The sequence below is a fragment of the Chamaea fasciata genome, unplaced genomic scaffold (genome assembly GCF_029207755.1).
Source record: "Chamaea fasciata isolate MVZ Bird 193981 ecotype frontalis unplaced genomic scaffold, bChaFas1.0.hap1 SCAF_1, whole genome shotgun sequence".
In the NCBI taxonomy this organism is placed as follows: Eukaryota; Metazoa; Chordata; class Aves; order Passeriformes; family Sylviidae; genus Chamaea; species Chamaea fasciata.
The window spans coordinates 27,433,191-27,559,057 of record NW_027094086.1 but is presented as its reverse complement, the minus strand read 5'-3'; the positions used below and the strand labels follow the sequence as shown (position 1 = coordinate 27,559,057).

The 125,867-nt window shown below is 39.0% G+C and overlaps 6 protein-coding genes across 15 annotated transcripts in view; 3 read left to right on the top strand and 3 right to left on the bottom strand.

Annotated features, from left to right (window-relative positions):
- The window catches only part of LOC136301701 (ATPase family AAA domain-containing protein 2-like), a 16,386-nt gene extending 14,904 nt beyond the window's left edge, over nt 1–1,482 (bottom strand). For both annotated transcript variants that reach the window (XM_066204841.1, XM_066204851.1), the window contains exons 1-2: nt 1,277–1,482; nt 945–1,060 (exon numbers count right to left, since the gene is read on the bottom strand). In XM_066204841.1, coding sequence (XP_066060938.1) covers nt 945–1,060; nt 1,277–1,330 — 170 coding nt within the window. In that variant the 5' untranslated portion in view covers nt 1,331–1,482. The remainder of the gene's footprint in view (nt 1–944; nt 1,061–1,276) is intronic.
- A 12,587-nt stretch (nt 1,483–14,069) lies between these two features.
- SLC7A13 (solute carrier family 7 member 13) lies at nt 14,070–20,931 on the bottom strand. The gene is made up of 4 exons (XM_066179436.1): nt 20,123–20,931; nt 17,605–17,736; nt 15,579–15,943; nt 14,070–14,835 (listed from the first exon to the last, which is right to left on the bottom strand). Exons 1-4 carry the CDS (start codon nt 20,844–20,846, stop codon nt 14,590–14,592), a joined length of 1,467 nt encoding a protein of 488 aa, XP_066035533.1. The 5' UTR covers nt 20,847–20,931; the 3' UTR covers nt 14,070–14,589.
- A 2,414-nt stretch (nt 20,932–23,345) lies between these two features.
- LRRCC1 (leucine rich repeat and coiled-coil centrosomal protein 1) lies at nt 23,346–42,255 on the top strand. 5 transcript variants are annotated; one of them, XM_066179386.1, is made up of 19 exons: nt 23,358–23,462; nt 23,546–23,751; nt 24,112–24,177; nt 24,910–25,077; nt 26,933–27,102; nt 27,203–27,412; nt 28,231–28,433; nt 29,160–29,319; nt 29,659–29,807; nt 30,829–31,033; nt 33,340–33,479; nt 34,731–34,932; nt 36,025–36,210; nt 37,409–37,583; nt 38,366–38,529; nt 39,382–39,590; nt 39,783–39,920; nt 41,245–41,380; nt 41,995–42,255. In XM_066179386.1, the coding sequence occupies exons 1-19, from the start codon at nt 23,386–23,388 to the stop codon at nt 42,124–42,126; spliced, it is 3,096 nt and encodes a 1,031-aa protein (XP_066035483.1). In that variant the 5' UTR covers nt 23,358–23,385; the 3' UTR covers nt 42,127–42,255. The 5 variants fall into 5 exon arrangements, with proteins under 5 accessions (XP_066035520.1, XP_066035483.1, XP_066035494.1 ...); XM_066179397.1 differs by lacking the exon at nt 24,910–25,077 and having other exon boundaries at nt 23,359–23,462; XM_066179423.1 differs by lacking the exons at nt 39,382–39,590; nt 41,245–41,380; nt 41,995–42,255 and having other exon boundaries at nt 23,346–23,462; nt 39,783–39,894.
- Nucleotides 42,256–45,253: 2,998 nt separating this feature from the next.
- On the top strand, nt 45,254–60,342 carry E2F5 (E2F transcription factor 5). Its single transcript, XM_066179362.1, is given in 9 exon segments — nt 45,254–45,742; nt 51,765–51,874; nt 52,538–52,701; nt 53,904–53,945; nt 55,722–55,786; nt 56,705–56,972; nt 57,659–57,850; nt 58,281–58,325; nt 59,603–60,342. Coding segments are annotated over 9 exon segments (1,485 nt in total). The 3' UTR covers nt 59,713–60,342.
- Nucleotides 60,343–60,357: 15 nt separating this feature from the next.
- On the bottom strand, nt 60,358–65,527 carry RBIS (ribosomal biogenesis factor). Its single transcript, XM_066179375.1, has 3 exons — nt 65,383–65,527; nt 61,875–61,991; nt 60,358–60,463 (listed from the first exon to the last, which is right to left on the bottom strand). The coding sequence occupies exons 1-3, from the start codon at nt 65,500–65,502 to the stop codon at nt 60,395–60,397; spliced, it is 306 nt and encodes a 101-aa protein (XP_066035472.1). The 5' UTR covers nt 65,503–65,527; the 3' UTR covers nt 60,358–60,394.
- Nucleotides 65,528–66,392: 865 nt separating this feature from the next.
- On the top strand, nt 66,393–87,202 carry LOC136287013 (carbonic anhydrase 13-like). 5 transcript variants are annotated; one of them, XM_066179349.1, is made up of 8 exons: nt 66,393–66,475; nt 73,414–73,611; nt 75,329–75,364; nt 77,276–77,394; nt 80,694–80,789; nt 81,940–82,002; nt 82,873–83,028; nt 85,138–87,202. In XM_066179349.1, the coding sequence occupies exons 1-8, from the start codon at nt 66,445–66,447 to the stop codon at nt 85,249–85,251; spliced, it is 813 nt and encodes a 270-aa protein (XP_066035446.1). In that variant the 5' UTR covers nt 66,393–66,444; the 3' UTR covers nt 85,252–87,202. The 5 variants fall into 5 exon arrangements, with proteins under 5 accessions (XP_066035446.1, XP_066035413.1, XP_066035421.1 ...); XM_066179316.1 differs by lacking the exon at nt 75,329–75,364; XM_066179324.1 differs by lacking the exon at nt 75,329–75,364 and having other exon boundaries at nt 85,098–85,266.
- The last annotated feature ends 38,665 nt before the right edge of the window (nt 87,203–125,867 follow it).

Genomic DNA, 125,867 nt, shown 5'->3' with positions numbered 1-125,867 from the left:
ACTTACAAATGCAGAATCTGAGACTGGGCTAACTCAGGAATCATCAGTACGTCTTTCAATGATACACTGCATATTCATTCTTGTTTTCACAAAAGTCAATATTTGAAAGTAAAGCATTTCATTCTCCCTTAAAAAGATTTAAGTCACTGGATTTGAACTCCCTTTTGCTGGTGATTAAGGAAGAAGAAGTAGTCTAAAAACGGAAAGGTATTCTGCATTTCTGTATTTCCATCAACTAGGAGAGCCAATGCACTGCTGCTTCAAAAAGAATTTCAAAAAATGAAGCAAAACACTGATTTTCTTTTCAATGTTTGTAATACTTTTAAATTCATTGGAAGCAAAGAAATTAAAGTCCTATTTCAATATACCATGACCAAGGATATATATAAAGTTATTGAATCTCTAATAATCTCTAATAATCTAATGAATCTCTAATCTCTCATTTCATAACACAGAACTCAGCAGTATAAGAATGGAAAATTTTCCTATTCTAGCCCAAGTTAAAAAAACACTGCAAAGTTCTAGTTGCAAGTCCCATCAATTGTAAAACTAATACCTGAAAATACTTGGAAAAAAAAAGGGTTGGTGTAAAACAGAACTGGATTTCCACAAAACAAACTACAGTGAACTAGCAACAGATAATTCCTTCCTGCTCACAAGCTAATCAAGTGCACTTGCATGCATGACTCTACAGAAAAAAAAATCTCCAACTCCACCTTCTAAAGGCAAGACATTTTTTAAGGATAGTCTTGCCACACAGTAAATCTCTGAACCTACATATATGTTGTATTCTATCCCTTTTTTTTAACATTACTTTTTATTTGTGCTAAAATAAACCATAAACGCTGCTGAAAGTTTTGAAGCATGGAAACATGTTGATGCCTCAGCTGAATATTCTTCTGAAAATGAGTTAAGAACTTATAGTTTAAAATGGTATGTCTTACCTTGGAGGTTTAAATTTCAATATCTCAAAGACGTCAGGATAAAGCAAGGGCAAAATTACCATCTCTTTCAAAGCTGCAATGTGGTCAGATAGACCACCCACACCATGAAATTGTGCCTAAAGATGAAGTCAACAGAACAAATGTTAAAGAAAGCTGCAACCTCTACAAGGTTCCATCACAAATTAGATGTCAGCACAAAGAAAATGTTAGTGGCAATTTGCAAATTGCTCAAGAGAAAACTGTAAGTCAAGGGAGTTGTAGATGGTCCATTACTGGAAGGTTTCATAAATACTGCAAATGTCTCACTGGCACAATGAAATAAAAATACTTACTGAACCATCTATTTGCATTTGCTCCACAGCAGCCAGACTTGCTCCAATTCTCATGCGATCATTATAAACTTCATTTAAGTTACCATTCCGAGTTGCTTCAGTTTTCGTGTGATCATTTGGAACTCTGTTTGTGTCATCTTTCTGAGACTTGGCCGAAAGAGACCTAATTTGAATTAAGGAGAAAGAAAAAAGTGCTTTCTAATTTATTATGCAGTTAAAGGATTTTTGATTTTCTAATGATAGCAAGTGAATCCAAAAGACCTTATAAATGAGCATAAGCTTCCTAAATGGTTATTAATTCCAGCTGTTTTACATTTAATGGCCACGAGTAAATAAAGAACTTTAAACTGAGTTAATTATTTTAAAACTCTTAGCACTTGTAAGTATGATTATTGCTATAATTTAGAATTTCATTAGGCATTTTTCTTGTTTAAGGATAGTTTCATAAAGAAACATGAACTCTGAGTGATTGAATAAAAACATTCATTGAAACTTCCATATAGGCTCTCTCTGTGAATTTTCTTCAGTTTTAATAAACTGTACTCTTCAAGATTAAGTCTTAAATCTTAATTTGTACACCCTTCAAGTCTAAGATTTAGAGAGGGACATTAAGGCTTCCATTCCAGAAAAATTACAGTTACACAATCTCAGCCACAACCCTCATCATCACCTTATCAGTGACAAAAAATACAGCATTTTCAAATAAAATCTAGTGGCTAGTAAAAAGGATGGCTTCCCCTGAAGTATTTGTTTTCCTTATATGCTCAGACTACCACAATTACAATCTGCAATTATATTAACCTCTAATTACCACCAGTCCAAATAATATAGAAAACATTATTCAGTCATATGACCAACAACACTCCTATAAAGAACTATCACAAACCATATGCCAACCTTTTAGGTTTTTTATTTTTGCCTGAATGCCTCTCTTTGACAGGTGAAATGCGTTTGGAAGACCTTCGTTTACGTGTTCTTAGATCTGTTGAAAGCAAAGAACATAGCATTTGTTACAAACAAGTTTGAGAGAAACCAGGATAGTCAAAGGCAGAAAATGGGACAGGTATTATCCATCTCTAATTTCAGGGAAAGTTTCAAGGAGGGGATGTTGGGTGGTTTAATCAGTGCACAATTGAAGTAAAAAGACACACACCTGATATTTAAGAAAAATTGAAAACCACAAGAGTAAGATTATTCAATTTCTTAAATTGCTATTCTTTTAAGGGTAGATAGGTCATTTTTTTAAGTGAAAAGCAACAATAAGGATGTCAAAAGGCATGAAAAAAAATGCGCACAGAATACATGCATTCAATTAAATTTACTGGTAGAATGAAGTAAGAAATATAAAGAGAAGTTTTGTGAGTGTATTTTTATTTAAAAAAAAACCTAAACAAATCCCCCACTTCCATGCAAGAAATTATCTCTCAAGAGACACTATAATATAAAGTATTGTATAACATACTGTATTGGATCTGGCTGAGATGGAGTTAATTTTCCCCAAAGCAGCCCTCACAGTGCTGTGCTGTGCCTTGGTAGCTGGAAAGATGTTGATAACACACCAATGTTTTGGCTATTGCTGAGCAGTGCTGGCACAGAAACAGCACTGTCTCCCCAACATTCCACTCCCAAGCAATAGGCTGGGAAGATCCTGGGAGGGGACACAGCTGCGATAGCCAACCCAAATTACCCTAAGGAATTTTCCATACCATAAGACATCAGTTTAGCTATAAAAGCTAAGAAAAGTAGGAGGAAGGGAGGGTATTTGTTATTTTAAATGTTTGCATTCTGGAGCAATCGCTATGTGTGCTGAAGCCCTGCTTCCTGGGAAGTGGCCAGATGTCACTTGCAGATGGAAAGAAGAAAACAAAGTTTTGAGTTTTTTTCTTTGTTTGTACACAAGTTTTTTCTTTTGCTTTGGTGAACTGCCTTAACCTACAAGTAGTTTTCCATCTTATTTTCTGTACCCAGTTCAGCTGAGAGGCAGGAGTGACAGAGCAGCTTAGTGAGTACAGGTGTCCAGCCAAGGTCAGCCCAGCACACTTACTTTCCAAAGGAGATTCATAGTGATCAGCAGCTTTCCTCTGCCGGCAGGAGCGACGCAGGCCATCACCTTCTTTTCCTTCATTGCTTTCTGGGGAAACCACTGCACACCAACACAGTGTTAAGTTGTGTAAGTACTGTTGCCAATGTGATGTATTCAAGACACACTACATGACATATTCCCACCTGTCCTCAACCCTTTACCTTGTAAGCATTTTGGAAAAACATGGATTTTTTTTTTTTATCTGAATAGCTGTTATGAGCTCATTACAGTACAGTCCTACAGCTTACAGCTTATAATGGCAATAGCAACACAAATTCTTTAACAGATGAAAAACAACAAGTAGTTTAGCCCATTTCATTTAACAAAGACAAGGCTTTTGGACAGACCGTAGTCAAGAATACTTAAAGAAGAAATAGCCTACAATGCTACCTGGATCATCAGGCTTTTCATTGTTAGTTCTTCTCATATTTAGGCTTTCCTAATTAAGAGAAAAAAGAAAGATCACTCAGAAATATACAAAAAAACTGTGGGCATATTTGTTACTTATATAGTAATATTATCAAAGGACTCCATATATACAAAAGATTAAATTAGGCACAGGAGAGGAAAATGGGAGCATCTCTCTGGTATCCAGGATTAATAACAAGTATTTCTGCTCTAAAATAGGATTTAGAACATGTGATAGTTAAACACTTTCCCAGATGCCAAAAAGAGTGCATCAGTTAATCCCAGGTAAATAATCCAAGAGTGTAGAAGCAGAACCTAGGATAAAGCAATTCCCAGCAGACAAAAAAAAATCATCTTGGCATTTGCAGATGATAAACAAAGTACTATGGAAAATTCTGATTTCATTAGAAAACAAAAAAAAAGGAACCAAAATTCAAAAGGACAGTGGACTAACTTAATAAACGAAAACTAAGAGGGAATGTGGCTGTTGAATATCATTTGACATGAGTCCCTCTCACAACAGAAGACTACTTGAGCTCACAGGCGAGGCTGGAGAAAAACACGGATAAAGCATGCATCAGTTCTTAGTAAGATTTGAAGTGAAAACTCAAGCCCTGAAACAGCTGTTCATAAACAGAGTCCATTCAGAAGTCATAAGGCAATTCAGAAAGCATAGTTTATAGCATGTATTGCAGCATTTCACTGCTATTTTTCAGTTTCTTCTGAAGAAGATATTTCCTCCACCCTTACTTAGAGTGTAGATGTAAAATGACTGTAAGGTATTTAACTATAATTGGAGAGCAAAACCAAACAGTTTTCTAGACCAAACTGTGCTTTGGAAGTTTGTTGAGGTAAATTAAAAATACAACTAAATAATTCTTCCACGTGAAATACCCTACATATCTTCTCCCCATCATCCACTTTTTTGCAAGACTCCTTCTGAAGTACTAAGATACAAAGTTGATATGAAAGAGAAAAGATAGGCAGGTACAAAAAACCTTATTGAAACGAGCACACATAAGCAGTATGACATTTCAATATAGTGTGCACAAAGCAAATCACTGACCTCCACACAAGTTTTTCAACACTACTTAAAAATTAGGTCAAAAAGTTTACTATTTTATAGAGAGAAAGTGCTTAAGCAATTGCAAACATACACCATTTTCAGGTTCATTTTCCCCTTCTTGCTGAGTACAATAAAAAATCTAATTTAGCAATTAAAAAAATGAATTCTGAAGATCATATTAAGAGAAAGAAATTATGGAAGTCTGTCATTGCACTTAGGTTGCTCTGCATGATAGCATTAAGTCATTTTTAGTTCACAGCCTTCCTCAGGCAACAGATTCACAGAGTGTGTTGGAAGGAAGTGACAAGGACCATCGAGTTCAACTCTTAGTATGGCTTACTCCTCTTGTAACTGAAATTAAGGTTTTATGCTGATTTTCTGTGACTATACATGGTAGAAAAAAAATCTCATTGCTGTTACACTTCGGAAACCTTTTAGAAAACCATGTCAGTGTGGGCTTCACAAAGAGAATTAAGTTACAGACACACAAACAGAAACACTAGAACTGTTTCACTTTGTATCCAACTTTCCACTGCATCTTAACACGACCTGGCATTAGAAAATGGGTTTTAAGCAAGACAAGTTAATTAAACATGAAGGTGCTTCTGATGCCAAGAAAACTGATTTTGAGGAAAAGTTTAATCTACTGAAAGTCGCAACATAAAGTGATTTTTTGTAGCACAAGAACCAGGCCACACATAAAGAGAAGTTCAGGTTTGATGATCTCTCTGCAACAGGCAAACCTAAAATGAGGACACCAGTATCCAATTTAAAAATCAGCTTGCCCAAGTTCTTAACACATGGAACACCTGCCAAATACACCCTTCCGGACATACCTGAACTGAAGTCTTAAACAAGCACAAGAACCTGAAGCCAAAAAACCCTCAGGTTCAAGAGCTTGGCAGCAACGTACAAAGGCCACAGCACTTATGACAGGACATACCCACGCAGGCGTAGTCAAAGTGAGGGAGCCTATGTGTCAGTTACAGTGGAATCTTTACATAGCGGCCGTGAGGTTGCTCAGCAACAGCCCCTCTCCAAAGTTCCAGGCCTGGCCATGCCCAGTCCTGGTGGGATGTTGCTATACTTGCAGCCCAGAACTTCACAATTTCAGAATCATGGAACGGTTTGGGTTGGTGGGAACCTTTGAAGATCATTTGATTTCAATCCTTCTGCTGTGAGTAGGGACCCCTTTCAGTAGACCAAGTGGCCCATCCAGCCTGGCCTACAACAGGGCATCCAGAACTTCTCTGGGCAGCTTGTTCCAGTGCCTCACCACCCTCACACTAAAGAACCACTGCATATGGAGCAGCACATGGGGAAGTCTCAACCTAAACACATTGATGTCTTGCTGCCAGGAAAAAATATCTCTTTCTGTTGCCTAAAGAAGGAGAAAATCCCTAGCCAATATTATGCACCAAGGCTTGCTAATAGGGCTCATTTCAGCAGCTTTATAACATGATGAAAAACCCTAGTCACTTTTAAATTTGCCAAACAAAAGAGGTTGATTTGTAGTGGTGTAACTACTTTGTCAAGTCTGCAACTTTGGTGGACCTCAAAATCACCTTTTCTTCAGCTTTTATCCCAACCCACATTACAGAAAATATAATGTGAAACTGGTTTGATCGGATTATTTTCTGTAAATACAAATGAACTGGCATTCTGCTACTTGCTTTTAATTCATTATTAATTCAGTTTCATGTTATCTGTTCCATTACTTTTTCCTAAGGAATTATGTGACACTGACAAGTCTATAATTTCCTGGCTCATTACTTTTATTCTATTAAAATGTTGGCATGTTACATTTCCTTTGCAGTCCTGAAATTTCCCCTGTGTAGCAAGAGTTACTGAACATCAACATTAACGGTCCAACTCCTCAACAGTTTTTAAAACTGTAGGATACAACTTATCCAAACCTGCTAATTCCAAAATGTTTCACTTCCTGTTCCAAAGCAAAAACAGAAACAGCTTCAAAGTTTGTGAAGCAGATACAGCTCTTATTCCTCCAGATCAAGCCAGTAAAAACTGGAAATACCCAGAATCCCCCATCACTTAGAATATGTCATAGAGGACAATGAAATAATAACTTTTAACTGTAGTACAGAAGTCACAAGTGAATACTCTTTGACCTGTTAGTTTTTAAAATACAGCTGTTTCTGGTTTGGCATATGTGGAAACTGAGATGTAGGGAACCTTAGCAATACCCACAGTGCATGTATCAAACGTAAGAGCAGAAGTCCGGAGGTCTGAACCACTCACTCGTGGTCTAACAGCTACAGGTAGCTCCTCATACATCCTCCCCTATGTAACCCAGAAGCTGCAACAAAATATCACCACATCAGAGCACAAAACCCACGTACAGCTATTCATTATTAGCCGATTATCTTTTTATTGTAGTCACAGTTAAGACTAACTATGAAAAGGGAAATAAAACAAATAATTGCTGGGGTTTTTCTTTCTTCTGTACAATTTCTGGGGTTTGCCCAGAGCAATTTTTTTTTTTTTTTTTTTTTTTTTTTTTTTTGTAAAGCAGTCAGCACACATGGAATTACAATGATGTGTAATTACAACCAATTTTTAAAATAATACTGATAATAATTTCGTATTTTACATTGTGTTTTTAAGGAGATTAAGGACAAAAAAAAAAAAAAAAAAGAAAGAAAAAGAGATAATGGAGACATGCACATAAATATTCTGTTAGAAACCTAGAAAAACAGATAGAGAGATTACATGTCAAAATGGACCAGTCAGTACAATATTGATAAAAAATTATCCACATTCTATCTTTACTTGTTGTAAGGTTGAAGTTCTGAAATATGCAATTATGCATAAGCATAAAAAATTATGAAGTCAAAGATAAAAAAATTAAAAATTTAAATACATGTCTGACATAGTCTAGTAATAAAACAGTCACACTTCCATATAGCATTTTCTGAGATATATTCAATTAGAAAAGCAGCTGAGACCAACTGAAAAAAGCTGTAACGTCAAAATATTGAATTGTTCTTGGCCAGAGTATCTAATACAAGTTATAAATTTGAATTTTATTCCTTTATGCTTACTGCTTGGAGATGTGGAATGAGCCAACAACAATAAGAAATCCTTATAAATTTAATGGTGTATTTGCTTCTTTGTGATTTAGCATTCTAAAACACTCAGGCAAAAAAAAAAAGTCCGCATTAAGAGAACATCAGTGACTCATATTCAGAGGATGGGCCATACCATATCTGGGATTGCTTTTATAATGCTAATTCAGCTCAGCTGTGTGGGTCCCTTTCCAACAGGGGTCATTTAATGAGAGTATTCTTTTTCAGAAAATCCTATCTCTCTCAGATCTGGGAGTAAGTCAACATTTGTGTTGAAGTAGATGCGAAATATGAGGCAGCCAGTCCCTCATTTTCTGTAGAAGGGGAATTTGCTGTAGTGAATGATATAGCACTTGCAGAACAGTTGCTGGATTTAGGAATATTTGAGTATTGCCCACAAGAATACACATTGCTCTTTTTCTGTAAAATTCCATGGCCATACTGGAATAATTTAAATCATAATTTTTCAAAATTGCAATTAATGCTGTTTTCCTCATTTTCTATACCAGATTTTAAATCCTCCCATTTGATTGTGGAATTATAAAACCTTATAGTTGTAAGTTAACATTTAGTAGACTGTAGGTCTTAAAGGAATTGCAGCTACCCATAGTTAGTCAGAAGATGAGCTAAAGGATACCAGCTATTCATCTAAACCAAAGTGACTGTGATAATTTGTCCTATTTTCCTTTTTCTAGTATTCTTGGAACTTAATTCCAGAGGACTATAGGCAGTCTGAACTTATTAATTACTATGAAAAATCAGCTCCAAGGTGCCCCATCTTAGGCATCTAAAGTTAGTGAGCAATTTTGGCCATACTTCCTTTGTTTCCATCTAAAAGCTGGAATGAATGGAAATGGAAATCTTTATATAGTGTCTAAATAGCCAAACAAGATGTATGTTCACCAATTCCCTGGCTCTTTGCCCTGCTCCTAAGATAAAGAAATATCCATACTTGGACTTGAATCTCCATCAATATTTCTCCATCCAGGTATTTGATGTGAATTGAGAGATTTCCATGAACATAACAAAACAGATTTCTTGTGCAACCTACATATCAGCTTAATTGACTTTCAGCAAGCAGTGATACCACTGACACAGCTCAGGAGAGTCAAGAGAAATTAGAAGTTGTTTGTGAAGTGCTTAGGTGTTGTCATGAGGAATACCATAGAAAAGTCTGTAAGATATCAACAGTGTCTATCAAGAGCAGCATTTGAGCAGAGAGTGATAAACAAAATGCAAGATCACATGTTGGAATGGGGAGAAAATAATAGTGAGTTATTTGGCACCATCAATTCATTCTAATAAATGAGGTAAGGGTATGTAGCAAGAACAGTTAATGATCTGATAATGCAAGGCCATTGAAAGGTTCCTTTGCAGAAAGGCTTAAGCTTGCATGGACATTTTAATTCTCACCTATTCTAAATCTTCTCATCTAGTACGTTTATGTGCCATTTCCTAGATATTTGTTAAAATAAAATATTCCAGAAAGATCCATAAATGCAATTTATTTCATATTACATTTCATTGGGATCTTTGAGTCCCCTGATCGTTTGGAACTGCTAAACCTCTATATTTGACGTTTATATCATTAACAAATACATGCTCCAATTACCCAAACATACCCTGACATATGGTATTAGTAGGTACCCAACACATTATGGAATTAAATAGATAGTTAACACATTGACAAGAAATTACATGAAAACAACACAGTCAATTGAGCAGTTTTCCCCTGATGCTTGCTTTTCCTAATCTTCTGGTCTACAACACAGTATTATTGTTACTTTTTTTTTTTCCATTAAACTTTCACTTTTCTTTTGCACATTAAAATATAGATTTAAATAAATTACGTGAAAGTTCAGTTGAAAATCTGAACCACAGCTGCATTTACAAATCACCGATGGATGCTTTGGTCACAGTAAAATAATTTCTTTCTTTTACAATTCAGCTCTTAAAATATAACTCCTTTACAATGTTGATGACTCTAATGATTTTTTGAATTTAAATAGCGAGAGAAATGTTTTTCCAATAGCACTATTAAGTGAAATTAAACATTGATTCCTTCCTTGCGTTCAGCAGGATCGAGTCTCCAGCTCAGCTGTATACACTGCAGTCCTCACTTGTATGAATTTTCCTTCATACAGCATTTTAAAAGGTATAAATTTTTCTTCAAATTTTCATTCTGTGGGCATTATCACCTTAAGAAAAGCCACTTGCTGTAGGAGATGAGTTGTACTTGAATCATCCAGGCTGAGCAATATGCTAGGCCTCTAGGCCGTGGCACTGAGGCCTGTGGGGTTGTAGCACAGATAGAAATTAGTGCCAAGTGTGTGTCGCAGTAAAAATATTCACTTAAGGTGTTGCAAGGGTCAAAGGGTTTCATAGTAGTTAACAAGTATAGTAATTGGTGTGGACATAGTAGCTACCTTAAACAGTTTATTAAACAATAAATGTTTGCATTCTTCCCTGTGCCTTGTACCAGTGATAATGTATCTAAAAGTGTAAACAATATAGAGTGTATAAAACCTGCCATCTTACATAGAATAAAGGAGAAACGTAGTAGTAATCATACTGGTTGGACCTGCGTTTGCTCTGCCGACTCGTTTTATTATTTCGGGGTTTCCCCTACGACTTCGCGTGGCGCCCGAAAAGGCAGGGACGCTGCGCTTAAGTGCGGTTGTTGATAAGTTGTTTTAATTTTTGAATCCGGATTCCTGAAGACGTCGTTAGCCTCCTCCCGCGGGTATCGCGAGTGGCTCCGGCGCATGAAGCCTCCGACAAAGTGCGGAGCACCGTGAAGTCTCCATGTTCGGTCAGCCGTGGCTGGACGCAGCGAAGGAGTCGGTCCCGACGGGGGTGCCACCGTCGCGGGAGAAGGAGTGCCGCGGGCAGAAACATCAGACAAGAAAGGTAACATGGAAGCGGAATTAAAGGCGGCCACGGGGCTTTTGTTTCAGCTCCTCTCTAAGAGAGGTGAAAAACTGAAAGAAAGTGACTTAGAGCAGTTAGCTCTGTGGGCCAAAAGAAAGGGAAAATTACACAAGTCATCTCTGACTTTCAGCGTCTCTGAATGGCGCGAAATTGGTGATTTACTTTGGGACACAGCAATCGCAGGCGGCGAAGACGGGAAAGTCGCGAATGAACTGGGGGCGGTTTGGAAAAAAGTTGTAAATATCTTGCAGTCTGTTTCTGCTGAAAGAAAGGCTGTCGAAGCTGCCATTCAGGCGATTGAGGGGGTGGAGGCTGAAAAATTAGATCCACAGCCGCCGCCGCAGCCGCGTTCCAAATTCGCGAAGTGTTTGGGGTTTTACAATTTGCGCCCCGTGAAAGGCTCGTCTGCGCATGTCAGTTCCACCCCTCAGGATGCCCTGGATCATGTGATGCAGGCAGCGGAAGTTGCCCGAACTAACTGCGCGCGACCAGGAAGCGAGTCTCCCAATTCCGGTCAGTAGGCGTGGTGAATGACGTAAAGTCAGGAGGAGCCGAAGGCGGGACGGAGCAGAGCCGGGAGGCGGAACTCCAAGGCGGAGCTGAGGGCGGAGACAGCGGCGAGACGGAACAGCCCATTCACTCCCCGGCCCCCCTTCCTCCTGCGCGGGGGGAGCAAGCGCCGCGGGGGATGTCAGCACAGCCGCGGACTGAGACAGCACAGCGGAGAGAGCCGAACCTGCAGCCGCGTCATCACACGGCGGCAGTGAAGTGTCCTCTCCCACCTGGATCCGATTCAGACGAATCGGGAAATGAAAGTCCTGCCCCTGGGTCTCGTGAAAAACAACGACACGTCAAAACAGAGACACCAGATGAATTGCATCAACAAGTATCAGAACTTGCCAAACTGACATACAAACAATATATATCAGAAAGTGACGGCTCCTTTCATCCTCAAAAGCAGGAAGAGCACAACTCCCTTCTTCCTTCACCCGCTTCACAACGAGTGTCATTGCCTGCAATGTCGGAGAATCCTCTTCGAAAATGGTGGTCTTCAGTCATAAAAGATGCAGCCGAAGATGGAGACTGGGAAGCTGTGGGGTCTTTATCCTGCCCTGTTGTTATTGGAAATGGAGTTGCCACCTGGCATCCTCATGATTGGAAAGTACTCCAAAAAGCAAAGCAGACTGTGTCAATGTATGGACTTCGGTCCGAAGCAGCAAAAAATATTACACAATACATCTTCACAGCTGAGATCCTGTGTCCTTCAGATTCTGCAAGTATTGCAACACTGCTTCTGACACCATCACAATACCTCATTTTTGAGAGAGAATGGAAACGCATGGCAGTGGAAGAAGCTCACAGACATCGAGTACCAGGTGATCCTCTTTATGCAGTGCAGCCAGACATGCTGACAGGACACGGGGCTTATGCTATGGCTGATGTTCAACTTACATATCCCTTGCAAATGCATCAACTTTCTCAAACTTTAGCTCACAAAGCTCTGCTGCTGGTTCCAGACAAAAAGAAGCCAGCACCTTATTCTTCAATCAAGCAAGGAGCAAATGAACCATATGGACAATTTATTGACAGATTGGCAACTTCTTTAAAGGAAGCAACAGATGTGTCATCAGATGTCCAGGAACACCTGTTTCGTTCCTTGGCTTTTGACAATGCTAATTCACACACCAGGACCATCTTGGCCACGCTTCCTCGAGATTGCCCAGTGGATGAAATGTTGGTCAGAGCCACTCGAGCAGAGAAGACCACACCGACTGCAGCATTTACTGCAGCTGTGGAAGAAGCACTGCAAAAACACAGCCACGTCCTTGCAGCAGCTTTGACCAGAGGGAAGAGCAAATATGGTAACAGATTTTCATATCCCAACAAATTCAATCGACTCAGCTGTTTTTGCTGCGGCGAAACAGGTCACGTCAAGCAAGCCTGTCAAAAAACTGTATGGTGTCACAGATGTAATGTTGACACTCATGCCTTTGAGATTTGTCGCAAATCGGGAAACTCCAAGCACAGCGCGTTGGGGCATCGCGCGAAGACACAAATCAACGCCTTGAACCTTGAAGACCCAATGAATGGTTTCCTGAAAAAAAATAAGCCTGCCACATGGGGAAGTCTCGGCATTGACATCACAACAGCCGTTGAAGTTACCTTGAAAGACAAAGAAGTCACTCTGATTCCTGCAAACGCACATGGTCCAATGTACTCCACAACTTCTCTGATTGGAAGTTTGCTACTTGCTTCATGTATTTGTTTTCATTTGGAGGCTCATTCCAGTGTAAAGTCAAATCCTCTTAACCCTTCGGCTGATTCCTGGTTTTATTGACTTTGGGTAGCTATGAAGAATTCTTTATCATTCCGATCTCTAAAATTTTTATACATCAGTGAATCAAGTATTGTAGCAAGACTTTTTTCATTCTACTGTGTTATAATACAATGTCCTGTAAGACAGTTTCACCAATCCAACATCTGTCAAACCAGAGATCACCGAGTTGGAGTGATGTTTGGCTGGGGCCATCTACTGGTTGTGTTGGTGGTCTTTCATTTCCAGATTTGGAAAATCACTTTGCATTTGTAATTCTATTGTAATTATAAAAATAGCAGCCTATATTAATAATCACCTACATACATAATTTTTATGTACTTTTTGTATTTAAGATTAAGTATTCTGTGCACTTAATACGGCCAAATTATCAGAAGAAAAAAGAATTAATTTATCTTGCTTTCATAAACAAAATAAAAATGGAGGGGAGGAGGTGTAAAAAAAGCGTTACTTCTCAATAAAACCAAAAAGGAAAGCAAGGAATAAATATTAATATTATTTTAATTTTTATAATAATTAATATTAATGCTAAGATGTAAATGATTTAGTAAAGGAATCTACCAATCTTTAGCTTTTATTTCTGTAATGAAAATGATAAATAATTCCTATTGTCTTACTTCGTGCTTTGTAAGATTTCACCTTGAATTTGTATGTGTTGTTCTAAAATAGCTAAGATGCACCATATATAGTTTTCTTGGGATTTAAGAAGATCTCAGTCAACTTCTTCAAAGACTTTTATTAAAAATAAATTCATGAAAAAAAAAGGTAACAGATGGAAAGAAAGACAAAGTCTTTAAAACCAGAAGTTCTAATCAATGAGCTACTGCACACTAAGAATAATCCAGACAATTTTGTTTGAAGTGCGAAAGTGTATTTTTATAACCATCCTATTACGTATTTATTCACTTATTGTATCATAATATTGATAAATATTTGTGCTGTGATTGAGTCTTATTTCTATTATTGCAAGACTTTACACAACTTTCAACTGTGTTTTCAGAAGCAAGAGAGTATTTTACAGAATTTGCAAGTTTAAGAGAGATCCTTTGCACCTATAAAATCAGTATATGTACAAATTTACGTAATGATACAAACAGACACAAATATATATACATATTAACTTATTATGCTTATGCCATGGTTTAGTTGATGAGGAGGTCATGGGTTGGACTTGATGGTTTCAAAGGTCTTTTCTAACTTAGTTCATTCGGTGATTCTCTGAATCTGTGCCTATACATACATATATGTGCATGTTTGAAATATATGTGCATACATTTATATATGTATATGCATGCATGCACACCTATATAATATCAGGCCAGCATCTAAATTGTACTGTTTACAGTCTCAGTTAAACAAAATCCTCCGTTGGCTCTTATTTGTACTGAGATTAAATATCTGCCATTATTCACATTTGCCCTCAGCAGATCCATCAGCAGGACAGACTTCTAACAGCAGCTGTAAGTGGCAAGTAATTTTATCAAGAAATGCAAAACGCAATTTAAAATGTATAAAAGGCAGATAAACAATAAGACTTCCAAGCATAAACAGGAAACCATAAACATATTGCAGGTTTGGAGACCAGACTATGGGAACTAGAACTAGGAAGAAAGACATCGCCACCATCATAAAGGGAACTGGTAAAAATACCTGTAAGAGAAAGAAAAAAAAGTGGTTTAGGAAATAAATGAACCAACTGTGATTTTATGCCTCATTCACTAGAGTAACAATCTGTTCTTTGTCACAGTAGAGTACCACTTCTCATGCTGCTAGAAATTCACCATGGACAAGTCATCTGACTCTAATTCCCTATAAGAGAGGCATCTTAAAAATACTTGTTTAGGCTCCTTCTATTGTCGAGGGGGAGAGACAGGCAGTACTGGAAATCCATTTGTTCACATATGATATTGTGGGTTCCTATAAGTCTCTCAGGGCTGGGTGCCTAGAAGCCATCACAATAAGCATAGACTTCTAACCCAGCTTTCTGACTGCTGGAGTAAGGGAAAATTCAACATATCCTTAATGCCTGTGATTGTGTGAGGGAAGATGAGAGCAGATCAAGGTTTAATTAACTCTGAATGGCAATGGGTCCTATACGTTCTTGTTACTGCTCCAAACTGGTATGGTTTGACATTGTTTGCACATCTCACTCATTCTGCAAAGAACCATCTCATGTTTTCAAGTTCTCTGGGGCAGAGACCATCTGTTTGTTTCTCTTCTTTCTATAGTGAAGCAAAATTTTCAAATAAGGCTCTAAGCATTGAGATTATTATCTATATTTTTGTGACTATCCACTCTGGATTTGCACTTTTTCTATAACTTTTGCATGCTACCCAGGACTCAAAAAAAAAAAAAAAATCTATAAAAATATTTTGCAACTTAGATCCATTTACTTTGTATGGTCGGTGTAGATGAGGTTCTCGGTATCGAAGTACAATCAGGCTTGCACAGGTCAATCCAATCATAAGCCAGGCAGAAAATCCAAAGTAATTTGTTAACGTAATAAGGTCAGAGGGGATGATAAAAATTGATGCAATGATGGTTGAAAAAATCATGGCTGGTGCAGGAGTACAAGAGTGGACATTAAGCATGGATATTAAAAGAGGTAAATGTCCTGACTGACTTCCAGCATAGCTTAAGCGCCCGAGCGTGAACATGCTGCTGTTGAGGGCACCAAATATTGAGACAGCAACAGAGAGAGGAATGATCCAGGCAACAGAGGGGATCACTCGATCAGCCCAAGTGACTGCCACAGCAACTGCAAGAAATCAAAGAATAAGTGTAGTACAAATACCATGATCTGAATAACAGACTCAACAGGAACAAAACTTAAATTATAAGAAGCACTTATTATTTACCAGCAATGCCTGCTTTTTCCTTGCAGTAGTAAAACACTAATCCAATCCTAAGCGTATTTCTAAATTTCTATTTCTGGGCTAAACATTCCCTGGGACGATGACAGCAAGAAGGAGTGCTGTCTGCCAGAGCAAGCCTGGGAAACCTGCCCGGGCTAATGCCACAGTCATGGACTGCCCAGCAGGAGTGACCTGCATCTCACATCCTGCATCACAAACACACACACATGGGCAAGGAAAGACAATTAACTCCTTGGTCCCTGGCGTGACACGGTGGTGACACAATCTGCTGTTACAGGAAACTGCCAACAGGAGCAAATCTGTGTTCAGAGATGAGTTAACTAATGTGCTATTGATGAGATTTTGCTTTGGGTGGAACTGGGAAGTGTGAAAGATTGTTTCCAAACAAGAGGTATTCAATATTGCTTGGAAATTAGCTATAGCTGATACTGTAGTGAGGACAAGATTTAGTGGGTCTATAACCAAATGCCATGAGGAACATAGGTCTTGCAATGTCCTTTGCTGCATAGGAAGTTATTAGAGATGGAGAAAACAGTGCCCCCCTCCCTCAAAAAACAAACAAACAAACAAACCCCCCCCCCCAAAAAAAAAAAAACCCCACCAATGGTGAAGGAAAAAGAACAAGCAATGTTTGAAAAAGTGCTATAATTTTAAGGTTATCTTCTCAGCTGCCATAGATAATCACATTTCCCCTGATATGCATGGAGCTGGTCATGCCAGCTGGCAGCTGCTGTTCATGGATAGTCTGGTATTTGCTGCCTCCTTCATTGTAGCAGGCAAATGAACCATCTCTCCCAGCAGATGGCCTGACACTGGCTGAGCAATAATATCAGGTTACTGAGAGACAGGTACACTGTTCTCATTTTTATCAGTGAGCTTTTCTCATAGGAAAAAAAAAAAAAAAGGTTGATCCATCCAAATGAGGTATGGTTTTTGTCAGGCCTGTAGACAAGATCTCACAGCTCAGTCTCATTACAGTGGGATTTAAAATGTGCTGCTTGGGAAATCAAAGAGAAATACAGTTCCCTTTGGAGCTTTTCCTGGCCAGCTTATTGGTACAGGATCTGAGACAGGCTTTACATACACTAGAATTTTGTATAGGCTCTTCTAAGAAATCACAATATTTATCATGAATAATACACACCCAAAATGGCTACATTTTTGTGTCCATAGTATTTTCTATCCTTCTGAACATGTTAGACTTGTCCACCTCCTAAAGAGTAATGGCTTTATTCTGACACTCAAGGGAAGAAGGAGGAGATAAGATTAAAACTACAGGAAAACAAAGACTATCTCTATACTTGGGACCTGACTTTCACATTATTTTCCAGGTTTTCATACACTTCTGATGTCTTTTTAGACAGCGTAGGGAAAAGCCAACAATTTCAACAACCTGCCTGCATTCATCCAACTTGTGTCATACAGTAAAATTAAAGAATTCTGTGTTAAAAGAAAATGAACCCAAATTTCTGGACTGTGAAGTTGAATCAGATGGGTATGTCAATGGGCTAGTCCTTTTTAATCAAAAAAATATAATACATACCTGAGGAGACAATTTCCTTAGGTGTGAGAACAGTCAGATATGAGATGTTCACTAGTAAATAAAAAACAATTACTGCAGGAACAGCAGTCATCACAGTTAAGGGGATATTTCTGCTGGGGTTTTTCATCTCCTCTGAAAAATACAATGTAAAACAACAAATGAAGCAAGCAGTGTAGCTTCTAGAAGTGTTTTTCAGTGGTAAAGCTGTGCAGATTTTGACAAGACTGATACCAAAGTCCTGCCCCAGTCCCTTATCATGGCTGCTAAATTCTCTGCTTGTGAAGTCCTACAGTGGTTCTCAAATAAGTTAAACAATTTTATTTAGCTATTTCCAACTATTTTGGAAGTAGGGCTGGATGAATAGTTGATTGATTCAAAAAATGAGAAAAAGAGTGATAATTTCCCTTTGATTTGATTAATCATATTTGACTTACATTAGAAAAGTGATTTGGTAGGAAATATTCAAGTAGCCTTACTTGAAAGTCACTAGCTTAAACATGAAACTCTTAAGTCACATTATTTATTCTTACATCACCTTACTAATCCTGATCTGAAACTTATTGAGCATATTTGCCTATTCCTACTCAAAACCTTTCTCTTTGCTCTTATGTCAGGAATACATAAGTAACAGAAGAGACTGAAGGTATAGACGTAAGAGCAATAATGCAGTGGCTTTAAAAGGGGGCCATTCCCAGATGGATTCTGATGATTATTGTCTTTCCAAGGCAAAGATGGTGGAGGAAAACTGTTTAGTACTAAGCCTGATACCTTAGAACTACTCTTACCAAACAAGGGGAAAAAACCAAATTTTGCAGGTGAATAACTCGGGCACTGGCACACACTCCTGGGCATGTCATAGTCCCATAAAAAGACAGCTGGTTTTTAGAAGCCTAATCTCCATCAAAAAGGTTCTTTTTAATCTTTTTCACTCCTTCTTCTTGGTCCCCCTCCACTTCCCACTTCCCTCAGCATTTACAGACAATTTCCTGAGTATTACCAGCAAGTAACTGATAAAAGGGAAGAAGTGAAAAGTCAAATGTGCAGCTCATTTAAACTCTTTTTAGGAGGCAGAAATCTGTTTCTTCCTTCACATTTGATTTCTATCTTCTGCTCAGGCCATCCGCCTTGAGCCATGCTGGCTGTAGTGCACAAAGACAAGACTGAAGGACCACAATAGTGGAACTCAGATACTATCAGAGAATTTGGGATTTATTTCAGATGTAAGAAAGACAGTAATTTTGAGCTCAGAAGAGGATAATCACTAAAATTGCCAATCTAAATTTATCTTTCCATTTGTTTTGTTGCTTGTTGCATTCTTGCCAGCCAGCTGGCACCTGATCCATCAGCTGACGCTCACAGAAATGAAGTTATTGTTGAAGAATAGGAAACCCAGTTTGGTTCAGAACTATTGCATAGGTTACATCTGTCTAAACAGCTGTGCTGCCCAGTGTATGGCATTTATTAGTACTGCTGACTGATCAGAATAAATCAGTATTTTATCATAAATCTTGTATTTTCTCAGGTTTACAAATGCAAGTGCTTGTCTTCAAGGAATCCCTAAGGTTTCAAAACCATACTTTCCTGATTTATATAACTTTTTTTTTTTTAATTGCAGCCTATTTTTAAAGCTGGATTATAAAGACAGCAGTCAAGTTTTTAAATATTAACCAAATTTTCGCATTATCCTCACCACTGAACTTTGTGGTCTGCATTTAACACATTCAGTTTATTTAATGTTTTACATTATAGAGGTCAATGGATACAAATGGTTAAAGATATAACACCAATATCCACTTGCCTACAATGTAATTCCATGAATCTGATGATACTATAAAACTCCATTATTTAACTTGTGACATGAATAACATTGTGAACATCTCTAACTTTCACAAAAAAATGCTTGTTTATTACTGTCACATGTCAGCAAATACAGAAAAAGGGAAGCAAATTGATATTCAAAAACCTTTTGAATGTTAAATCTGAGTAAAAGTTCTCTGAAAAAAATTATACCACCTTGTATTAGACTTCAAAAGTCTATTTTCGAATGAAAATATATCCCATAAAATAACTCTATTTTAACAAAACTCAAAATTTATCTGTCCATGTTCAAATCAGCTGCATAACCTCAGATAAGGCACAGATATTTAAACAGAAACTATGTATGCACACATAGTTTGGCATAGATAAGTTAATACTTTCCTAAAAATACACTGACATGGACACTGAGAAAGACAAAATGCAAATTTTAAGGTATGAAAAATTCTGTTTACGCATGAGATTTGGAATTAACTATTATGATTTCTCTTGCACTTCCCTGGAAATGTCAGCTTGATTCTGCACAAAAAGCAGGAATTTTCCCTAGAGGGGAACAACGCCTCTTCTACCAGCCCCAACAAACACTCATGTAAAATGTGAAGAACCCTGTGGTCTTAAAGCAGAGACAAGTTCTCCCAAAACAAGCTGAGGAACACAAGAATGAGAACTGCAGAACTAAATCTAAAGAAGAGCATCAGAATACCTGCCATGTAATTGAGGGACCACCAGCCGCCATACGCATACAGCCCTTGGAAGAAGGCTTCGGCAACCTGTGAGGCGTTGGGGATCTCTGAGCCGAACATGTTCTCAAACCTGGCCAGACTGTCCTTCTGCCTGCCAATGAGGAGAACTATGCCTCCGACAGCAATCACAGACAAGGCCACCATCTTCAGCAGAGTGAAAACTGTCTGCACCCACGCAGCCATTTTGACGCTGAGGCCATTCAAAATCCCCAGGGACCAGAGCACAGCCAAGGCCAAGCACTTCTTCAGCACATCTGGTGCAGGACAAATGCCATAGAAAGGCTGGGTGGCATATTCAGCAAACAGCAAGGCTCGAGCAGCATTTGATGCTGGCTTGGTAAACGTCGATGTCCAGATAAATATGAAGGCGGGTACGGATCCAAGGCCTCTCTTAATATGGCTGTATTCTCCTCCGGAGAAGGGCAGAGTGGATCCCAGCTCCGCATAGCAGAGGGCACCCATCAGAGAAACCAGCCCAGATGCAGTCCAGATTGTTAGTGCAACGCCAACATTGAGTAAGGAATGTTTTAACACCCCTGTGGGAGACACGAATATCCCTGCTCCAACAATTGATCCTATAATAAAACTTACCCCATCAAAATAACCTATATTTTTTTTGAGTTGTATCTTCGCTTTTTCTTTTCTTTGCACATCTTTGGGGTCATTGTTTTCTCCTTCTCCCATTTTTCCTGTTTTTTTTTTCACAGCAGATTTCACTTTGTTGTTAGCAGACTGTCATAGCCCTACTTGCTAGTGAAACGTTAGAGGAAGTTTGGCTTAATCATTCAGAAAAGAAAGCATACTCTGGGTTTTGATGCCTCCTGTGTGAAGATAATTAACCAAATACTTCAAGAAACACTAGCAAATCATGTACATGTTGGTTTAATATGTACTCTAGAAATTATTAAGGTCTGAAGGTATTTTTAAAGAAAACAGCATAAAAAATAATGCAAGGCAAATGCTCACTTCTCAGATGATTTTCATCAACAGATTTCACTTTATGTACATTTTTAGAGACAACCACAGACATGAATAAATATGACTTTTACATCAACCCTAGGAAAAGAGGAAGAATACAGCAGCATGAGGACAGAAATCAACTTTCCTATATCATTGATAGTGACATGGACATTAGATGAGCAGTCTAGCACTATTTTTCCACCATCCCATATAGAAAATGGACAGTGATAATCAATGATCACTAGTATGTTTTGCCAAAATCTCATCAGTCACTGGGTATATTGGAGCTCGTTTATACTTCACTCATTAAACAGTGCCCTAGAAAGAAAATTACCAGTTTTGTTCCCAGTTTTTCCCTGACCACTCATTGCTAGACTAGTACTCAAGCATGTCCTAAGATGACATTAATCTTCACACACTCCTGTGAGGGAAAGAAGCTGTACCATAATTTTCATTTCTGCACAGGGGGTGTGGAACAGAAAGAGGAAGGATGGAAGCTCCCACCGGTGAGGCATGTGTCTTTTAAGGTGTGGCCGCTGATTTTTCTATATATTTATCAATCTGTGGTATATTTTGTGTTAGGAGCTTCTCTTCAATCAGATGTGGAGATATCATAAACTAATGAGTTTTGTACCAAAAAACGCAATTATTCTTTTTAAAAGATGTAGAGAAAAACGGGCAGAAAGCAGAAAACTAACTGAAAAGAAGCTCAGCAAGGACTCAAAGGGCTGTGTAAGTGCCTAAACTCCTAACTGCTAACTAAAAGTTCTTTCTTTTTGTCAGTCAAGTTGCAGAACCAGTTTTGTCCTGCAGGTCAAAGCTCAGCAGTGCAGTGAACAAAATTCATGCTTTTACAGGAGCTAACTTGACACAGTGGTTCACACCAGTCCTGAACAGCAGGATTTTCACTCACATACAAAATAAATTAATCTGAAAAGTTAGTTTACAGAATATGCCATTACGTAAGAAACCTTTGGCTAAAATAGGCACGTGCACAGACTATTCTTTTAATTGTTTCAATGACTTAAAGTGGGTTTCCTCACCACACAGAAGCTTTGCAGTATGGTCAGGGACAGAATCTACAGCTTCAGAGCAGCTTATAACCATAAGAAAATTCTTCCATTTTCTCCAAATCCCTGCAGTACTCAGTACTAAATACTTTCACCTTACAAAAATTATAGTTCTACAAGAGGCACACCTCTACTTACTAAAACTTGTATACATTTTAAATTGCATTTAATAATTTCACAAATTGTAGTATGTATCTAAGTATGCATTTACCATGAATTATTAATAATTCATAATAATTAAAATATTCATTCTTTTGTATTCATGATCAGGAAATCCAACATGGCATATGCTTTAAATGGTTAAAATATGTAATTTCTTATTTTATTTCAGTGTCTTTTCTGAATCTCCTTCTCTGTGAATACACACGTATATTTTGATATCCAGCAATCTTACAACCTTCTGTGTATTCTGCCATGTACAGCTGGATTTGGATTTGTAAATCAGTGTTACACTGAATGGCATCTCAAAGTAGAGATGCAACTGACTTCTTTCCACTGATCATCCTAGTGTACGATTTCTAGTACAACAAAGGCATTTACAGAATCCCCCAAAGAGCAGATTAATAAGGACTTTTTACTTCTGACAAAGCTCAGAAAGCCTCACTGAGGTTATATCACTTGGTGGCTGGGCACAGGAACAGGCTCCCCAGGGACGCGGCCACAGTTCCAAGCCTGACAGTGTCGCACAATGCCCTCAGACACATGGTGTGACTCTTGGGGATGGTCATCGATGAGTCCTGTGTATTCCTTCCATCTCGGGATATTCTGTGATTCTGTGAAACTCTTAACACCGGGTGAGCTCTAAAAATACACCGAAGGCCCCCCACCATGTCCCGAGAAGAATTCAAAGCAGTCCGGTCTGTAAACCCGGCCCCTTCCTGGGCCGATGGCAGGAAGCGGCAGGAGGCAGCGGGAAGCGGCAGGAGGCAGCGGGAAGCGGCAGGAAAGCGGCAGGAGGCGGCAGGAAAGCGGCAGGAGGCGGCAGGGTGCCCAGCGGAGGCACAGCTCCCCTTCCCCTCTGCCCCGTGCTCCGCGGGCTCCAGCAGCGCCGCTCCCCGCCGACGGCCGCGCCTGCCCGCGACGGGAGCGAGGAGCGGCCTGAGGCGGGGCCGAGAGGCGGGGCCCTGAGGCGTTTGTGTCCCGGCCGAAGGCGGGGAGCGCTGCCGTGGGAGACGAGGGAGGTTTGAAGCGAGATGCGGTCAGCGCGGGGGCCCGGCGGGATGGCGGGGATCCCCGGCGAGCTCAGCCTCTTGGATAAGGGCGTTAAGAGGTGAGTGCGGACGGGCCGGGGAGAGGGGAGGCCGCGGCGTGGGGCTGAGCTGCCCGGCTCACGGTGGGCGCCTCTCTCCGCAGCCTGCGGGACGTGTCCCTGAGCTCGGACCTGCACACGCTCAACGCCCACTGTAACCTCATCGCCAGGATCCAAGGGCTCGACCACCTCCGGAACCTGCAGCACTTGGATCTGTCATCAAACCAGATCCGCCGCATCGAGGGGCTCGGTTCCCTGGCTAAGCTGCGCACCCTGAGCTTGTCCTGTAACCTGCTGACTAAAGTGGAGGGTCTGCAATGTTTATTTCTGTCCGTTTAGCAAGTCACAAAGGTTTTCTAAGAGTCGTCTTAGAGTTTACTTCTGGAATGTTTGCATATAATTAAGGTTATACCAAGTTAGTATGGGTTAGTATGCTAACCATATTGTAAAGTAAATTTTTAGATGAGTATATGTGGTCTTCGTAAATGTTATCATAGCAAAATGCCTTAATTTAGAAGGAAGACCTGATTTTTATGTTATGATTATAGTTTAATATCATACTTTGTGGTTATGATCTTTAAAGGTTCACTTTGCAGGCTTTGAATTTGATGAAAGCAGAACATTCTTCTGAAAATCGTACTGTTTCTATTTTTTCCCTCATTTCATTTAGGACTGGAAAAACTCTTTAATTTAACTCTGTTGAACTTGTCGTATAATCACATTCATGATCTCTCTGGTAAGTGATGTTGCCATGTGCTGAGCAATACAAAGCATTTGTCTCACTTTAATTTTGAAAAACTTGGCCAAGTGTATTTTGAGAGGTTCCTGGTGCTTCAAGTGCCAATTCACTGAATAATTCTGATAAAGGTGGCAATTGCTGCTCTTTTAGCTTTAGAGTCTTTAGCACCAAAGATTGTTCTGAACTGGAATTGATTCTTCTGTGTTTGGTGAGGCTGAGTTTGTTCAGAAAGTAGTACAGTAAACATTTCAGACTTATTTCCAAAATATTCATCTTTCATTTTTATAGAACAAAAATGCAACTTTACTTATGACATGGAAGTTCTCTTGTATATCTCTGTTGAAATGGTCAGTTGTTCTTATGATTTCATGCTACAAAATCAAGAGAACTTGTAATGGGAAATTAAAGGAACAGTGGTAACAATTTTGTTAATGAGCTTGTGTTATAAAATGAAACTTCAAGGAAAAGGTTTATTTTTACATGCTTTGTAACAGTCAGAGATTAATCTGTTTCTTTAAAGTTAGCTCACGTAACTAGCTTAAGTGTTGTACTTTGTGGCGGAGTGGCATAGGATATGGAGCAAGTGTTGTCCTCTCATTTCCAGTTATGATATATTATTTACTGAATATTTTTCAACAAGATGCCATTTGTTCTAAATCCCATAGTCTAGGACTGTAGCAGAAAATATTACTTTGTGGTTGTTTGGTTTTTTTCCCCTGAAATTTCCAGGATTTCAATCCCTTCATGGAACCAGACATAAGATTAGCCACATTTACCTTCACAGCAACTGTGTAAGCAATATTAATCACTTACTTCAGTGCACGAAGGGGCTGCACTGTTTGACAAACCTCACACTGGAAAGAAACGGAAAAGACAATCCTGTTTGTCACACAGCAGGTATGGATCTGATCCTATGTAGATACTTTGTGCTTGGTAGGTCAGTGATTTTCTTTAAGCTGTGAGCTGTTTCCTGAAGCTTGCAAATTCATTCATAAACTGGCCAGCCTGCAGAAGTCTAAATGCTGTCAAAATTAATTAATTTTCCATTTTAAAAAATCCTTTTATTCCCTTCATGACATATTCTCAAAATTGTAACTTATATGCTTTGATAAGGCTCAACATTTTCATTTGTGAGTCCAGAGGGCCACCAACATGATTAGAGGGATGGAGCATTTCTCCTATGAGGAAAGGTTGAGAGAATTGGGATTGTTCAGCCTGGAGAAGAGAAGGCTTCAGGATGACCTAATTTTGTCTTTGTAGTACCTGAGAGGAGTCTACAAGAAGGAAGGAGAGAGACTCTTTCCAAGGGCATGTAGTGACAGGACAAGGAGGAATGGCTTCAAACTGGAGTAGGTTTAAATTAAATATTAGGAAGAAATTCTGTACTGTGAAGGGTGGTGAGGCACAGGAACAGGTTGCCCAAAGTGATTGTGGATACCCCATCCCTAAAAGTGTTCACAGCCAGGTTGGATGGAGCTCTGAGCCATGTGGTCTAATGGAAGGACAGGAGTATTAATATTGTAAGATAGAAAGGTGGAGAACTCAAAGAATGTACATAGAGATACTGAACTGTATAGACAGAGGGCAGGCACAGGAAGTAGGTAGTCTGCTACTGATAGAGACCTCCAGAGAAAGGTCAGAAACAGTTAGCTTTTCCATCTTTTCCCCTGCTTTGGTTAGCAGTGCCAGACTCTAGGATCCTCTGCAGTAATTAGCATTTTCATCCAAATAGGTGCCAGGTGTTTCACTAGGCAGCATGGAGACAAGTTGGAGAACACATGTGGTACATCACTTTCAGTTGCCTTTGTGCTTCTGGTTTGGGAGTTGGTTTTTCAGGCTGTTAAAATGTTACACACTAAGTTCAAACAAGTTAAATTGTAGCATCCTATACTGGTGTAGGTGTTTTTATTTTCTTTGTGTGTGAGAGGGGAAAATCTCTTACAGGAAGGTGGAAGGTAGAAGTACAGGATGCTTTTGTGAGAGTTCAAAGATAATTTCATTACAAGAGTAGGACAGTAGGAATTACAACAATACAAACAGCAACCAAATGAGCACACAGTTGATACAGGTGTATGTATGTATAATTCAAAAGAAACATCAGAGGTTATTGAGGAAAGCCAAATAAGGTTTTAAGTAATGTTTTTAAATGCACTCATCATGTTTTACAGATACATTCAGGCACTAAAGAAAAGTAACAGGACTATTAAAGTTTTCTGATTAATTTAGAAAATGCCACTAGTTTTCTTCTGCAAGTATTTGCATACCTCTTCATATCAATGTCTGTGTTGGCACCTTCAAAGCTGCAGTGTTCAGCAGCCGAGATTCTAATAAACCAAAAAGGCTAAATTCAGTGCTTTACAGTTTCATAATGCCTTATTTCATTCACTGACAAAGGATGAAGTTGTCTAAGGCTTTCAGAACTCGCTTTTCTGTTGTATTCAACTGCCCTTTCATTTGCTACAACTGTTTGGGTGCAGTAGGCTGATGTTGAAAGGTTGTCTGTGCAATTGCAGTGTGCTGATGGTGGCTGGGAAACCCCTGTGTAGATCAAGACTGGGCAGGCAGCCTCCCTGTTGATTTCATTTGTCTGTTGAAAGCCTTGAGTGGGGAAAGGTGATCTTTGTAGATCACTCACTACTTTTATTCTTACATTAAAAATGCAATGAATCATTTAAGTTGACAAAGTACCAAAAATACACCAGGCATCTTCTTGGAAGTTTAATTTCAATTTAAATGTTGTCTTTTTCTCAAGGTTATAGAGAAATTGTTCTTCAGTCATTGCCCCAGCTAACAGCTTTAGATGGAAGAAATATTTCTGGTGAACCAGTGGACCTGGCAGAAGAAAACTGTTCAGATTTGCAGTGCTTAGAAGACATCTTGGGCTCTTTGATATCATCTGGGTGCTCTTCTTCCCAAGATCAGGTGCCATAGTTTGTGTGTGCTGGTTTTAAAATTGACACATTCTGGTTTTCTATTGCGTGCAGCATATTAATGCTACGAGAGTTGTCTTTTCTTCTGACAGAACAATGTTCCCATACCACTGGTGACACCGCACATCGACCAGGCGCTGGCTCAGTTCCGGCAGCGTACCAGGATTCCAGTGCAAGGTGCCACCAGCTCCTCCACGGAGCTTGTCTCATCTTCTGAACCTGAGAAGACCCAGCTTGATAAAATACACAGTGAGATGAGGATTAAAAGAATAGAAGATCAGATTTTACAGATACTGCAAAAGGTGATTTATTTTTTTCTGTGATTGCACAGCAAGTTTTGTTTGTAAGATAAGGTGCACCTTGCTGATAATGAAAAATTTGATAAACCAGACTAGAGCTGCTATGTATGGGCTGACTGTGCTAATGTGTTCCTAATCATTCTGAGAAGGTGGAAATAAAATAAAAACAAGTCTTTAAAACTGAAGATTGCACTTTGTGTCATGAATCATTCCATACAGAATAAAGACCATAGTGTATGGGACTAGCAGAACTATCTGATCACGTTATATTAGGAAATTTTTTTTTTAAAACTTTTTTTTGTCCTGAAACCATCGATATACTAACTGAACCAGAATAAAACATGAAATGCACCAAAGTGCCTGGATTATTCACTTGGTGAAAATTATTTTCACCAATGGGTCAACTTGGTCTGATACATTCATCATGTGTTATAGTTTGTGTTGTTAACATAGGTAACATAAGTTTGTCAAATTTGTTTGGTAGTGGTGTTTGCAAGGCTTTTTTGGTTTTGAGTGCTATGTTTGTTTTACATTTTTCACCAACTGCCTAAGGATTTTACCAAACTTCAAGTATTTCAGATGGAAACAACGATATGTTCTCAAGCAACCAGGGTTTACTTAACTTTAAAACAACAAAATATTTCAGCAAGGAGGGAAAGGTATTGGGAAAGTAAAGAACTGGAAGCAATTGTTTAGTTTTTGTCAAAATTATTTTGTATGAACTTTTTAAAAAGTATTAAAAAAAAGCACCTGAATAAGTGTTAAAAATTAGCCAATCAGAAATTGTAAAATTTGTATCTAAAACTTTGATCTCTTCTTAGGTATCTGATAGTTCCAGACAGGAGGCTGCTCCAAGTGCTCTCAAAGCTAAGAGAGACACAGATCCAACCTCTGAGAGTGAAAATGAGAGTGGAAAAGAGAACAGCAGACAGGTCATGAAAAGAAGCAAGATCCCCACTTACCATAAAACTGCCTTATCTACAAAAGGTCATGCAAGTCATCTAAAGAAGAAAATAACTGACAGGTATCCCAGGGTTTACTATGTAAAACCAAAATGAATTAAACTGAATATTGTCAGCATGAACATACTTTTAACTTGAAACATTTCACTGAAAATGGTAGGTTGAGTAAATCAGGTCAGTTAATAGTGCCCCAGAAATGAGTAGCTACTGAGGCTTCATTCAGTTGTTTCTCCATATGAGCTGTTTCTTTCTTCAGGTGAGAAGGAAATTGAATTGAAGATTTCAAAACAAACACTTTCAAAATCCTAACAGCTTATATCTCCATCTTTATTTTAAATTGTGGTGACAAAAGAATTCTCCACAGATGGAAATGAGTAATTAAAAAATAAAAGATTCATGCTGTCAGAACAATGGTCAAGAATATATATCCTTGATGAAGCTGAGGATGCCATAGTGATTTGATTTATATAGTAAATATCTGAAGTGATGAGTAGAAGGCAATACAAATTGGAATATATTTGTTCAGTCAACTACTGTAGCTCTACAGCTACTCTACTCTTATGAAATTATTTCATGTGATCGTGAGATGGTTTTATGTAGCATCTACTACTAGTTGTAAGTATCTTTTTAGAGCTGAATATTTGAATTTAGCTATTTCTGTGGTCTGATTGCAAATTATTTTCTGAATGGTTTTGAACTCTCTAGTATGCAGCTGCTGCACAGAACTGTAAATTCTTTTCATTTAAAAGTGTCTGAATCTGCTGTTACTGTTTAAACTCTGCATATAGGGCAGAGAAGAAGAGTTCCTCGAAGTGTCTATGCTCCAGTCAGAAAGACTCTCATTTTGAAGTAGTGGGAAGAAAAGCTGAAATATTAACTGGAAGACAAAGCAATATGGAAAAAGTAGAAGAATGTCATTCAAATCCCATAAAGGAATCAACATACCGAGTAGGTTTTGCATCATTTCAAGTTAAATATGAGTATATCTTCATCTGAAGCCAAACATATGTCTGCTGGTCAAACTAAAACTGGAGCTGACAAAAATAATTGCATGTAGATATTAAAAGTATCGAAAGTAGTGGAGTTCTTGTACTGTCAATTGGGAGAGGTTGTATTTCATTTCACTTTTATGGGAGTTTTTGGCCTGGTTGCTTGAACTTTCTCCTGTCATCCATGAATTCCAGAAAGACAAAAACGTCTTGTTCTACAATTTTAAATATTGTTTGTAATTTTTGGCTATGCTAGAATGTTTCCTAGTAAGCTGATGCCTGTCACATTCTTGCTAAGGCACTGATTCAAGAACTGGATCAGGAGAAAGAAAGGAGATGGAAAGCAGAGCAAGCAGAGAAGAAATTATTAGAGCATGTCAGTGAGCTGCAGAAGCATGCAAAAGAAGAAAAGAATATTCAGAGTATGACTATATACACTACAGACAGGTAGGGAAACAATGCTGCAGTCTGAGAGTTGTTTTGGGCTTTTTTTTTTTTAGTTTCCAATAATTCATTTTGTAGGCTTAAGAAACAAGGACAGCTTTCAACAATATACTTGGAAAATAAGGCATCAAGATGTAGTGCAAGAATTTCTCTCAGTATTACCTAGTGAAATTCCCTTCTGCAACCTTCTTCCTGTTCTTGTCATAGAACACTATCAGAATGCCACTTTCCTCCATTTCTAGCCGTTACTTTCCAAACAATCTGTACCTTCAGCTCAAGCTCTAGTAGATGTCCCATATCAAACTTCTGCCTTCTGTGTCCCAGTCTCCCTTTCCACACATACCTAGAACATTCTTTGCTTTTTTCTGCACAGAACATTAGAACAAAAATGTTTCTGGCAGGACAGAGTTGGCAATGGATTGTGCAGGGCAGGCTTAGCACATCATTAGAGAGGTGGTTGTCACCATCCTTGTGTGTTCTGAGCAGCAGTCTTTTTTTTTGAAAGATCTCCTTATTTTTGGAGATGTCTGCTCCATTTGTCTTTTTCTTAACTGCATTGTATTTATCAAAGCCACATTTTCTTTTAGGAAAAACCAAGCCACGTGCTTCTTGAGTTACCATCCATGACTGACAGTGAATATTTCCCCTTTTTCCCTTTTTGTTTCATGTCCACTTCCTACCTTTATTTTATCCCCATCTATATTTATCCCATCTTCTATAAGAGGCTTAATATGTTCCTATAAAGCAAAGTAATGCTGGAATGTCATTTCCTAAAAGATTGATCTATGAGGTTGTCTTCATCTCAGGTTTTTTAAAATGAATCCATATAGTAATGCTACACATGACTTAAGTAATAGTCTATGTCTCTTTCAACAGTTCATTTTGACAGTGCTATAAATAGTAAAACTCAGTAAAAAGCAAGATCTGTTGCTATAACAGCTACTAATGCCTTTTTCTCAATGTATTTGGAATCAAACTTATAAGTAAAATGTTTGTAATACAACTTCATTGTGTGTATTCTCAGGTTAAAGGAATTGATATTGAAAGAGAGAGATGCCAAAGCAAGACTGCAAGCAGATGTCCAGCACTTGAAAGGTGAAACTGAAAGACTTACCAATGAGCTAAATCAGGCAAAAAATAAGGAAGCAGAATATCAGAAGGCAATGCAAGCCTTAGAAGAAACACTATCCAAGATGGAGACACAGAGACTGCAGCAGCAAGCAGTAGAGGTAAATATTTTTCAAAAGTAAATAATGCAATGGCAACAGGGTGGCTAGCATAGTCCTGAATACAAAGAAGTACTAGATTTTACCAGCATTGAGTCTGGTTTTTCCACAGTAAAACCTGGGCCTTTTTTTCTGCATAGTAGTAGTTAATAACAGGTATCCATTTTAATTGTCAGTTAATGTATTTTTAAACGGTGGCCTTAAGATAAAGGAGAACAGGTACTTACGTACTTAACACTGAGAGTTGATATTTTCTGAAAATACAGAGTGAGAAAGATAAGTTTTTAAAGTTGCTAAAATCAATAGGCATCTTGCTACTGGGATGGAAATCTGGTGGTTCTGTTTGTTTTGCTTATCTAAAGAATTAGATGCTTTTAATTGCAACCAGAACAAAACAGTAATTGCGGAGAAAGTTAAAGATTCTGGTTAGTTTGTGTGATGTTTTGTGTTTGGTTGGGTTTTTTTTTGCAGCTGGAGAAGATAATGATGCTTTTGTAGTCAGAGGCTCTTTGTTGAGTATACAAATATTTAAGATCAAGATGCTAGACCAGATACTGCCACTATTTCTTTCTGAAAAATTAATTGCTGAGTTATCAGTGTCCTCCAAATATCTATTCCTTTTGTTTGTTTATATTCCTATGTTAGTCCATTCCTGTGTCACTGAACTTAGAGAAAATGAATCTTAACACATCCATCCTGAAAGTTTTTGAACTGATAGTGTGGTGCTCTAGGAAGTGTTGTTGTTCAGGTTCCCTGAAAGGAATGGGAATCAGGGAGTGCGCTGACAGACAAACTGCAAAGTACCATCCAAGACACTCTCTCTACTTTTTGCCTCTCCTGTTTGGGCACTTGAGTGGCTCTTCCATTTCTTCTTTAGCTGTAGATACCCTGTAGCTATTATGGAATCTAGAAGTGACCTTCAGTTTAGATCAGATCTGATCTAAAAGCCTGTCAGTTTGAAAAGTACTAAATTTAGTGATTTGGAGAACAGGAGAGTGGGATTTGCACATGTGTGTGTGTTTTTTTCTATCCTATAAGAATGGAAACACCTTACTGATGTATGAGGCTTTTATTTTTTCCTTCAATGAGTTTATAGAAATAAGTAACCTCTTTTGGTGTTAGGAACATTGTTTTTATTAAGGGAAGGTCTTTGTTCTTGTCTTTAAGATCCTGTAGCAAATATTCCTTAACAATTATGTTTCAAAGAAAAATTATGATGCTCTCAAAATTATGTTTCACAAATAATCATGAAACTCTCAAAATTCCAAGATTAAGAAATTCCAGAGTATTCCATAGCACTTTCTCATTGTACATCCTGGCAATTACTTTCAGTGGTAAATTATGGTTACTCCACATAGCCACCACTGTTTAAGGCCTTCAGTCAGCATTACTAGATGACTTCTTGAAGGGATTCAAGATGAGTAAGTTTACTGTGCATCTAAATGTGTACCCTATTCCGTTGTTCTTCCTTGACATTTTTGTCAAAATGTGTTCTTGCATGACATTTTTTAAGTGCTTCAATTTAGGAGAGAATTGCTTCTCTTCTTTTGTAAAACAAAGGAATACAGTGTGGTGTGTCTAAAAGTTACTCATTAAACTATTCATGAAAAGGCTTAACATGTAGAATTTAGCCTTCTGAAGTGTCCTGATTTTGAATTATTATTTAATGAGTAATCAAAACCTTTTTTCATATCTTTTTTTCTTCATGTTGAATCAGAAAAGAGTTTTGCATTTAAAAGGCTTAAGTCTATAAAATGGAATTACTCATAAAAGCTTGCATCAAAGGGAAAAAGTGGAGTATGCCATCTGGTGTTTATACTGATTCTACATTTTTTTGTAAAATCATTAGAAAGCAGCTCTGTTCAGCAGCTGTACAAATCAGAAAGATGGAGATTTTTACAGAAGTGGAGTTAAAAAAATGAAGTTAATGTTGAATACATCTATAAATGTTTGTTTGAAACTAATTCAAGTATTACAATAAAAGAGTTTCTAATTGAGGAACTCATTCTGCCAATGCCCTTCTTCCGCTTCTGCAGGACACCTTGAAGTTCTTTACAAATCAAGTAAATGCCCTTGGTTCTTTATTAAGGTTTCTTTTTGAGTTGTAGGAAGCTAAGACTTTATTTTAAATATCTTGTCTTAAATTTCTTCAACTGTTACAACAAACTAGGAAAAAACCAAACCAAAACCAAACAAAAAACCCCAAACAAAAAACTCTTAGAAAGCACCTGTTCCTTTGTGTTCTAGTATAAAGCATGAAGACTAGATTCCAGTTTTAAGAAAATCTTGCTTTTGTCTTTACAACACAGATGAAACAGGTGCAAAAAGCAGAGCTTAAAGCATCAGCAAATGAAAGAGAAGTTCAGTTACTTCGAATATCCGTCCGACAACAGAAGGAGAAGGTAAAACAGCTACATGAGCTTCTTGTATTAAGAGAGCAAGAGCAAAGGTATGGGGTCATTATTTCCCTTTCACAATTTAATAGAGATGCTTGTGTTGCAAACATGTTTTGTTTAAGTGTGTTCTAAAGTACTGATGTGTTTTTGTTTGGGTTTGGTTTGTTTTGGGTTTTTTGATTGGTAAGAGTGATGGTCTTTGTAAAAATGTAGATGTCTTTTTCTTGCTCATTTAAGAATATCTTGTAGATTCCTGACTCAGAAGTTCATGTAGGCAACTTCCAGCCTTTCATGTGAAAGGTCCTTGTCTTATGGCTGAATTCTTTATTTTAAATCCAGGAATAATCAGACAAAAGTAAAATTATATTTGAATTACTGTGTGAAGAGCTGCATATGCTACAATAACACAACGTGTTCCAAAAAATCAGTCAGCCTCTGCAGTTAGGCAGAGGGTGAGTTACTTGCTTGGCTGTTCTCCTCTTTGAAAATTTCCCTTTGTTGGAGAATACTTGAGGCTAAGTCCTGTGGTGTTCAGCTAATACAATCAAATTTGTCTACAAACTATATCAAGAAGTATCATGAGGTAAAGTATTATATAAGGAGGGTTATTAATAAAATAAGCTGCTTAAATTTGCTAAATTTTACAAGGGAAAATGTATTCAGATACCGATAAAATTGCAGGTTTAGAAGGGAAGACTCTTACAGCTTTGTTTTGAGAACTTCCAATAATTGCCTCATAAAGCTCCAAAAGATATAAAGGACAGTGGATATTTTATTTTATATTTTTTTTTTGCTTTAAAGTGAATGAGCAGAGTAGTGTTGAAGTACAGAGTATATTTGCTTCAACACTGTCCTTTTAAGTCCCTGTTGCTGCTGCTTTTCAGGTTTTGGGTCTGAGTGAGTAGCAGCAGTTGTTGGGTGAGGGTGAAAGGAATGACTGACTGCAAAAGAGGATGTCTGCCTGCACAGGACTTTTCTCTGATTCCAATGTTACTTCCAGATGTTTGTTAACAGCAAAACAAACAAGTGCTAAATCACAGCAAAAGCACAACTGAACAGTTTCTACAAAGGTTTGAATTAAAAAGTAAGGATATTCCTTTGGGTGTTTTTAACAGTAGTCAACAGAATTTTCCTCATGCCAGGGCCATTGTCAGAAAAGACTGAAGGCTGTCTGTCATATGAAGGAATTTATCCCATTTATAATGTTATACATTATCCTTGTTCAGTAAGACCAAGGAAATGAATTAAAACAGCATTGTGAGGTTCTGCTGTTCATGTCTCAAGTGTATGCTTGGTAATTTCAGGAAAGAATTTGGAACCAGAGTTGCTTTAAATGGACCTGAATTTCAAGAGGCTTTGTCAAAAGAAGTGGCTAAAGAGCGGCAGAGGCATGAACAGCATGTTAGAGAATTGCAGGAGAAAATTAACATGTCAAACCAGAAGTATAGAGGGTTAGAAGATGAATTTCGTTTAGCTTTAACTATTGAAGCAAATAGGTTTAAAGAGGTAAGACTGAGACTCATCTCACACTAGGTGGGGTTTTAGTTCTCATAAATGTGTTGGGTTTGAGTGGATATTCTGGGTGTGGTTTTTTTTGGTGTTTTGTTGGGTTGTTTTTTTATCCCTATGATCTTTGCTCCAAGGATTCATGCAAAAATACTGGTAGAAAGGTTTGAAACATCAGTGGTTAGAACAATGACGGCAAATGCCAAGTCAGCACTCAAAAACCCCAGTATTTTTGTTCATATGTAGAACTTAATCAAAACAAATTTTAAAACCCCCTTCTGTCTGATGTTATTAATTGCTTTTAAAATATGTTGACCTTCAATTAGAATATATATTTAATTACAGTAAAACCTCTTGTTTGGTTTGTGTTTTGATAAGGTTAGCGTTAAAGATATATATATGAGTGCATTTAATAATATAGTTCCTGCTTGTGTAAGTTTTCAAAATTGAATTTTGGATATACATTTTGAAACTCAAATTCAAAACTTGCTTGCTAAATTTCTTAGAGAATTTATTTCTGTGGCTAATATTTACATTTTTATATGTATTAACATTTATATGTAAAATAAAATATTAGATACTTCTCCATAATCTTGGTTTTCTTTGTTTTAAATAAGTTTTAAGTAGATGGGAGAAGAGGAGAAAGAAAAGACAGGGGTTTTACCCTTCAAATCTTTCTGTTGCAAGAAAAAAAGGCTTGAATTAACTTTGTCCTTCTTTTGAGATTTTAAAGTCAATTTTAACAACGAGATTAAATCTAGTTCCCAAGTATGATTTTTCTGCTCTGCTTCCCATCCAGCCATGATTTTTTTTTTTTTTTCTGTGTGGGTTTTGTTTGTTTGGGGTTTTTTGCTATTCTTTGTTGGCCTTGGGTTTTTTTTTTACAAATATGTAGCTGGGTGGAACCAGTTTTTCAAGTTGAAGTTTCACAAACAAACCAGGAGAAAACTGGTTTCAGATATTCACTAATTTCATATACAGTTGATGAATTTCTGTGTCTTCACTTGAAATTCAAATGTCGCTTGTGTTTATATGTACACAGTTTTTTTCCAAATGTTAGCATTTTTCAACTCTTGTCTCATAAAATTTTAGGTAAAACAGGGTTTTGAAAAAGTTTCTGCTGATCTAGATGAACACAAACAAGCCCTCTTTGAGTTGGAGCAAAGGGAAAAATACACGGCAAGTCTGATCCAAGACCTGACAAATTTAGTGGAAGAACAGAAAGCAAAAATTTCAGAATTAACAAAATCAAACGAAGAAGCTACAACAAACTTAAAGGTATTTGTTTCAAAACATTTCAACTACATGGATTATTTTTGGGGATGTTTCATCTATAAAAGTTAATGGTTCCATACAAGCTTGATTAACTGAAAGACAGAGGTTTCCTGTTTCACTAAAACCCAGTAGTGCACATCAGCTTTTATTCTTGCATCTTGCACTTCTATTTCTCATAAACAGTGCTCCCCATATAGAAAAATGTCGACTCATTCATGTTTTGGAAAGTGCCCTCCTTCTCCTGTGAGCAGTAGCAGTTTGTATACATCAGTTGGTCAATCAGAACTGCTTAAATAGCCCTGACCCCTTTCAAATTCAAAGAAATGGAACATGCTTCTGTATTGGTCACTGTATACAAAGTAAAAATGTAATTGAACAAATAGTGCAGTGTAGTTATTAGCAGCTTAGTATCTCCTAATTGTATAATATTAGAAGTATTATTCATTATCTGCTAATTGTCAAATTTTAATCTTAAATACTGTGGGTACAGTTGTTTTGTGGTACCATATTCTAGTACTATTCTATTACCTGTAAATATTTTTTTTAAAATCTTAAGGACATAATTTTGAATAGTTGTGTGATCCAGTCCAGCTTTGTGCTAAAACTTGGTAGTACAGTACAGTACAACCCCTGCACAGCTGTTTCTAATCTCTCCTCTACATGTTGTTGTTGTTAGGGTGCCGAAACATTTTGCTGATGTACAGAATGGGATTCTGCTACTCAGTGATGCTTTTAAGAACAAAACTGAAAAATACCTATATTAAATAGCTGTAATCTGTAAAACAGAAAGTAGCTTGGATATTTGAAGATACACATTTATCATTGGAAGTGAAAGTACATCCCAGCTTCTGTCTTCTTCTGATTTAGTTTTTGATATCTTTACTTTTATCTTTTGCTTTTCTTGACTTCTGCATTTATAATTCTAAACAGGTTTTTATGATGACATTGATACTTTAGAGTGGGTATTTAGAAGTTAGCTTTACAGTTTGCTGGGATTGAAGTATGTCTATTTGAAGCAAACATTTGTGTTTCTCAACTGGAATGAGATGGAGCTAAAACCCGGAATGCAAGCAGAATATTTCTCAGTTAACTTAATTTGGTGTATATAAGGATTACTTTCCTAACCCCTTACTATTGATGTGAAAATCTGAATATTGTTTTAAATGATCTTACTGTCTTTTCCCAATGTTTGTTCATACAGTGTCGAACTAGAGAACTTGAAACTGTGATTGAGGAAGACAAACAAAAGGCTGCTCAAGTTGAACTTCTGAAAAAGGAAAATGGAAAACTTATTTCCCAGCTTACAGCCCAGGAATCTGTGATTGATGGATTAAAAATGGAAAGAAAAATATGGGGGCAGGAGTTGGCAGAACAGGGTAACATAGTGGGATATTTTTTTTTTTATTTTATTTTATATATATATATATATATATATATATATATATATTTTTTTTTTTTTTTTTTTTTTTTTTTTTTTTTTCCCAGAAAAAAATGGTGGTGTTCAGTATCTTATGTTTCAAATAAACACTCCAATATAGTTTTAATCATGACAGGGTTCTTGGATGCCTTCCTGATCTTATCCAGTTGTAAAGATGATGTGCAAAAATAGATGTTCTGTGGCACATGTGCATCAGGATCTGTAAACAACATCTGTGGGAGTCACCTGTGAATACAGTTTATCTTTTTCCTGAAAATGTGAAAACACCATAAAGTTTTACAAAGAACTTTCAAACGTGAAACTAGAAAAAGAAGGATTTGTAATGCTTCTTGTCTAGCAGGGAAATCTAATATGGAAATTTCAGTATATATCTTAAAAGAGTGTTAAATGCTGGTAGAAAAAAAGAACAAGTTTGGGCATTTTTCATTTTCCTCTATTCCTGTGACTCAGCACCACCTTGTGGTCGTTTGGGGTCTGTAAGTATGATTGTCAACTATTTTTCAGAGAAGTTTTCAAAAAGGATAAAACACAGACCTTCAGTTCTGCATTTCCTCTTAAGTGTTACCCACTTACAGATTAAATCCCTACAGTGTTTCCAGTGGGCTAAACAGTCAATAAAGTTCTTACCTTCGCCTCCCCCAGCCCAATCTCCCAACATTCCAAATCTTGAAATCATCTATAAAATGAGTTGCTGTAATGTGAATATCCTGTTTTGTCCAGGAGCTCATCTTGCGCAAGATCGGGGAAAACTGGAGGCAAAAATTGAAGTTTTAACAAATGAGATTGACACGTTAAAAAAGCAAAAGGAACAGGACAGTGATACCATAAAAATTAAAAACAAAATAGTGGAGGATCAGACAGAAACAATTAGGAGACTAAAAGAAGTAAGTGCCATATCTGACAATTTGTGTGCTTTCACTGCGAGTCTTAATTTTAGCTATCACAAAGCCTGTGATAACAGCTGGGTCTGCACTCCTAGTTTTCCAACTCACAAATCACAATCAGGCTGTTAGTGACAATTCATTTCACTGAGAGCAGAAGAGGGCTTTCTATTAAATAGATGCACAGTGATGCTACTTTGAATCTCACATTGAACCATATTTATGTACAGACTTTTTTCTCTTTGCCTTGCTTCAGTTTATTCTTGATAATGATTCTGAGAGAGGTGAAACTCAGATAGCATAATTCCTCCTGAGTGTTCAAAAGAAAGGAAAAATAATTTTTAAAAGTTTTCTTCACATTTATTTTACAACACAAATATTTTTCTTTATTTTGTTCTTGTAAAACAGTATTTTGGGAGGAGAGGCAATATGTTTTGTCCAAATAAATCTATTTGTCTCATTTAGAGACGTAAAATTTTAGCTCCTTTATTAAAATTTTATAGCATGTTATGTCAGAGCTAGATGCATTATTCGTTACAGATTGTGAACCCAGCAAATTACCTATAAGTTGTTTATTCAACTCTTATGTAGAATAAGAGTTCAAAATAACTTTTTTCTTATCTTGCTTTCAACTTCAGATTTATGTTTTGATGACTTTTTTTTTTTAATTCAGACTTCTTTCAGATGAAGATTAAGTAACTGACTGTCACTTCACTAAGTGTTCTTCATATGTTCAGAAGAGTAAACTTTCATGTTCTTCTCTGCTTTGTTCCATCATTGACTAAACACACACTCTTAAGGGGTAACAATAAAGTTAAGGGAGTTTATTTGTTCTAAAATATTTATCTTCTAAAGGGCTTACAAGAAAAAGATAAACAAATCAAAAAACACCATGAAGAAAATCGGGAAGCTCAGAAATTGCTTCAAGTACAGTTGGATGATAAAGCTGCTGAATGTGAAAAGCTAATGGAAAAATTAGAAAGGCAAAATGAAAGAAAAGAGGAATTAAAGCAACTGCTAGAAGAAAAAGAAGTAGAACTTGATGACATTAAGAATGCACACAGGTGATACATACAAATCATAATTCTTTGGGATCATTGTAGGCAACACTGCTCTGAAGTTATTCTATAGTCAGAGAGCACTCGCTTGCTATCAAAACCCACAGAAATGAGGAAAAATGGAAACATGAAAAACTTTTCTGCCTTCCTAAGAAGTGATATTTATATTCACTGTAAATATGTGCATTTTATTTTCAGTGCACTGAAAAAGAGGTGGCAAGGTAAAGGAGAGCTATTAAGCCAGCTGGAGGTGCAGGTTAAACAAATGAAGGAGAACTTTGATTTCAAAGAGAAGAAATTAATAGAAGAGAGAAATAAAAGTCTTCAAACTCAAAGGTGAACACTTTAATAGTTTATTTTGTGACCATGCAGTTACTGTAGAGTTGCATTATTAATAACTGTGCAGAAATGCTTAATTATGTGGTGAAATACCTTTTTAACTACTTGGTTACAAACTGGGCCTAGAAGGAATTCTTACTGTAGAGGTGACTTACTTCATGGAACTGGCATTGTTATAGCATTTGGCATCTGAACTTCTTAATTTCCATTTTCTTTGAAAATAAACTCATACAATTGGTATCGTCCCATCAATCCAACCTGTCCCAATCCCTTCTGTAGAGCCTTCCTGCTCTCCAGAATATCATCACTCCTGCCCAACATAGTGTCTCCTTATCATCACTGTCTCAGTCTGTGACTGTTTCTAAATTACCTGTCATTCTTTTCCCATAGAAATCGCAAGATTTTTAATTTATTTTCTTGTTCCTCTTGTACTGTCAATTTCTTTGATCAATTAATAGTTAAATATGAGATGATACAGAAACAAGTACTCGTAACCCAGAAAACTATTTCATATGCTTTGGAATGATGGAGAAGTTTGCTAGACTGATGCTTGTTATAAGTTTAGATTCTTCCTGTGATTTTTTACTTTATTCTTTGGCCCCCTTCTCATGTTTTATTTCCTTCCTCCCAACTATTCTTGAGAAAATACCAGCTAGTTAATAAGACTGCATAAAAAGAAAAAAACCAGAAACACAACAATAATAAAAAAGCCAAAAAAAAAAAAAAAACCCACTTCAAATAGTCAGTAGTATTGGGATTTGGAATTGTTAGAAGACCAATAGTGAAACTGAAATTTTTGTTCTAAATAATTCTGGTTTGTTTCAGAATTTTGTTGTAAATTAACTGTATAAATTTGCCTTGCTTTTTGTTCCTACGTATTTAAGAATTATCCCCTAAGAGCAGAATTTGCTTGGAGTTAAAGAAACGCTTCTTTATTGTGAAGAAGACAATTTTCTATTTCTGTGAGACACAGACTCTCAGGCTGTTCACAGAATCACACAGTTCATTCAATTCTTGGGAACCAAAGGTGTAAGGAGATGTTTGAAAACAGGTGGAGTTCTTATCCATGTTGACAGTAGCAAGCCTTAATCTTCATATCCTTTGCTAGTGATTAAATGCCTCTCCTTAGAGAATGCCAGAGGTCCTAAACTATAAAGCATAAAGCTAGAACTTATACTTGAGAAAAGAGGACACTTTTGATGCCAATATATAATTGCCTTCATGCTTAAGTTATTAAAACCTTATCAAAGGCAGAATTGGACAACGCAAAATACTTCAGTTGTTTGCAGGACTGTGATTTTTTTTTTAATTTTTTTTTTAGGATTGCTGTGCAAAAGCTTCACGAAATGGATAATGCTTTCAGAAAACAACTTGAGTCAGTGTTGGCAGCACATCAGGAAGAACTCTTGCACCTGAAAAATGAAAAGGAAAAACAAATTGAAGCAGCAAATGAAAAAGTAATTTTAATACTCAATTTATACATATATTGTATTTGCATTTTTATTCCACAGCTGTTACTAGAGTGATGGTTGGAAGTCTTCTGTTTGAATCTATCAGACTGACTCTGGATGGAAACAGTCCTAATTTAGTACTCAGTCTTTGCACAGCATGAAAATCTCTAGACTTGTGCCATCATAATGTTTTATTTTCAAACAAAGTAAAGCTCCATGCTATGCAGCTATTATGAATTAATAGCTAAACATTTCCCTAGCTATACAGGCAAAAGTAATGATGACTATGTCAGATAATCCATTTAACTCACCTGTGCCAACCTTAACTGTTTTTGTCATCTACTGCATTCTTCCTTAACATGACAACTGGTGCTTTTTTTTTTCCCATGATAAGTTTTCTGGATTGATACAGTACTTGCTACGTCCTAACAGATTAATACATTTTTTTAAAAGAAAAAATTCTGCTGCTGCATCCAGAATCAAGAGTAATGCATTGAATATTCAAACATAAGCATATAACTCCTGCATTGCTTATCAGTGTTAAAAATTGCCAAGATTACATGGGTTTATGTGAATTTAAAAAAGCAAGAATTCTACTTCATCTCTGTGTGCTCTTTCAGGTCTACTCTGTTGAAGAAGAAATGCGGGAGCTTCTGCAAGAAATGGCAAACAATAAAAAAGCCATGGAAAATAAAATACGACGACTTACACATGCATTGAATGATATTCAACAAGACTTTGAAGATTATTAATATTTATACTAAAAACATATATTACACAAGCAGTTTCATCCACTACAATGCGCTTTTCCTTGTTTTCTAGAGAATTAAGTCTTTGTTGTATATTTTGATGGTTCAGGGAGCAGACAAATGTTTTTACATTATTTTCATAATAAATAGTTATTTTTAACCTTTGGTTATTTTTAACTGCTATCAAAATGGGTCAAAACATGTATAGATGAAAAGCATCATATGCAATTAGGAATTAGCATGTTTAATAAGAGAAAAGGAAGCCAAGAGCTTGAAGCTTTGCTTCAGTGAGGTAAAGATTCATATAATGAGAGAATCAAGAATGTGGAATTGCAGAAGGGCTTGGTTTGAAAGGGACCTTAAAGATCATCCAGTTCCAACACCCCTGCTATGGGCAGGGACAGCTTCCACTAGACCAGGTTGCTCTGAGCTCCATCCATCTTGGCCTTGAATACTTCCAGAGATGAGGCATTCACAAACTTTTTGGACAACCTGTTCCAGTGCCTCACAGTAAAGGATTTTTTCTTATTAGCTAATCTAAACCTACTGTCTTTCAGTTTAAAATCATTCTCCCTTGTCCTGTCACAACATGACCTGGTAAATAGACTCTCCCCATCTTTCTTGTACCTGAAAACATGTTTAATCTGTCACTGTTGGAGAATGTGCAATTACTGCAACTTTTTTTGGCAGCAGAATTTGGTTTTCTCCACAGCAATAGGCTCTCTACCAGGCTTTTGAAAGAGAGGAGCTAATAACCTAAGAGCTTCTTACGGAAGCAAAACATAAGCCTTATGTTAATATATTGTTACACTTATTTCATGGTAGAGGCTTTACCATCTCCACTATACTCTGGCATTTATTTCACTTGCTGGTTCTCCGAAGATCCTAAACTGTTAGTGAACTACCCCGTCCTCTGAAGCGTTTTCACACTCCTCTGGTAAAGGGAGCCGTGAGCAGTGAAATCCCGGGGACGCGCTGGTACAGCAGGTGGAGCTGTTACCTCCCCCTTGCACCTCGCAGTAGCTGGAGCACAGTCCTGTTGCTCCAGTGACCACAGCAGCTCTTAAACCGACTTCACCATCAGTTGCTTAGAACCCAGGCTTTAGCACATTGACACAGTGTAACTGACAGTGCATTTTGGTGCCCAGCAGCCCTATAAAAGTACTTTATTTAGTGCTAGTAAAAAGTCCTGGCCTTTGGGTAACTGTGTGAGGCCTGCTGGGTTTGTTATCAATTTGACAATGAATGCTTGTGTGAGCCAGATCTTGATACCAGCTGCTTCTAGTTATGAGGTGCAGCTCAAAAGTGTGGGATGAAAAAGGCCTTGAAAACATGGGCACAATCTGAAAGCAGAGGCCATGGCAGCAAAAACAACACCCTCATGATCATTGACTAGTCTTTGGCAAAGCACAACCTTGCAATCTGAGAAGAGACTCTTTAAGAATGGAAGTAGCAGGGCAAAGCAAAATTTAAAAAAGGCAGCCCAACAACTGAATGAGGGGAAAACAGCCCCCACTCTGCTTTGCACAGGGGGAGGTGTGTAGGGCTGGGAGTTGTCTAGAGACTGCACAGTCTTATAAAAGGATAAAATTCCAAATTTGTGGAGGGACAGAAAGCAGACACCTGCTTCAGTTCTGATTCCCTGCATTGAGTTTCCACACCTGACCCTTGAAAACACCAGGAGTGAGCATCAGCACTACTGGGGAGCTGTCTGCACTGTGGTACTCTCAGCTCAGGTAGGAGAGAGCTGTTAAGGACTGTTTCATGGAATCTGTGCCATTGGTTCATAATACGTAAAAACTAAGAAATAGTGGTAATGGTTGGCAGGGTGTGAGAACAAACTATCAGTTCTCTAAAGGCAGAAGAATTATTTCTTACCCTTGTGCTCAATATAGTCTGTCCACAGTATGTGAGAGAAATGCTCACCTGGAAAGCTGTTCAATAGTATTTTCATGGATATCACTGGTGCAGAAAACTTGCACCACTTCAGAGTGCTTTCTGTCATGTTGATCAAGTGTTTCCTGGGGAACTTCATTTTTCTTTGCTTATTATTTGACCAACCTACACTTTGGGTGAAGTAATTAGATACCTGGAATGCACCAGGAAGTTACAAGAACTTATTCTTACCCTGATCAAATTTCTTAATATCTCCTATGAGTTTTAACTCCAAAACTGTTGTTCTGAAACTTAATTTCTGATTTCATCATAGGGAGTTGTTAACATTTTTAACATCATTTTTTTGTATTCCTTGCTCTTGGCTCAGGAATTTCATATCACAGTACTTGGGAACATGCATGTCTTAGTAGTGCTTGGAACATTTGTTTTTCTTGCAGATGACTCCGTCTTTGGCATTGTTTCCCACTTTATGCTTACATGGCTTTCTTAGAGCTTTTTAATAAGTGTTTAAATGATTTTTATCTTCAAATTGGTAAAATGATGAAGATGTGGCGCAGGTGAAAGCTGCACCAAATTTACCTATTCACAAGCATAAATTTCAACCCAGCATGACTGAAAGACATAGCTTAATAAAATAAATACAATTAATTTAATTAAATAAAAACATAAACAAAATGTGAACACTGACCTTGTCCTATGCAAGGCATTCTCTCATGCATTAATCAATTCCATTATTAGACTTTGCTTTCATTTCCCAACTAGAGAATTATCTGTTTCAAGCAATACTAAGTATGGAATCAAGAAATTCTTGAGTTACTTGAGACCAGGAGGGTTGTGATTCCAGGTTCAGAGTGTGTTCCATGTACATGTTGCCCAGAACACGCGATTGCATGAGCAGGTACAGCTCCTGTGCGCGGTGGCACACCCAGGCTACCGTGCTCCGCTGCCGTGTGTGATGGGGAGCTGAGGGTCTGCTCTTCCTTAAGCGCATCCCCGGAATTCTTACACAGTATGGACTTTAATAATGCTTTTATTAAATGGTAACTGAGGGAAAAGAGGTGTACCTGAATTAAGCCCAAGTGTATTTGGATGCCAGGGGAAGGGGCTGGGTAAGATCCAGAATTCCTTGTGCCCCTGGCCAGATTATCAGCGTATCCTGTACCTGGCCTGGGGAGGTGTGAGAACATTATTTGCAATTAATCTAAGTGTTTTTATATCAAATGCAAACCGCGAAATGAGCGACAAGGAGCTATCGAGGCGGGGACAGGCAGGTTCGCGGGACATATGTGGGCGACTCCAGGCCTGCGCTACCCGATCTGGGGGCCCTGAGCTAGAGCGGGGAGCAGCCCGCGCCAGCCAAGCGTAACCCCTCTCTCGCAGGCCGCGGGACCGCCCGCCCTGCCCCGCTGGGAGTGGGCCGGGCCAGTCCCCCGCCGCAGCCGCAGCCCCACGGGCCGCCCCTCGCCCCGCGGCCGGTGTCCGGGCAACGGCGGCGGCGTCACTTCCTGCGGGCCGCCCCTCCGCGCCGCGCTGGGCCGGGGGCCGCGCTCCCGCTCGGGCCGTTGCGGCGGTGGCGACACGTGGCCCCGCCGGCGGCATGGCCGCGGCGGCCGAGGCGGCGGGCGGCGGCAGTAGCCGCCACGAGAAGAGCCTGGGGCTGCTGACCACCAAGTTCGTGTCGCTGCTGCAGGAGGCCAAGGACGGCGTGCTGGACCTCAAAGCGGTGCGAGGGCGGGGGGCGGCCGGCGGCACCGCCGGGTTCGGCCGGGCACGGGGGCAGCGCGGGGGCCGGGCAGGGCCGCCCGCTCCTTCCTGCCTTGCGTCCCCACCGCCCGGCGTGGCGGGGCCTCCCCCGGCCGCTGGCGGGCTGCGGCTGCCCGGTGCTGGGTGACAGCCGCCGCCGTCGGCTGCAATACGCGTTTCGGCTCTTTTTAAAGGGGTGTAAGGGGTACCGTGCGTTAAGTTTAACTTACTGAGAGTGGTCTTATTTAGTATGCCCTGTTGCGGGCTCCTCAGTAGAAGAAAGACAAGGAGCTACAGGAGAGAGTCCAGCGGAGGGCTACCAAGTTGGTCCAGGGTCTGAGCATCTCTTCGGAGGAGAGACTGCGGGAGCTGGGCCCGTTCATTCTGGAAAAGAAAACACTGAGAGCAGGTCTCATCAGTGCATATATAATCTTGTAGGTGCCTGCCAAAAGGATGGTGCCAGACTCTTTGGTGGTGCTCAGTGACAGGACGAGGAGCAATGGCTATAAACTAAAGCACAAAAAGTTTCACCTCAACATGAGGAAGAACTTCTCTACGTTAAGGGTGGCAGAGCACTGGAACAGGCTGCTCAGGGAGGTCATGGAGTCTCCCTTTCTGGAGACATTCAAAATCCACCTGGATGAGTTCCTGTGCACCTGCTCCAGGAGACCGTGCCTTGGTGGGGCTTGGACTAAATGATCACCAGAGGTCCCTTCCTGCCCTAACAATTCTGTCATTTTTTTTACTGTCCTGTGTTGCTCTCTGCACTGACTCAGTGTATGGGCTGCTGTTTAAAACTGTTTCTTTCCCACCACCCTCCTTTTAGCAAGAGACAATGATGTTGAAAACCAGACCATTGCCGCCTTGTACTTTCTATTATGTGTGAATGAAAGAAGCTGAATTCGCATATGAGTGACAAATACGCTTCATAGGACAAATCATTGTCGCCCAGCTGTGCAGCCAGCCCGCTGCCTCCAAGGCATGAGGGCATTGGGCTGCAGCGGCTGGAGCGTTTCCAGTGATGCCCTGGGACCAGCCCACCTTGGCGAGGAGGCCCTGGTGCCAGGAGGTCACTGTGTTGCAGGAGGGATCCTTGGCACTGTGTCCTGCCAGTTCCCTGGAGCTCAGACCCTCTGGGCTGTCGGGTGTGCAGTGCATTGAGGCAAAGGTGTGTTAACCTAGCTGGGGAAGGCCATCAGTGAACAGCTGAGGTGTTCAGCAGAGTGCAGCAAGAGGTTGGCTTGGTGCTCTGCTTAAAGCAGAGGAAAGTTTTCCTTTCTGGAAAACTAACCTATTGTTTGATTACTCTTAATAGGCCCCAGGAGGTGAATGGTGTTCTCCGAGCTTTTGTGCATCCTTGTTCAGAGCAGATGCACTTTGGTGATGTTACTCTGACTAATGAAACTTCAGGGTAAATAGGGAAGGACACTGATAGGTTTTATATTCCTCATTTAGTTATGCAGTGGTCTGGATGAGCTCCTTAGTATGAGGTGCCTCTTTATCTAGCAAAACAGAATTAAGGTGTCTAGATCCTTGGGATTGTTGTGCAGCTTCCTTTATTGTCTGTTATGTCCTGTGGGATGCTCCAGGTCAATCTGAGAAGCAAAACATACTCAGTTTGTAAGACATCAGGCCCAAAAGCTTGGCTAAAAGTGCCAAAGAGCGCTTGAACAATTAAGTTGGGCTGTGTAGTGGGTTGGAACAATGCTTCTTGTTCTCTTTAGTGAGAAAGGTACCTACTCAGAGGGAATTAAAGGGTTGATAACCACAGAAAAGTTAAGTGGGCATTGCAACCAATCACAGACATTCCTGCTCATGACCTATTGGAGCCTGCTTTCTGAATTACAACTTGCAGTTTGTTGAAAGTAAATACTAACTGCAGTGCATAAATTTTTGGTATTTTCATAAGCAGTGAGTCAGAAAATACATTTTTGTAACTGGTTTTCTCCTAAATAGGCGACTTATCTAAAGAAAAATGCAGACCAGTTTGTGTTATGTCAATGCGCTCAGCAAATTGAAGAAGAGGACAGTCATGAAGTGGAAGAGAGCATTCCAAGGAATGATTCCTGCAGTGCACTGAACACCTTTTAAGTGTTTCCCTGCTGGCTAGCATTGACTGTCTCATGTTGTGCTGCTGATTGGTATTTCTCTAGAAAAACCAGCCCTAGAAAGAAAATAAAATTTGAAAACAGGTGGACTTCCAGCATTGTGTTTGAGCAATTGAGAAGGAAAATCTGTTCTATGGGACATTTTCTGGTGATCTTTAATACCTCCATAATTATGGTTTAGCAGGCTGTAAGAGGAAGCTGTGAAAAGTGCTGGACACTTCTCTGGTAACATCTGAGAAATTGTGGGAGTGGAAGTGAGATTTTTTTTTTTTTACTTGAAATTTGAATTTTGCATTTACTTTAAAATCAAACAGCTATTCTAAAGTAATGACATACTTGTCACAGAATAGCCCTGTATAAAGGAATCTAATTATGGAATTAAGTTTAAAACACTAAGGGATGATATAGAAGGGAAAGAAAATCAAATTTTTATCTGCAGCAACCCATGAATTGCAGAGAAGAGAAAAAAAGAGCAAGATGAGTGAATAAGGGATAAAATAAACCACCTGAATGGATGCTATTCATAGAGTGCATACAATAATTCTGCCCTAATTTCTTAAGTGGGCTTTGTTTCTAGCAGAATACCATCCCTGCTCTAATGATGGTGAAGTAGTGTTTCTGATCGTCAGTACAAAACATGAGATATTCTAAAATCTCCTTGTTTTAGAAGTGTCCTGGTCAGGGGCAAATAACTACCTTATACTTGCTGTACTCCACAGAAGAAGAAGGAGCCCGTCTGTTAGATTTTACATTCCCTTCGCGTTTATGTTGCAGTGACATTCCGGACTTTTATGTACAATTTGACAAGAGCGCCATTCAATTTAAAACTCTCACCAAACTGTTGACAGCTCTCTTGGGGAGAAAATGTTGCCATGTGGTACCGGCAGAGTTCAGAAGATGCAGGACCTCTTTCCTTTGACTCATGGAGAGAGCAAGCAGGCAGTGCTTTGTTAAGGTTCTCAGTAATGACTGCCACGGTGCTCTGTCGAGTTCCTCGACTCTCTAGGGCTAAGGAAGCACATTTACAGCTGATGATTTCTGCTGCCTTTTGCTCCCAGGGAGCAAACAAGTTGTGGGGTGGGGCTACATACTCTCAGTTGCCCTTTTCCTGGCCTTTCTTTCTTATTTCTAGGCATGTGTGCCTGCCTGCAGCTGAACCTGTGCTGAACAGTGTTTTCTGTATTTCAGGAGCTGCACAATCAGAATGTATACAGAACCATAGCTCTGTGCTTGGATACTTTATTCCAGCTCTTATCCTGTCTATGAGACACTCATGAGTGCTTGGCTTGATTACATACTTAAAGTATGAGGAGGTATTAGGAGGAATAACAAGAGTTCAGCAGCTTAACATTAGAAAGATTTTATGAAGGAACTCTGAATGTGGAAGCTGTGTCCACCGTGTTAGCAGGGCCATTGTTGCAGGTGTCCCTTTCTTGACACAGGCTGAGAAGCAATGAGTTTTGACAGTGTTTTTGACAACAGATTTGACTCAGGAAGCTCTTAATTATTTAAATTATTAGTGAATCGTTTATGTGGAGGACTGAACCGAATTTGTGATCCATGTACCTGGCAGAAGGTATTGCACTGATAACTGCTAGAATGTCAGGGAGGAACTTCTCAATTGCTTTTTAAAATATCTGTGAATTGTTAAAAAGATAATTGGATTACAAGGTCTGCACCACAGAGCTAGTGAATGTCTGGATTAAACTTCTCATCTTGGGAACACACCCCAGCTTGTGTTGGAACTCTTGTTGTAAGTAGTTGAACTTCATAGCAGTGATTGAACTGTGTACAGGGCTAGTCAAGCCAAATACAAATGTAATTGTGCTCATTTTCCTATGAAATGAGCCCCTGTCTTGGGGATCTGGAGCTGGTAGTGGTGAATCTACTGCTGGTGTTCATGGGAGCTGTGCTTTGAGCATACAAAATGCAATAGCATTTAGACTGGAACAATAACCTCAACTTTAAAACATTTGAAATTGGACACTCAGAAAAAGTGACTTATTTAAAAAAAAAAAAATCTTAAGCTTTGGTTTCATAGCTCCAAATGTATGTGTATTGGTATCTTTTGCTACCAGTACAGTTTGAAAATGCATTAAGATTAATAAAGCATTTATTTTTTTTTGTAGACAGGCCTTTGGGAAAATCTCAAGAGGTAATGAAATCTGTCTCCAGAGCAGTTTCTTCATCATTCAAGCCATGAGTGGTAGACTAAGTCCTAGGTCAATATGTGGAGCAGTGGGAAAAAAGAAAACAACAAGTTGAATAGCATCTAAGTGTGTGCTGTCCATTCCTTGCACTGAATAATGTAAACAGCTTGTAGAATTACTGAAGACTGAGAGATGTATGAGGTGTTGATTCAGCATTGTGCAAATGGCATGAACTCTCTCACTTGCTAGATTTTTAAGGGTCTCTTTCAGTCTTTGGAAGCCGTGTGTATGTGTGCAGCAAAAATAGCAGATTAAGATAGCAGGTGCATACCTACTGAAACAAGGGATCAAAATTCTCTCCAAGTTTCCTTGGAGAGAACTAAACTACACTTTATATATATTTGCATGCATCTTGTTTTGTTAGTTAAGAAAATATTTTAAAAGACTCATACAGAAGAACATACAAAAGATAAATGCTGCTAATGGTGCCAGTGGAAACAGTGTTTAGTGGGTACATCATTGTCAAGGAGAAAGAGCAGTGTTTATACTTCATGGCTATAAGAGTATTTTTTAAATCACTGTTCTTTATTTTTATCCTTTCAACTTTATTTCAGTAGCAAAAGGTAACTGTACTATTAAGCAAAGAAATTTGGGGTTTCTTCCAGGTTATGGTTATCTTGCTGTACTTTACAAAAAGCGTACATTTAATAGATTGTTGGAACAAACTCAAATAAATCATTATGCTCCTGTAGTAGAAATTATTTGCCTTTATGCATTAGTTCAAATTCAGAAGTCTTTGCCTACGCTTCTCTTTATTTTTCTTCTCTTTTATTTGTTTAATACATACAATCCAATGTAAACATTGTATTTAAGTGTCCCGAGTAACTACAGAGTCAGACTCTTCTCTGCTTTTTCTTCTTTTAGTGAATATTCTTTGAACTTGAGCTGCTTTTTAGGTGTGGAAGGCATGACTAGCCCATTTGCTTATTTTAACTCTTTGCACCAGTTACACAAAAGTCACCATGGAGAGAAAGAAGTAAGGCATGAAGTGGTTTCCTTTGCCTGACGCCGCCTTGCTTGGAGGGGTGAGGTGTGATAGCCCTCAGACACCCTGCACAGCTGGCTCTGTGTCAGCAGCAACATCCCTGGCAGTGTACCAGGGTGCTGGTGCTCAGTGTGGCAGATCGAGTGAGTCCTTGTGCCCTGTGAGGGGCATTTGTGCAAGGACAATGCTTGCCTGGAATACTGCAGCTCTCCTGCAGCCCCTTTGTGAAATTACAGCCCTGTTGTTTGGTATCCTGGCACCACTGAATCCAAACAAAGACTCTAATACCTCCAGTGTCAGTGGAAGGAATTATAAACTTAGTGTGGTCTTGGCTTCAGAGGCTTGCCCCACTGAAGGGTGTTGCTGCCTGCCTTCTATACCTTTTCCTGCCCTCCAGAAAGAGCATGGCAAGCTCCTCCATGTAATTGAATATCTCCAGATACCCACCACGGTCTTTGCAACCCCCTGGAGCTCCCCTCTCTATCGGGGGATGGCCTGCTGGCCTTCCGCCAGGGGACTGCACCCTGTGCTTTGTAGCAGGGCCTGCAGGTGCTGAACTTTAGAATTCATGATGGTATCTGGCTCCTGAAGAGTGGAACCTTCTCCCCTCAAAGTTACATTAGATGGCATTTTTCCAAGGGAGCTGCTTAACTATCTTTCCCTCAGCATGCAAGTTGCTGATACTTGTTCTCCTGACAGGCTGCTGATACCCTTGCTGTGAGGCAGAAGAGAAGGATCTATGATATCACCAATGTTCTGGAGGGGATTGATCTCATTGAGAAGAAGTCAAAAAACAGCATTCAGTGGAAGTAAGTTATGTCAGTTCTGCAATTTTTCACATGCCTAAGAGCAAGAAAAATTGCCTCTTTCTACTTCTTCTGACTATATATGCCACCATAAAATTAACATTGTGCTAAGCAATGAGCAACAGGATGTTGTAGATGTACAATTAAGTTGCAAATGAACGGTATTTGTTTTCCCTTTATCTTGTGTCTGTGCTACATAAAATCAAGTTTAAAGCCCACAGAAGAGATACTTCAGAAAACTTGTAGTGCTACTTTATAACTAGCACTTGTAGTTGAAAAATTCACCCTGAATGAATCTGGGGGGCTGTCAGGACACACTGTCTCCACTAACCTGCCCTACCACAGTCCCTGCCTATTTTCTCTTAGGTTTCTGAAGGTAAAAGCTCAAGATAAGAATTATTGGGGAAGGAGGTAGGCCCTGCCAAACAGAAAAAAACCTGCATTCTAAAAGAAGATAAATTTTTGTAGAGGGAAATTCTTAATCTGATCTGAAATTAGGAATTTTCATTTTCCTGTGAAAACACTGCTGAGAGGTTAAATGCTCGTTTCCTTCATATTGAATAGTAGTACATTTCTCGAACATTGAAAGTAGTCTTAAGAAATTATCATGGGATGTTTGCTTTACATTTTCACATGTGATTTCATGAACCCTTATACCTTTTTAAGAGGAGTAGGTGCTGGCTGCAATACAAAAGAAGTCATAGACAGGCTGAGGTATCTGGAAGCTGAAATTGAAGATTTAGAGCTAAAAGAAAAAGAATTGGATCAGCAGAAACTTTGGCTTCAGCAGAGTATCAAGAACGTCATGGATGATTCTACAAACCACCAATATCCTTTTAAATTAATTGTGTGCATTTTGAAACCAGAATTAAAACAACAGTTAAAGTGTAGGTAATGGATAAAGCACAATGTAACTCATTTTACCCTGAAGCAAGGTAAGGCAAGTATTTTTGCAGGTTTTGCTTCAACACAAGAAAATACAAATCTTATTTACATGATTTTTTAACTTCTAGGACTGTGATTAGTAACATGAAAATAATTTAGCAAAAATATCTATATATACAGCAGTAACTATTAAGCCAATAGTATAATCCTAGTGTCTTACTTGAAATTAGTTATATGGCTTTCCAGAACTTGAATTTATATTTTGTTACCAGTGCTTTACATGAATCTTTTTTGTTGGTTCATTCTTTTGAAAAGATTAAGCTATCACGCAAAGGTAAATGGAGTTGACAAAGTCCTGAAGCTTGTTGGATTTCAAAGTGGAAAAAAATCCTGTATATAAATACCAGAGAGTTCCGGCTGCATTGCTTATAAGCATGTGTTTAGATGTCTTGCAAAACACACCTGAGAATGAAAGCAGGAAAGTGACCTTCTTATCTGTAATACTATTGATAAGGAAAAAACTTAAAATTACTGGAGTTTCAGAAACTGTTTCTGTAAAATGGATTTCATAGCAAAGGAGATTGAAGTTAAATGTTAGGGCAGACTTTTGGGAGAGCTAGCACTGAAACTGATCCCCCAGGGAGGTGGTGGAATATCTATCACTGGGGGTTTTGCAGAAGAGGAAAGACAAACATCTGTCTGGAATGTCTGATCAGTGGATTGATCCTACCTTGAGGCAAAGGAATGAGATGGCAGATGAATTCTGAAGTTCCCTCTAGCAGTATTTTTGTGTGATTCTGGGAACTGCTGATACATACCTGAATTCTGTATTGTCAGATTAGCAAGGTAAATGGTATTCTTCAAAACAAGATTTTACATGTTCTCGTTTTTCAGAAGAATCTCTTCTCATTCTAGCTACACAACTATTTTTCTTTTTGTATTTTCTTTGCTGATACAGGTATTTTCTTTAAAACACAGAATTCTTGTTATTTGCAACAAGCCATTCTGAAAGTAAAAATAATGCCTTGATAACACCTCTAACAATGATAGCATTATAGTTTAGGTTCAGTTTGGACAAACTTCTGAAGAGCAGCAAATACCAGTTTTAAATTGTTTTAAGAAAAGTGTTCCTTGACATAGGCTACATTTTCATATGTCACCCATGAGGATATCTGCAACTGCTTCAATGGTAAGTTGCTGCTGGTATTTTTAAAGTGAGGGATTTCTTGAAAAATAACTTGCTAACTAACCTTCTTTTTATCCTGCAAGTGTTTTGAATTGAGAAGTACTCAATAGTGATCAGTACTGGGTAGAGGTCTCATAATGTTCATGGCTACCAAGTTCTGGCATTTTCTAGTTGTAGTCACAGATTGTAGAGAATGAAAGCTCAGCTGGAATCCTGGTTTTGGATTTCTTTTTTGGTATTCATACTTTTCAGCAGCTTGCCACGGGCCATTAATGGAACCAGAGACAGGACATGTTGGTCCAACCCTCCAAAAAAAACCAGGAAGATTCAAATTTTCTATCGTTTTCTGGTGGCAACTGTGGCCAGACAGAGCTTGTGATGCTGTATAAATGGAGCCAGTGGAAGGTTAGTGATGGGGCATTGCTACTAAATTTAAAGGATTCCTGGACAGGTGCTTTGAAAAAATTGCCAGGAAGTGCTGGCAGAGATTACTTCCTTTGACATCATCTCCTGATCTTGGGGCACCCCAGGGAAGATTGTTGTTCAGTCTCCAGCTAGGCTCAAAACCATCTTTTCTTTGCCACAAGGAAGATTTTTTTTTAATAAAAGCACAAGATCAGAAAACTACTGCAGAATTTAACAAAAATGAGCTGTCACTGAAAAGTTAGTCATTACAAAACACAGGCACCTGGCATGGTGCTCACATAATACTTCACCTAAGTGTTTCTTAGGAAGCAGAGAAAGTGTTATTCCAAATTAGTTATGTACAAAGAAGAAATGATGTGCAGGTAGGCAAGTGATCTGCAGTTATTGTTCCAGTGCTGTACATGTAACTGTGGTCCCCTGATTTTAACCAACACATTTTAATGTGCATAGTAAGCCACAGGTGAGTGTGACAGACAGCTGTTATATCCCAGTTGTATGTGCTGTGGAAGCTGTGAGCTTAGATACTTGGAAGTGGTGGCACTGAAGATGGACATTAATACCTCTTCTTTCTTCTGATAAATCCCTGTGGTACCACCATTCATCAAAGCCATGAAGTGAGCTAGACCAGAGAGCTGGTTTAGCTCAAGACATATGAGGAGTGGCTGAGGGAGCTGGGGTTGTATAGCCTGGAGAAAAGGAGGTTCAAGGGAAACCTTATCACTGTCTACAAGTACCTGAAAAGGAGGCTGTAGCCAGGTTGGGTCACTCTCTTCTCCCAGGCAACCAGTGACAGGACAAGAGGACGTGGCCTCAAGCTGCACTGGGGAGGTTCAGGTTGGACATCAGGAAAAATTTCTTCAAGAAAGGGTGGTTAAGCATTGGATCAGGCTGCCCAGGAAGGTGGTGGAGTCATTATCCATGGAGGTATTCAAGAAACAACTGGACATGACGCTTAGTGCTCTGGTCTAGTTGACAAGGTGGTGATCAGTCAAAGGTTGGACTCTATGATCTTGGAGAACTTTTCCAACCTAAATGTTTCTTTGATTCTGTGAGAAAAGGAACTAGTTAAAAATTTTCACCTTGTGTTATAAATACAACTAGAAGACAAATGGGTAAAAAATGTGACAAATCTTGTACTGTTGTGAGAAAAGGTTTTTGCAACGATCTAAGTATTGGAATCTAAGTATTGGAATTGTGTGATTTATACTACACAATATACTTGGATCTTAGAGGGACTACATGTGTCCTACCAAAAGTTTATATATGCTAAATTATGCAGTACTTTAAGTGAATACTATACAAGACTTAAGAAAAATACACTTAACACTTTCTTAAAAATTACTGTTTAACCAGGAGATACACTTCTAGCAATTCAAGCACCTTGTGGTACACAGTTAGAAGTACCTAGACCTGAAATGGTATGTACTGGTTTCTTGTTTAACTAAGTGTTCTAGAGCAATAGTGGCAAAGAAGAGCTGTTTGAGAGCAGAGAATTTATCTCTGTCCATGTGCAAGAGGGAGGGAGAAAGGATTAGGATTGTTTTAGTTGAGAAGAGAGAGGCCGGACAGTGGGTTTTGTACACTTAGATAGACTAATGTTAACCCTGCCTTCTATTAAAACCAAAATACACAAGTGGGTTTCTTCTCTCTTGCTTTAAACATTGCAGCTTTCAAAATAATGCACAGTTGTCATGAATTCTCTTGAGAACTCCCTGACTTTTATGTGTCAAGTTTCTCTGTTACATCATTAAAATGGATCTCTTAGGAAAAAGCCTTTTAGATTTAGTTTGGATGTAATTTAGATTTAGTGTCGTGGTACTAGACTGGATAGAGAAACAGACTGCCGTCTCACTTTAGCCAAAAGGATTGAATTGGCAAGATTAAAGTAGGAAGCCAAATTATTTACTTCTGTCCATCTTTAACTTCTTTTTTTGTTGTTGTTGCAGTGCTTGGTTTTAAATAGTGTTTACATAGTTGGGAGAGAGCATTGTATGAAGCGTGATAGCCACTGTGCTTACAGAAGGCTGAAATTCACCTGAGAAGTTTCACAAGCTATTTTTAGTGAGGCTAAGCACAGTCTAATGACAGTAAAAGCATCCAAGGCTAAGCCATGAAGCTGATCAATGGTACTATCTTTGTCCATCTCTGCTGAAATCAGTTCAGGCAATGGTAAGGTTCTCTGCAGGACCCAAATTAGCAGCTGTGAAGTTGGATTTTGTTGTTTTTTTTTTTTTTTCTTTTTGTTGAGGACTAAAACAGCTGATCTTAGTCTTCACCACCTTGTACAGTTCCAAGTTCTCAAAAACAGTAACTTTTATAATACACCATCTTTACAGGGACAGAATGGACAGAAGAAATACCAGATCAATCTTAAAAGTAGTTCAGGACCTATCCATGTGCTGCTTATAAATAAAGAATCGAGCTCCTCCAAGCCCACGGTGTTTCCAGTTCCTCCACCTGATGACCTTGCACAGCCCCCCTCTCAGCCTGCAGCTCCAGCGACTCCACATAAGCCAGCTGCAGCTCCTCCAAATCCCTCAGAACAGCACGACCCCAGCCAAGGACAGGAGTTACCGCAAACAGCAGCTGCTGACACACAATCAGGTAGATCCAGGGGTTTTCCTACCTCTGATGGGGAGGGACAGAAGAAACTGTTAAGGTGGTAGACAAAGGAAAGATCAAGAATTTGCATAGGGTAGCAGCTGTCCATTAAAAAACTACTCCAGGGGCTTAGTAACAGCTCTCAGGAGGTTACAGAGACACCTCTTCCTCTTCTGTTGGGTGAAACGGATACTTCCCTCACATCTTACCATCTTACACTGAACAGGTTTTGGATGTAATCCTGTTAATTATTCTGAGGTGCTTCTCCAGAATGCATTATGAAGGAAAATTGCAAAGCTCTTGACAGAGGATATGATTTGAGTGTGTACCTCTTAATGAGACTGATAATACAGGCACCAGTTCCAGCTATTGTACCACAAGGTCACTTACCTTCTTCCACACAGACACAGTAATGGGCTGCCTGATTATCAGGTTATTTTTTTCATAGTGATAGTAAATTAATAGGTAATAGGAAAAGATTTAAGAAAATGCTGTATTACAACTGCATGCCTGAGGGGTCCTGGTTACCTTTGTTTATTAGCCTTTAATTAATTGTCAGTTAATTAAATTGTGGCTGTGACTGTGGAAGGGGAAGACTCCTCTCACCTGATCCTGAAAGACCAAGCTGGGGGCAGGTGCTGTGTTCTGTTTCACTGCAACACTTGTAACACGCCTTCCTGTCTGCGCAGATGGCAGCGCCCAGCGGGACAGCGCAGCCCCTTACTCCAGCCTCCCAGAGCCAGAGCTGTACCCCAGCCTGTCTGGAGACAGTGCCCAAGCCTCAGCCAGCTCCAGTGACTACCAGAGCTTGCTGCCTCTGGATGTCAACTGTATTCTCAAGCCAAACTCATTTGACATTGCAAAGATTGAGGAGCCTGCAGGTAAGAAGTAGTAGTTCATGTTTAAATATTTCACTGATTCCCTGAGCCCTTCTTTGTGACCAAATTACCAGTGAGTTGCACAAAGGAAAAAACAGGTCTGTGCTTATCTTCTAATGAAGCCACTGAGCCAGTTCTGAGGAGCATACTACTTTTAAGCAAATGAATTTCTTTGCCACCAAATAACCTTCATGTTGTATATGGCTCTTGGGTTTTAAGAGATAAGTGGGAAAATGCATTGGGGGCAAAACTGAGGGATACAAAGATAAAAATATTCTACATGTACATGGCATACTGTCTCTGCAGCTCCTACACTGCACAAACGATAGTGTACTTGGCAATTCAGTGTTTTAATGCAAAGAATGTGTTGACTGCTATAAACACATATTAAAAAACCCCACATACATAAAGCATGTGCTTCTGTCTTTCACAGGAAATATCAGTGGAGATATTATCGATGAACTCATGTCTTCTGATGGTAAGTATTTAGCATCTTTTCTAATAATCACAAGTAGCAGCATGGTTTTTGTGCGAACAGCACTTAGAAGGCATCTGTTAAATCTGATGCCAAGAGTCAGTATGAAACTACTTCTTTCCCTCTGTCACTCTTATCTTTGCTCCCCTTTCTATTCCCTGCAAGAGTTTTATTTAACAGGCAAAATATGAAAACCTTAATCCAACAAGCACTTACATGCATGAATAACCTGCCAGTACTTAAATTAGGGGCAAAGAAAGAACAAGCTGATGACTAGTGTGCTGCCTTAAAAAAAATAAACTGGTTTAATTCTGTTCTGCCTAAAGCTTTGTGCAGGTGCTTTGAGTATTTCAGAACATAGTTCTGGATGCAGACTGATACATGTCCAGCTGTAGTACACTAACAGAACAAATGTCACCCGTTTCTGTTCTTGCACATCTTTGGCCATATGAGTGCAGCACTGAACCACAGCTACCACAGAATTCATGTGCTCCCTACCTCTCTGCCACTCTCACTGAGGCGCCAGGCAAAGGAGGTGAACTCGACTTGCCTTTTTCCTTTTGACCTGTGCCCTTTAAGGCCCGTAATAATGTCGGCCCCTCAAGCAGACAGCCTCAGGGCCCATCCAGAAAGAGACATGTGGTTCCAAGGGGCAAGATGGGATTCTGTGAACGTGCCAGTATGTAGTTAACATGGAAACAACCTCTACTTCTAAAGCAGGGATAGCATGCCCAGCTCATGTACACTGTGTTAAGAGTTCCTACAGTGCAGAGTGAGGGCTGAGTGAGGCTTCTCTTCTTGCATTCCCCCCACAAAGACAGCTTCAAGTCCATGCTTGAAATGCAGTGCACAGACAAATTGCTGGTCTCTATTTCCCTTCTGTAAAAAGAGATAATGCTAAGTTCCTTACTTATTTGAAGGCTGATACATGCAACAGGACAAAGGAACATAAATATAATTTATGGCTTTCTGGTTAAAGTTTTCAAAAGCTGCTCAGGAACTCCTTTGCTGCAGAAGAAATTAAACCCCCATACTCCACAGCTATCACTCCACTTCAGCAAACTGACTTAAAATACCATGCAAAAAATGGCAGATACATCACTTACTGCCTTAGTTTGAAGGCAGTCCAGGTTTTCACAGTATGTATCCCAGTAAGCTTGTCAGATTATCAAGACTATTTTAATTATTAAAACTAACTCTGATGACAAACATACTGAATTATAATAGGGCTGATTTTCCAAAAGTATTTTAATTTAAACTAAACTATTCGTGCTTTACAGTTTTTCCTCTCTTACGACTCTCTCCTACTCCCGGAGATGACTACAACTTTAACCTGGATGATAATGAAGGAGTCTGTGATCTCTTTGATGTGCAGATACTAAATTATTAGATATTGTGTCAACCAGACTACTTATCTACCTCTAACTGTAACATTCTAGACTTCTTCATAACCTAAGTATTTGAATAATGAATGTATAACTTCTTAGTTCACTGACTCTGGGAGTATATTTCCTTTTGCTTCCTTTAACTACTTCACAAAACAAATTCAAGAACAAGAAAAAAAAGGGCTCTTATCAAAAATTCTGGCACTTTTTCAACTGAGCGTTTTTCTGTCTAAGCCAATTGTTTGGAGCTTTCTTTAGAAAGAAAAGTGAAAATACTTTGTAGCCTTTTGATCATTTTTTAAAAAATGATTAGGCATCTTGTTCACAGTTAACAGCATTTTTTTGAAGCTTTACTGCCAAGAAGCTTTTTATATTCTTTTTAAACTTTTCAAACAATTTTGAAGCTTTCACTGCCAAGTTGAAAAATGAAGGGTATCAACTTGAGTTATGTAAATTGTTTCAGTGAACCAATTTTGTGAAGTGCCTTCTGTTTTAGCACTTTAAGTTTCTCACACTGACTTCTGACATTCCACTTTCCTAGATGATAGGAAAGGTCTGTTTGTAGTTTGTATTAAAGTGTGCCAATACTTGTATATTAACAAGATTTTTTTAATAAAATTGTGCAAACAAAGCCATCAGTATTTGTGGTCTTTCATGTCTTGCAACCCCTTCATTGTCCATTTTGCATTACAACTGAGATAACAGGCTTGTGGCAGCATCCACATTTGCTGGTTCCTCTTCCAGATTTGTGGAAACCTGGGGGAAAAAAAAAAGTTTCAGTTTAAAGCAGAAAACTATCTTTTTATTCTGCTTGAAAAAAAAAAAAACCCACCCAGACTGATAAATGCCCATTGTACAGAAGATTAGTTTGTCTTTTATATATTTAATTTAGGCTAATTTTGCAGTCATACTTCAATAATTTGGGCGGATTACAGGATACACTGATTTTGAGACATAAGCAGAAAATGCTTTGGGAGCATCATACCAGTAACATCACACACACAGCCCAACTGAGACAGGCTCAGCTTGTAGTTCACAACTACTCTCAACAACACTTTTGAAACTTTGGAGAAAATACGATTAAGCCTGATTAGATTCAGCAGTCATGTAGAGCCCTACTAGCACAGGAGCAGTAGTACAGTCTGAATTCTTGGAGGAATAAATAACAAGCCAGCAGGGATGGGACCACTGGCTCCAACTGCCTTGAAACCCTGGCTTGGCTTCATCCTGTGCTGGCAGCACTGTCACTTTATGTTTCATTTTTCCATCAGCCTCTCCTTAAGGTATTTGACACTTGTTTAGTTGCTCCCAGCTGTACAGAAACTTGATCACCTCAGGCACACTGACAACTCATGTCCACTTCTCCAAACTCCACCTTCCCCCAACAGCCAGGATGGGATGGATTCATCTGCATCTCATCCTGAAGCACTGCCTTCTCTCCCTGAAACTGCCTACAGCATCAGTCAGCAGAAAGAGTTTATATGGAGGAACTTTTCAGGAATTAAACTTTATGAATTAATTCCACTGCAAGTAGACCTGTATAAAAAAAAAAAGGCAAGAGAAACATGTCTTGAACCCTAAGTGCTTCAGGCAAAACCTTTACTACAGAAATTGCTGTTTCAGGTGTTTGTCCTTCTGATGAGACAATATGAAGGCTTAGGAATTGGGAACAAAGAGGGGCAGAACTGTTTCAAAGCACTGTCAGGTGCTTCAGGTGGGAACAGCCAGGTTCATCCTCTCTGTGTCTTGTATCTCGTGGAGATACAAGTTTCAAATCAAGGGGATGGAGCTGGGACTAACAAAAAAATTAGAAATCAGCTAGAACCTAATTTAAAAATATGCTTTTTGAAGCATGCTTCAGCATGGCTGCCCACCCTCTTCTCTCTCTACTTTAGTAGTTACATAGAATTTGAACATGCTAACCAGGTTTCAGCATTACTACACAAATGAAATTCATAAAACTGGGATTCTAGCTTTAAAACAACTGCATGAATTCACAGAATGCTGTGAGGTGGAAGGGACCCATAAGGACCATGAAGCAGAGTGTGGTGTTACCAGCACCACACTCTGACCAACTGAGCTAATTGCCTGCAGTCTTAGAGACATATTATAATGCTTTAAACACACACATTCTTTTCATTCTCAGATTTTTACAAAGGGAAATTACCTGCTGAGTCTTCTGAGGTTCTGCTGTGGTACCTTTTGATGGCTGTCGGATTTCTTTCTGAACTTCAGCAAATGCTTTATTTATTGTGCTAACTTTTTCAGCATTTTTAATGTTTATCTGGGAGAGAAAAAAACACACACATTGGTATTTTTAACAAAAATTGCACTGAGGTGAAATTGCCCCACCTTTGTGCTATTATGCAGCCAGTGTTACATGCTTTTCAGTATGTTTTATCTGTTAATTCATTAGATCATCTAGCTGTGTACTAATAAATTCAAAATTAAGAGTTAAACTTGCTCTATTGGAATGGGAGCCCATAGTGATCCAGAAAGAGAACACAGAGAAAACAAAAGTCAGGCTTCCTGACTACACCACCCTCAGCTCCTTTTAGCTGGAGTGAAGTCCCAGGAAGGGTTGCTCCCTTCATCTCTCTGGTGGACTGACCCTGCCTGGATGCCAGGTGCCTATCAAAGCTGCTCCATTGCTGCCTTCTTCAGCTGGGCAGGGGACAGAAGATATAATGAAAGGCTCATGGGTAGAGATAAGGGCAGGGAGAGATCACTCACCATTTGCCATCATGGGCAGAACAGACTCAACTTGGGGAAAATTAATTTCATTTGTTGTCAAACAAATGCTGCAGAGGACTCTTAGCTCCAACACCTGGAGCACCTCCTCCCCCTCCTTCACCAACCTTGGTGTCTGCAGGCCTGTTTCTTTTAGAAATTCTCACTCCTCTGTTCTGACTGCTGCTGGTGGTGTGCTTCTTAACTATATCATCCCAGAGGCACTGCCAGTACCTGATGGGCTCTGCCTTGGCCAGCAGAATATCCATCTGCCAGCTGGCATTGGCCCTTTCAGACATGAGGGATGATTCTGGCAGCTTTTTAGAGAAGCCACACCTGTAGCTCCTCAAACCAAATACAATTTGTAAATGATTTTACTCTTTTGAATTTCTTCCAGTAGCTTACCTTTCATCATCACACCTTGCATCCTACTCGTTCATACTATAGGTTTGGCCAACAATGTCTACCATGTATTGCCTCAGTGTTTAAAGAAACTCTGTGGCTGCAGCAGAGTGGAATGTCTATCTGTGGGTACTTCGGCCTCTCTTTTAGCCAAGTCTGCCTTTGTAAGTTATTTCATCAAAGATTTTGCTTTCAAAGAGAAAGCATTAGAATATGCACATGTGTTGCACGCTGGGGACAACTGTCTGTGGCAGAGGAGCGGGGTGGATGCAAGAGGGCATAAACTCTCACCCCTGCAGCAAAGTAAGATTCAGCTATCTCAGGCTAGCACCTGCTGCTTCCAAAGTCTGGAACAGGATCTTAGCCAGGCAATGACCTATTACATCTCAAACATCCCAGAAGCAAGTTCACAGATCTTCAGGCAACCCCAAAAATCAGGGTACCTACTGCTGTTTAAAAGGCCACCCCTGTAACTCACTTCTGAGCAATTTAAACAGGCAGAAGCAAACTGTGAATGGTTACACATATTCATTTTGCTTTCAAAGCCTCCATAATTTCAAAGCACATATACAGTAACAATAATTCCATTCTGAGTGACCTCAAAAACCAGTATTAAGAAAGCAGTGGCAATGAAGCTGATAAAACAGGCCAACTCAAATGAACACTTTCACTGGGACAGTGACTGGAGAAATACAGCCCCAGCTCTGATCAGAGTGGATGGACTGTTGGTAGCATGATGTACAAAGACCATGTGTTCAATCAGGGCTTATCACCATCTCCCTTCACAGGGGTTTTAAAAGGTTCCACTCAGTTTTAATATATGATATCCTCAGGTACTCAGGCTCTATAGCTAGCACAGGTATCTACATCAAAAGTTGTCTGAACAGTTACAATGGGCTCTTAGCTATTTATGAATAAACGTATTTTAGTGATTTTTTTCCTGAGCATCTTCCTCTACTGCTTAATGATAAGTAAATCACATTAAGCCCAAAGGCTTTATGCATTAAAGACTACAGCTTCCAACATAGAGAATAAAATTTTACTCCTAACAAGCTACTGACTTTTCATGAATATTATTTTAAACCTGTTTCTCCCTTTATTATACAGAACTGTCTAGACTAAGGGGAGATGCAACGCCAGCAACATGAAATTGTTTTTTCTAAAGTTCATTACATTCCTGTCTGTCCCCCAGATTAATTCATCAAGTGGCTTTGGTTTGCAGGAGAAAATCTGCAACGGCCTTTTTTTTTTTTTTTTTTAAGAGCCATTTACTTATGTTTGTCCAGCACACGGCAACTGCATCAAATGGAAAAAAATACGCCACTATCTGCTTTTACTGTGTTTATTAACAGATGCTTTCTTAGAGGGACAGCTGAACTCTTGCAGAACACACACCTCAGGTAGGAGGCAGGGTATGAGAAGATACCATATAATGACTCCCTGCTCACAATAGGAAAACTCTTGCTTAGATCACCCCCATCCCTCTTCCCCAGCACTGCTCCCTGCTCCATGACCCATTCTCTCCCTTCTCTGGGCTGTGCTCCTCAACAGACATGAAAATAACATTATTTTTGCTTCTTTGTTTTCCCATTGCTTTAGTATGTTAAGTTGCCTCACAGAAGCATCTACGGAGCATCACAGCCCATGTAAGGTGCAGAGAGGAATTAAGAGCAAAACATCCAGCAGTGCACACTCCTAGGTCTGTTCACTGCATCTCACTGACAGTTTTACTTGACAGCTGAGGCAATTAAACAGCTACTGGATCACAAGAGGTTCCATCCTTTCTGGTTCTTCCCCACCAGAATGCTTCTCTCTGCATTCATTCATAATTAAGTTTGTTCAATTCACCAACCCAGCACATAAAAATACAAAATGTATTTTAATGGCTTTTGCTGCTGATTTAGCAAGTTGAGTCACCTAGTGGGCGAAGAGTTCCTGAGCCGGCGTCAAGGAGAGCTGTGGGAATATAGCCCAGAGCCTGGCAAAGGATCCCTTCCTGGCACCAGGAACGTGATGGAAAGAAGCAGGACTTCCCCTTGTTAGCTGTACTATGCCGGTGGTTTGGATAAGGCATTTTGTTAAACTGCAGCCTGAATTACACTGTGAACGCAGTCCAGTGAACGCGAACTCGCTGCACTGCTGATGTGCCCTTTAGCATGGCATTCTCGAGGACAAGGCGAGATGCTATCAGACACTTCCCAAACGACACCCCTCAAGCACAGCCGGATGCCTTCTGTGGCATATGCCTGCAGATTAGTCAAATGAACTTGTCCTTCTTTTTTTGCAGATGATACATCCGCATACAAACCTAATTTTCAGGTGCAAAATCGTGTACTTTGCCGTTTTGTGCCCGGACGCACACTGTCCCTACACCAGCTCGATTTAATCAGTTCCGAGCGCTTGCTCCATCGCGCAGCGAGGTCGAACGGGAGGAAACCCCCGGGGCCAAGGCCTCCCGCGGGCGCCGCAGCAGGGCCGGGGCCCTCCTCGTGGTGGGGCGCGGCCGCAGCCCGGCCAGCGCCTCCTCCCGCCGCGGCACTCACCTGCTTCAGCCCAGAGGTGACGGGCCGCGCCTTGCCCTTGGCCTTAGCCCTGAGGACGCCGCTGCGGGCGATGCGGAACACGCTGCCGGCCTTGACGGCCCCGCCGCGGCTCTTGCCCATGGCGGCGGCTGCGGCGCGCGGGCGGGTGACGTCACACGGGGCCGTGACGTAGGGAGCCGCCAATGGCCCGCGGCGCTGTCACGGGGCGGACGCGGCGCCGCGCGGGGCCGCAAGGGGGCGCGCGCCGCCTCGGGCGAGCGCTGTGGAGCCGCACCGGGGAACGGCGCTGGCGAAGTGGCGCTGTCCCTGTCCCTGTCCCTGTCCCTGTCCCTGTCCCTGTCCCTTCCCGGTCCGGTCTCGGCCTCAGCCTCGGCCCTGCTTACTTCTCCTGCGCCTTCGCAGCCAGCTTTTGCCGGACGGGAAGGCTGAGAGCTCCTCGGCGCGCGCCCGCAGCCCGAGCGCCGAGTCCAAAGCTCCGCGTTGCCACAAGCACCTGGCCCCGGCACACGCGGCGCTTGGATAAATTCCCAGCGGGTTGTGGGATACCCTCCTGCATCACGGCCCCACTTGGGAAAACGTGAAATTTTCCTGCGGCCTATGCCAAAGGGAATTGTGTTTACACTCCTGGGAGAAAAACGGGAGGGGATGCATCGGTGCGCACTTGGCTTTACTTTCGGGAGTGGCGAGAGTGACCCCAGGAATGGACACTGCCGTCTTTCTCTGCCGCACAGCCCGTGCTCTGGCGGGACGGGAGCGGGCGGAACCACCTTCTCTCTGTTGGAGCGGGCCCTTGGGAGACGGCACTGTCTCCCTCGGGCCACCCCGCCGGTGCTGGGGGGAGGCTGGGAAGAGCCTGGGTGGCCAAGGGCTTGGGGCGACAACAGGCGCGGACGGGCCAGGAGGCCAGAGCGCTGGAGGTGTCCTTATCAGCGCCCGAGGATCGGGGCGTCGCCGTCCGTCGCCTTCAAATCGGGCGCAGCCGCCTCTCCCGCCCCAGCCCGTCCCATCCCGTCCTGTCCCGTCCCGTCCCGTCCCGTGCCGGCAGCAGAGCAGAGCCGAGCCATGCTGCACTGGGGATACGACGAGCACAACGGTAGGGAACGGCGGCCGGGGCCGTCAGGGCGGCCAGCGGGGTCCCGCGGGAAGCGCTTCCCGTCGCTGGGATCGGCAGCTCTCGCGCCCTCGAGAGAGCTGGATGAGCTGAAATGCTTTACAGCGTGAGAGCGAGCCGAATTTTTCTCGGCATTCTGCAAGGCGGGCGGCTGAGAGGTGTCCGTGAGTGCGGCATCGCCGGCAGAACCGGGTCGGGCTTGGCTTCGGGTCGGGTTTGCCGCGTTCCCGGGTGGGATTTCGTTCGCTCGTTTAGCTGAACAGTTGCGTGCACAGATCGAGTACGTGGTAGGCAGCTACGCTGATCGGAACTGCTGTACCAGCAGTGCTTTTTTGACTCCAGCTGTGTTCTGCTTCTGCTACACCGTGGGAAATCCTAGTTACTTGACTGGGTTATTTCAATGTATAACTATGCACCTAAGAGGAGAAGCTTTTGGATTTTAGTTATTCCGTGGTTTCCTTCATCCTGTCAGTCTTTGAAGTCCCAAGATGGGCTGATCAACAGGCTTAAAGACTTTGCTCTGTTTTGCATCTTCAGTCATGCAAACGCTGCTCCAGTGTGCAGACGGTCTCACAAGTCATGCAAGTAGAAATGAAAGTGTTTTGTAAATTGTAGGCTCAACTCTGATAAAATACATGGAGTATCTTATATTGTCTGTACACAGAGAAATGAAACGCCGTGACAGTAAAGGGAGACAGCTATTTATTTTCATAGAGTAATGCCTGTAAGAATATGCTTTGTGTATATGATTACTTCGACTTTGGAATACTGTTTGTGCAAGTACTACCTTTCCTTCCTGGCCCGCTTGTTCCATCCTTTCTGGATAGATGTACTTTTCTTGAAAAACTGGGTGGTGGTGGTGGATCACAGAGGTGTTGCAATGATTGGGTGTGTTATCTGCTGTTGTGCAGTCTACCCTACCCCTCCCCTGAAGACGTGAGTCTTGTTTTTCAAATTTTTTTCTCCATATGTTTCTATGCTTTGAGCTTCACCTGCATGGTCCAGATAAGAAGCTCACTTTCCCTCCCTTATCCTATCTCTTCTTGTTTGCTATTCTCAACTTCTAGAGAGGGGAGGCTACCAGAATTTCTACTGGGGTGGCCCTGAACCTTGCTTAAGACCCCATCTCTCCTATAAAGCTCTATTTACTGCCTGCCTGGTAACAGATTTGAGGTAGAGTTTGCCTTTCATTTCTTTCTTGGAGCCCCACAGCAGCTGTAGGGTGGATAGTTCCTCATCAGTCCATCCCTTTCACCACACCTTTCACAGGAGATTAGAGGGAGGCATGGATATTGAACACTTTAGTGCTCTTCCCTAGCATCAGTTTTATTTCTCAGCTTTTTCTCTTTTACTCCATTTATTTTACTGATTTTGCTTGGTTTTATTGTTTTGGTTTGTTGGGGTTTTTTGTTTATTTGTTTGTTTCTTTTTTTGGGGGGAGGGGGTTTGTTTGTTTGTTTGATTGATTGATTGAGTAGTAGGTGAAGGAAATTGCTCTGATTCTTGAAAAATTTTGTTGGCCTTCATGGCCCAGAAAATAGTTTCTCTGAAACTAAGATTACCTTTTACAATTGAGACAGAAATAAAGTGAAATTAATTAAATCTGGAATGGTTATATAGTATGGTTGACTGCCTGAAGAGTTGTAAAGATATTGTGTTCACTCCGAGTTCTGCGTTTGTCACTTGAAACAGTCACAACATAAATCATTATGTGCATAAACTGGCAAATATTAAAGCATACATGTTTGCATAAATGGAATATCTATGTTTAAGGACATGAGCTCACTGTTAGGTACAGAATTAAAAGTTTTGGGGATTGCCCCTGTCTGGACACTGGGTGCCCACCAAAGCCACTGTATCACTACTCTCCTTCACAGGACAGGGGAGAGAAAATAGACTGAAAGGATCAGGGGTTAAAATAAGGACAGGAAGAGATCATTCACCAGTTACTTTCGCAGGGAAAACAGACTGAACTCGGGGAAATTAGTTTCATTTATTGCCTATCAAATCAGAGTATGGTAATGAGAAAATAAAATAAAATCGATAAAACACCTTCCCTCCAACCCTCCCTTTATCCCAGGCCCAACTTCACTCCTGATTTTCTCTATGTCTTCTCCTTCAGCAGCTGTGGTCAGTTAATCACATGTTGTCTCTGCCTGTCCCCTCTCTTCAGGGAGGAGGACTCCTCACACTCTGCCCCTGCTCCAGTGTGGAGTCCCTCCCATGGAGACAGCCCTCCCTGAATTTCTCCAATGTGAGTGCTTCCCACAGGCTGCAGTTTTCACAGACTGCTCCACATTGGATTCCCCAGGGGCCCCCAAGTCCCATCAGCTGACATGCTCCAGCTTGGGCTTCCCATGGGGGTCCTGCCAGGAGCCTGTTCCAGTGTGGGCTGTCCATGAGGTCACGGCTTCCTTCAAGACACATCCACCTTCTCCTGTTGTGACCCTCCACGGGCTGCAGGTGGATCTCCATGCAGGGCACAGCTGCCTCACCATGGTCTTCACTATGGTGCAGAGATTCTCTGCTCTGGCTCTCGGAGTATATCCTCCCCTTCCTCTTGGTGTCTGCAGATCTCTTCCTCTCACATATTCTCACTCCTCTCTTTCAGCTGCTGTTGCACAGGAACTCTTTCCCCTACTTAAATCTGTTATGCCAGAGGTGCTAGCACTGCCCCTCACAGGCTCAGCCTTGTCCATCAGTGGGTCCATCCTGGAGGCAGCTGGCACTGTCCTTATTGGACATGGGGAAAGCTTCAGCAGCTTCTCACGGAAGCCACACCTGCAGCCTCCCTGCCACCAGTATCTTATCACACAAACCTAATGCAGAAGTTCTCAGTTACTTTGATGCACATTTTTCTGAAATGCATGAAGGCATTTTTTTTTATTTCTGTGAAAACCTTGACCTTTGCTTTCTTGCCATTTTTCTTACCTCACAATTTTGATGTTGCTTATCTGTAGAGGCATTATACTGAAATCTTGAAAACTGGCTTCAGTGTGGCATCATGAGTGATTTTCACTGCTGCTCAAAGTTCCTGTCAGGACAGGAATATTTCTGCCCCTTGAGTCCTTTTTATTTACAGAAGAATTGCTTTAGTTAAAAGGCAAATCACAGAATTAGTAAGGTTGGAAGGGACCACAGCTGAAAATCAATTGCTTTCACTTTACTATTTGTTTAATGAAATATTTGGTAATTATTTACGTGCATTGTCTTTTACTGCAAAAATTTCTCTTGAACTGGTCACTACTGTAATGCTGAGGCATTTTATACATAAAAGGGATATTAATTCATAGAATCATGGAATCATTTAGATTGCAAAAGACATTTAAGATATTTCAGTCAAGCCATACCTCCTTATACATTTTTTCTTTTTTTCAATATATGCTTAAAAAAAGGTCCTTAATTTTACCCATAATGAATTTTTAATTGCCTTTGTTTTAGTTCGTCTTACTGTAACCTAATATGCAATCAAATTACTTGCAACCCTAAGTTTGAATTTAAGTGCTCTGTGTTTGATAAACTGGGCAATGGATTCTCTTTAGAAATGAATGAGTATGTGATCCTGTCAAGGTCAGACCATACTAAAATAATGAATTTTCTATATATAATAACAAATTGTGAAAAAAAACCCAACCCAAACACTTTTTCACCTGTACATGCTCCATTTATGCACAAATAAAGGCTCACTGGAACTCAACAGTATCCTGTAGTGTCTTCACTGGGTTTATCTCAAATTATCCTGTTGATGAAATTTGTAATTTTTAGCTTCAGCTGGATCAAAATGCAACACTGTGAGGTCCTATAGTGCGTTCTATTTGCTGCCAAATTCCTAACTGCCTTAATTGTGAGATCTGTTTGATGAACTGGCTGTGTGCAATGCTGGTGAGTGGTATGTGCAGCGATTGTCTGACCTAAAAGTGTCAGACAATTCATTGCCTGTGGTAATTCTGTGTCCAAACTAAAGGCATGAAATCTGCAAGCAGATGGTTCATTTTTTTGTCATAAATCTCAGTCACAATAGTTTTGATTGTTTAAAGCTACTAGAAAATTGCCTCTGGCAAGAGAACATTTTCCCAACAGCAGGAGAGGACTTCATAAGTTTAAAAAGTGGTATATTAATCACTTTCATTCAGTACAGGAAAAGATGAAGGGAGAGGAATTAATGAGTTATACTCCCTGGATATGTCTTAAAGTGCATATTTAGAAAATTGAAGTGTACATTATTTTAGTATGGAGGCATCTAATTCAGATCTGAATTCAGATGTTTTCACCCTGGAGATTCCACTGGCTTAAATCTGATTGTATGATACGCACTTGAGCATCTCTTTCAACAGTAATGACATTTTTTTACAAGAGTCATATACAAAGTTTGCATTGGGCTAGAAAATGTAGAAATTAATCGAGTCACTGTTTTCCTAGAATGGCAAAAGCATGATAATTGCTGGTAGATTATCTAGTGAGGAATACTTCTTGATATAATCTGGTGGTACAAAGTGAGCGGAAGTTTCTTGATATTTTCCTGTATATTTTGAAAGGTCAGATGTCTGGTAGTTTGTTTACTGGTAGATGTTTAATCACCGTAGCAAAACAGTGTTTTGGTCATCTGAGCCAAGAACAAGTGCCAAACAAACACCAATGTCTTTTTAGAGCTGAATATTACTGGTAAATAATTAGGTAGTGACATAACCACAGCCTTGGGTCCTCCTTCTGTCAACTTTGTATTATTTCTTAATGCAAGACATCCATATTATTTAATTCAAATAACTGTAGTTATTTATGAGACAGAACAATAGGAGACCAAGTAGTCAAGCACATAAATATATTTTTGCCTTTTCCTAGTTAAGGAGTATTAGAAATATTAAAATTAAGTTGCAATAAGCTTTTTCTAGGCATCCCAAATCACGGTAGTAAGGTATAAATTATGGAATGGTGCTTCTTACAAATATAGTTTTGTGTTGCATCCTTAACTACAGGGTATTAGGATCTAAACACAATTAAAATTATATTCTAAACTGTATGTAATTAGAATATTGAATAGCTTTGATGACCATTTGTGAACTGAGAGGAATTAGCGTTAAACATTTTCAGGTTTCAAATGAGTAGAGTTTTTATCTTCTGCCTTAGAATCTATTTCTTTATTGAGTTTAGTTAATGGAGTAATCATTTTTTAACAAATCAAGACTGAAAGCCTTTGTCTTTGCTCTGAGGCTTAAGTCTTAGGCTATTCTTTACAAGTTTTTCCCACTTCTGTTTCTCAGTGCTGCTCAGAGGAGAATCATTCTCTGCCCAGGTGCTGTGCAAGCAGCAGCCCCCCGGCGCTGTGGGCGCCTCCTCCCTGATTTACTGCCGGGGTGCAGGGGTTCTTTTAGCACCTGGGAGTTTCTGAGCTGTGTTCACTTCTATTGAAGTTGAGGAAAGAAAAATATCTAACCGCTTTTGATGTTAGGCTATTAACTACTGCATCATATATTGTCATCATTTTTATTTAAGTGCTAAGCCATCCAAAAAGACCCAAACCAAATTTTTACAATGAGGTCACTTATCTTCAGTATAGGGAGATAGTTATGAGGATTTCCAATGATGCAGATTTTATTGGACCAGGTTCTGATGCTTATATTAAGTATTTCTTATCTCCAGTCTCTCAATTTATTATGCTTCTTAACCATTATAAATAAGCCTGGAGGAAAAACAAGTGCTGTGCTTTTGTTAATACTGAAAGATCTTTTGCCCTGCAGACTTTCTCCTTTCACCTTTCTCTTTTTCATTTCTTCTTTACTCTTGCTTTCCCCTCCTTTCCATCTTAAACCTTGTTTTCTGTCTTTATAGAATGTATTCCCCCTGCAACTCCTTGTTCATATTTTTCTTTACCCTCTTATCCAAATAGGGTTAAACAATGGCACATATATTCTTATTGTCAATTATCGGGAACTCTCTGATGTTTGGTAGGTAACAACAGATAACTGACACATCCCTATATTTTTGGATGTCATTTGCCATTTTCTCATATCCATATTATTGATGTATTAGCTTTTCAGGTGACATTTGGCTTAGCCTGCTTGGAGAGAGGAAGGTTGAGATGACTAGTGTTGATTAACAGCTTCTTCAGTCCTATAATTTCTACCTGAGTCTGGTGAATGGTGCTGCATCTGTGTCTGGAAGATCTACTCTCATCAGCCGAAGGCAGTAAAAATCCAAACCTCCCCAAGTGTTCCTGTTCTTCGATTTTGTCAGTGCTACACTGGTGTGTGTGTATGGGTGCCTGTGTATGGGCACTTCATGATTAGAGGGTGACAGCTGGTGTGCACAGTTGGGCTCGGAGGAGGTGCTCAGAGGTGCAGCAGTGTTTAGGTTCCAGGAACCGCCATCAGGCTCCGGGAACCACTCAGCATTTTCTGACATCCCCAATTGCCTTTTTTGACATTTCCCCATCTCATTCAGAGTGATCAGTGGAAGCTGTTTTCTCAGGTCTTTTGAAGCAAATGAGTAAGGCACAAAAAAATTCTGAATGCAGTGATTTGTATAGAAAAGAGGTAATCCTTAAAGACACAATGAAACATTAGGCAAAAATGGCGTGTCAAAAACTTATTGGGACATAGTGCCTATTGGATACAAGATGCCTGATTTGAATGAGCATTTGTTGTATGTGTCTTGTGCATAGCTGAGTCTTACCTCGGAATAATTAAGTATTTACATAATGCATATGGCCTTGTTTAAAGGTGCATGCAAGGTACATGAAGGGGTCCTGAGAACTGCTATTGCGATATGGTGCAGCAAAAGTAGCTCAATATTTTGATCTGTATTTTCCTTGTGCATCCTTTTTGAATTTAAAAGATGCAGATGAGGACAATTCAAGCAGAGTACTCTTTCATAAGAATGAGGGTACTGTCAGCAATTTAGACTTCTCCTCCAATGCATTGCAGGGCCTGCCCACTGGAAGGAGGTTTTTCCTGTCGCTAATGGAGACCGTCAGTCACCCATCGACATCAAAACTGAGGAAACCAAGTATGATCCCTCCCTCCGTCCTCTAAATCCCAGTTATGATCCAGCTTCTGCTAAAATCATCCTTAACAACGGGCACTCCACCAGTGTGGAGTTTGATGACACCGTCAACAAATCAGGTTTGTTCCTTTACTCTTGCACTATAACTTCCTCCACCAATTCCTAACTAGAATGCCTACAGCCTGGGCACATCTCATTGCTGGGTATAAACAGTATAAAAAAATAAGGCTTTGCTGCTCTGGATGAAAAATTCGTTTTTCCCTGTCTTTCAGCATGATACAGTGTGGGAACATATTTGGACACAAGTTCGAGGTTGTTTGTCAGAAAATTCTGGGATTCCATACTCAAAGGAGTGATTTGATCCACCCCCACCAGCTGGATATTGCTAGCCCCCTGTTTGAACAGTGTTGTGTACAATTTTTCAGATGCTTCTCTCTCTCTCACTGCAGATGAATCCTTTATGTCTCATTACAGGTTCATTCCAACTGAATTGCTCAAATCTCTTATCTGAATTTAGTTTCAGGTTTGGTTATATGTTTTTCCCCTTTTTACAACCTATACTCAGACTTCTTAAGTCAAGTAAGAGCCAATACAGAACAAGAGAAATCAATCCCAAGCAATCCGTTTTCTTCTCTGAGCAGTATTATTGCCCCAGTCTTTTCCAGGAGTATGTAGCTTACCTTTTTGCAAACAATAATTCTTATTTAGAATTTCTCTGGTTTATCATAATCTTTGTAATGTCAGTGCCTTCATCTTTGAAACCTTCTCTCGGATTTTGGGCAAGCCAGCATGCCTCCCCTTGAAGCTGTAGTAGTGCAGAATCTTCAAGCAATAAAATAATTTTTTGGCTGTGTGAGGCTTAGCTGAGGATCCACAACCATATGATGCTTTAACAAGCGTCAAAGCCAGAGAGAGACTAATTTTTGATGATCCATTAGTCCTGAGGACTTAGTAGCTCACAGTGGCAAGAGGGAGAGACATAGATGGAGACACTGTCATATTTTTGTTTCCTGAACAGTCCTAGTTTTAAACTTTTGTCAACATTGGATGTTGTCTGAAAGCCACCAGCTGACCATCAATGATCGATCTGACCTTGTGTCAGATGCCACGGAACTTCCCAGAATTAATCTCTGCTTCAAGCCTAGCAGATGCTGGTGAACTAAAGCACATCTCTTAGAAAAATATACAATCTTGATTTCAAATTTTCCAGCGATGGTGAACCTACCACAGCCTTTGGTAAGTTGTTCCAATTGTTAATTACCCTCACAGTTTAAAAGAAAGAAAGGTAATGAATATGAATACACCAAGAACCTCTTCCAGTCTCTTAACTCCATCCATGAAGTGACGGGGCCTGAATACAGTGTTTCTCTAGGCTTCCCCTGGTACCAAAGCAATGGTGATGTGATCCTCCTCTTACTGCTTTCCTCAGGCCATATCTCCAAGGATATAGTTCATATCATGGCAAAGCACTGACAGATGTTGATCAGATAATTAACAGAGGGAATCCCCAGTCTCTTTCAGTAGACTCCATGTCTTCAATGCATGGACCAGATTCTTCAGTCCACAACCATAAACTGAGTAATTCACTACTTTCCCTAATATTTCTCACTGACAAACTTTATCAGTATTGTTTTTGTTTTCTTTCAGGTCATTGCTCAAAAAATACTGAATTTTCTAGGGCCCAAATTTGGCTTCTGGGGCACCTCTGTGAAGTAAGAACTCCTGCCATGTGTTGGTTTCATGAAAAAAGTCAGATTAATTGGTATTAAATACATTAGCATTTTCTAATGCATTATTAACTGGCTCCCATATGAACTATTTCCTCACTTTGGTCAGCACTGGAACTGGGCTGTCAAGTCTCTAACTGTTTGTGTAAGTCTGTTTATGCTCTTTGGTACCACATTAGCTCCATTCGTTGAAATTGTTCTATTGATCTTCTTCCAGCATTTTTCAGAATTTGAGATAATGATATTTGCCTTAAAAACTTTTGACTATCCTCCTCCTTAATTACTCTTGGAATGAAAGGGTTTTACCATCACTGTGTGATGTGGCACAAATACATCAACAGGCCATTTTCCACATTTTTCAGCATAAGTATTTCATACTGGTGCATTTCTACATAATGGTTTTTCCTCAGCCAGTTAGAACACCGATCTTTACACTTTTCTATGATTATTTGCGTCCAAGTTTACAGTCCTTAAAAGAAGGAATTTAAAAGTGCCACTGCCCCATCTCCTCTGTTTGATAAGTTTATGTGCTGCAAAAATGCATGTTTTTGAAGCTTTAAGGAAGTTAAATATTTTTTCCCCAGAATAAACAGTCCCAGTTCCTTTTCATTATCCAAGCTACTTGTGTTAGTAAATAGGCAACTTAAAAATTTTATTTTCATCTTTATTTGATGTATTTTGTTCCTAAGAAAGTTTAGGTTTTGGACTAAACCTAGAAGAGAGAAAAAATTGCTATTGTCATCCCTACTGTTCTTAATTTAAAAAAAACCCATAATTTCAATCTCCCCTCATTTCCCCTTAAAATTTCTATAATGAATGAGCCAGTAAACTATTCCAGACTGATTCCCAAACACTCAGAGGACATATGGTGCTGGGAGAGTGGAGTGATTTGTTTTGCTGTGAATAAGGAATCTTTCTGAGTGTAATTCACATTCAAGACTCTGTGAAGAGATATTTTGATTCTAAGTCTGACAAGAAAATTATGAGCGCTTGCAAGAGCAAAATAATGAAAAGCCCACCCATATGCATGAATTAGAATTAGAACAGAGCAGAAAAAATAGAATAGAGTTGACTCTTTCAGTTGGAAGGGACCTGCAGCAATCATCTTGTCCAACTGCCTGAGCAGTTCAGGACTAACCAAAAGTTAAAGGATGTTGTTAAGGACATTGTCCAAATGCCTCTTAAACTCTTATAAGCCTGGGGCTTTGACAACCTCTCTAGGAAACTTGTTCGTGTTTGACTACGATTGTGGTAAAGAAATGCTTCCTAGCATCCAGTTTAAATCTTCCCTGACACAGCTTTGAGCCTTATCCATGAGTCCTATCGCTGGATACTGGAGAGACCACCAGCTCCCTCTCTGCTTCCCCTCCTCAGAAGTAGAGAGCAGTGAGGACACCCCTCATCCTCCTTTTCTCCAAACTAGACAGTCCCAAAGTATGTAGCTGCTTCTCATAGGACATGCTTTCCAGCCCTGGCTAATTGTCAGTAATATTGCAGCTGTACAATGCATATGTAGCATTGGCTTAATTTTATTTATATTAATATAAGCTCCTTTCTCTCAGACTTCAATCTGATATAAATGGATCTAGTTGCGAATGAATGAAAGAGCCCTAAAAATTTAAGCTCTGCCTATTTTCCACTAAATTTCAAAGAGGAAAATGACATAACATTTTTATGATCCTGCTCCTTATTCACAAAACCTATATTTTGAGCTTAATTTCTTAGTGATTCTTTTGACTATAATCAAGAGAGGAAACTCTTGATTATTGTAAAATAGAAGTATTTTCCCATTCTCAGAGAAATATCCAACATTTACAATAGCAGCATATCTTTTAGTGGCTCATAACCCAGTAATTTGCCCAAAAATGCAATTTTCATAATCATATCCTTGACAGGTGAGGGTTTCTGTAGTACTTCCAAGAAATGGGAAATCTGAGACCACTTCTGAAGAGGAGCAGAGGAGTGTCTGAAGACTGAAGTCTGGTGTGAGGTTAGAGGATGTGGGTAGAGACGCCTGTTCTCTCAGTGAAGCCTTTTTCTCTGCTTGGGTTTCCAGTGCTGACTGGGGGGCCGCTCAGTGGGACCTACAGGCTGCGCCAGATTCACTTCCACTGGGGATCCAATGATGAAGCCGGCTCTGAGCACACAGTGGATGGGATGAAGTATGCAGCAGAGGTAAGGCTGTACATGGAGTCATCTGTCCCTCTAAGTTCGTGACAAGTTTTCCATTGCAAGAATAATGTTGCCCTTCCTCTTCCTGCTTTTCATCTTCCCCGCATTTTATCAAAAGACAAGTGGTCTTCCTGAATGTTACATGTTTGGTCCTTTCTCAAAGGAGAACCTCTTTGAAAGCTTTGGAGAGGATTAAAAAAGGAGTACAGAAGACAAGAGCTTGATAAGAGCAAGACTTAATGTTCAAGAGTTATTTTGAATTTTGTCTTTCATTGTTTCTTCATTGGAGGACATTTTCAAAGTCATCTTCAATGACAAACCACAGAATTACTGGATTTGGGGCCTATATAGTGTAAAGTTTATACAAGACTTAGGAATGTTGCATTCTGTGATGCACTTAACAATGTGGTTGTTTATGACTTTGAGAACCACGCTTTGATATCTGTGGGATGGCTGCTGTCTGTGGGGTACTGTGCTTCAGTGGAGGTGATATCCCACAGGGAGAAGTGCACCATCTGCTCTGGCATGGAGCATTCACTCCTGCTCTGTCTTCTTTGGTGCATTTGAGTAATCTGCAGGAGAAAGTTCTCAGTATGAGATTTCTCTTTGCAAATGGAAGTAATATGGAATATTTTTAGGAGACTGAGATCTTTAATATATGATTCAGACAGTGACAGAGTTTTCTGGGGTTTAAAAGAGGTAAAAAGTATAAAAATAAATGGACAAATAAAAAGCATTATACTACAGAAGGAAAAGGTGTATGCACTGTGGTGTGATCAGCTTTTACTGGAAATGCTATAAGAGATACTGGTCAGGAAAAAAAAGATCGGTTTTCTAGCACTAATGGGGAAAAGTGACATTTGCAGTGTTTAAAGGCTTATGTTTTCCACAGGAACCAGGTGAGATGGACTATAAAGAATTAATAGAGGTGCTTTAAAACCATTAAGTACCAAACCCAAATTTCTAGCTGAGAAAATATATGTTTCCCATCTAAGAATCCAAATGGAAGGAGAAAATATCTGAATTTCTAGCCAGTCTAAAAGCCTTTCTGTTACCTGTTGGTTGGGTAACTCTCCACAAGAAGCTCTCTTGATGTCACTTTGGCTTTGGGATAAGAAACTCAGAATTAAAACCAAGGATTCTGGATATTGTTCACACAAAAGAAAATACCTCAGAAGGAGACATGAAGATGGTTTCAGTGCTCACCTTTGTAAGGAAGATGTGCAAGGTTTCAAGAAAAAGCATCGACTGAATTGAAAAAAGAATTAACGTACAGGTAAAGAAGACTGCAAGGTTTGGCCCTTAAGCCCACCGGGAAGCAGGAGGGATCCATGGCTCCATTCTCTGTGGCAACATACAGTCTGATCAAGGTCTCTTCACAAGCTGCAGTGACACAGCGGTGGTAAGATGGGATATATTCCTTAGAGAGAAGTCACAAGCCATTGAGAACGGGTCTGTACCCAAAAGTGTTCCACACTCTGTTTGGGGGTTTTGGTTTTGGGAGGCTTACCTTGTTGGAGTTTTTTTGGCAAAGCTATGACGGAGTGGGAGTGGGCTTTTAGTAGCTGTGGGAATTTTTCTTTTTGTTCTTTGTTGGGTTGTTTCTGGTGATTTTTTTTCCCAAATCCACAATAAAAGTAATTTCTGACTGAGAGTATCTGTTTTCTTTTTGCATATGTAAAAATGTAATTGTTTAAAAGTTGTTCAACATAGGTTCTGTGAACTTATAATAGGGAGCAGTGCAGACACTACGAGCCTCAGGATATTAATGGACTTGAGAAAGGTTTAGTGGACCATGTTCTCCTCCTGGTTTAGTGTATAATATTCTTAGCGACTTTCCTTCAAGGATTTATAAAGCTGTGAGCCAGCATGCTCATTGTGGCTGTACATGTATTATTATTGACGACAGTCAATGGAGATTCATTCATTCATTCAATGTTTCAGCACTTTAAAGCCCAAATGCTTAACAAACATTGATATCAAGTAAGAATTCCATTTTATAGATATGGAAAACTGAAACTCACAGAGGTTAAGCAAGCATTGATATTTGTAGTAAAAATCTTCATACTCCTGGATTCCTGTTTCAACCATGCAGCTGTGTTGCTTCACATGGAAATCCTTTAAAGCAGGTTGCAGCTTTCCTAAATTGTTCTTACTTTCCTTGTCTTGTAGGTGCTGTATTCCAAAAGGAAGCTTTTTTTTTTTTTTTCCCCATGGGTTCATCCCAGTTTAAGTCAGTCAATGATTTGCTTTCCAGCATTCTTGAAGTTCCAAATCTGAAAAGATGGTCACCAATTTTAGAAAAGCCAATCTCACACCCTGCTTCTGAGCATCTTTAACTAAAAACTTTGTGTAATAAGATTTACTAATCCATTGAGGATTTCTGAAAGTAATTAATGTTTGTGAAGTACTTAGAGTTAAGTGCTGTGTGAGTGTGCTCTCTCCAGTTTGGCAGTCAGACCATGGCTCAAGGCTGAAACAACCTGGCACTTCCTGGGAACTAGGATCTCCCATCATGAAACGTGGTCTGGAATTTGGAAATCTGATTTCATAAGGGGGACTTAAGTGGCATGGAAATAGATATCACAGGCTTTTCCTCTTCCTTCCTGGCTAGGTAGTGTCTTTAAGATTCTTAAGCAAATATGACAGGACACTTCCAGAATAATGCATGTTGGAAATGCAAATGCTCTAACCTGAGATAATCAAGCTGCTTGTAAGGGCATCACTATGGGTAGTCATAGAAAATAACATTTGAAAAGTGTCAAAAATGAAATGCTGGTGTTCCCTTAAGCTAAACAAGGGAAAAGGGGTCAATGCAAGTTTAATATGTATTTGCCTGTTTCCTAGCTATTTATGTGGATGATTAATGTTGCTGAAAGCTTGATTAAAGAAAACCAGGAGTAAAATACTAATGACATCCTCATGAATTTCAATCGCTTTTTAAAATCAGCTGTACTAAAAATGGATTTAAAACCTCTAGTTATATAACCATTGGCTTTTTTTTGTCTTAACTTCTCAATTCAAAATCTGGGGGGCCCAACAGCAATTTGACAGGCACTGTGGTGTGCTGATTGCTGCTAAATTTTTAATAATCTCAGCTGTGGGAAATGGCTTCTGGAAATGCTTTTGTCATTTGTGTGAACTACATATTTACTGATTTCATTAAATATCTGAATTAGAACACTGAATGATTCTGCATACAAAAGAGTGAAATAGTGTCAAACCCAGTAAATTGATAATATTCATTTGCCACTGCTTGAGTTCAGCGAGAGTTGATGCTGTCTGTGTCTCTTGCTTTTCAGCTTCACGTGGTCCACTGGAATGCAGAGAAGTATTCCAGTTTTGTTGAGGCAGCTTGTCAGTCAGATGGACTAGCAGTCATGGCTGTATTTCTGAAGGTAAGAAGAGAAAGCTTCAGCCCTCATAATAAATCTGCATTATAAGCCTAAAGAGATAATTGTGATGGTTGGTGTAATTATCGCTAAAGAGATACTTATTTTTTATACTTATTTCCTTCATAGTGTTTTATACTTATTTCCTTCCTGCCAATATAGAAGGCTGTGCTTCCTTTAGGAATAAAAATATCAGTTTAACAGATTTTTCAAGACTGTCAGACTCTTCAGTTTGCCTAGACTGCAAGCCCATGCAACATTAGATGTGGAACTCAAATCAGTTGCCTCTGTTTGGATCCCAGTATCCTGTTCTTGATTGGCATGTTCCTTTAGGGGCACAGCTTGATTTAAAGGTTTCTTTAATGGCATGTTTCTGAGCTGGTAGTTTCTTCTAGAAAATAATAATCATTTAAAAAGGCAAAACAAGAAGCTGGAGAATTCCCTAATAATAATTTTATACCTTTTTGCCTTCTATACCTGTTCTAATATTAAATTCATGCAACAGCTTCACTGACCTCTGTATGAAGAAGCAGATGGGGAATTCCCACAATCTATGGCAAAAGACAGAGCTTTGGTCAATTCTGTGGTTTCTGGTGGCTGACACAGCTTCCTGAGAACAGCTAGTACTGGTGCTGGCACAGTCAGAAAGCCATTCCATGCAGCAGTTGCAAAGGACTGCTTCAGCAATTCGGTAATTCTGTCTTTCAAGTTTGCATTTCAATGGCTCAAGGGAAGTGTTACTGGATTTCTTAGCACACTAATTCTGTTTGGAATGTTTGTATATAAAAACAGCGTTTTCAATGTCATAAGCAGTTTAAATTTCTGATGTTAGTCTGTTACTTTTAATATCCTGCATATTAAAACATGAAAGATAAATGGTTTCTATTCCCCTGTAGTGAAAAGTTTGTAATTATTTTGTACCGGAAATAATTACTATGAGTAGCCAGAATACTATCAGCAAGGGAGTGGATCTTCTTTATGACCAGTATTATATCTAAGGACCAGCTAGTCACAGGCTTGTACTCACAAAATGCATCTGATCTTACAGTCACTTCAGCTATATAAAGCAGTTTCACTATGCATTTGCTATTCATTAATTTTTGTTGCTTTTCTCTGGAGCTCCACTGTTTTTTTTTTTTTTCTTTGGTGTTAATAGATTGGTGAATGCAACCCTCAGCTGAACAAGATTACTGACCGCTTGGACACCATCAGAATCAAGGTGAACTAGTGCTTCTAAAAGAATACTAGCTAATATTGGTGGTTGCTTTTTTGGGGGTTTCTTTATTTTTTTGGTAGGATCTTTTATTTTTTGAAACCTGGCTGCTACTCCCTGTATCTTCATGTTTCCTTATACCTAGCGATTGATACCTGATTTGAGACAGTTTATGTGCATTCTGTTTGAGCTGAAAACTAAGTAGACAAAAAATAATTTTTGCGCCGTAAAAGATATGGGGAAAATGCTAATTCCTCAGAGAACCCAGTCTCAGATAAATCTGTTGCTATGAGGATAGTAACAGGGGAAAAACATACTTTATGGAAAGTTGTAAAAAAAGATGAGGGAAAGACTTCCTTCCCTGCTTTGCTGAGGTACAGGGTGAGAAATAACCAGTTGTTTGTGTGAGAGAAATCAGCCAGACTCTCAACATGATGTTTCAGACAGACATCTCTGGCCTGGTGTCTGGTACAGGGAGAAACAGAAGTAACTCCTGGGAGGAGTGAGTGTGGAGCGAAGTAAGTGGCAGTAACCTGTGGGGTAACTCTGCCAGCCCCATAGAGACCACACTGAAAGTCTAACATCTTCTACCTTCTCCCCACAACTTCCATCTCATGGTCACTTGTAACTTTGGGGAGCCTGTGCTAACATGACGCCTTTCATGGTGTCCTGCTGGCATCAAGGAAAGTCACAGTAAAGCTGTCACTGTGGTAAGACCTCAGAAGAGCATTGATGAGGACCTCCTGTCATCACCCAAGATGCTGCCAGCCCACCCGATAGTGGAACAAGCTCTACCTCTTTCGGCATGATTTACCTTGGCCTCTTGCTTTTAAATAATATTGCCCTGATATTTCTTTTTCTTTTATTTCTTTCCAGGGGAAAAAAGCACTATTCACAAATTTTGATCCCAGCTGTCTTCTTCCCAAGTCGCTGGACTACTGGACTTACTTTGGCTCTCTCACTGTTCCACCTCTTCTTGAGAGTGTCATCTGGATTGTTCTGAGAGAGCCCATAAGTGTTTGTTCTGAACAGGTACCTTTGGATTTTTCGCTGCTAAAGAAGTGTTGCTTTTGTAAGAATTGAAATTTTAAATGCCACCCAAAATTACAGTTTTTTGTAGACCTTGGCACTGCAGACCTTACAAGATTTTCAAAAGCCAAAATTTCTATATCAAATTTATTCTAACTATTGCCTTTCTTGATTTAACAGCTATTTATAATTAATTTTTAAAAAGAATCTGCATACTCTAAAAATTAATAAACAAAAATAATTCATCGGGAACTTAAAGAATAAAAGAGTTCTGGTGATGCTTTAAAATCTGGAATTCTAGTTGATTTAATTATTTGCATATCCTGCTCAAACCTCATCTTCGGCATTTTTATCTGGCAGACAAATAGTAAATTTCTTCTTGCATTCTAAATACATAAAACTTGATGAATTTACTAGAATTGTGAAAAGGGAATACTATTGTAATAAGTTGGGGTTATTCTAGGCTGTTTTAGAAAAGCTGTGAGTCTACATAAAAGAGCCTATTTGCATTTCTTGTTAAAGCTTCATGCTGTATCTTAACTTGGCAACAGTGACACCCAGAGGGGTAATCTTCATAGGTGTAAAGTATTTCTGAGTAGAGACCTCCTACTCAGCAGAAATGGTGACTTCAGTCTTTGCTAAAAAGTTTAAGGCAGTTCCCTGAATGGGTTGCTTGTTAGGAAACCTCAAATTTCTGTTTGTAATCGAGCTGAAGTCATTTATTTGCTCAATATGTGCATTTTTCTCATCTCTATCTGTTCCTCACTCCCCTCAATCTGGCTTTGTAAGGCTCGCTGCAATGTGTATGGATCTAGGACGGGAAACAGGTTAAGGTATCAGCTTTCCAAAGACAAGCCATTTTTCAGGTTAAAAGCTTCTTATTTGGGCAAAAATATAATTAATACATTCTAAAATGTGAAATGCTGTAAACAGCCCCAAATAAGAGGCTCAGAGAACATGGTGTGGGAAAGTGTCAAGTATAGTGATCCTTTATTAGTCATTTTTCATAAACTTTAGCTAGATCTTATGTATTAAAGTAGAAATTGCTATATTCTTATCAATATAAACATGCATGCAAGTAAAGTGTTTGTTTCCAGTAATGTCCACCATTGTGACTGATCAGTCAGCACCGTGACTGTTATTGTTCTACCATTTAATTTTACCCCTTGAGTTTGTATTTCTTTGGGGCTTTAGAGTTTACTACGGACTTTTTGTTGCACTTTTCAGGTTGAAAGAAATTAAAAATAGCTTTTAAGTGTTTAGAAACTTACAGGACCCTAAATTACAAACATTAGCTTCAGAATGGGCTGAAGCAAGGTAGCCTTTTCTGCTCTTAATGTCATTACCATGCAATGTGCCATTCAACTAAATGCTCTATTACAGTGGAACGGCTTTTGTGCTGTCGGACCTTTGGTAACCTAGGAGGGAAGTAAGGTCATATATAGAGACAGTAACTATTGGAAATACTAGAAATGAAACAAAATTCTATACTTATGTCAGAAATCAGGCTCAGATTTCCCAAGACTAGGCATGGAGCTCTGATGGGATTTCTGCTGAGATCAGTATTTGCTGAGTTATGAATTACTGTTAGTCCTGTGTCTTCACAAGGGAAGAATTTGGAATCTCTCCTGGTTTGAGTAAGTGCTAGTTGCAGAAGCTTTCTGTAGCACCACACCTGCAATTCCAGGTTAATTGTGAATGTACTCTTTGTACAAAGAAACATACAGAGAATGTTTGTATGATAAGAAACATAATCTCTTTTTTTTTGGCAAAAAACATTCCAGAATCTTCAAACTGTGAAATCCAACTTAAAAATATAACCCCCCCAGTTTAGATCAGGTTATGGAAGACAAAGTGTGAATAAAGGAAACAAGTAATCCTTATGCACATTTTCATGTTGATGTGTATTTTGGGATATTTTCTCAGTAGTCATCCTTTTTCATTTACAAGGATAGAAATACTGAAATCACCATTCCCCTTATGACTTAATAAAACACAGTTCTGTTCCTTCAGGTGGAAAAACGGTGACTAGTGTCTTTAATATTTACATGCTTCTTCATTGGTATTGACAGGAGGGTTTTCTGCTGAACCTGATGTCTCTTTTGGTTACAGCTGGCCAAATTCCGCAGCCTCCTGAGCACTGCTGAGGACGAGGTTGCCTGCTGCTTGCTGAGAAACTTCCGGCCTCCCCAGCCTCTAAGGGGACGAGAAGTCAGAAGGAATTAAAGGAGTAAATCCAGAGTAGCCTCCCTCTGAAACCAAAGGCTGAATTCATTTTAATAGTTAATATACTTTGTGACTTTTCATTTTTTTTTTGTGAGTTGTTTTAACAAATAGGTGTTGTTTGATTAGTGGTTTCCATGCAGTCATTTCTCACAGGCAAGTATGTCCAGAGTTGTCACAGGTTCATTGATGGTAACAGGTCTGACTGGGTTTGAGTGCATTGGCTTGGAAGCACTGAGCCATCAGCATTGCATACACAGAGGTCACTGCTAACCATAAGGGTCAAATGTGGTGAAGGAGTTGCCCAGATTTTGTCACCAAATTACTGAACAGGACCTCTGGTATTATTGACAGTATGGGATGTTCTGGGATTATTCTTTTGGTCTCTAACATAACATTTACCTTCTCTATAAACCTCACATTGCAGTTCTCAAGGAAAAAAAATTCAAGGATGATGTAATTTCATTGCTGACTTCTGCAATACCATGCTTACTTTCCTACACGAAGCAGTAATGACTAGCAACATTTAAGTAAAACTGATATTTATATGATCTTGTTATTCTGGCTGCTTCATAGCAATTATGTACTGATTTTTTTTTTTTTTAAAGCAAATAATAAGGATTTTTTATATTGCAAGATCATGGCAGGTGGATTAGGTATTCCTGAATTTCACAATGTCATAAGATGAAATTGTCCTGAAACCTGAAAACTGCAAGTTGGAAGGGCATAGAGGGAGCTGTTCGTGCCTAAATCCAGTCTGTTGCATTTGGTGAAAAATAAGGGATTATTACACTATATCCATATAGCATCAGACTTTTGCCACTTCAAATCAAGAGGCAGGGGTAGCTGTTGTTCCAGACTGTTGCATGCTGCAGTGTGAAGTGCATGCTGCTTACCTCTCATCTCGCTGTGGAGCACAGTACTGCCTAGGTATAGAATGTCTCAAGGTGCTGGCTGAGGTTCTGCTCTCATAGTTGAACTTCAGTGGTTGCACTTATATTTCAAGACCAAAGAGAATAGTCAGAAAGAGCCAAAGACATGGGAATCAAGTCAACATCTAATAAAAAGCTCAGTCCTCAATAGCAATATGTTGAAACATCTGTCTTTATGAGTTGACTTGAGCCTCCTTTCTCTCAGGAGCTTTTTTTATATGAATATAATTGGGGTTTTTTACACCAAATATTTTCATTAATGAACATGCCATAGGATGTAGCTTAGGATAGGATTAGATTTACTCTCGAACTGTGAAAACTATGTAGTGAAATCCAGTGATACCTGAAAGAGGCAGCTAGAGGTTTTACTGGCAGCAAACTAGCACCGATCTCTGTAGTACTTCTGACAAATTCATCTTCCATAACTGCTCTCCTTGAATTCATTTTTAAATAGGTTTTATATGCTCTGCTGTTTACCTCAGTGGGTCATTTGATCTTAGATGAACAAACATGAGGGAAATCACAGTCAGGATTGACTTTTTATGCTGTTTTAGAACAATAAATTAGACATAGAGATATAGATATTTTATCTTAGTTTAAGATATGCAGATTTTTTTTGTTTTCTCCTCCCCAGAATATAGCTATTATATCCTGCAAGGCCTCCCTTCAATATGCCTTTTGAATATTTTCTGAAGAAAATAACTCAAACAGACCATTGGAGAAATAAAAGGCGTTTAGCAGCACTAAAAAGAAAAACAAGAGTGTGTTGTATGTTTTCACTCCCTTTTTTAGACTTTCAATTGGATCTCATGTTTCCCTGTTATGTGAGTAGCTACAGGATGTAGAAAAAAATGTTTAAAAATTGCAGGATGGATACAAAGGATTTGTTTGTCTCAGAATAGAAAGGAATAAGGCTACTGCTTCATATTGTAAACAGAAGTTTTACAGAATATGTATTTCTTACGTATTTTAAACAGTGGAATTGATTAAATGCTTTTATATTTATAAGGATTTTATCAAAATAAAATATGGATTTTATGATTGTGTCTTGTATTTTCTATTGAAGAGCCTAAAGTTTTAAAGTAAAGTTTATAAAAGTCTATACTTTTATAATTAACACCTACAGCTTTAGGTTTGTAAAAAATTGTCACCCATCATTTGAAGTCTGTCTTTGGGCAGTGTAGTATTAGGTATGTCTTTATGTTCCAAATAAAATGTTTTTGGCAGTGGTAAGATATGCAGTCAATTCTGTGAGTTTATGATAGTGCATTTTTGAACAATTAACTATTTTTATAGTTATGCTAATAAGTTTTAGAAGAAGTCATCATTCAAGTAATTCCCCTTTTGTGGAGATGCCGTGTTCATGCTAGATTGGCCTAGCTGAAAGTTGGTGGTGACATCTGAAAAAGACTAGAAATGCTCAGTTTCCTGAAATCCTTTGGGAGCAGCTTCTCAGGTTATCCATCCCCTACAACTGTAAAGTGAGAATTTGGACACAGTCTCAGCTCTGAGCATGTGGTTGCACCCTTAGTCACTAATTTCCTCTATGCCCAAGCTACACTAAATCTTAAACAGACTACTCAGTGTGCTCCCTGAGAATCTTATCACAAGTGTGAACTCTACGTTGTCCTCTACAGCAATTGAGGCTGAAATACATCATCATGCCCCAGCCCCCTGCAGCCACGCGTCCCTTTGATCAACTCTTAACACTCTGACACACTTGGAGCCTTTATATTAAGAAGAACAGTATGCTCAGTGACCAAAAAACATAGAATGTATTTGCTGAAAATAATAGCTGTCAAGAATTGTGGACTGCTGGAAGGTTGATCACCCATAAACTTATTCTCAGAATTAAATAAACCACAGCAGAGCCCTGGGGTCAGCTCTTCTGGTTTTGGCATAAAAGGGAGGCAATCTGCTCTGCTATGCTTATAGCATTTGCCATCATTCTCACGATGTTTTTAATGTTGCACATGTTTAACATCAGCTGGGAATTTTCTTTATGTCAAACAAAAAACTTGAGAAGTAGCGGTCTCCCCTTCTGGAGTACAGTGGGCTGAAGATGCACCAGACATCCTTTTGATGTTATACACCCATTTGCTAGGTACCTATGTTTTCTCTGCTTGTTTAGAGATTTGTCTCTCAGTTGCTTCCAGATATGAACTGGGACCTAAAGGAATTCTAACAATGAATTCAAAGAAAAAAACCCCAAGTTGTCAATTAATAAATCTTAAAATAACTTCACAGAAAAAAAGAGTGGAATATACAATATGAATAAAATATGCTATATTAAAATATGCTTTATTCATGAATAAAATAACATAAATCAAATATATTTGTTATACAGTTTCTATAAACTTAATGGAAAGAAAATTCTGGATTTAGATTCTTGTAGCTTTAAATAGGCAAGGGGCAGATTACGAGAGCTAAATCTTCAGATGTTAAAAGCTGCAAATAACTGAGAAATTTGGAGCACCTTCAGGTTATAAGCTCAGCATGTAGGTATGAATACCAGAGGAATCTTGCTCAAGAGATGTGGCTTCTCTCTTTTACTATCTAATAATTAGTCTTAAAAAAGCATGGTGACAATCTCCCTTATTACTCTGCAACTACTGACCTGGCTGTTACATTTTTTTGTTCTTCCACCCAATCTGATCTTGCCTTCTAGTTATAGATGAGAAATACAAAGTTTTGGTCAGTGATTTAATCTCTTAGATACTGTTATTTTTGTATCTCTTATTTGTGAAGTGCTTGACTGAGTGACAGAGGACCTTCTCTGTGTGTCTTCCGTTTTTGTGAGACAGGAGATAATACTGAAATGCTGAAACAAAAATATTTCTAAATTCATGTTTTGTTTCCTACTTCTGTCAACTTCTCCATCCTTTATGTCAAGTATGTATTTTCACTGTGGTGAAACATTTGCCTGTGTGATCTGTGTCTCTTCTCCCATGCAGCAGAATTTGAGGACAGGGAATGTCTCTGACAGGATAATACTTGATTGTCATGTGAAAACAAAGATTCTCTGCTTCATTAACAGAACTGATGTGCTGCACTGTCAGTTCCGGTGTCTGCTTCTATTTTATCAAATTTCACCCACATACTTGGATAAATAAATTTGAATAATTTGTAGATACTACTGTAAGTTTCATTTTTCAGATGAAAATCATATATGTTACATGCAACAGGTAGAAGAAATATGTATTTTTGTGAAGATCTGATTTAATTATTTTTGTGTCTGGTTTGTAAATATTTTGAATGAAATATCAGCTGTTTAAATGTCAACACTGCTTCCAGTTCTTTTTCCTTTCTACATTTGTAAGAACAACAGACAGAAATGTGGCCTCAAAATTTCTTCTTTTTTAGCAGCACTTTGGTGATTTTGAGGAAGATAGTTAACTCAGTCATTCTTGGTGGTTTTCAGACAGATTTTTCTTGGTTTCTGTTTTTTTTTTGTTTTTTTTTTTTTTTTTTGTCCTGTTTAAGCTTCAACTTCTTTTATAGTTTATGTTTTCATTAATAAACTGGCAAATGGTGCTGATGATATAAAATCTTCCCCTGTCAGAAACAGATGAATGATTGATTGAGAACAGGGATAATTGGGTTAGAAAAGATGATAACGGACTAAGCTATATTAAGTAATCTAAAATTCTGAACTAATTGGAAAAACTGAGTGATGAGATGTGGAGAAGACAAAAATGATCAAGATAGAAGAGGCACTCTAAAAGCCTTCAAACAGAAACAGAGGCCCTTTGCATACTGCTTTTGCCGATAGATGTCACTGTGAATAAGGCAATGGTCACCTGTCCACTAACTCGACATCCTGAGTAAGACCCGTGGTGTCCTGAAAGCTCAGCCCGTGAAAGAAGAGTATGCAACATAACTCACGTATTAAGGATGTGCTGTTGATAGCGATTTACTCCCTTTCTTAAAAGTGAACAAGACTGGGGGGGGGGGGGGGGGGGGGGGGGGGGGAAGGAAATAATTATATTCTGATGCATAACAAAAGATACTCAGATTTAAAAAAAGACGTATTTAGCTGAATCTGTGCATTTAAATGCTCCCCTGTTTTCCATAAGCAATTGCTGTAATATGCTTTCACATATGCCTAAAGCCACATGCCAGAAACAACCACTATAGGAGCAAGGTAAGTTTTTCTGTGTTTTCTTCTATCTGGAAGTTTCCCTAAGCATTAAAAAAATAAAAAATAAAAGTAATTTGTGTGCTGGGTGCCTGGACGGCTACATCAGCACTACCAAGCAGGCTCTGTAGGTCTGGCCACATTCTGGCTTAGCTGGACATCCCTGAGTCCATGGAAAACCACTGGGCAAAGCATGGGCAGCAGGGCAGACTAAGTCAGTGCCTTAAATTCTGGCTGCAAGCTCTGGGCAAGGACAAATTCACACATACAGTAAATACAGCTGAGCACAGGTAATCATTATTTACCAGTTGTGGGATTTTTTAAACTGTGCAGTGAAGATTCATATGGAAAATTTGGTCAGTTATTTAAACCAGACTCTGCTTCAGTTTCCTGAGTCAGTTGAATGGTGGTGCTTATTTCAGCCATAGCACCACACTATGCATGAAGTTCCAGAAAGGGTTTCTCTACCTGTCTCTCTCAGTTATGAGATATTTAAATATCACTGTTAGAACTCAAGGCAAGCTCCTTGGTTGACACAAGCACACTGTAAATGTAAATGTATGTTAAAAGAACTTTGTGGTATTTCAATCGTCACATTAGTCAGGTGAAGTCCCTAGTGTCTGGAGAAAAGGAAAGATTGTAACCATTTTAAAAAGGGTAGAGAGGAGCATCCCAGGAACTACCGGCCTGTCAACCTAACCTCTCTTCTGGTAAGATCATGGAAGACATCCTCTTAGAAGCCATGCTAAGGTACAGGGAGGACTGGGAGGCAATTTGAGAGGCCTAGTATGGCTTCACCAAGGGCAAGTCCTGCCTCACTAAACTAGTGGCCCTCTAGGTTGAAGTGACTATATCAGTGAACTAGGGAGCAGTCATGGATGTCATGTATCTGGACTTCTGTAAGACCTTTGGCACAGCCCCCACAAAACCCTTCAGTCTAAATTGGAGAGGGATTGATGGGATGGGTGGACTGTTCAGTGGATGAAAAATAGGCCACATATCATACAGAAGGTATTGGTTAATGGCTCCTGATGGACATTGGTGACAAGTGGTGACCCTCAGGTGTCTATACTGGGACCAGTACGGTTTAGTGTCTTCATCAATGACACACAGTGGCATCAAGAGCACCCTCAGTAAGTTTGCAAATGACAGCAAGCTGAGTGGTTCAGTAGACACAGCTGTAGGATGGGATGCCACCCAGAGGGACCTGAAGAAGCTGGAGAAGTGGGCCCATAGCAATCTCACGAGGCTCAATAAGATCAAGTGCAGGGTGCTGCACCTGCGTCATGGCAACCTTTGGTATCAACATAGGCTGAGATGAACAGGTCAAGAGCAGCCTGGCAGAGAATGATTTAGGGGTCCTGCTGGATGAGAGGCTGGACGTGAACTGACAATGTGCACCCACAGCCCAGAAAGCAAAGTGTGTCCTGGGCTGCATCTCTTTGTTTAATTTATTTGCATATCTGTCATTTTTGCTGCTCTGGATTTCCTCCTTCATGTCAGCATACAGAGGGTATACACAGCCTACATGGCCCCCACCTCTGGGTTATGGCAATCAGGATGTAATCTGGTAATCTATTCCTGCAGTGCAGCCATGGCTGAGTGGGAACACCCAGGATATCAGAGCTGAACAGCACTTGAGTAAACATGCTGCTTAGGTATGATATTGCATAAATAATACAGAAGTCTCACGATTGTGCATTACTTTTCCCTAGTGAGTGCATTGTATCCTGACATTGTGTTCAGATGTGCTTGTAGAGGCATTCACACTAAGTAAATGGGATTGAGATTAAAAAAAAAAAAGATTCAACTAAGGACTTTCTCTTGCATCTTGCATCCAGTAATTCATGCAGGAAGAAAACATGACTGACTGAATTGCTTTCTAGTGAAATAGAGGAAGCTACATTTAGTTTTCTGCAAAGTGTGTGTTCCTGTTTAGTTGTGTTTTACATGCTGTTATTTATATGTCTGTACTGGACTTGTTTTCTATTATGGCTTAAGGTTCCTTAGAATCTTTAGCCATCGAAGCCTGGGCAGTAGGGCAACTCTTCAGCCTGCACATCTTTGAGTGCTAAGATGTGCTTCACTTCTAGTACCTAGCACTCTCACTGTGGTAGGCATTGAACACACATGAGCTAATGTTTCTTACTGGCACTAAACGCTACTTTTCTCATTTGACAGCAGAAAAGCTATCTAACCAAAGAATAAAAGCACTAAACAAAAGACAAGCTAGATGGCTAAAAAGAACTCTATTTAGTTGCATATTCCTGTTTGCTGATACCGTTTTCTGAGTTTACAGCGAGGCATGAAATCACACACACCATGTAAGTACTACCAAGTTATGTCAGTGAAGAATTGCTGTTATAAAACAGTGTAGCTGGTTCAAAGACTGTCCATCAAGGCACTTGCAGAGGCGGCAAGGATGCCTCAGGCTGAGCAGAGAAGAGCCACCTACTTCTTGAATGCATGTGCTAGCTACCAACACCCCTTGCTTTTCCAGAGGGGAATCAAGCATGTCTTCTGTGCCTTGCAGTGAACTTATTATCTGTGCCTCTCAGGGTAAATAAAACAAGCCAGGACTCAGTTTCTGGTCCAGGAATAAGGGCCATAACATGTCCTGAGTTTGTACTGCTGAACTTCCTGCATATTTTATTCCATACCATCTATTAGAAACTATAAGCTCCCTTGGTTTAGTGAATATGGGCTCTTTTGCAGAGAGTTCTCGCTGACATTTGCCAAAACCACACTGGGGAGCTTCCACTTGACCATGGCCAAAACCTTCCTTCTCTAGCTGTTAGTAACAGTTGTGTTAGGACACAACTAACACTTCTGGCATGTGCTTAGGGTGCCATGTACATCAGTGTGACCCAGGGCTTCACCAGCACCTCTCTCCTTTCTAAATCCCCCTGGAGTGGCTGTGTGACACCTTGTCCCCAGTCTGTCTGGACACTTAGCTCCACAAGCTGGCTGCTGTATGAGCACCACTGCACATGCCATTCTTGCACAACAGCAGTATTTAGATGTCTCATAAATGGGAGAGGCAGCCTGGTGTCTGCTTTATGGAGTTCTTTACTGAATTTAGCCACTGGCATTCATCCTAAGTTTCATTACAAATGCCAAAATGCATCTTCTGGAACCTGTTGTACGTTTTCCTGTGCCTTTCCTCATTTGCAAAATGGTGCATTAATGCTTGTTCCATTCACTGTTGTCTTGCATGTGGTCATTCATGTTGTCTTTCAGGAGAAATTCCAGGGTTTTGTGACTTTTGCATCACAGAAGCCAGCACTTATGTGAATGCTGTTTAACCACTGTCTTTGTTAGGTATGCAGTCAAACTGAACTAACAGTACCTGTTCTCTGAGCCAGGGGCATGAGGGTGAGATCAAGGATTAGAAATTGAGTCCCCTTGTCTTTCTCTTTGGGCAAAGGTTTGCAGCCTGGAAAACTGGATATGTAGAGGGAGGTGACATGTATATATACATATGGATATGTAGAGGGAATTGCCAGGACAGGTCACATACCTGTTTTAGAGAAAGAGCTGAAAGGTGTTTTAAGAATGCTGAAAGTTGTTTTTAGAAAGCTGTGTTTTAACAGTAGGTCTGTTCTAGGGGACTGAGCCACTTCTAGGATGGAAGCCTTGTGCAGAAATTCATTTCTGTTCCTAACTTTGCACCGCTTTTCTCTGTGGCTTTGCAGAAGTCACATTATTTCATATAACATACTTAACTCCTTGTTTAGCCATTTAAAAAGAAGCTTTTCATTTCCTTGAAATACCGACTACCTAAAATATCTCCTAGTTAACAGATGCTTCAGCCCTGCAGATCACTTCTGTTGTGGTGTTTAGAGATTTTAAAGCATAACCTTTAGGAACAAGAGCTCAGGAGAAGCTGCTGAGTCTTATTATTAGTCTAATCATCTCACTGGAATAACTGTATCCTTGTATGTTTGCACATATCCAGAAGATATTGAGTAAGAGCACAAAATATGTCACAGGCCTTTAATACAACTAAGTTTCAATATATAGTCCTTTATAAATATAATACTGTTCTGTTGAATAATTTATTTGAATTCCAGCTATGTTCCTTTCACAACTGACACAACCTGCTGTAGTACCACAGAAATGAAATTTCAGACGTATATCTAGTGCTTGATCTCCTGTACATAAGTGTCTGATCGTGCAACTGCTTGAGCCAAATATCTGTTCTCCACCTCCCTCTCATCAATCAGATATTCTTGAATGAGTTAAAATGTCAGTTGAGGAAAGAAATATGTCTAGAGCAAATGCTTAGAAGCAGAGCTGAAGGATCACAGGATAGGACAGCAATGTTCCTGCCAGGGGAACCTAGGAGGTAAAGCAGGGTACAGTGAGTGAAATAGGAAACAATTCTGTAAGTCTTGGCAGAGCTTTCCCTTGCAATAGTTATCGAAAGCTGTCTGGAGGCTTTCCCTGGAGCCTTTCTCTCTCTTGACCCAATAACAAAAGAACTCATGGTATAAATTTTGTTGTGGGATATGTAGAAGAAATGCAAACCACCAGATTGTTGGCTGACAGCCTTGAGAAATACTGCCTTAATGTTAATCCTGCAGGACTTGCTTAAGGGCTAAAAGTACTCAGAATAGCTGGACTGTGGCTATTTCAGGCATTTCTCTTAAATACATGCATTTTTACAGACAGAAGACACAATGGATCCATGGGACCATAACTCCAAAATATGTAGGAGAAGCAACCTATATGATTCCATGAAGATAATTAAGAATAAAGGGTTTGAAAGGCTATTAGACCACACTTCACAATGGTACAGGTCAAAGCAGGAGCACACAGTTTGGTGAGGGACAGAGGGGATGTGCAGATCTGGCCTCCCCTGAGGAGTGCAGGGAAGCCCAGCCACACACACAGGAGGGGCTGCGGATGTCTCCCTCCTTGCTCTTCCTTGTTGCGAACCTCCTGATAAGACAGGGGAGGTTCTATTGCGTAAGTTGCTGACAGCGTTTTGCGCCACTGCTACCAAATCTGTCCTAACACATTTTTAAAGGGTAAATCTAAACATTTCCTGATGTCACGTTGTAGGAGTGCCAAGGGTTAGTTTCAGCTTATCATGAGGAAGCAGTTTGGTTTCTAGGAACAGCCCACATAACCAGATTGCCACAGGCCTCAGCTGTCTCCTGGTTAACACCCTCCAGCTGAAGGATCAAATTCACAGCAGGGCAGGAGAGGGTGTGCTCTGAGGTGCCATTTCTAAAAGTATTGGACGTGCATGTCTTGGTATTTTATATTAGAATCACAGAATCATTTAGGTTGGAAAAGTCCTCTAAGACCATCAAGTCCAACCATTAGTGATTCACATTATTGCATTGCTCTGGATGCTGAATGTCCCCAAATTCACCTAAGATTTAATTGCATTAATCATGCCAGACACTAACTTTTGCAGTCTTTTGGCCCCATTCACTTGTTTATCCTGTTCAGCTACGGTTAACAAGCATTTTGCTAAAGACTCCAGTGGCAATAAGAGCAGGCCAAATCACCACCACACATCAAATCTGTGGCCTCAGAAATGCACGTCCTTGTGCCACCACGTTTTCAGTGAAGAGCTGATGCTTTTGTGACCAAAGGGTCAAAAACGGTGCTTAGGAAACTGTCTCAGCTGGTGTTGACAAAGTCAGCACTGGTCCCCACAGAAGGGCCCAGCAGGCCAGCTGCGGCTGAATTCAGTGGTGTGGGCCTGGCCCGGGTCTCTTGGTTACCTCAGAGCATTTCAAAAGACTTAATGACTTAAACAGTCAAAAAAATAAATGTGTTTTATGTGAACACTCTCTTAATGCAGAAAAATTCATTAAGGCCTGCAAGGCAGCTAGAATGCATTACCATAACATAGGCAGCAGTATCCTGGGAAGCCTGGTGATGCCTTGGGAAGGCTGACCCGAAACAGGGACTGGACAGAGCTAGAAAATAAAGTAGGTATTTATTGAAAGGCCTCTAGGATCTACCCTGGGCAGGACAAGAGCCTGACCAGGGCTACATCTAAGGTGCACTAAGAATGGTCACAAAATGGCTGACCAGTCACGAGATCTTACATTTTTATAAGTTTTGGATATTTTGGTCCATTTGTATATTGGGGTTTAATTGTCCAATTATATATTCAGGTTGTCAGGTTGTGAGGTCCCTTCCTTCTTGTTCCTCCCTCCAGTCCATTGTTTGTTTGTGTTTTGGGGCCTGAAAGCTGTCCTCTGTCTTCAGCAGGAAAGAATTTGTTTTGTCCACCTACCCTGTGAAGAGAGCTCACTGGCACTTAATATGAGTCTCCGAACTACACCCCTAGGCAGCACAGAATCTGAAAAACGTGAAAGATAAAACTTAAGATAAAAGATAAAACTTAACTGTGGATAAAAATACCACATCATTAGTGGTATTTTTCCTGATCTTTTTTCTTCCCTTCCCTTCCCTTCCCTTCCCTTCCCTTCCCTTCCCTTCCCTTCCCTTCCCTTCCCTTCCCTTCCCTTCCCTTCCCTTCCCTTCCCTTCCCTTCCCTTCCCTTCCCTTCCCTTCCCTTCCCTTCCCTTCCCTTCCCTTCCCTTCCCTTCCCTTCCCTCCCCTCCCCTCCCCTCCCCTCCCCTCCCCTCCCCTCCCCTCCCCTCCCCTCCCCTCCCCTCCCCTCCCCTCCCCTCCCCTCCCCTCCCCTCTTTTCTCATCCATTCAAATTACTGCACTGGGTAATTTTCCTTTCCATCCCTTTTAATATTGCCAGTAAGTCCTATCAGATGTCAGTATATTGAAAGCTTCATGTCCTAAACTGCAATCCTGTTTGTATTTTGTTGTCTTTCTTTGCTATAAAAATAAGAGAACTCTCCTACCCTGCTAGTCAAAGTCTGGACATTTTTTGAAATGAGATTGTCTTTTCTCGATCAAGTTAAGGATATTTCCTTTTCCTTACTTTTTCCTAGACTCGCAATCACTTATTCAATTTCTTTGTTGTCATAACTGGGTCTATTTGTTTTTCGAAATTGTTTCTACTTAATGTTTTCACTTATATTTTATTAAAAGTCATTTCTGAAGGAATTACACTAAAGGATGAAGGGTGAAGTCTTTATGTTGGAAATGAACTTGAGACAAAGCAGTAGGTGCAGCTGCCCACTTCCTGTCACCCTTGCGCACACATGCAAAGGTTTTCAATTGATTGAACCCACAGCTCTGCTGCTCAGGCCCACTCTAAATCTGAGAAATTACAGGACATAGCCAGTTAGAGACTTTTTAAAGGGGTTCGAAATGAAGCAGTTCTGTATTAAAAGTTGTTGTTCTGCTTAACATATTTATTCCCATTTCTCAATGGTGTTCTCCTTGTGATCTCTTTGTGAAGTTTAATTATTTTGCCATAATAAGGAAGGTAATTGCTTTGAAACCAGACAAAGTGATGTACCTGTGTCTCTGTTCTCACTTTTCCCACCAGCACCTTCAGCTTTTTCTGAAGAATTGAGAGCTGTGAAAATGATTATTCTTCTGTTCATGGCAGTTAAAGGGATGATGCTGCACTAAGGCAGAATAAAGTGCTGTGGTTTCAGGATTGCTCATAAAGAAAATATCAACTACCAGAGATAATTATTTTCCTCCTCAAGTCGTTTTTGTTATGTTTTCTTACAAACAGAATAAGGTATTTTACTAGCTTTGCTTAATAAGGTAATAGGATGAGGATTGCTGGAATATCTAACTGAATGTTACTAGTCTGCCTTTTAATTAGCAAAGAAGTGGAGAATGCTTATGAATACTGAGTTCCTCATTCCCATGTTCATGGATGATCTCCCATTTTGTTCATGATTCTGCATTAGAGATTGATATTATTAAGAAAATACACTTTTTTTTTACAAAAGGGAAATTTTCTTTCATCAAGGTGGAGGTCTAAGGCTAAGCTGAATTATTGCAGTTTAGCTGCCGTGTGCTTATCTGCAGTTTGTCCTCTCTCCTCTGCACTTTCAATTAACATTTTTTTTCCCTTTGATTCCAAGCCAGGAGAATAAGACTAAATTATCTCCTTTTTTTCTTCTTCTTCTTTTTTTTTTTTTCTTTTTTTTTCTTTTTCCTTTTTTTTTTTCTTTTTTTTTTTCCTTTTTTTTTTTTCTTTTTCTTCTTTTTTTTTTTTTTTCAGGTGTAAATTGCTTGTGATATCTCAAGATTTGTTTCATATGAAAAAATTATCCATACATGTATCGCCTGTTTTGGAATGGAATAAAGACAGGGCTTGGTATGATTTCATTTGGCTTCTCACAAATGCATTACATTGAATTAAGTTAGAGTATTGACTTCTGTCATCATGCTTAACAAGCTAATGGCACAGGACAGCAATGCTACACAAGCCAACCAGGTATAATGTAATTTCACTCCTTTCACAGGTTCTGATATGCTTGTTGCTCCTACATTTTGGTAGCAAGTCACTGACCAAAGCCTTGGTGATCCAGTTGCTGGCTACAAACATCGGTTAGCTGAAAAGGTGGTCCTAGGAGTATGGCTCACTGAATGAATCTTATTGCAGCAGAGGTGGTATTTTCTATTTAAAACAATTCAGCTTTTGAGTATGGAACAGGAATTTGAAATTTCTCTGTAGTTTATAGTGGAAGTGTGAAGACCTGTAAATGTTTACAGCGCTGCCATATAGCCAGAGGTATGCAAAGGTAAAAGAACCACCTTTATCTGTAGCAACATATGCAGCAAAACCTTAACAGATAATGTTTGCTGACATAATTTAATGCAGGTACTTCATTTCAAACAAAAAACATATGAATTACATAGTGGGGTTGACTAGAAATCTAATTTCTTTTCTAATGCTTTATGTTGTTCCTTGTGGAGTCTGACTATCTTCTTCAGACCTTTCCCACTGCTAGCCATTAAGTAATTCAGTTGTCCTGGCTGGAGAAATTTCTAAAGCTGAGAATTGCTGTGCTTGAGAAACAGTGAAATGGGTGCTGCAAGTGAGTGGCTTAAATGTACAGCCAGACCAAGGTCTTTTATTTTTCCATGGACATATGGCAAGTAATTATTTATTAGATGTGCAGCAACTATCACACAATTCCTTTTGAAACACTGATTAAGTAGGACCCTTACAATACTGTTTCATTTCAGATTCTATCTCTGGTTATCTTCTGCCTTCATGAGCAAATTGGTGTGAACAGTTACTTCTTTACAAGACAACATAAGAAAAGTCCATTTCTGGTGTTACTTCTCCCTGTTTTCTCCTTCCTTTAACTGAATGAAATTTCAGTATAGTTATTGTGAGGCTGTGCTGGTGATAAACTCCAGGGTTAATTTTAAATAGGCAGATGGATGGAAGTGCGGGAGTAGGTAGGAACCAGTAACGGTGAACTCTTACTTCTACAAAAACAGCCCATATCTATCTACAGGATAGAGCCCTAACAATACAAAATTTCTCATGGGATGCCATAAACTCATGCCCAGGATCATGCTTTCAGGTCTCAAATCTCAACAGCCTCATTCAGATGAACTCCTGCAATACTTTAAAGTCTTCAAAAAGGCGGGTGAGAGATGGCATAGATTTTAACTACTCTCTATATTATTATAATCAGGCTGTGATTATGTTTGTCCTAGTCTTTACTGAATTCAAGATTGTCAAGATACCATTTTTTCATTGCATAAGCCAACCTCCAAATAAAAACATACTTTAAAATCCAAAATACATCATGATAGATTTATTCTTACAGAATAAAGAATAAGAATATGAGTTGTAAGTATTGATTAGTTGAACTTTGTAAACCCATTATGAACAAGACAAAATTTAGATCTTTTGAGAAAATAACAGGAATTTTTCCTTCTGCTTTGCAGAGTAATACAAACTGTGGTGCAAAAATATTCTGTGTTCAGAAGTATGTGATTGCATTGATCATATGTGCTTATCCTTGAAATTCGCTTTGAAAACATTTTGCTGGTATCTTTTTTTTAATGTTAACGATGAGTAATTATATATTAGGAGCATATAATATTGTATAATACTGTGTTATAATGGTTCCATAATATAAAAAAAATCTGTAATAATAAGGCATTATTTTTCCACTCCCAGTTGGTTTTGAAAGTCTGAGTATGTCATGCTTGGATTCAAGATTTTTTGGAGTTCTGATCTAGAATTTTCTTTTCTGACTGATAAGACAGGAATACTACATATGCCTAAGACAGTCTGTCTGAGAAAATCCACGTTGTTGTAAATGAAGTGGAAAGCAAACACAAAAGGTGTGAACACTTGCTGTGACAAAAGTAAATAAAACAACACAAGTTCACTAGCACCCATGTTTTAAAACACAGCTCTTCTTGAGGGGTCTGTGGTTTAAATGGTCATTTGGGTAAAACATCCATCTAGAAGCATGCGCAAAAGTGGAAATATTTGTTGTATAAGGATAAGAGGCAATCATCTCCACCTACTCAAGGCATCTTTTTTCTAGTCCTTACCACTGCAGCTTTGATAAGGAAAGGGAAGAGAATGATATGTGTTTTCAGTGTGTCAGTAACTAACCTCCAGGAAAACAGTGACAATTGCCAAGCTATCTGGCTTGTAGAGAGCCTCAGCTGCATTCAAATTCTTGTCTGCCTTCCAATGAACAACATAAAGCTAAAAACCAATTAACAGGATCAATTTTGCTGGTTCTGTTACAAAGGAATGCCACAATTAGTAAGAAATAGAAAAGCCACTCTGCTCTCTTAGGGTCTGAGGAAAGTGAGAATGTGCTTGCAGATTTATGGTGGTCAGCTGAATGGCCCTGGAATTGTGAGGAGTCACTCAGGCTTTACCTTGGGTAGGCAGAACTGCAGGGATTCCTGAAAGCAATTTAGGAGTAAGTACACAGAGATGTGGACAAGTGCAGTTGACAAAAGATACACATTTTTCTAACTCTGCTGCTAACGGTTTACTGTGCATGCCTTTAAAAATGTAGAACATTAAATGGCATTTTGAGGAATGTAACCACTTTGCTACACATGGTGCAATATTTACCCACAATAGTCCCATTTACTGCAAAACATTGATAGTATGGCCATGAATGTCACAGAGTTTTAAGGAAATTTTGTTTAGTCTAATGTTGCATATTGTATCTTGAACATCTTTCTTCTTCTTCTTCTTCTTCTTTCTCTTTTCTTTTCCTTTCTTCCTGAATATAAACTTCCAGTTTGGAAAGCATAGGAATTTCTTTAAATGTCACCTCACCTATGAAAATGCTTAGGAATTCTGTAGGAATTAAGTAATCTATGGCAATAGACTAGTCCTGGATTACTTGTATAATATTTCAGCAACATCGCAAGAGAAAATACAAAATCTTCTTCAAATACAAGGAGGAAATTCTAAAATACAGAAACAGAATATATAAATTATCATGTAATAGACATAATCTTAAAATTCTGATTTCAATTCCTTTTTGTTTCCAATTAATTTTTAAGTCTGAATTTCTGTATTTCCAACTTAATATTTTACTGTTCCAATATATTTTAAACTATTGATTCAAAACAAACTATTAAACACTTAATCATGTGCTGCTTAAACGCAGCTGAAATGCACTATCTTTTTACAACTGAAAGCAATTCTAAGGGGACACCCCTTTCTTCTCTTGGCTGTATCAAGTGATAACTTCATCACTCTAACAAAAGAAAAAGTAGATAATTCTGGCTGTTTGTTCCTAATGCCTGGATGAAAAACGTATAATCCATCTCCTTAGTTTTTCATGTTGGAATGTTCATAAAATCCAAAAAGCTGTCAAAGATAACATTACATGGAATGAATATGAATGGTTTGTAGTACACTGATGACTATTAGATGGACTTTAAGGCACTGGAAAACAAATTAGATATGTTATTTTAGAGATGATTTTAAATTTTTGTAAAAGAGACCTTGCTTCATTATCTAAAGAAATTTAATGTACTGGACAGCTGCTGAGGCCCTTCCTAGATAACTTTTTTCCCTCTTTGCTTCATTAATTTCTTCTGCATTTCCTTCTTATTTTCTGTCTTTGAAAAGCCAGGAGGAACCACACCAACAAACGCTACCACCTTGCAGTGATCAGCATACCTGTAGCTTTGACGAGCTCCAGCTACAATAATAGTGGGGCATCGGGTGATCAGGCTCTCTGAAAAGCAGATGATGTAGTACCAAACTCAATGCACTTGTACAGCTGACCTTTTAAACATTCACCAGAGGTTGTTTACTTTTATACCTGTACCTTACAGCCCCATTTCATTATTTAAATATGGATTTAGATTATCTAAATTTAGCTTAATAAGCATGGTCAACATAACCCAGATTGCTCTTGCAAGGTCAACTTTGCACATGCAGAGATGGTATTGCTTTTGTAAAATAACATACTACCAAATCTATCTACATATGCTTTTTTTTTTTTTCCCCCCCTGGGATGATATATGTGAACAGACCTTAAAAACTTGACTTTGGCTTTTCTTTCTTTGACTCTGCCTCTGAGGCATATTTCCTTCCATCCACTGTATGCTCTGAGCCTTGCTCATTAGTTTGGAGTAAAAATGAAACAGCTGCAACATTTATGTTCCAGAGAGGGGTCCTCCAGTCAACCTTGCAAATGCATGAAGTATGGTAAAAACTTTATCAATCAATAAAGTCTTCCTGGCAGCTAAGTTATAGATTTCAAAGACATTTATACTGTGCAAGTAGTTTTCTCCCTATTCACACCTTATTAAATGAGATTATTTTTAATTATCTAGAGAAAAAAACCTGACAGTTTATGCAGTTAAGCCAAAGTCATGGAAGGTTTTAATTCTAGATATGGACATGAGTGCATCAGTCATAGTAAATCTGCATGTCTCCTTGACACAGTTTAAAAATTCAGGTGAAATGTATCAGAATGCATCTTCTACTCCAGAGAGTATGACAGTGATTTAAAGGTCTAGTTCTTCACAGAAGTTTACAGTTATTTGATGTTTTCTGAATTTGGAGTATGAGGTGCCCCAGGTGCACTCAGATATTACTGACATTGCTTATTGCTCATTACCATTAATTCCTTGCTTACAAGCGCATAAAAGTGCGCTGATTTCCACTGTAGTAATAGCCACCTGTAATTGTGCATGATGCCTAGGAATATGTACCTGGAGTTGCATTTGCAACATCACACATCCTCCGAAAGAAATCTCTTTTGCTATCAAAGTAATAAGACTCTCCACGGGGAAAAAATAACCCCTAGTCCAGAGGGTTTTCATATGGGGTAATAGTGCAATTTTTGCATATGTATAAACCTCCCACTGTCAATTAAAAAAGAAAAAAAAAAAGAAAAAAAAAGGCACAATTGAGTGACTGTGTTTAGAAAGTCTCCTCTTACATTCCTCTCCCCAAATCAGTGAGTATCCTGGGGGCTTCCTACTGGGAAATTGCCTTTTACCATTGACACAAGAACACTTGCCAACAAGTCCTAACTTTAAATAACATAATTTGACTCTTCTCTGCCATTTAAAAGGTGTTGCCAGCTATAACAGAATTATCAAGCATATCCTAATCTATATAAGTACTCCTGAAAAGCAAATAGTCTTTCTATAAAATTTTTTTAAAAAGAGAATTAAAACAAAAAATCTCATATCCCCCTCCTCAGGCCCGCTTTTTACTAACCTGAGGGGTTGTCTTAATCTTTATGCTTAAATTTCCTGTGGAATGAAAGTCCAGCACTGATGATCTCTTCGCATCTGGAAGGTTTCCAAGTGACTCACAGAAGACTCACAAATTGATCTTTTTTTACATACTTAGTTTTTTAGACTGAAGGTCTCCTCTGGCAATAGAGTATAACTTGTGCCAGTGGGCAGGTCGCAGGCAAAATAAACAATTGAAGTTTTCTGCTTTTAATTCTGTACCAGTACTAAATTGATGTCACTTTCCCATGGAATTGTATACATAATAAAGATACTTGATATATAATCCATGTAACTTATTATTGTTATAATTCAAAGAAATTAATATATTACAGAAATTCTGGTTTTCTGTTAAAGATTGCTTTTACCATTGCTGCCTTGATAACTGCAGCTCAAAGTTGCCTTTTTTTTCTCCTTCAAGGTGCTGTCTTCTTTTAAAAAACACTACTGGTGCCAATGAAAACCATTAAGAAAATATCTCTGATTTGAATTTCTTCTGAATTTCCAACTTACGGATGGGCTTTTATATGCCTGCTAGAACAGTAAAGACATTAGTATTTCTAACCAGCCTTTATTGATTCCATGACATCAGCATGGCATGAGAAACTATGATAAGAGAAAGGATTGTAATAAGGAAACAGTGTGGTTTGCACAGTCAAAAAATTTTACTTTTTGGTTCAGTACATATATTAAAACACATGTGAGTTGGATGCCAAATTAAAATATAAATAATTATAACTATTCCAATATTGTCCAAAGACAATACACTAAGTAATCCAAAGGATAATTGTGGTATGAAAATGAGGACTACAGAGAAAGCACTGGATGCTCAGACTTTTTTAAAATCCATGTCAGTGATTTAAGAAATTTGTATGCAGATTTTAGAACACTGACTTTGAAAAATCACTAAAAAATAGTCAATTTCCATAGCTCTTAGTGGTGGTAAACAACAATCAGTGTGCAAGAAAACGGTCAATATATTAATAATGGTCAATATATTAAATACTACATTAATACAACCAGCAATGCTTTTAATAAGAAAGGAGGTCCAAAACCTACCAAGTCCTACCAGTTTCAGATGTTTTGGGAATGATCTCAGGCCATTTTTGTACTGCTGGGAATCTTCAAGGAAATCTTTTGGGCATTGATACCTGACATTTAAAGCTAAATTCTGCTAAAACGCATGGGATTTTGCCTGGCTAAACTCTGTCTCATGCATACTTAAAAGCAGGATTGCATTTTTAGGATCTTATGCTTAACAGGTACTGCAGCATAGTTAAATAGTTGTAACATCTATATTTGTAGATATTTGAACTGAGTGTATGGAGTAATTATTTCTATATAAAATAAGGTTTATCATAGATTATGTAAGTCTTGCCTTGTCATCCTGCGTTGCAAAACTGGAACCTGTTGACATTTTCCTGTTTTTCTTACAGGCTATCCTCAGTAATAGGAAACTACTGATATCTGCCTTTGCAGATGTCCGCAGCTGACGTCAGGAATTTCAGACACCGTTGTGAAAGTTGTGTTCTAACCTGTAAAACTTGTTGCAGTGATGATTAGGGATATGACAGCTTTTAGGTACATCTCAATCATAGGTGGATTGCATTTTTCTATTCATTTTTTGGGTTTTTCAGAAATTATGTTTTATCAGAATAAAAAATGTTTAAAGGAAAATTAACACCACAAACTTCTGCTGAAAGACAGCTTCACCTGCTTAGTCTCTGGTCCAAGTCAGATTACTAAAATGCTATAAGCCATTTTGAAACAGAATGTGCATCCTGCAGAACAGAAATTTTGACTCTTGACCAGATCTGATATCAATTATTATTGTTCTTTTGGAATAATGTAAGAGATAAGTTCCTTCTCTCCTATGAGAAGCATAGCACCAAATCACCTGCAGTTGTTTACACTCACGGCAGAGTGAGAGAGACCCCTCAGTTTCTTGTCTGCCATCAGTTATCTGTAGACTGTGTTGGTTACTGTGAATTAGTTATACAGCTAATATCAAAGACCTTCTGCCTGCAGTCAAGAACTATCTGCTGAACCACTGAAAAAAGTTAGATGGGACTAGATAGATGGGACAAATCCAGAGATACTTGAAAATGTATTTATGGTATGTGTGAAACAGATAGTGCATTACAGCATGATAGAGGGAAAATATAATAAAAAGAAATTCAGTGACAAGGAATACAGAGGAGTGGGGCAAAGAAATTTTGAATTTCCTTAGAAAGGAATGAAGTTTTAGAAATAATACCAAAGGAAATATAAATATTATCTTGTTATGCAGATGCAATGGGAATATAATTTGGTAATATTACCACAGTTTCTTTTGCTTGATCGGATAATCAATGTCAATTTTATGACTACGAAAAATATTCTTTCTGCACGAGGTGAGCATGGCAGAGATTCAGTAAAATGATCTCTTGGAAGAGGAGCCAAGATTTTGGAACTGTGACCTTTTCACTGTCCTATCAGCCTGGCTACAAAGTAATTCTAGACTCTGGTTTAATGCAGCAGATTGTGTGTGACTGACACAACAACTGGTTTGCTAGTTGAAACCAAACACATCTAGCTTATGATTCCTACCATTGCTGTTTTCTGTCTCTACGTCCCTAAGTGTACTTCAGCTTTTAGCTATGATCCTATCACTGTCGTTAAAATATATAATTACAAGTATTTCTTAATTAACGTCTAACCTGCTAGTTCTTACAACTTTAGATAAAAAACCTGCCAGCCCCCCCTTTTTTTTTCTGCATGAATGCAGGGAATAAGCTTAATGTTATGAAGGAGCTCTTGACCTCATGCAAAATCCGTGAGCCAGGATTCAAAAAAAAAGAGGCCAGTGATTTTTTGACTTCCCAATTTTTTTTAATTCTTGAAGTCACAGTGGGACTGTGCAATCAGGCTTTCTCCAGATGGCAAAGAAATTAGGTTTGACTTTAAAGAAAGTCCTAGGAAAGGCAGTTTAGAAAGGGTGCCTGGAAGCTTACTGCTTGTTGCACACCTCTTTCCATTTGGGCAACTTCTTTCAGATCCCTTATCTAGCTGACAAAATCCATTTCAAGGCTTCTTTTACAACAACTTCATTCTAGGAGGAAATACCTTAACTCAAAGATCACTGAATTTTATTTTTTTTTGTAAATAAGCGGCTTTTGTAAATCGCCATAGGGATGGAAGCAAATTATTTATAAATTTAAGTTAAAATAATATGGTTTAAAGAAGTGTATTTTTGTGGCTCTTGTGCATTCCTCCACTGTTGTTGTAGTCCAGATGTTGTCATGTTTTTCCAATACGTTAGAACTTACAGGACTAAATTGCTGAAACAGCAACCCCAAAAAATGTTCCAGCAGCACAGGGCATAGGAGGGCTGAGGATAATGGATGGTAATACGCTTCTTAAAACACAACCCTGTATTCCATCAACCACTGATTATTGTCTACACATTTAAGGCTACCCCACTCTGCAGGGAAAGTGTTAGCACCCTTCCAGGAAACTGGGATTAGCGAAATGTGATAGCTTGGGCAAAACCTTCACAGTATAAATAGAAGTGAATCCCTGGCTTTCAGGATGAATGTGTGCGAAGTTTTAATGTCTAAAGTTCTGAACCTACAAAACATTATTTAGATGTATTTAACTTTATGCACAGCAGGACATCTGCTGATGTTATTTGAGAGTATAAAGTCAAAAATGACCATAGTATAGGAATGAATGAAAAATAGTTTTATTTTAAGATTGCTAGTCAGAAAAAAAGCCAGAAAGCTCTTCTGAAAAATATATTATATTATATTATATTATATTATATTATATTATATTATATTATATTATATTATGTTATGTTATGTTATGTTATGTTATGTTATGTTATGTTATGTTATATTATATTATATTATGTTATATTATATTATGTTGTATTATATTACATTATATTATATTATATCATATTATATCATATTATATATCACATCATATCATATCATATCATATATCACATCATATCATATCATATCATATATCATATCATATCATATCATATCATATAATTTCATACTTTACATTATAAAAAATTGAAATAATTTTTTCATTGTGTAAGTTCCAAATACTGCTTATCCCAATAGTGTATTGATTTGTAAAAAAAAAACCCAAAACCCTGCAAACATTCTTACTAAATATTTCACTAGCTCTTGTAGTGACTTTTTTTATTTAACATTTACAGGGAATTGAGATACTGTTATTTGTAATGGTCTGGTCAAAGTTAAATATTATATTAGATAATCTTCCCATGTAGCTATTGTAAGTAAACCAGTGGGGGGAAAGTTGCAAAGTTATGAAAGTTCTGGAATGAAATAGGAGGGCACTTCCAAGCCGCCAGTCACTGCTTGATCTGAGGAAGCTCTGGCCATCCTGATGCAAACTATTGCACAGGGTGCAAGAGATAAGGATCACCTTAAAAATAAAATAATTCATAGTAAACATTGGCCTATGGCATAAAGGTGTGAGGTAGGAGGGCCCTGATGATTATGAAAGAGCTGTTGTCTCATATTACCTTACACCTGCTTCATGCACTGGGCTTTGCTCATGTCAGAGTTATAGCTCAGTTTGTGTGTGCACAGCTGGTTATTGTGGCTAGGATCAAACCTAGCTCCTCTAGATGAAGGAAGAAATGTCTTCTAAACTGAGGAATTTTATCTGCTATGGCCTATAGTTTTAGGGTTTTAATACTAATTGAGCATATATTTCAAGTTGTGAAATATATCCATCAATCTATATAAAAATTATAGAAACGTCTGTCCTGTGACTCCCTGTCCCAATTAAAAGAACAGCAAAGTCTGAAGCAAGGAAAAAACTTGTGTCCAAATAATGAAGTATTCATGATTTTTTCTTGTAACAGGGTACTAGGAATATGCAGTCCATATTTTCCAGCAAATAACAAAAAAACTTTATAGTTGTCATCATGCACCTCATATCCAGGGAATACATTTAATTGCAACTAATATGTATGTTTAGATAACAGTAGAGATTTGTAGATGGACATGGAATGATAATAAAAACAATTTTTATGTTTTGCAGTTATATTGACACAACATTAAACAATTGGTATTAGAAATGATAGGGTAGTTCTATTTATCTGTCTTTTCCTTAAACTCTGTATCTTAATAGGAAAACAGCATATATAGTGGCAAAAGACTCACAAATTTATAGATATAACATACAAAAGAGAAAGACAGACTGCTTTGTTGGTACGTTTTACTTTTCCTACATTAGGGATTTTCACCAAGCAGGCTTGTTCTTCTTGCTTAGTTTAGGACCAGAAGCTGAAAATCATATTTTTGTGTCAGGAGATTGCTGAAAATTGTTACTTGAAAGATACATTTTCAGGATTTACACACTTCAGCTGGAACTGCTGATGCGTTTGAACATAGTTTTGCCAGGTATATCTATCTATATCTATATCTATATCTATCTATCTATATCTATATCTATATGTATCTTTATCTACATCTACATCTACATCTACATCTATATCATCTATATCTATATCTATATCTATCTATATATATATGTCACCGCTATTGCTTGAGAATCAATTTGAGCTGTATCTATGGAGCTGTATGAATGGAGCAGATGCTTGTCCAAAGTAACTAACTGTATTCAATTTTTGGAGTTCCAAAATTTTAGGGTTTTTTTCAAGGGTGTGTTGTGACAGGACAAAGGGAATGGCTATAAACTAAAAGACAGTATGTCTAGATCAGATATTAGGAAGAAATTCTTTACTGTGAGGGTGGTGAGGCACTGGAATAGGTTGGAAACTATTCCATAATTCTACAATACTTCAGTGATTTGTGATAGCATTTATTCTGGAAGTTGCATTAGGCATTACCTAAATCTCATGATTTTGTACAGAATTGACTGACTAAATAGCACAAGAGAAATGCCTTCTTTCAGAGGTGTCACTGATGGTTTAAACTGCATTGTTTTAATCAAAACGTTGCTCCTGATAGAAAATAATCAGAGTAAGACAAAGTAAGTCTCCAGCTTGGAGGCTTTCAGCGGGGAGCTGTGCCCTCTGCTGTTGGCTTGAGCACAGTGAAGGAATAGCACTAAGCAGGAGCCTGAATACTTTTGACCTGAAACATGGGTAAAATGGGAGAGTTCAAAAACATCTTCTAACATAACTATTTTTATAGAATAAGCTTGTTGTCCAAAACCTATTTGTGATATGAGGATTTTTATCAAAATCCTACAAAATATTTAGATCAAGTTTCATTGTAAAATGCATCCGGTGGCTTAGAATATTCTTTTGTTTCTCATCAGTTAAGAGACTCATTAGTGAAAAACAGGAGCAACAGTACCTTTGGGATGGATTAGTGATGAAGCACTAAAATTCATGATTTCTTCTGAAACAAAGGGTAGAAAAAGTAGTAACTCTTCTATCAAAACAGAAGTACAAAACGAAAAAGTATATGGTTACTGGAAAGGTTATTATTTTTTTATTATTGTTTAACCTTTTTTCATCAAATACTGCTTAAAACCCAATTCAAAGCTTATTTGTCTGTGTTACTGGATGACTATTCTGCATGCAATTTGCCATATCTTTTAATTTTACTCCCTACATTGGTAATAGTTACAAAGAATAATTTCTGTGAACCAGTGAGGAATACAGTGCTTCTTTCACAATTTCTCAAACAGACTTCTTAATAACAAAGGGACAGGGAAAAAAAAAATCATCATTTCAGTTCCAACTCTTTGCTGCTATTCTAAACTATTTTTCTCTTTGAGCTACTGAGCTGTTGGAAACACACCTACACAAGCAACATATTAAAGTTTTACAAATGTAAAATGCAGATATGTACCTATGCAAATAAGCATATTTATACATCACAGTGGTAGTTTAGCTGATTTCCATTTGAAGATTTCATTATACAGGCAGTGTTCTCTCTTGTTATGTTCCATATTAAACTCTATAAGCATAGTGTAAGTCAGAGAAGTATCCAAACTGCAAGACAGGAACTAGAGGAGAAAAATCCCTCTCATGGTAAGAGATCAGGTTTGTGATCACTTGAGGAACCTGAACATACAGTAGTCTATGTGACGTTGAAATAAATCCCAGAGTCCTGAAGGAATTGTCTGATGTAATTGCCAAGCCAGTCTCCATGACATCTGAAAAATCACGGCAGTCAGGTGAAGTCCTAGGTGACTGGAAAAATGGAAAAATTGCACCTATTTTTCTAAGGGGCATAAAGGAGGATCCTAGGAACTACTGTCTTGTCAGCCCTGCCACCTGGGAATATAATAGAACAGATCTTCATGGCAGATAAGCAGCATGGAGGACAGAGAGTGAATCAGAGCATCCTGCATGGCTTCACCAAGGGCAAGTCCTGCCTGATAAACATAGTGGCCTTCTGTGATGGAGTTGACTACGTCAGTGGACAAGGGAAGAGCCATGGATGTCATCTATCTGTACTTCTGTGAGGCCTTGGGCACAATCCCCCACAGCATACTGCTCTCTTAATTGGAGAGAGATGGATTTGATGGGTAACAGCTGGAGTCCCTCAGAGGTCCATATAGGGACAAATACAGTTTAATGTTTTTTATCAGTGACATAGGCTAAGGAATCAAGTGCACCCTCAACAAGTTTGCAAATGACACCGTGGTAGGGTTAACACACCTTGTCCTGGGTTGTAGTATAGGATGTGCACAAAGTATTCTATCACCATCTTCATGGACTGTTGAATCCAGGTGGGGCAGTGTTTTCCCAGACCCCCTCCCTCTGGGCCATTATCTTCTGTTAATGACCCATCAAATGCCTTGCCCATGACTCAAAGATAACTCCCTCCGGGAGTTATCTCTGTTTAATGGGCCATCAAGGACTCCCTGCATGACTCATCATCCCATTGTGAGATGCTCCGCCCAGAGGAAGGAACCAAGCATTCTCACCTGGATATAATCTGGGGTTTGGGACAGTACAGGGGACCCTGTCATGGGTTTTGTAAAGAGCATATTATTCTATTCCATCTGGGTGGAGCAGAATTGCTTATCTTTGCCCAAGTGGGTCAATGTCACTTATCAGATGGTGGAGTGCTACTTATCTCACTTCATTGTTTCACTACTTCCATAGGAATGTCTTCTGCTAATGGACCATTAAGAGCTCATCAATGACATTACACATTATACTGCACTATTGTAAGCTGCTCCACACAGGGAGGAGGAGCCAAACCATCTTAACCTAGATAAAAAAGAGCCACAGTCCCACTAGGTATCTAGTTTTTCCACCGGATCCCTGGAGGAAGACCGGACCCATCTCACCATTACTGGACCCCTCTTTTTTTCAACAGGACCATCTCTACTCCAACAGAACCACATCTGCCACTCCAGGAGGGCTTACTTTGGACTGCTTCCAACACCCTGACCAACAGGGTGTCAGGTTGTATTTCTGACTCTGTCAGGGTTTTCTAGGATTTCTTGTTTGTTTATTTGTTTGCTTATTCTTCTGTACTACAACATCTGTATTTTTATATCCCTAGTAAAGAACTGCTATACCTATTCCTAAAATCTTTGCCTGACAGCCTTTTAATTGCAAATGTATGATAATTTGGAAAAGGGGGGGGAGGGGATTACATTTTAAGGGAGATTCCAACCCTCCCTGGCAGATACCTGTCTATCTAAACCAAGACAGGCTCTTACCCACTGGATTCCCAGAGGACCAGAGCTACCAGACCTTTCTACATGATCACGGCTTCAGGAAGACCACCTCATCTGGACTGCTTCCCTCACTCTGCTCAGGTTGTATTCTGACTCTGTCAGTGGTCTTTTGTATTATTGCATCTATTTTATTTTACTTTCTTTCCTTTCTTCCAATTAAATTGCATCTCTGACTTGGAGCCTCTCATTTGTTTTGCTTTCAAACCACTACACACCTGAAGGCTGGAATGCCATCTAGAGGGACCTGGAGAAGCTTGAGAAGCCAGCCCACAAGAACCTCAAGAAGTCCAACAAGGCCAAGCGCAAGGTCCTGTACCTGAGTCAGGGAATACCTATATACCCCATATAAACTGGGATATGAAGGGATTGAAAGGGATTGAAAACATCCTTGCCAAGAAAGGCTTAGAGCTGCTGGTGGATGAGAAGCTGGAAATGTCCCAGCAATATGTGCTCACATCCCAGAAAAACAACCATATCCTGTGCTGCATCACAAGATTGGCCAGCAGGTCAAGGGAGGTGATTCTACCCCTCTGTTCTTGTGACATCCTACCTGGAGTACTGCAACCAGCTCTAGGAACCCCAGCACAGGGAGGACATAGATCTGTGGGAGCAAGCCAAACACAGAGGAGCCACAGATGAGTAGAGGGCTGGAACACCTCTCCTATGAAGAAAGACTGAGAGAGTTGTGCTTTTTCAGCCTGGAGAAGAGATGGCTCCAGGAAAACCTCACTACAGCTATTCAGTGCTTTAAGGAGGCCTATAGGAAAGACAGGGATAAACTTGTTAGTACGGCATGCAGCAACAAGACAAGGGGTAATGTTGTAATTAAAGGAGAGTAGATTCAGATTAGATAAAAGGAAGTTCTTTACAAAGAGAGTGCTAAAACACTGGCACAGAATGCTCAGAGAGGTGGTGGATGCCCCATCCCTGGAAACATTCAACTTAATGGAAAGAGTTCTGACAAATATAATCTAGATGAAAATATCCCTGCTCATTGCACAGGGCTTGGAACTGGATGACTTTTAAGGTTCCCTTCCATCACTCCATGATTTTACGATTCTATGATAATTGTATGTACGCACTTGCTTGATGGTGCATGGACAGCCTGGCAAATTGTGACTTGCTGGTATCTTTCATTTTTCACCAGGGCATGTTTGAAAAATACCGCATAGGCAACCTAAGAGGCATATTTGTTAAGAGCCAGAAACAGTTTTAGGAACGTCACAGAATTCACAAGTACCCCAGAGACATCAGACCACCTCTGCAACCTACAGACATTCCATTTCTGTATTTGCACAAAAAAACCCCCACCTTGGCGCTGTGTAGAGTTCTTACAGACGTGCAACTAACAAGCAACCCAACTGGGAAATTCTAGAAAGTGTATAAACTGAAGTACGAGAATGTGAAAAATGATCAGAATTTAATAAGAATTGTAGAGAAATTAAGCAAGACTTTTGCAAGAAATCATACATATTCCGAAACCATTTTCAACAGTGGGCATCCCACTGGAATGTGAGTGAGCTTTGTGGTGCCTCCTCCCCATCTTTGTGATTCTCCTTCCTAATCAGGAGGGAAAATTCATTGTTTTTAATAGATAAATCTTGATATATTTTCTATTCTTAAATGAAGATCTGCTTTTGCAAATTTCTGATAAAAGTATGATGTGCCTAAAAATGTCAAAAATATGGCATGCTTGCCCTGTTTCCCTGAGCTCCTGCTGCATTTTAGCACACTCCACGCTCCCTGCTACCATGAAATCACACTTTATACTACCTAGTTATCCTACTCCTCTCACAGAGATACAAAAAAAAACAAACTCTGATATACTGCCAAAGCACCAGAGAGAATTGTGTGAGTCCCAAGTCAACAGAGCAGGCTGCAGGTCTCCTTTCAGTTTAAAGTAAGTTTTTTCATCTGTTTTCTTCCCAGAGATGGCCTTGAAAACCTGAAACAATGTGAACAGATTGAGATGGAGGGAAGGAGTTGATCTCAGCTTGACAACTGGCAGAAAGCAAGAGTGTTTGTTGAATGGAGATAGGTGCATGATGGCACTCCTGCACATTCATGCTCCTACCTATTCAGAAAAGAAGAAATCTTGAAAAGATCTCCCTATCCCTTACCATCTCCCTGGCCATTGTCCACCTCACTGCAGGCTGACAGAGCAGGAATGTGGGAGACCATGAAGGGCTCTTCCAGCTATTTCACTTCAGCTCTGAAGAACATCTTTACCTAAAAGGACAGATAAATAAAAAATCAGAATTATTACTTTTGTGAAGAATTAATATTCTGTTTGTTTCTTTGCAGTTTACTCCAATTTCATGCTTCTCAGTAACAGTGTCTTGAAAAAATGCCCACTCTTATTTAAAAGGACTATATGCTAGTGTTTCTTTAGTGGAAGATCAAAACTACTCAGATGATTTCAAGAACATCAGTCTTTGACAGCTTCTTGAAGTGACAAGAAAACAGATCTAAATAAAGATATTTTGGTTTCTGTGTTTTAGAAAATGAACAAAAAAAAAAAAAAGTGAAGAGGAGGCTGTAAGATGCAAACAAGAAACGGAGGACCCACCGGAAAGTATCTGAGATGTGCAGAATAATACGGGATCTGACTGGATCTGAAGATGTGGGAGGATGGAAAGGAAATATATGTTAGGACAACATGGTGAGATTAGAGTTGCAGTTTGTGGCTCCCTTACTTGCACACCTTGAGTACCTCTAATGCCTATACACAGAACCAAGGCTACCTTTGCTTTGCTTGATGGTAGAAACAAAGAGTTTCTGTCCTTTACAATAATCATTCTGTACTTTGATGGTGGTACTAATTTTCAGTGAAGGACGGCCCTTCTTATTCTTTTCTTTGTATGGCTGTCACATACAACAACCACTGAGTTTTGGCTCACTATTTTTCTTACTAAAGTATTGCTTTTGATGTTTTTTTTTAATTTGCCATATGATGCTACTGTTGCCTTTGCACTAAAATTTGCTGTTCTTGTAGGAAGGTTAATCTTGTCTAATGCAAGACTTTGGACTTCGGATATGTTATTTTCCCTCATTGTTTTACTCTTACTGAACATCAGCATATGATGTACATTAACAGTCCATGTACATAAACCCTACATATTTCTTTTTATGTAGCCAAACATTTTGGAAGCGTATTTCATCCAGACACTATTGAGAACACTAGTTCTTCCACTTCTTTCCCAAATTTATATCAGAAAGTGAAATTAAATTTTAGCAAGCATTTTAAGAATGAATTATGAAAACAGTTCTTATGCTAAGTAAAATTAATATAAATTATTTTATTATATTTTCTGAAATACATGCGAGATATTTTGAGGTTGTTATTTCTGCAGGAGGTTGGACTAGATGTTTGTCTCAGGTCCCCTCTAATCTGAGTCTTTTTATGGTTCTGTGAACGGAATGTTATGAAATGCTACTCTATCTCCATAAAAAATATTGCAACACTAGATAAGGATATTGAGTTCCTGATTTATTCTATTTATTTTTCATGAACAGATAGAGGAATCATATTGTGCTGTGTAGAGAATATGTCCAGAATTAAAGACAAGAAGAATGAGTCAGAGATGTGGGCATCGCCATGGGAATTTTGAACATGGATGTGCAATGATTTTTATAATTTGTTACATTTGGATTAGGTCATACATAGATAATGGCTGTTCTCTGAATTTTTATCTGCAATGAAAACCATCATGTGAATAAAGTAAAACAGCCAACAGTCCAAAACTTATCACTTTGTTGAGATAAAGTAATAAAATTGAGAGTTCAGATATGTGTATTTATAGAAAAAAAAAAAAGAGTATCCAGTAAGGGATGGTGTGGGATGTTGCAAGATGGGGATGATCTCAGTTATTACAAACAGTAGATCTAAATGAAGGGGATTATAAAAGTTATAATTAGCTAATGCCTCCTAAAAGCCTAACCTAAACTGTTGAGGTCTTTCCATTCCAAAGTGCAATACTATACAGAGATCACATATCACGTAGTAAATACAGAAAGAAAAACAAATCTTACATAGACAGCATTGTCTTCCATTATTTCAGAGCAATCTTTTAAACTTTCTGGAACAGATACTTTTCCTTTAATGATGTTGTGATTGCTGGAGGACTGTTTACTTACTATATTGGACTAGAACAAACACATTGCAACGAAATGTCACCAAGTTATGTTGATTTTATTTACATGCTTATAGATGATGCTTTAATTTCTAATTTATGCTGTAAATTCTGAAGAAAGCAGATGGGTTGGTGAAGAAAACAGAATCCCTTCTCTTGTAAAAGCAAGCTCACTGTTGTCAGGAGTGATTTCAGTGCTGTTTTAATTATTGTTTACAAATATTCACGGGTTAACATAAAACCTCGAGGAAGGATGGCCGTGTCTGTTCTGTGAGAATCTTATTCTCTGTCTGTAGAGTTTTCAAAGTGTGCAAATATGCAAGAGTTCAAACCCTGACCAAGAATCAGTGAAGGGGCATGGGAGCTCTTTCTTTTCACAGAGAGTCAACAAATGTGTCTTGCCCTTTACTGTCAACACGTGGAAAACAGAGGGAAGCACCAGACAAGAAGAAGGACTATGAGCAATGACAAGGCTTTTCAGAAGTGTGGTTAATGCCGTCTTACAAAGTACAGGCAGTTTGTACCACCTGCTAGAGATGCAAGAGAACAAAAAGTGCCTTGCTGAGGTATACATAGACTAAACAGGGAAGCTCAGGCTTGATCCTCCTAAGTCCCCCCAGCACACTCAAAGAACATCTGGTAAGTTAATTCAGTAACAAGACCAAGCTACATTAATTTTTAAATAAGTTCATAGTTTCTTCAAATGCAAAATTTTATGTGACTTTAAAAACAGACAACTGCTATTTAAAATAAACTTCCAATATCTGGAGTAACTAAAAATGTTATTTACCTGAACTGTGTCTATAAAAAGTACAAGTATGAGCACTCCAGCTAAAAGAAAGGATCTGGTTATGAACTTTAAATTCTTAATTTGCTTAAATTTTCAGTTAGGTTGTGCTTTTGTGCTAGAGGACTTAGCTGTCCAGCAGCAGTTCTTTTCTCTAATTTTGGAAGCAGAAGAAAGTCTTTCAACCATTTTGTCCTACATAGCACAAACCTGTCACTGTAACAGTGTAACAGTATTTATGCCATAGAAGCATATGACTCACTGAATATTTGAGTGTCTAGTAACAGCAAATCTTAGTCTTTCTGAGTCAGTGCTAAGAGTTGTTTTCATTTGAATGATAGATAAATGCAGCTTATATCTGTGATCCATAAGATTTTCTGCACTGGAAAGAAGTCTTGCCTTCATGGAGGCACTGGAGCCATAGTGGTGACTGTTGAAGCAAAGACGTCAGTTTCTAACGTATCTTTTTTCTGAAAATCAGCAGAAGTCTCATAATACAAAATGGCTTATATTTATCTTCACTCTTGCAGTTGGGTCCTGTAAATAAGCATGACTGAGTATTAAAATATAAACTTCTTGTGGAAAAGCACATCCTGAAGGTCTGTTTTTCAGTATTACAGGATGTTTAGTAACCAGTTATTAGATGTTAATCTGTGTTCTTCCACCCAGAAAAGTCATAATATTGCCAAAAGCAAAAGACTGCTGTCAAAGACGATAAATCCAAAAGCACTTAATGAAAGTGTTGTCTGTCTATGATGAAACAAGTAGACTTAAGATGCCTTCTTAAAAATACTTTTGGGATTAGATCATTGCTAGTGCTCATGAGATTGCTTAAACTCTCAGAAACTGTGTTGGGTAAGGATTGCTTGACTTCATGGACTATGTATCCAGCTATAGAAGTTCAATTCTTTGTATTTCCTTGTGCTTTGAGTAGCAAAGGGATGATATTACCTGTAATTTTACCATAATAAATAATTGTTGGTGTTTTTTACCAGATTAAAATTTATTATTTTATTATCAAAGATGTAGTCAAATTCAAATCTTTAATAAACTCAGAGAAGTAGAAATACAATGCATTCAGCATCTCTGAATTTATAGCTAAACAAATGGTATTGGTCTTGGAACACACTGATGAAAATTGTTGGCCCGTTGCCCAATTGCATGTGTAAGACCTATAATTGAAACACTAGGTTCATTGCCTCTCTCAAAAAAGGTATAGTGATGCAAGGTTAGAAAAATATTTTCCGTGTCTAATGCCTTAAAATACTTTGCTATAATTTCTGTAAAGAACTTTGCAAAAAGCACGTGGTTAAAGCTGGAATGCCCAGCCAGAAGCACATGGAAGAAGACTGAATAGTGAAACTAACTTTACAAACACCAATGTTTAGGGACACAAACTGAGAAGTATTAATGTGAATTTCAGGTTCTTGTGGGTGCTTGATTGGCTGTTCATTCCATCCAGCATGCTGCTTACCAACTACAACTCTGCAAGAAAATAATTCAATAGACTGATGATGTTCTGCAGTGGGGACACCCAGAACAGGCCAGGTTTAACCTCCACTAAAGCTGCTCCTGTAACGAGTAGTTAGCTAACATTTAGCATTTGTGTACCTGTTTTGATAAATAATAGAGTTTGCAGGAATCATATTACTCATCTTTAACACAGTCCTGTGAAGTAGAGAATAGGGTGCTGTACTCTCTACATGGCTTCAGCAATGTGAACGCTGACTAGGGACTGACAACCACAGCTCCTCAGAGGACATCACTGTTTGACATGGGACTAAATTTAATGGCTTCTCATTTTTTGTCAAATCCCTTTCATTACAGTTGTGCTGTCCTGGAGGAATTTTTTTTTTTAATAGATGGGAAATCTTTCCTCTGTCTGTGTGGGATGTTTGAGAAATTGGCAGATGCTGTTTGTATACAAGCTGCCAGGATTGATGGACTTGAGATTATTATAGGCCTTTCCTGATCTGTGATTCTTCATTATCATATATTTAATCCTTATTTCTCTGTTTCAGCAGAGCATATTTCTTAAAATTAACCAGTAAGATCTAGTAACAAATGAGGCCTGTCTCATTTCGTATCTGGGTTGTGCAGTAGTGAACTGGTGCATTATTTATGTCCTCAGAGAATGCACCTGAACACAAAGGATGCATTGATCTCAGTTCTGAGCAAACCAAAAACATTTTACAAGTCTAGAATGGTTGACTATATAGAGAGTTTCTTGGCATCACTAGAATTGAGGGAAAGACATCAACTCAGCACTAAGCAAATGTGAAGGATCAAAGAGAATTATTTATATTCTCAACTGCTTTCCACAGTCAAAAACATGTTCTCCTCCAATGACAGTGACTAGGATCTGTGCCTGTGACAATCTGGGGAGGATGTACAATGACCACTGCTGGAAAGGCCAAAGTCTGTAGATCCAGATGGCTACCAATGTGCTCTGGGGTAGGAGTTCCAAGCTAGGATAATAAAAAGCATTTCACTGTTCACTATTACGGAACTCTTCGTGTGTTGGATTGTAAGCCATGGCCATTACTGCAGTGGTAAATATAGCAAATATCAGAGGGCACCTCTCAGTGTCACTCCTTGGTATGATGCAGACAGTGCTTTCAAAAAAGTCTGAATTGCAGCCCAGTGCAACAGTAGTCACTGTCTTTCTTACAAGGATGAAGCATAATTGCCTTATTTACCTCTAGTTTGTCATATCAAAGACCTTACTAATCTTCTCTGAAGACAAGTTAGGAAGATCGGAGAATTTGTGCTGGAAAATATTCTGTCCTTGCCTAGGAGGGACAGTTCCACAATGACATAAAAGGCTTGCTAAAAAAAAAAAAAAAAAAAAAAGGAAACAACCCTTAATCAGAATATTCAAACTGGCCTATTATATTTGACTGCTTTTACAGATACCCTGAAGCATCCCTAATATCAAGAGTAAAGAGCTTAGTTCTGAAAAGGTCTGAGTACTTTTCCCCCATACTTTAAATGCATTTCTGTACCTCAGGACTACTGTGGGTATATGTGAGTAAGTTCTGTGTGTATGTGAGTAAGTTCACCGAAATTACTATGAGAATGGAAGAATTCGATTGAATCACTTAAAATATGTCTGGCATCAATCTTAAACCAGCCAAGAAATCTTGGCATCCATTCAGGTGAAGAAAAAAAGGACTAGGATTGTGCTTTTCTTTTCAAAATACATAATGTAAAAATGCATTAAGCAACTAATCCATCTGAGAGTAACACCACAGAGAAATTTTTAAAAAGAAACTGAGGAACATGAAGACACAGAAAGGTAGGACCAGTGAAAGACAAACTAGCAAAATCTTTTTCTTGCACTCACAAACCACTGTTTTGAGTCAAACATTTCTGTTTGCTACACTGGCATCTTTAAAGTAGAGAGGTGTTTTACAATCCATAGCCTAAACCTGTATCTGGTCGTATTAGAGAAAGCTAAATATTGCATTGGAGCCCATCAAGATGCATCCAAGAAATTCAGATAAATGAGACAGAATGCAGGAGATGGAATCTGAGGATTTTGTCCATCAGACCGTAATGTATAACCAGCTGCAAAATGGGATACTGCTCTATTATTGTATCCCCAGATCAATTTTTGAAGATTAGATCTTAGGATCACTGCATATCATTCTTTCAATCTGCTTCTTTCGGATTTATTTAAAAAACCCTCAATTTACAATAGACTGTTGGTTTCTTAAACTGCTCTGAGAAGAACATTAACATTCCCAGACAATATTGTTTCTAGGTTACTAAAGGCTTTTTGTTACAGTTTTGTTTCCCTTCTCTTCAGGTAATACCTGCTGTTCAGTATGGGTGACAAGCATAGGCTTCCTAATACTGACTCCTTTTTTATTACATACTACTTACACTTGCAATGCACATTTAAATGTTCATACTTACACACATGCAGCTACCTTTTTGTTATCGACAGATGATTCTTTCAAAGTTGTTTTGTGGTCTCAGAGTGAAATTTTGACTCCATTGAAGTGAAGCACAGATATTAATAGAAATGGGATTTTATGCTCTGACCTTTCAAACTGCACAAATTGTATGGATTAAGAAGGAAAACTTTCTGAAAACTTTGGGAAACATACAACTCACGGAATTTCTGGAAAATGTCTATGAGATGAAAACTCTTCTGCCTGCAAAGACCACATTTAAAGGGCCGGAAACACATGATTTTCTTATAAAATTCTCTTTTAGGAGGACGTATTTCATTGGAAAACATGCGTGAAGTATTTCTGATTTGCTGCATCATTAATTAATTTATATATTTCATTGAGATGCTTCTTACAGAACTCTTAGGAACTCCTCCAGCCATGTTAGCATTTCTGTGGCCTGGTTAGGACTGTTTCCAGGCAAATGCTACTGCCAGAGTGATAAAGATAAAGGTCATACATAAAACTCTACCTCGATATAGAAGAGTTGCCAATCTGCAAGAATTTCCAAACAGGCACATACAGACCCTATAAAAGCAAACAGTACAGGTCAAACTCTCGTACTTGGATTATTTCGAGTCAGACTGTGCCAGTGTATATAAAAGTAGACAGCTCAACTCAGATTAGGATTTCAGTGTGAGAGTCATACAAGCAAAGCCCTAGGGGAATCAAGAGGAGTCATATTCCTGCAGGTTATCTGTTTAGTTTTTTCAGATCTGGAAGAGGTGTCTGAAATATACACTGTATTTTTGTTGCATCAGATTTCTATGAGATAAATAATAAATTTACTTTTTTTTTTTTAATGCTAGTACTTCTCCTTTAATCCATGCTCATTTTAGTAGACTGCTGCAAGGAAAGTCTGTTCACTTTTTAGTTCCTTTTGCTAAATCTACAGTCTGGCTTCTTGTTTTCATGTTTATAGTATCTCACTGATTAAATATTAAGTTTTGCAAATGGTAATGTAGGTAATGCAATGTTACACACCTTCTGAACTGGAAAGATGCAGAAAAAGTCTGCCTAATATTTGTCTGAAGGTACTCCACAAAAAAAAAGTGTTAATATAGCTAAAAAACTTGTTGTGTATAAAACCAGCAAAATCAACCCAATATGCTCCGCATTTTCCTTTGGCAAATCTTCCAATAAGATCTGGCCGTCAAGAGGGGTTTCCATTCATTCCTACAATGTTTTCCATAGCATGGCATCTCAGTGGAGGCATATGACAATTTGGCTTTTTTGGCTATGGCATGCCACCATGGCATCCCTCAATCAAAAGCACTGAGTGACATGCTTTTCTTGCACTGCCTGGCATGCAATATGCAATATGTCAAAAAACACTGCTGCCCCTTCCATACTGTGTGTTATCAGATTCCTTTCTGTTGTATTGTTTTCTTCCACAAGCTATTAAATATAGTAGAATATATTTTATATTTAGATTGGCCACAGGCACTGAGTAAATGCTTTTGCTTATTTAACAGTGTACTCAATATGGGCTCACTGTGCTCCAGAAAAGCCTTTAGCATGAAATCACTCATGGGAAATATCCCTGAGCATGGTGAAACTTGGAAAACCTTAGCTTCAGGCAGAGACATTCTTAAATTGCATGCTGCTGGCATATTTACCTCTATGTGTCCCCTCACAGTTAGCCATTCCTAGCTGTCATGCTGGCACCTGGAGACAGCTGGCAATTGGCATGCTGAGGTGAAGCAGTATTTTGGTTGTTCTAGTTATTTCAAGGTGTTGTCCAAGTTAGTCATGGCTGGCAGAGCTCAAAACTACTGCCAGTCTCTTTTCCATCCATCATTCTCGTCTACGTGTTTTGTGTGCTCTGGGTAAAGCCATGGCTCTGAGCCATTTTCCAGAGTCTGCTCCTTCCTGCTTTCCATTCTCAAAAAAGAAAGTCTCTATAACTTCAGGTAAGGTATTTTTGTAAGTGAGATGAGCATGATTATGGTTTGCGCTTGTTTAGCAGAAGCAGATGCAGCATCTGAACTGCACATCCAACAGATAGTGTTCCACAGTTATAGCATGTTATTTGTACTGGAGCCTCTGTTTCTATCTTTCATTCAGGCAACAAATGTACAAACCCCTCTGTTGGATGAAGAACACCTTATGTGTTAATTATCTAACAGGACCATAATTTTTTTTTTTTTAATTTTGGTAATCTTTCGAATAAACTGTTATTATCAGGTGCCCAACTGTGATTCTGTGACTAGGTGTCAATTTTGGGCAAGACCATGTCTCCAGCTGCTGAAATCCTGAACTTTTTCATGAATGGTATAGATTGATCTTGTCATGCTTTTTCCTTTGCTCTTTCAGATGACTGATGGCTTTTACAACATGTCCAAGGTTTACAAAATCAAAGGAAATCACTGCAATAAAGTTGTGAATGCACTAGGTAACTACATGCCTCTTAAATGTTTGAAGCTGTGACCTTTTCTTAATTATAATGGTATTTCTGTGACAGAAGTGTTCATTTCCTAGAAAAAGCAATTTTTTACAAGTTAGATGATAATGAATTTCTGAGACAATATCAAAAGAAAATAATAAAGGTAGATCCTAAGGAATGCAAAAATAATGTTATTCTGATTATCTCTTAAGGCAGGTAATGTTTCTACATTTACTTTTTGCTCTAGCTTTGAAGAGGAAAGCAACAGGAGAAGAAAGCAGTCAGTGAGACCCTGTGGGATGACTCAGCATCTGGGGCTGAATCCAAGTACGTACATTTGTCACTCGTGTGTAAGTTACTGCCTGGCAGGCACAATGTGCAGAAGCTGGCAAAAAGATGCTCCTCTGGGTGCAACAGGACCAGCTCACTGGAAAGCTAAAATACGAAGACTTTCAATGTTGGCTGGGGCTCTTTAATAAAGATTGTAAAAATGCTCACAAAGAGCAAAGAATTTAAATACTAGGGGAAGAACTGGCTTGCATCTTTTTCTCTGTAATACAAATCATGTTCCTCACTTCCACAAAGGGCTCCAATAAGCATTCTTTGTGTGTATAAAGTTGATTAAAAGTCTCTCTGAGACTTCCATGAACAAGGCCACTAAAGCTGTCTGCTTATACAGACAGAAAATGAGCTGCTCCAATTAGAATTTCATGAGCTCACAAGTGTTTCTCTTTAGACAGATAAGGTAGAAACCAATTCAAAAGGATTAATGTCTAAGCTTTCTGAATTAAAATTGCAACAGGTGTCAATTTTACATGCCTTTCCTTCCAACAGATGTGACATTATCCATTTGATTGATGACAGAGAAAAAAAAAAAGTTTTCACTTTTGTCCCAGAGTTCTCTTTTGAAAGCAAAAAGATGTATTTTTCCATAGCATTGTACCCAAGTCACTTCCTAGTACTTTCTTAATTGAATTTTGCCTAAAGAAGATATGAGGAACTATGTTTTGAAGGATACTTTGATGATGAACACATCTCTGTTCCTTTAAAGATAGTAAAAGGATGCCTCTTACAAAATTGTGTAAGTTGCTTAGGTTTATTGAGTTTCAGTCTGATGTATCTTCTCTATGTAAAAACACTATCTACATCGCTACAGAAATTTTCTCAGATGCAGATTCCAAGTGAGACATCTTGTCCTACCTTTGTCTCAAAGGATTCAGGATGTCTACTTATGATTATACTCAGAGCAAGAAGAATTTACTAAACAAGTTTAATAAAGTAATTTTAGTTATGCTAAACAAAGCCCATATTTAGATTTATACTAGCCTAGCTACACAGCACAACTAGAAGGGGAACCTTTATCTTCTAGCTGGTTTTGGGACATCAAATAGGACCAAAGTAGTCCTAAGCTCCTCAACCTTGCAGCTTCTCAACCTTTTTCCTGTACCTCAGCAGCACAAAGAGTAGAACCTCCCAAAGCTGCAGGTTCATTTCCATGCTGCATTACAGTGCTGACAGGCACAAGGAGCTTTCGAACAAGTTCACTGCACCTGTGTTGGAAGTCTCCATGGTTTGTGAGGCTTCTTGACTGATTCCCAAATATTTATCTTAGAATAGTATTTAGTTTGAGTTATGTAGTTTGAGTTTTTAGCTCAAGGTGGACAGAGTTGCAGCAGTGTTAGCACGGACTGACAAAGCTATGGGAGATCTCAGCGAAGCTGGCGTTTGAGAGAAAAGCTCTGAGTATTCAAAATAGATGTGTGGACGAAGCCAATTAATGCATCCACACTGCCGCTCGCTCCCCATCATCTGAGACCTAAATGCTTTCCTGACTAAAATACCCACTGCTAAATTGCCTAACATGAGAAATACATTTGGTGTAAAGCCCCCTGCATGAAGAACTGACTGGACAACACCAACACCAAACTTGAGCCAATGGTCAGGAATGGCCTCCTTTGGGG

Excerpts from the sequence above, each read along its gene's own strand:
- SLC7A13 (XM_066179436.1), bottom strand. The coding sequence starts at position 20,846 with ATGGGAGAAGGAGAAAACAATGACCCCAAAGATGTGCAAAGAAAAGAA. Across the intron at positions 17,737-20,122 it reads GTCCCTCAATTACATGGCAG|AGGAGATGAAAAACCCCAGC; the intron begins GTATTCTGATGC and ends TGTATTTTTCAG. Across the intron at positions 14,836-15,578 it reads ATCTACACCGACCATACAAA|GTATTTTTACCAGTTCCCTT; the intron begins GTAAATGGATCT and ends TTTCTCTTACAG.
- LRRCC1 (XM_066179386.1), top strand. The coding sequence starts at position 23,386 with ATGCGGTCAGCGCGGGGGCCCGGCGGGATGGCGGGGATCCCCGGCGAG. Across the intron at positions 29,320-29,658 it reads TAAAGGAATCAACATACCGA|GCACTGATTCAAGAACTGGA; the intron begins GTAGGTTTTGCA and ends ATTCTTGCTAAG. Across the intron at positions 34,933-36,024 it reads AAGCAAATAGGTTTAAAGAG|GTAAAACAGGGTTTTGAAAA; the intron begins GTAAGACTGAGA and ends ATAAAATTTTAG.
- LOC136287013 (XM_066179349.1), top strand. The coding sequence starts at position 66,445 with ATGCTGCACTGGGGATACGACGAGCACAACG. Across the intron at positions 77,395-80,693 it reads GGATGAAGTATGCAGCAGAG|CTTCACGTGGTCCACTGGAA; the intron begins GTAAGGCTGTAC and ends CTTGCTTTTCAG. Across the intron at positions 80,790-81,939 it reads TCATGGCTGTATTTCTGAAG|ATTGGTGAATGCAACCCTCA; the intron begins GTAAGAAGAGAA and ends TGGTGTTAATAG.
- RBIS (XM_066179375.1), bottom strand. The coding sequence starts at position 65,502 with ATGGGCAAGAGCCGCGGCGGGGCCGTCAAGGCCGGCAGCGTGTTCCGC. Across the intron at positions 61,992-65,382 it reads TCACCTCTGGGCTGAAGCAG|ATAAACATTAAAAATGCTGA; the intron begins GTGAGTGCCGCG and ends TTTCTCTCCCAG. Across the intron at positions 60,464-61,874 it reads AACCTCAGAAGACTCAGCAG|GTTTCCACAAATCTGGAAGA; the intron begins GTAATTTCCCTT and ends TTTTTCCCCCAG.